Genomic DNA, 138,442 nt, shown 5'->3' on the forward strand with positions numbered 1-138,442 from the left:
TGTTGTCCAATTTGTCTCAAGTACGATGATACCCCATATGTTGGGGTAAACCCCTGTTTGGGCACACGGGAGAGCTCGGAAGTGAAGGAGCACTGTTTTACTTTTTCAATGCAGAATTGGCTGGAATTGAGATCGGACGCCATGTCGCGTTTGGAGAGCCCCTGATGTGTCTAAACAGTGGAAACCCCCCAATTATAAATGAAACCCTAATCCAAACGCACCCCTAACCCTAATCCCAACTGTAACCCTAACCACACACCTAACCCTGACACACCCCTAATTCTAATCCCAACCCTAATCCCAACCGTAAATGTAATCCAAACCCTAACCCTAGCCCTAACCCTAGCCCTAACCCTAACCCTAATGGGAAAATGGAAATAAATACATTTTTTTTAATTTTATTATTTTTCCCTAAGGCTAGGTTCACATTGCGTTAGGGAAATCCGTTTAGCACTAGCGGATTGCGCTAACGCAATGTCTTTTTAGGTGTCGTGTTTAGTGGTCGCGTTAACGTCCCCGGTCTGGAAGATCGGAGGTCGGACCTCGGGCGCGCCACGGACGCTGCAAGCAGCGTCTGAGGCGCGCCACAAAAGAATGGCACCTTGCTAGCGCGAGCCGAAAATGGCACGCTCTAGCGATGCGCTACACCAGAAAATCACATTGCTGTCAATGGTTGTGCTAACGGACCCGTTGCACGGCGTTAATTGTGACATTTTCGCCGTGCAACGCTGTCCGTTAGCGTTAACCCATTAACGCAATGTGAACCTAGCCTAACTAAGGGGGTGATGAAGGGGGGTTTGATTTACTTTTATAGCGTTTTTTATATCGGATTTTTATGATTGGCAGCCGTCACACACTAAAAGACGCTTTTTATAGCAAAAAAGTTTTTGCGTCTCCACATTTTGAGACCTATAATTTTTCCATATTTTGGTCCACAGAGTCATGTGAGGTCTTGTTTTTTGCGGGACGAGTTGACGTTTTTATCGGTTACATTTTCGGACATGTGACAGTTTTTGATCGCTTTTTATTCCGATTTTTTGTGAGGCAGAATGACCAAAAACCAGCTATTCATGAATTTCTTTTGGGGGAGGCGTTTATACCGTTCCGCGTTTGGTAAAATTGATGAAGCAGTTTTATTCTTCGGGTCAGTACGATTACAGCGATACCTCATTTATATCATTTTTTTTATGTTTTGGCGCTTTTATACGATAAAAGCTATTTTATAGAAAAAATAATTATTTTGGCATCGCTTTATTCTGCGGACTATAACTTTTTGATTTTTTTGGTTATGATGCTATATTGTGGCTCGTTTTTTGCGGGACAAGATGACGTTTTCAGAGGTACCATGGTTATTTATATACGTCTTTTTGATCGTGTGTTATTCCACTTTTTGTTCAGCATTATGATAATAAAGCGTTGTTTTTTGGCTCCTTTTTTTTTTTTTTTCTTACGGTGTTCACTGAAGGGGTTAACTAGTGGGCCAGTTTTATAGGTCGGGTCGTTACGGACGCGGCGATACTAAATATGTGTACTTTTATTGTTTTTTTGTTTTTTTTTATGTAAAGAAATGTATTTATGGGAATAATATTTTTTTTTTTCTGCTTTATTTAGGAATTTTTTTTTTTTTTTTTACAAGTGTGGAAATTTTTTTTTTTACTTTTTCACTTTGTCCCAGGGGGGGACAATACAGATCACCGATCTGAGAGTGTGCACAGCACTCTGTTAGATCGGTGATCTGACATACAGCCGGGCAGGATTAGAGCTGCAGCTGCAGCCTGATCCTGACCCGGAAGTGCTCCCTGCAGGACCCGGATGCGTACGTCAAATACTGACGTAAAATACTGACCAAATACTGCTAGTGTGACCGAGGACTGAGTATGATGGCTCCGCTTCAGCAGCAGTATCAACACTACAGGCCTCTGATTCGTTATACTATGCACACAGGCCTAAACAAGTACTCCCTCCCACCAATATGAGGTGTCACAAACCTGTGCAATGGTGTCAGTGTGTCGAGCTGGGCTGCGCCTGTCCTTTTATGACCTCTGATGTCACACAGCTAGCCAATCACTGTAACGCCTGTTGTGAATTATGCTCTTGGGCTCCCTCCGGTGGTTATGAGTGGTAGTGCTGCTGTCTGTGGATCGCAGCATTTATCAGGCGCGTTCAATTTGGACTCAGCTATTTAGTCCTGCTTGATCCTTTAGTCAGTGCCAGTTGTCCATTGTTTTTGGAGGATTCACATCCCTTCTGGTCTCTCCTGTTCGCTGTGCTTTTCTTCAAAGATAAGTCCTGGCTTTGATTTTGCTGTCCACCTGCTGTGGACCTTATAGTTCTGTGCATTTTCATGTTTCGTCTTGTCCAGCTTTGTCTGTGAAGGATTTTTTGCAGCCTAGCTGTGTCTCTCGAGATGCAGATATACCCTTCATGTCTTTCGTCAGATGTGGTGTTTTGTATTTTCTGTGGTGGATATTTTCTAGTGTTTTAATACTGACCGCATAGTACTCTGTTCTGTTCTTTCTTTTTAGCTAGTATGGCCTCCTATGCTAAATCCTGATTTCATGTCTGCGTATGTTATTTCCCTCTCGTCTCACAGTCAATATTTGTGGGGGGCTGTCTATCCTTTGGGGATTTTCTCTGAGGCAAGATAGGTTTCCTGTTTCTGTCTTTAGGGGTAGTTAATTCTTAGGCTGTGTCGAGGGGTCTAGGGAGCGTTAGGTACCCCCCACGGCTACTTCTAGTTGCGCTGCTAAGTTCAGGGTTTGCGGTCAGTACAGGTGCCACCTTCTCCAGAGTACGTCTCATGCTGCTCCAAGGCCACCAGATCATAACAGTACAACTGGCCCGCAATGAGTTAATTGCATCTCAAAAGAAGGGAGGAAAGGTTTTGAGCCATTTTTTTTCCTTAGCCTGTTCCTCCCTCTTAATCTCTGGGTGGCTGCGGAACCTAGTAATAACATGAGTGTTCAGGAGTTAGTTTCTCGTGTGGAAGAAGAAGGGCGCTGATGTGACAAATTGGTCCTCTGCGGCTGTTTCTGCCTTTCAGGAGCTTAAACTCCGATTTACTTCTGCCCCTGTGTTGCGTCAGCCGGATGTTTCTCTTCCATTTCAGGTTGAGGTTGACGCGTCTGAGATTGGGGCAGGGGCCGTTTTGTCTCAGAGGAATTCTGATGGTTCCTTGATGAAACCGTGTGCCTTCTTTTCTCGGAAGTTTTCGCCTGCGGAACGCAATTATTATGTCTGCAATAGGGAGTTGTTGGCTATGAAGTGGGCATTTGAGGAGTGGCGACATTGGCTTGAGGGGGCCAAGCACCGTATTGTGGTCCTGACCGATCATAAGAATCTGATTTACCTCGAGTTTGCCAAACGGCTGAATCCTAGACAGGCTCGATGGTCCCTGTTTTTCTCCCGTTTTGATTTTGTGGTCTCGTACATTCCTGGTACTAAGAATGTTAAGGCGGATGCCCTCTCTAGGAGTTTTTTTCCTGATTCCCCTGGGGTTCTTGAGCCGGTCGGCATTCTGAAGGAAGGGGTGATTCTTTCTGCCATCTCCCCTGATTTACGACGGGTTCATCAGGAATTTCAGGCTAATAAACCTGACCGCTGTCCAGTGGGGAAACTGTTTGTTCCTGATAGATGGACTAGTAAAGTGATTTCTGAGGTTCATTGTTCTGTATTGGTTGGCCATCCTGGGATTTTTGGTACCAGAGATTTGGTTGGTAGGTCCTTTTGGTGGCCTTCTTTGTCGCGGGATGTGCATTCTTTTGTGCAGTCCTGTGGGATTTGTGCGCGGGCTAAGCCTTGCTGTTCCCGCGCTAGTGGGTTGCTTTTGCCTTTGCCAGTCCCTGAGAGACCTTGGACGCATATTTCTATGGATTTTATTTCAGAGCTTCCGGTTTCCCAGAGGATGTCTGTTATCTAGGTGGTTTGTGACCGGTTTTCTAAGATGGTTCATTTGGTACCTTTGCCTAAATGGCCTTCCTCTTCTGATTTGGTTCCGTTGTTTTTTGAGCATGTGGTTCGTTTGCATGGCATTCCGGAGAATATTGTGTCCGATAGAGGTTCCCAGTTTGTTTCTAGGTTTTGGCGGGCCTTTTGTGCTAGGCTGGGCATTGATTTGTCTTTTTCTTCCGCATTTCATCCTCAGACAAATGGCCAAACCGAGCGAACTAATCAGACTTTGGAAACTTATTTGAGATGCTTTGTGTCTGCTGATCAGGATGATTGGGTGGCATTCTTGCCATTGGCCGAGTTTGCCCTTAATAATCGGGCTAGTTCTGCTACCTTGGTTTCGCCTTTTTTTTGTAATTTTGGTTTTCATCCTCGTTTTTCTTCGGGCAGGTTGAGCCTTCTGATTGTCCTGGTGTGGATTCTGTGGTTGACAGGCTGCAGCAGATTTGGGCTCATGTGGTGGACAATTTGGTGTTGTCTCAGGAGGTGGCTCAGCGTTTTGCTAACCGTTGTCGGTGTGTTGGTTCCCGGCTTCGGGTTGGGGATTTGGTCTGGTTGTCTTCCCGTCATGTTCCTATGAAGGATTCTTCCCCTAAGTTCAAGCCTCGGTTTATTGGTCCTTAATAGGATTTCAGAGATTATCAATCCTGTGTCTTTTCGTTTGGCCCTTCCGGCCTCTTTTTCCATCCATAATGTTTTCCATAGATCTTTGTTGCGAAAGTATGTGGTGCCCGTTGTTCCCTCTGTTGATCCTCCGACTCCGGTGTTGATTGATGGGGAATTGGAGTATGTGGTTGAGAAGATTTTGGATTCTCGTTTTTCGAGGCGGAAGCTTCAGTATCTGGTCAAATGGAAGGGTTATGGCCAGGAGAATTCTTGGGTTGTTGCCTCCGATGTTCATGCTGACGATTTGGTTCGTGCCTTTCATTTGGCTCGTCCTGATCGGCCTGGGGGCTCTGGTGAGGGTTCGGTGACCCCTCCTCAAGGAAGGGGGGTACTGTTGTGAATTTTAAAACCTGAAAAACCGATTAGTGACATTGATACCGCATCGGATGAGAAGTCGAACACAGACCTTCCCAGGCCAGGAAGTGTTCGCCACCAACTGATGCCTTGCAACATACCGTCGGAGAAATAAACCTCGAAACCCTGACAAATGTAAATAGTTAACTGTTTGTTTCCTGCTCTTTTGCTGCTAAACCCGTTTAGTGTTAACTCTTAAAGGGATCCCTTTGTTGACCCGGGATCCCTATTGTTTTTTGTTTTTCTTTGCACAAGTTCATCAGTGTTTCAAGAGACTGCCGAATCATGGACGGTGAATGATTCACAAACTGGTTTTGTAAATAGTTTGCACCTTCTTAACGGTGCTCCCTACTGGTTTTACAAGGAAAGAAGACTTTGCGAAGAAGCTATTCCTGATGACAACGTGAAAGTTTCTCTTGTCTTAAAGTTTATGACAGACTTGTTGATTGTTGCACTACCTCAGAAAAGACTGATTTTTCCTCTTAAAGGGAATATTTACTTGTTGCACTTTGATAATGTTGCCTTAAGTAGTAAGATAGTAATAATGTTTACATGTAGCTAGAGAGCTAGTAATTGAACCTGTAGGGGTTAGTGAGTCCTCCTGAAAACCATAGAGAGATGGTTGCTGTGAACCTAGAAGAAGAGATGCAGTAGGCCCAGACAAGTAGCTAGACGGTCCTGCATATGTGAAGCCGAAGAAGTAAAGAGAATGTTAGCTTGGTACCATAGTGTTTTATAGTATGCCTTTAGTGGGTTCAGCCTATACGCCCTTAAAGGAAAAGTTAAATTATTGTTCAAAGATTTGCACTTAGTAGAATACCCGGCTGGGTAAAGGAAATTATTTATAGTCAGTAAGTTAGGATGTTATTTAAAATGTTTCAATATGTTTCTGTTTGTAACGTTCAAGTGACCTCACCTTCCATAAAGGGAAGCATTGTTATATTTACCTATTCATAGCATTTCAAAATTTTGTATGTCTTTTTTCTAACATGTATTGTTGTTCTTCTTTTCCCAGTCCGGGAGTACTGGATTTAACCGGGGGGGGGGGGTGGGGGGGGAGTTGCAGAGTCCTGTTCATTGCAGTAATGTCGCTCTGCCACTAAGGGGAGTGATGTTATGTCTGATTGCACTAAAGGAGTTCACCTGACCAGGTATCACAGTCACACATTACACCACACTCCGGCCACCAGGGGGAGCAAAAGGCACTATGTATTAGGCCACTCCTCACACTTTGGTAAAACTGGGGGTTGGACAGGAAGTTGGACAGAACGCAGCCTGGGAGAGCTATAGGGAGGACCTGTCAGGGCTGGGTTCCTGGCAGGTACCTAGCAGAAAGGATAGACAGTTATGGAGCCGCGCCTGCACTACCTTGCGGCGGCATCCTAAGGAAGGACACGAAGCGAAGGTTATTGTGGAGAAGTGAGAAACGAAATCGCAGCACAAGGAGATAACCAGTAGGAGTCGTGCCCTCAGATCGGCAACATCCTACTGAGGCACGTAGCCGGTGGCCGGAATGCCGAGGAAGTAACAGACTTCAGGCATTACTTCAAACAGCGGCAGGACAGTTGATTATAGGTTGGCTGTCTACCTTACATCACCTAAGCAGACATAGGGGGCAAACGTGGAGAGGGGTGTCTCTAGGGTCCCAGAATAGCTCCGAGCTTACCCGTCATACGGGTGCGTCCTAGCCAGATAAACTTGGGCGAACGGAGAAGAGAAAGAACGAATATGAAAGTTGTGAGGACTATCAGTTGGTAGGCACTGATTTCCACCTGCAAAGGGAACCCTGGATGTGCCTTCGGAACGGCCGGACTCAGCCAGCCCTGTTAGCAGTGCTCTGGATTGCGGATCCCGAAGTCTCCAGTAAAAAGGTAAAGAGACTGCAACCCTGTGTCCTCGTTATTAACTGCGCCTCACATCATCGCCACCTACACTACTGGGAAGCCCTGGGGATATACTTCACCTGTGGGAAGGTATACCATCTAGCTGCCATTCCATCACCCCAGCGGACCCCTAAGCAGCGTCGGTCACCCTGACTGAACACCACAGGTGACGTCACGAACCCTTGACAAACTTTCATCACCTCTTTTATTGGATGCCCCGTAGCAGGGTCATGGACCGGGTCCAGCCACCGTGACAACCCCAGCACCGAGACAGAAAGGACCGGTAACGAGTACCCCGCGGCCCTGCGTTTGGGGGTGCTCCATTAAAAATTAACCTACCCTTTAAATTATAGATTGTTCATGTCTTTGTCAGTGGGCAAACTTACAAAATCAGTGAGGGATCAAACACTTATAGCCTCCAAAAAATAACCATGGTAGGTCAACTATTTTTTTGGTCACTCCAATGCATTTGCACCATAAAAGAAAATTTGTCACCAGGTTTTTTCTACCCAATAAATAAGCATCGTGATATAGGAGTGGAAAACCTGATTCCAGTGATGTGTCACTTTTTTATGAAATCATAGTTTTCTCTGCTGCAGATTTTAGTTCTCTAAATCATGAGCTTTGTATAACCCTGATCACCACTGATTGGCAGCTTACTGTGTGCATATGCAGAAAGCAGACTTGTACATGGGAACATGACCCAAGAGAATCTCTGTCCCAGTTGTATCTCCAAACAATTTGGCAAACTTGTCAGAGTCGCTGGGATCATTAAATTTGCCCATTTTTCTTGCTTTCAACACATCAACTTAAAGAACTGACTATTCTCTTGTCGCATAGTATGTCCCACCTCTTGACAGATGCCAATTTAAGAAACTAATCAATGTTCTTTATTTTACCCATCAGTGGTTTTATCATTTATGGATGGTCATTGTCTAATACAAAAATATTAACTTTGCACCGTTTTCTGTGTGCAGCTCCAATGCGGACCGTTTCAGGACTACAGACAACAAACCAATCCTGTGTAAGGCTACTTTTACACTAGCGTCAGTATGGGGCTGTCGCCATGTGTCGGCCCGACGTACCGACGCAAACTGCGAAAAAAATGAACAGCGGGGGCAGCGAATGCAGTTTTACAACGCATCCGCTGCCCCATTGTAAGGTCTGGGAAGGAGGGGGTGGAGTTCCGGCCGCGCATGCATGGTCGGAAATGGCGGACTCGATGCACAAAAAAACATTAGATGTAAAGTTTTTTGTGCCGACGGTGCGCCAAAACACGACGCATCCGTCACACGACGGATGCGACGTGTGGCGATACGTCGCAATGCGTCGCTAATGAAAGTCTATGGAGAAAAAACGCATCCTGCGGGCAACTTTGCAGGATGCGTTTTTACTCCAAAACGATGCATTGCAACGTACGTCAAAAAACGCTAGTGTGAAAGTAGCCTTACTCTACTATTTGGTCTTGGTAGAAAAAAGAGCGTTATAAATGATGGGAGGGTCTGACACAGGGTTTGAATATCAACAGAATATAAAAAATCACACTTGGAAAAGTAGCAAATTCCTTACTACATTTATTTGATTAGCAATAACTAAAATAACAAAATAAATGGATTACATCTTGCAAAGCCAATTTAGTACATTTCTCCATTTAGATGAATCCCGCAATCCGCAACAGCTAAGAATTTATTTGCCAGCCAACAGTATGGAGTAAATAATATAATGCCGCACATACCTGAGAAATTTGTGACAATGGCCATAAAAGAAATCTGTTGCGTTTGTGTAAAAAAAGGAAGCTACAATGTCCAGGTGTTCTACAAATAAGGTGAAGGTTTGCACAATATTTTTGTACCAGCCTAGTACTCCAAGAAATTAGCTATATGTCACTATAAGGGCGCAGTCAGATGTCTATAAAAATCAGATCACGATCGGAACAGTGCTCGGAATGGCCGGCGGCTCTCCCCGATCACAGCGTGACAGCTTCATGTATTTATGTCCAAGATCAGGAGAGCCGCCAGCCAGTCCATGCACTTTATTCCGATCTCGGTCCAAGACATTAAAATGGTTGACCTGGTTCTGGTTTTGTTTGATTAAATTCTGAAATACTTCCATTGACAGCGATGATAAGCCTTTATAACTACCGTAGCTACCATCCCATAACTATTTTATTGCATTCCATCACTAATTTACTAGTTCTACTCACAAAAGCTGCCCAGGTCTATACTTCTAAACCCACTAATGATCGTCTCAGAAGTTGCTTATGAGACAGAAAGGAACTGTCCAGGGTAAAAGTTTATGTGGCATGGTCTTACCACTGGTCAATGCTATTGGTCAATGCCTGTAAAATCCAAATGAAAACAATTATGAGAAACTATAAGAAGTCCTACAACATTACACTCTTGTCAGCAAACCCCATTATGTTTCGTAGCCTAATTTATACAAGCATTGACAGCTTCATGGAAAGCCAAGTTTCTACAAATAATTTCTTCATTAAAAGCTTTCAATCTGTTTTTTTGTTGTTGTTGGACATCCATTACAAAGGGCAAGTTCAATTATCTATAAACTGTGCTTTCCATCCTCTCTGGTAAATTATCTTACAAGATTTTCAGGAGCTCCATAAAGTGTACTAGATACATGCTAAATAGCTCTAAAACCAGATGTTTCAAAATCTGAGGTCCTTGGAAAATAGAAAATCCGTACAAAAATCCACCAACAAAAAACTTGTGTTTTGGTAATAAGAAGTGTAACCTTATACATGAAGTTTTTCTGCACAGAAACATGGCCATGAATGTCAGATACAGACATAGGCGGATGTTAGCTGTAGCAAAACATGAAAACACTTCTGCCCCTGATAGTAGAACATTGCTCACTGCTTTCATGTAGATATGTCACTACATCGACCACTAAGGAGGTCTACACATAATTCATTATGTCACTATAAACCCTGGAGCAGCGCAATCTGAATACTGAGTAATCCTGGGCTTTTCATTAACCAGTTCCTGCTGTAACAATCACATCTTAAGTCCTCTCGGAAACCCATATCCACACTGCACACCTCCACTGCAAAGGTTTTTTTTTATATATAACATGTGATCAACATATGGTCATCTTCTGAACCATCTCTGGGTCACAGAAGAGCAGCTAACGTCATAATTGAAGGTGATCAGACTCCACATCCTCTCTATTCACACTGAATTACAACACTACTCATAGAAAGACCAAGACACTATTAAACCAGTGCAAATAAAATGGGACATCATTGTTGTGTAGGGACTTGGTTTAACATGACATTAAAATGGTTGTAACATGTTTTGGATGGACTGATTTTCTGTAGAATAGATAAAAGACTAGTGGACTATTATTGACAAAGTTAAAGTGTAAAATATTACACTTTAAAATGGAACGATCATTAAATTTTACAATAAAACATACATTAACTATATTTCTTAGACCGGATGAGGATGGTGTCCTCATTTTAGAAATCTTTTTACCATATTTATTAATCCTTTCACCACCTTGGGTTTTTGAGTTTCCGTTTTTTGCTCCACTTCTTCCCAGAGCCATAAATTAATTTTCTATTTTTCCATCAATATGAACATGTGAGGGCTTCTTTTTTTGCGGGACAAGTTGTACTTTTGAACAACACCATTGGTTTTACCACATTGTGTAGTAGAAACAGGAAAAATTGCAAAAAAAGTGCAATTCAACAATAGTTTTTTGGTTTGTTCCTTACCATGTTCACTAAATGCTAAAACTGACCTACCATTATGATTCTTCAGGTCTTTATGAGTTTGTAGATAACAAACATGTGTAGGTTCTTTTTTATTTAAGTGGTGAAAAAAAAATCCAGTTTGTAAAAAAAAAATCTCAGATACAAAGTAACAAAGTTTATTTAGAAAATATTTTTAAACTGAAAAAATAGCAAAATAATAAAAATGATAAAGTAGACAGTTAAGAACACAGGTGTAAAGCACAAGGTCCCACAATATTTTAGCAGATGGGAAGACCAATAGATAGCAGCAATTTAAATAAAGTCCTAGTGCTCATATGGTTAATGCCCAACCAATACATGTCTCCATGAAGATATAACCACTGAATGCCTCAGATACAGATACAGTTAAGTCCATATATATTTGGACAGAGACAACATTTTTCTAATTTTGGTTATAGACATTACCACAATGAATTTTAAACAAAACGATTCAGATGCAGTTGAACATCAGACTTTCAGCTTTCATTTGAGGGTATCCACATTAATTTGGATGAAGAATTTAGGAGTTTTAGCTCCTTAACATGTGCCACCCTGTTTTTAAAGGGACCAAAAGTAATTGGATAATTGACTCCAAGGCTATTTCATGGACAGGTGTGGGCAATCCCTTCGTTATGTCATTCTCAATTAGGCAGATAAAAGGCCTGGAGTTGATTTGAGGTGTGCTGCTTGCATTTGGAAGGTTTTGCTGTGAAGTAAACATGCGGTGAAAGAAGCTCTCCATGCAGGTGAAACAAGCCATCCTTAAGCTGTAAAAACAGAAAAAAACATCCGAGAAATTGCTACAATATTAGGAGTGGCAAAATCTACAGTTTGGTACATCCTGAGAAAAAAAGAAACCACTGGTGAACTCATCAATGCAAAAAGACCTGGGCGCCCACGGAAGACAACAGTGGTGGATGATCACAGAATAAGAGAAACCCCTTCACAACAGCCAACCAAGTGAACAACACTCTCCAGGAGGTCGGCGTATCAATATCCAAATCTACTTGGGGATCCTAGTTAATGATAAACTTACCTGGTCAGGCAGCAGCTGCCAAGGTAAACAGGATCATGGGGTGCATAAAAGAGGTCTGGATACACATGATGAGAGCATTATACTGCCTCTGTACAAATCCCTAGTTAGACCGCACATGGAGTACTGTGTCCAGTTTTGGGCACCGGTGCTCAGGAAGGATATAATGGAACTAGAGAGAGTACAAAGGAGGGCAACAAAATTAATAAAGGGGATGGGAGAACTACAATACCCAGATAGATTAGCGAAATTAGGATTATTTAGTCTAGAAAAAAGACGACTGAGGGGTGATCTAATAACCATGTATAAGTATATAAGGGGACAATACAAATATCTCGCTGAGGATCTGTTTATACCAAGGAAGGTGACGGGCACAAGGGGGCATTCTTTGCGTCTGGAGGAGAGAAGGTTTTTCCACCAACATAGAAGAGGATTCTTTACTGTTAGGGCAGTGAGAATCTGGAGTTGCTTGCCTGAGGAGGTGGTGATGGCGAACTCAGTCGAGGGGTTCAAGAGAGGCCTGGATGTCTTCCTGGAGCAGAACAATATTGTATCATACAATTAGGTTCTGTAGAAGGACGTAGATCTGGGGATTTATTATGATGGAATATAGGCTGAACTGGATGGACAAATGTCTTTTTTCGGCCTTACTAACTATGTTACTATGTTACTATGTTACCATAAAGAGAAGACTGCATGAAAGTAAATACAGAGGGTTCACTGCACTGGCTTGGATTGAAGTTCATTCTCTGTCCTCCGTAGTACATGCCTGCGCAAGGCGTGTACTATAGAGGACAGAGAATGAACTTCAATCCAATATTGCAGCCAGAATGCAGCCAGCGGGTAAGGAAAGGGTGAATCAAAAACCCCAAAACCCCGCCTCCATGGCTGAAGATTGTTCCCTCCAAATTCAGGTGACAGTGTCCCTTTAAGAGAACATGATCACCAAGGACAATGCTGTACTACAAAGGTCTTACCTATAGTCTCTACTTAGGGCCAAATGCTGCCAGCTGCAACGCACGTTTCGCGTGGGCTTCCTCGGGGGGCTGTTATTTATTTATTAAAATATAAATTGTCCTTTTATTCCTATATTTATATATTCACATATTTAATATTCATTTATATGCACTCATAACTGTTGAAATACTTTGTTAATTCTCTTGGTTAATATACTTCTTGTTGTCTAAATATCCTGTCCATGCATCTAGCCCAGTGTAATATCGGGCTGTATATTTAATCACAGCGGTTGTTCTTTTTTGGCACACTGCACTTTATACCTGTCATTGTATAATTTTTGCACCTTTTATAACTATTTTTCAATTTGGTAATAACTTTGGTGTGACTCCTTGTCACTGGGTCTGGGATGTGGCTCACCAGTAGGGGAGTCGATCGCAGCCTTCAGGTGTCTCCTTTTTACTTTTGTTCTGGTCCTCCGATGTTAACCCCTTACTGCCATTGGACGGGATAGTACGTCCAATGGCAGTATCCCTGCTTTGATGTGGGCTCTGGCAGTGAGCCCGCACCAAAGCTGGGGACATATCAGCTGTTTTGAACAGCTGACATGTGCCCACAATAGGCGCTGGCGGAATTGCATTCCGGCCTCGCCTATTAACTAGGTAAATGCCGTCGTCAAACTCTGACAATGGGATTTAACGCGCGCTTCTGTCCATTGGGCTGGAAATACGCTCACCACTGACCCCCGTCACATGATCTGGGGTCATCGGTAAAACAACCAGAGGTCTCCTTGAGACCTCTATGGTTGTTGATGCCAGATTGCTATGGGCGCCACCCTGTGGTCGGCGCTCATATCAATGCAGTAATTCAACTACATAGAGGCAATCTGAGCATCGCCTCTATGTAGCAGAGCCACTCAAGTTGTGGCAGCTTCTAGCCTCCCATGGAAGATTAAAAAAAAATGAAAGTTTAAATCATCCTCCTTCGCCCCATTCAAAATAAAACAATAAAAAAAATCAAATATACACATATTTGGTATCGTCGTATTCAGTATCGGCTGATCTATCAATACAAAAAAGGATTAACCTGATTGCTAAATGGCGAAGCAAGAAAAAAAATCAAAATGACAGAATTACGTTTTTTTTTGTCGCCGCGACATTGCATTAAAATGCAATAACTGGAGATCAAAAGATCATATCTGCACAAATGTGGTATCATTAGAAATATCAGTTTAGCATGCAAAAAATAAGCCCTCACACAACCTGAGACCTGAGATAACGAAAATTGGAGACACTACGGGTATTGGAAAATGGCACATTTATTATTTTTTTTTCAAACTTTGGAATTTTTTTTCCACCACTTAGATAAAAAATAATCTAGACATGTTTAGTGTCTATGAACGCGTAATGACCCAATCAAAATGGCAGGTCAGTTTTAGCATTTAGTGAACCTACCGTGTTTCCCCGAAAGTAAGACCCTGTCTTACATTAATTTTACCCCAAAAAGTCCCACCCTGTCTTACTTTCGGGGGAGGTCTTACATTAGCCGGAAAAAAAAAATGACAATTTTCAAATTCAGTACAGTACTTAACGTTACACCGTTCAACTGGAAAGCAGACAACAAATCAAAGTACGGTAACAGTAACACACTACGGTACGGTACTGTACGGTAATTGCCGTATACCCTCTGCCTGCATACCATAACAGTGCCGTATCCCACTGCACACAGCCCCATACCCCATAACCGTGCCGTATCCCACTGCACACAGCCCCATACCCTATACAGTACATGTTTCCCTACTTGGTTTTTAAATGCTGGACGTGTTCCTCTGCGGTGCGGCTGTGGGTGCGGAAGGCCTGTGCTGCAGGGAACGCTGTGCCAATCAGCAGGGAAACAGCGGTGACGTGGGGCTGGGGCGGCCAATTACAGCCCGAGCTGCTGGGCCAATCAGCACTCAAGCTGATTGGCCAATCAGCGCTCGAGCCGGGGGCCGGCGGTGACGTGGGGCTGGGGCGGCCAATTACAGCCCGAGCTGCTGGGCCAATCAGCACTCGAGCTGATTGGCCAATCAGCGCTCGAGCCGGGGGCCGGCGGTGACGTGGGGAGCAGGGGCAGCCAATGAGCTGTTGAGCTGGGCGGATTGCAGGGTTAACACGGCGAGTTAACCCCATGAGCGCTGGACCCGCCCAGCTGCACCTGAGGACACCTCTGGAGCCTGGGGACCCAATGGGGGACAGCGGCGGCCCAAAGGTAAGGGCCTTACATTTCACAGCGGCTCCCCCAACCCTGCCTTACATTCGGGGGAGGCCTTACATTGGAGGACCCCCCCAAAACCCCCACCCTGTCTTACTTTCGGGGGGGTCCTACTTTCGGGGAAACAGGGTAGCAATAAAGCCAAACAAAAAACAAGTGTGGGATTGCACTTTTTTTGCAATTTCACCGCACTTGGAATTTTTTTTCCCGTTTTCAAGTACACGACATGGTAAAACCAATGATGTCATTCAAAAGAACAACTCTGACCGCGGCCAGGTAAGGAGAAAGGTGTTTTTTTATTGAATGTGGCAAGCCGGGGGCAGTATGTGAGACACAGGGAGCAGGATGTGTGACACTGGGGGGCAAAATGTGAGACACAGGGGGCAGAATGTGAGACACGGGGGAAAGAATGTGAGATACAGGGGGGCAGGATGTGAGATACAAGGGGCAGGATGTGAGACACAGGGGGCAAGACTTGGATATGCTAATAGATCATAAACTGAACATGAGTCAACAGTGTGATGCAGCAGCAAAAAAGGCAAATGCAATTCTGGGATGTATTAACAGAAGCATACAGTCTAGATCACGTGAAGTCATTATTGTCCTCTACTCCTCTTTGATCAGACCTCATCTGGAATACTGTGTCCAGTTTTGGGCACCACATTTTAAAAAAGACATCAACAAACTGGAGCAAGTTCAGTGAAGAGCGACCAGAATAGTGACCCGTCTGCAAACCATGTCCTATGAGGAACGTTTACAGGATTTGGGAATGTTTAGCTTGCAAAAAAGAAGACTGAGAGGAGACTTAATAGCTGTCTACAAATATCTCAAGGGCTGTCACATTGTAGAAGGATCATCTTTATTCTCATTTGCACAAGGAAAGACTAGAAGCAATGGGATGAAACTGAATGGGAGGAGACACAGATTAGATATTAGAAAAAACTTTTTGACAGTTACAGTGATCAATGAGTGGAACAGGCTGCCACGAGAGGTGGTGAGTTCTCCTTCCATGGAAGTTTTCCAACAGGGGCTGGACATACATCTGTCTGGGATGATTTAGTGAATACTGCTTTGAGCAGGGGGTTGGACCAGATGACCAAGGAGGTCCCTTCCAACTCTAACATTCTGTGATTCTGTGAGGATGTGAGACACAGGAAGGCAGAATGTGAGACACATGGAAGGCAGAATGTGAGACACAGGGAGGAAGAATGTGAGACACGGGGGAAGGATGTGAGACGGGGCAGAATGTGAGACACAGGGAGGAAAAATGTGAGACACAGGTGGGAAGAATGTGAGACACAGGGGCAGGATGTGAGACATGGGGCAGAATGTGAGACACGGGGCAGGATGTGAGACGGGGCAGGATGTGAGACACAGGGGGCAGGTTGTGATACACAGGGGGCAGGATGGGAGACACGGGGCAGGATAGAGGCAAAAGGGGCAAGAATATGGGGCAGGATGGAGACAGATGGGGCAGGAATATGGGGCGGGATGGAGACAGATGGGGCAGGATCATGGTGCAGGATGGAGACACATGGTGCAGGATCATGGGGCAAAATGGATACGATGGAGACAGATGGGGCGGCAGGATCATGGGACAGATGGGTCAGGATCATGGGACAGATGGGTCAGGATCATGGGACAGATGGGGCAGGATTATGGGACAGATGGGGAGATCATATGGGAGCAGAATGGATACTCATGAGGGCAGGATGGGAGAACATATGGCTGGAGCCAGGAATGAGATACATGGGGCCAAGATGGGGGATATTATTACCATAGAGGCTAATTAAGGCTACGTTCACACTAGCGTTATGCTAGTTTGCGTCGGGCGACGCAGCGGCAACGCATGCGTCATGCGCCCCTATATTTAACATGGGGGACGCATGCGTTTTTGTTTGTTGCGTTGTGCGGCGCATGCGTCTTTTTTGCCGCAAGCGTCGGACCAAGAAAACGCAACAAGTTGCATTTTTCTTGCGTCCAAATTTCAGCAAAAAACGACGCATGCGTCGCAAAACGCAGCGTTTTTGCGTGCGTTTTCGCGTGCGTTGTGCGTTGCGTCGCCGACGTAGCGGCGCACAACGCTAATGTGAACGTAGCCTAAGGGATATTATTACTGCAGTGATGTATTTATTTTATTTTTTGAGGATACTGTTTTAAATGGGGGGGCAGTCCTGTCACCCATAGTGACCTATAATACCACATACAAGGAACAAATGCCACACCATGTCCAGACCACATATTACCACCACATGGTGACCAATAATACTACATACAGGGAACAAATACCACCACACCATGACCAGACCACATATTACCACCGCAGTGACCAAATAATAGCATATATAAGGGACAAATACCGCCACAGCATGTCCGGACAATATGTTACCACCACAATACTACAATACTGATTATTAATAATAAAAACAATACTATCACCATAAGTGCCATTATACACAGGAGATCTGTACTTAGTATGCAGTGTCTGTGTACAGGTAATACAGTGATCACTGGTGACATTATACACAGGAGCTCTGTATATAGTGTCAGTGTACAGGTAATACTGGGATCACCAGTGACATACACAGGGACTCTGTATATAGTGTCAGTGTACAGGTAATACAGGGATCACTGGTGACATTTTACACAGGAGATCTGTATATAGTGCCAGTGTACAAGTAATACAGTGATCACTGGTGACATAGTACACAGGAACTCTGTGTACAGTGTCAGTGTACAGATAACACACTGACTCACCAGAGAAGTCTCTAGGTGAAGTCCTTCAGCTTCGCTTTTCATCTTCCGCACAGACCGCCATCACGTCTTCCAGCCAGGACTTGTCTCTGCAGGAAATAACAGTTATCTAGAGCTCCGCTTGCAGAAGAAATCACTTTTTTCTCCAACTTCTACACTACACCAGATGAAGAAAGAAAGGCAACAGGGTTACTCTGCACAGTAACAGGGCCGCCCCCCATTTAAAACAGTATCCTCAAAAAATAAAATAAATACATCATTGCAGTAATAATATCCCTCAATTAGCCGCTATGGTAATAATATTCCCCATTCTGGCCTCGTATCTCTCATTCCTGACTCCAGCCATATGTTCTCCCATCCTGCCCTCATGAATATTCATTCTGCCCCATATAATCTCCACATCCTGCCCCATGTGTCCTATGATCCTGACCCATCTGTCCCATGATCCAACCGCCCCATCTGTCTCCATCGTATCCATCCTGCCCCAACTGTGTCTCACATCCTGCCCCCGTGTCTCACATTCTGCCCCCTGTGTCTCACATTCCGTCCGTTCGATTGACTGGCGGCTTTAACTATTGCCTTGCGGGCCCGCAAGGCAATAGAGTAACTGAACCTGCGCCTCAGACGCAGGTTCAGCTACGGTAACGGCAGAATCCTGCCGCTGGGGCCCGATGCGGGCCCGCTCTGCCCACCGGGCCCCATACGCCAGTCAGGGCAATAATGCCCTGTTGGCAGCCCTGTGTACAACCCCTTGAGCCCTGGTTCTTTTCATCTGAGAGTCATGCTTCTGCAGGTCAGTGACTCATCTTCAATGATTAAGAGTGAGGACTCTGAAATATTGAATGATATATGCTGGAAACCCTATCGGGTATCTCACAAATGCCAGTCACATCAACCCTGCCGCCACAGACACCAGCTGAACTCAACATACACGTTAATGAGGGAATATGTGGGTGTAAATATCAGGGAGAAGTTGATCCGGTTAAGAAGCATATTTTCTCCATGTAATTTGGACTAGATTATTATTTTTATCATGCATTTATTATGGTCCATTAAATGATGATGCAATAACTTGTTCAGTACTTAACATTTTATTAAGCTATACCAAACAGATAATCTAAAATATTCAGCTGCAGCCTCTGTCACTCCAACACTATTTCCCGCCCAGCGCCTCCGCCTCCTGCTTGACTGATGGTTTCTATGCTTGAATTCCCCAGAACAAAGGCTGTCAATGACGCAGGAGGAGGCAGTGCTAGGCTGGGAATACAGCTGGAGAGAGAGAGGCTTCAGATCTACCATAGCTCTTCAGCCTCATTTGCACATCAATTCAAGCACTGATTTCTCAGTAAAGGAGACTGGCCATGTAAAGGTATTGCTGGTCTTGTCAGGTCAGTGATTCTATCAAAACTGTACCAAGCAGCCCAGTAAGTGATACATCACTGGAATCAGGTATCAGCCCCTTTATTATGTTACTCATGGATTACATAGTAAAAATCTCCTGACAGATTCCCCTTAAAGATAAAAATATTGAGCGTTTTTTATCTTGCACAAAATGTATGACGCACATGCACCATTCTGAAGAATTTGGCACAAAGTATCTCAACGAATACCACAAAACAAAGAAAGAAAAATAGCATGAAAAAAAAATTCAAATGATGAATTGGGGAAAATGTATTATAAACTCAGTTTTTTATTCCCAAAAAATGATAGTAAGTTGATCCACTGAAAAAGCAAAGATCTGATTAAAAATCCTAACAGCAAATAAAGAAGGTAACCAGTCATTGCATTAATTACATTCATTTATATTCCAATTTGGAGACATTTGTTACACTTAACAGCAACTGTCTATATAATTGTCTAAGGGGTACTTCCGTCTGTCTTTCTGTCTGTCGGCAACTTCCGTCACGGAAATCCCACGTCGCTGATTGGTCTCGCCAGCTGCCTGTCATGGCTGCCGTGACCAATCAGCGACGGGCACAGTCCGATTAGTCCCTCCCTACTCCCCTGCAGTCAGTGCCCGGCGCCCGCATACTCCCCTCCACTCACTGCTCACACAGGGTTAATGCCAGCGGTAACGGGCCAGGGGTACCACACTCCGTAACCGCTGCTATTAACCCTGTGTGACCAAGTTTTTACTATTGATGCTGCCTATGCAGCATCAATAGTAAAAAGATGTAATGTTAAAAATAATTTTAAAAAAAACAAAAAACCTGCTATGCTCATCTTCCGTAGTCCGACGATGCGCAGCGCCGGGCCCTGCGCTTAGTAACCCGATGTTTACCCTGGTTACCCGGGGACTTCGCATAGTTGGTCGCTGGAGAGCTGTCTGTGTGACAGCTCTCCAGCGACCAGACAGCGACGCTGCAGCGATCGGGATCGTTGTCTAGATCGCTGCAGCGTCGCTAAATGTGATGGTACTTTAAGGCTTAAACTCAGGGCTCATTTAAACATCATTTGTTTTCATACAAGTGCTATCCGTGTTCTTCAGGAATAGTTCTCATACCAAGATATTCCATGGTCCTATGCACATGTCCGATTTTCCCCCCACCCCCACATTGGACTAAGTGGTCCATTTAGAGACATGTCTGATTTTGATCTGAGGGTCAGACAAAAATCAGCAATGCAAGTGTATGAGTCCATTAAAAAAAATATTGGACCACAAACGGAATACTATGATTTTCACGCAGGAGAAAGTGGAGATAACTTTTTTTTGTAGGCAGTTGGCCACTTTTGCGGGACATGATTTAATGGTACATGTTAAGTCGAACGAGCTGTCAATCAAAGTGCTGAGGCATACTTGCATCCACTGCTAACAGTATAGCGAGTAATGATGATGGTTGCATGTCAACTATCCAGATATTCCAGGACGGTCTGAAAAAAACAGGTCACTTTTTTCCCCATGTGGAAAAAAAATGTGTTGTGTTCGTGATTTTTTTGGAAGCTGGAGAAACTCATACAGAATATTATGACTGTAATTATCTTCCTTTTTCCAGTTTACAGGCAGTGCAGCGAATGTCTTCATATCAGAATTATTGGCTGTGAACATGTTTCTAATGTGTTGGTAAAAATAAGTTGTCTGTCCGTTATTTTTTGAGAAGCTGTAATTAAGTTGGCAACCCTGATGATGAGTGTAATCACTCTGTGCACACCCCCATGACTAAAAGCCAGTGGCTCCCGTAAGAAATATGTTAATTTTCTCCCAGTAGCCGCACTTTCAGTAAGGCACCAGGCAACATTATAATGCAATATACCCTCAGATTAATCCTATAACAGCCTCAATTTAACCTCTGCTCTTCCCTCTTGGGTCTGATAGGCTGACTCATAACTATTTTACCATTATTATGTCATTAGATGACCGTAATGAAATTATCACCTAGTTTTCCCAGAAACACGCATATAAGGTATGTTACAAAAAGGAAATCACCACTACAGATTTATAATGTTGTATAGTCATATAAAATGTCTTTCACCACTGATGGGAAACGTGGTTTGAGTCACTGATATTTACAAACTATCTTCCACTCATTAGGCATCTATGCACCCAAACATGCTGAAAACACTCCAGAACAGCAAACCAGGACCAGATTTCTTGAAACCAGTACACAATTTACAGAGGAAGAAATATATTTTAAACTTGAAACCACCAAAATAATTCATCTTACCATTTTCAATTTATACTAACCCTGCAAAGTGTTTTTGCTGCAAGCACTCAAGTTAAATCCTTAACAATATTTCTCATATTTTCCTTTAGTTTAGCTTGTGCAGATTTTTTTTTGTTAAATTTGGTTTATACAAGAAACACTGAATATATCTTTCGGACTTTTGTTTTTTAAGCAAAATTCTAGATAATGTAAAATGTTGATCCCAAAAACAACTTCAAAATAACTAAAAAAAAATGATCTATATATCTTATCTGCAAATAAAAAAAAATGCTGTGATAATATTTATACACTGTTGTCATTGACATCTACCCAGTCATAAATACAACACCAGAAGATATTTTAATTTATGTATTTTTTTTATTCTTATTTACCGTATTTTCCGGCGTATAAGATGACTTTTTAACCCCTGAAAATCTTCTTAAAAGTCAGGGGTCGTCTTATACGCCGGGTGTCGTCTTGTACGCCGGGTGCAGACACCAATGTGTATATGGTGGGTGGGGGTGGGGTGGTCCCGATGACGAAGAGGGGGCGTCTCACAGGAAAGTGTGAGTGGAGTATCCCCCATTACCTCATTGTAGCTGCAGCGTGGGGTCTCTGTGCTGGGAGCGGCGGCGGCTGCTCCTCTTTGTGCCATGTGGGTGCTGTGCTGTGGGGCGGCGGCTCCACTTCGTGCAGCGTCGGGGCTCTGTGCTGTGGGGTGGCGTATCTTAGTGCAGAGTCAGTCGGGGTTCCTCCGGCATTTCCTCAAAGCCCGGAGGCCCCAGCAGCTCCACTGCTGCGATGCGGTGGCCTCCGGGAAAATGGCCGCTGGGGGGCAGCGCATGCTCAGATTCAGATCTCGTCCCCAGCGGCCATTTTCCCGGAGGCCACCGCATCGCAGCAATGGAGCTGCCGGGGCTTCCGGGCTTTGAGGAAATGCCGGAGGAGCCCCGACTGACTCTGCACTAAGATACGCCGCCGCCGCCCCACAGCACAGAGCCCCGATGCTGCACGAAGAGGAGCCGCCGCCCCACAGCACAGCACCCATGCGGCACAAAGAGGAGCAGCCGCCGCCGCTCCCAGCACAGAGACCCCACGCTGCAGCTACAATAAGGTAATGGGGGATACTCCACTCACACTTTCCTGTGAGACGCCCCCTCTTCGTCATCGGGACCACTTCCCCCCAAAAGGCACATTAGTCACCGGCCCTATAAGACGACATACGGCATATAAGAAAACCCCTGACTTTTAAGAAGATTTTATATTTTAACTGGAAAAGTTGGGGGGTCGACTTATACGCCCAGTCGTCTTATACGCCGGAAAATACGGTAAATGCATATCTGAAAAAATAACACTTTCCGGCATGACATTAAACTCACATTTTCCTTTATAGCACCACTTTGGCATTTTCCTATTTCACCTCCAAATCAGTGTCACAAATGTATGGTCCCTCCCTGTAGTAGAATTCTTACCGGTCTCCGACTTCTACGGTTAACGGCCCTGATCCGGTCCTGTTCTGCTAGCTGACGGATCTTTCCAGTGTTTGCGGGGGGTGGGGTGGGGACAAGAAGTCACTTTTTTATGTAAGTCTATGACAGTCATAGACTTACATATTTATTTATCAATATCTGTGCTATAACAAAAAAACAATTTTCATATTAAGTTTCATATTAGCTAACGTTTCCTGGGGACCCCTGATCTAGAGACTGACATTTTTTCCCATTCTTCTTTGCAAACTAGATCTCGTTAAGTGAGATTGGATGGAAGTGTCTGTGAACAGCAAATTTGAAGTCTTATTAGAGATTCTCAATTAGATTTAGGTCTGAACTATAACTGGACCATTCACACACATGAATATGCTTTGATACAAACCATCTACTCTAGCTCTGACAGTATGTTTAGGGTCATTGTCCTTCTGTAAGGTGAACCTGTGCCCTAGTCTCAAGTTTTTTTCCAGCCTCTAACAGGTTTCCTTCTAGGATTGCCTAGTAATGAGCTCCATCCATTTTCACATCAACTCTGACCAGTTTCCCTGTCCCTGCTGAAGAAGACCATCCCCAGAGCATGATGCTGCCACCACCATGTTTGATGGTGGGGATGGTGTTTTCAGGGTAATGTTCAGTGTTAGCGGTGCAACACACACATACAGTTTTGCATTTAGCCCTAAAAGTTCTACTTTAGTCTCATCAGACCAGAGCACGTTTTTCCACATGCTAATTGTGTTCCCTACTTGGCTTTTTGCAAACTGCAAACAGGACTTCTTATGGTTTGCTTTCAAAAGTGTCTTTCCTCTTGCCACTCTTCCATAAGGGACAGATTTGTGGAGTGCCCAACTAATACTTGTCCTGTGGACAAATTCTCCCACCTGAGCTGTGTGGATCTCTGCAGCTTCTCGAGAGTGACCATGGGCCTCTTCGCTGCTTTAGTGCTATTCTTGCCAGGGATTTCAGTTTAGGTGGACGGCCATGTCTTGGTTGGTTTACAGTTGTGACATACTCCGTTCATTTTTGTATGATGGATTGAACAGTACTCTGCGTGATGTTCACAGCTTGAGGTATTTTTTTAATATCATAACCCTGCTTTACTTTTCTACAGAAATAAGATTGTGCTTCACTCGATTGACAACAGTGTCCGCCTGCACAAAACATTGGGAAACTACTTGCTGTCTAGAGTGAAGAGCAAATTCTAACTGCGATCCCACCCTCTCAGTCGTGACTGGTCTTCCAGGGGGCTCTCTGAGCCTGGAAGGTAGTTGCATAAAAAATGAATAATGCTCTAAAAAGGTCATTGCGGCAGTTTAAAAGTGACTGTTGACCTAAAAGGATCTCTTTAACAAGTACACACAAAAAAAGTGTCAAACATCCAGATAAAACCATCCTGTAAAAACCCAGTCTTAGCTCATATTTACACTGGCCAATTTTAAGGAACAAGCATTCCTAAAAACTCATTTACCAATAACAAGCCTCTCTAAACAGGTTAACAATCACCCAATAAAGGAGCAAAGCACTAATTTGTCTAAAACTTAACATGAAAAAAAAGTTTAAAGTTTTTTTAACCCCTTCACAACCTATTACATATAGGTACGTCATAGGTCGCCTCCCCCTGTTTTATGCAGGCTCTAGTGCTGAGCCCGCATGTTTTAAGGCATATGACAGCTGACCTGAATCGCGATCCACCCGCGGCTGTTAACACGTTAAACATTGCTGACAATCTGACACCGGCATTTAACAAAATCGCGCATCATTAGCTCCGCCCACTGGTGCCCCTGTCACATGATCGCGGGGCCCCGATGGGTTGGCATGACAGTATTTTTGCTACACCTATCAGGGATGAAGTGATCAGAGGATTGCAGCTTCAAGTCTTCTATGGTAAAAAGTGTAAAAAAAAAAAAAAGGGTTTGAACTTTTATATTTTTAATATTTTGGGAATATTTTTTTAAAAAAACAAATCACCCCACTTTTTCCCCATTTAAAATAAAACAATAAAAAAATACACATTTAGTATCGCTGAGTTCAAAAAGTTTGATCATTCAAAATATAAAATTAATTCACTCATAAAATAAAAGCTGTAATGAGAAGTTCAAAAGAACATAATTGCTTTTTTATAACAGGTTAGCACTCCTCCTTAAAAAATAAAATAAAGCGATTAAATTGTTGTTTGTACCCCAAATTGGTGTCAATAAAGCTGTCAGCTCCCCACACACAAAAAAGTCCTCCCACAGGAAAAATAAGAATATTACAAGTGTCAGAAAATGGCGACTCAAGCCAAAACTGAAATAAAAAAGTTCCATTTAAGTTTGGTATCTCAGTAATCATACAGACCTGGAGAATTAAGTGTCAATGATTTTTACCACGCAATAAACAAAACCTAAAAAAACTGATGGAATTGTATTTTATTTTTCTCCATTTCACCACACTTGGAATTTTAAAAAAATAAAAAACTGACCAGTTTTTAAAGGGTTAGAGACATTTTGCATCAAGCCTACCAGTTATATTGGCATCATGAATACCCATATTAATAAGTATAACATAAATCTCCAGATATCATTCATTAATCAGCTAGAGATGAACTTGTCATTGAATAGTAATGTACAATGCATGGGGAATAAAATCTTTATTGCAGTTATTTCTAATTTACAGTACTAATCTAAGTAAGTAGTGATCTCTGCAGCCAGACACAGGAGGGGGTCTTATTGGTAACAACATCTTAACACTGACTATATTTGGCAGCAAGCAAATGGTTAAACTTTCCCAAAGCATCACAAAAAATGCACAAGAAAAAGATACCGTTCCTATAATTTAACAGAAAGCAGAAGTCTATATTTTTTATTATCTATGACAACATAATGTTATAAATCCAGCTGTTTCCCATTCACAGGTCTATAAATAATAAACATGCTGCCAGTCAGTGGGGCTCTGGAGCAGCAGATAGGACGCCGAGCCGGATCACAGAAAAGACGGCACACTCATTTGGTTTTGCTTATTCTTCCTCTTCACCAGAGAAATGCGGAACAGACTTCTTGGCTACAACTTTATCCAGCCTCTGTCCCTGTAGGTATGGATTTACCATCTGTAAGAGGAAAAGTTGGGCGGTGACAAGTATGTAAGTCATGAATATGATAGACAGATCTAGATAGATAAATAGATTCACAATCTCAAAGAGTGTACAATGTAAAGAAAATAACGGAATGATTTGGAAATTTCCTGTAGCCATATTTTATTAACAGAAGGTAAGAGCACAGACCAGAAGGCAAACGTTGGATATTTTTCTATTTAATTTGGAAAAAAAATAATAATTTAGATATTGATGGCAATAAAATATGTAAAAAAAAAGTTGGGCCAGGGCCATGTCTACCATTGTGAAGCAGCCCATCTTCTTTTTACAACAGTCTGTAACATCTGGGAAATGAGGAGACCAATTGCTGGAGTTTTGATAAAGGAATGTTGTCCCATTCTTGTCTGATGTAGGATTGACCCGGTCTTTGCTGGAGTTTTCGTTCCTGAATGCACTGCATGTTTTCTACTGGTGAAAGGTCTGGACTGCAGGCGGCCGTTTCATCACCCGAACACTTAATCTGTGAAGCCATGCTGTTGTGATGGATGCAAAGCTTTCCCTGAACTAAATGTTGCCTGGTTAGGAGAATGTGTTGTTCTAACACCTCTATATAATGCTCTCATGGCGCCCTTCATGTATTGCGCCGCCCTGCCACACATCAGATCAGAGATGCAGGAACTGTGTGCTGATAACAAGCTGGATGGTCCTTCTCACATTTTGATTCATCAGACCACAGAACAATTTTCCATTTTGCCTCAGTCCGTTTTTAATTAGCTTTGCCCCAGAGAAGATGGCAGCATTTCTGGATTGTGCTGATATGTGGCCTCTTCTTTGTATGATAGTGCTTTCACTTGCATTTAAGGATTGCAAGGTGAACTGTACTTACAATGATTTCTAGAAGTATTCCTGAGCCTGTGCAGTGATTTGCACAAACCAATCATGTCTATTTTTACTGCAGCGCCACCTGAGGGCCCTTAGATCATGAAAATCCAATATTGACCGTTAGCCTTGTCCCTTGTACACATGGATTTCTCCAGACTCTTTAAATCTTTTCATGATATTATGTATGATAGATGGTGGGATATTCAAAGTATTTGCAATTTTACATTGAGGAACATTTTTCTGAAATTGTTCTACGATTATTAGATGCAGTTATTCACAGATTATTGAGTCTCCGACCATCTTTGCTTCTGAGAGACTCTGCCTCTCTAACATGCTCTGTTCTTTTTTGTCACTTCATTGAAAAATTACCCTCCATCTGCTATTCAATTACTTTTACTGTCTTTTGTTAACTTCGTCCCAACTTCTTTGAGGAGTATTGCTTCAATCAATTTCTAAATGAGTAAATTTCTCACTCAAATTAAATGGAAAAATATCTAGTGTTCACCTTCTTACATGTGTCCTATGTTCTGTTGTTAATAAAATATATCTAGAAGAGATTTCCAAATCATTGAATTTTTGTTTTCTTTACATTTTATAAAGTCTCTACATTTTTGCAATTGATGTTATAGATAGATATTAGATTTTAATGGGTCATGTAATGTCCATGATGTATGTTTGACTTATACTCCAGGAAAGTCTCTGAAAGTATATGCTAAATATACACCCTGGACACATACAGTACAATTTCATACATCTCCCATCTACCATAATAAGGGGTAAAGAAAAAAGAAGGCAATTAAAGTGTTCCCTTTTTATTCAGAAGAGCTATTGATTTCCCAAAATGTATGTGGAATATAGACAACAAGCATGGACTGCATTGTAATGAAACTTAAAGATGTTCACTGTTGTAGAGTGGGAAAAAGACTAAAACTGATAGTAATAGAGTCTGGAGTATATTGAAGAGCAAAAATGAGTTTCAAATATAAACTTGATGTTGCTGCTAGAGATTAGTTATTTTTTTTATTTGAACTCTCAACTTTACCGAATTTTACTCAAAAACTTGGTTCCAAATATCTCAATACTGGAAAGCTTGTAATTGCCTAGAAAATACATGTGGAGGAGAAGAGAAAGAGAATCATAGAATGTTAGAGTTGAAAGGGACCTCCTGGGTCATCTGGTCCAACCCCCTGCTCAATGCAGGATTCACTAAACCATCTCAGACTGATGTCTGTCCAGCCTCTGTTTGAAGACTTCCATTGAAGGAGAACTCAACACCTCTCGTGGCAGCCTGTTCCACTCATTGATCACCCTCACTGTCAAAAAGTTTTTTCTAATATCTAGGAATCTAGAAAAAGAGGACCCCGCTGACCAAAAGCTCTTGCACTATACAGGAGAGAGATAGGACTCTGCTGACCATAAGAGCTTACACTCTACAGAACAGAGAGAGAGAGGACCTAGCTAACCATAACAGCTTAAACTCTACAGGAGAGAGAGAAGCCCTCACAGATCATATGAGCTTACAATCTATAGGAGAGAGAGGACCCTGCTGAACATAAGATCTTACACACTACAGGATAGTGAGGACCCGGCTGACCATAAGAGCTTACACTCTACAGGTGAGCGAGAGGACCTCGCTAACCATAAGAGTTTACACTCTACAGGTGAGACAGAAAGAGAGGACCCCACTGACCGTAAGAGCTTACACTCTACAGACTGGAGAGAGGACCCCATGTTGGCCAAAAGATCTTACACTATACAGGAGAGAAAGATTTACCCAGTAACTCTGGAGATGGAAAGCAACTCTGTCATACAAATTATGACATACTGTGATCTGAGAATCTGTGATGGTCCAGGTACTGACCACAACTGTACAAGGTATGATAGTCATAGCTGCATGGTATTATTGGTGAGTGGCAACGCAAAATGACATTACCCCACTCTCTGATGCTTCATCAGTAAGAGAAATGGTGCCGGGCAAGTCTTTGGATTTGTGGTTCGCAAACAAACCTAATCTCGAAATGTTCGATCCGAGGATCAATTCGCTCATCTGTAGTAGCTGATTACTCATTATTGGCAATATCAAACAAAAAAAGTTGAATGAATAGAAAAAAATCCATGTCAAACCGCATCAGAAACATGCATATTGTACACTGCCTTTTTTTCTGCCAGCACTCTGATTTATGGTGCAGAAAAATCCTCTACAAATACTCATCACATGTACATACCTCAATTGTACTTCTGTCTACAAAATCTAAAATCATTGAAGCAGCAAACTTAGTGAAAATCAAAAACTTTTTGTCATGACTGTAAGAAGTAAACTCTGTACCCATATCTGGTATACCTATATAATGTGTGGAGTTCCCTAGGCTGAACTTTTTCCCTTGAAACTTTTATCTCCCATTTCCCACAACTATACAAACACAACATGTCATATGTCAAGTAACAATTTTAAAAAATAAGTATTACCCTCTTTTTCCTCTGGGAGGTGCCTTTCATCTTCTCATAAAGTAGTTTCTTATTCTGCACACAGGATAAAAGCAGAAATCACAATGCAGTCAATCACAGTTTTCCTTTATAATGTGGGTACAAGGAATAGAAATTAGATAGCCTCCGTTTACCTATGCAGGAGGATTAGCTTTACTTGCCCAAGAAAAAATTCTTAGATTTAAGAGCACGTCTTTCCCTTAAACATTTGCAGAAAATAACCCACAAAATTAAGGCTTCTACAATTATTAAAATAGTTTAATAGTGCTATTTAACCAAAAGAATAAACATCAAATATGAATAGATGGAGTGTGGAGCGGAGCATTTTCTTTCATTATATCCCACCAGACTGATTGATCTGGAGCCAGTCTCCCTGATCTCATTGATTTGCTCTTTCTAATCTGAATCTAGTCTAAGATCTGGGGATACTTTCTATAATTTGGGATCATTATAAAATGCTCACAATAATTTTCCCTTTAAGCATAGAGGGTTTTTGTTTGGCCTTGGGGATTCACATCTGTTTAATTCTTGCCGTCTTGTCTGGATTCAAAGATTATGCTGGAGAAATAGGGCTTTTCCACATGTACAAAGACATTTTAGAGACAGTTCTGATGTACTGATTACACATAGACAATGGGTGCTAAAGGATTTATCGAACGATTAAACGATTTCTTATCCTTAACAAAAAAAGACGTTAAATATGCACTACTAACAAAAATGTTATCCCACTAAACCTTTCCAAATATGTATGTGTTGTAAAACAGAAAGAAAACAAATTAAAAAATAGCCGACTATAGAAACAAAATGAACATATACCCTGCTATAAGTAGGTAAAAAGCAGGTGTTCATATAAATAACATGGGGTATTTAGTAAAAAAAAAAACATAAAAGCCATCCCACAAGGCACAAGGTGTACCCAGACGAGACAGTCCTAAACTCTAGTATTAAACTGTACCAAGGTGTACCCAGTCGAGACAGTCCTAAACTCTAGTATTAAACTGTACCAAGGTGTACCCAGTCGAGACAGTCCTAACCTCTAGTATTAAACTGTACCAAGGTGTACCTAGTCGGGACGGTCCTAACCTCTAGTATGAAATGAAAACCGTACCATTTCAAAAATGATCTCAATGTGAATAAGGGTGGAGCAGGAGAGGGCCCAACTCTGGACACCCAACCATGGGAAACTATATAAACCTAAACGCAAAACCGAAAGAAATAAACTGGAGTATAAGTTGGTATACATGCAACGTGTAATCGCAAGTTCACTTTGACCATTAAACAAAATTAACAGGTTAGGACCGCCACGATTTGGTACAGCCTGACGCTAGTGGGATGGCCTTTATGCTTTTTTTATCAAAAACAGTGTTTACTAAGTACCTTAGTTATATGCACTATTGCTTTTTACTTACTTATAGCAGGGTATATGTTCACGTTGTTTCTATGTTAGGTTTTGGATGTCTGTGTTGTAGTGCAATTTGTATTAAAATACCATTCACTGTTTTCTACGGTTTCCAGCGCCACTCCGGTCCTCTCTGGGTCACGTGAGCGCTCATCATCTTGGGACCGTTGTATGAAGCAGTGTAATAATCCGATGAACATCAGAAAGAGCCTCCATAGACTTACTTTGTGATTGCGACTTACCATCCACACACAAAACCCTGTGTGATCCAGTGATTTGAAGTCATGTGATCCAGAAAAGGACTGGAGTAACTTTGGAAACTGTGATCAGTAAATACTTTAATTCAAGTACAGTACATTATAGACATAGTTAGAAAGTTTTAGGGGGATAAAATGTTTGTTGGGAGTGCTTCTTTAATATCATCTAAATACTGGGACCCCCATCAATTACCAGAATGGACTACACTTGGTGGTGGCCTTGCAGCTAAAGGGGTAAAGCGCATCGCGGAAAAAAACGCAGCATGTTCATTAATTTTGTGGATTTTTTTGCGGATTTCCCGCTATGTAATGCATTGGGAAGCTCTGGGAAAAAAATCCACACAAAAAAGCGCAAAAAAAGCGAGAAAAACACGAGAAAAATGAGCAAAAAAATGCATGCGGATTTCCTGCAGAAAAAGTCCGGTTTTGTTCAGGAAATTTCTGCAAATAATCCTGACGTGTGCACAATTCTTTCCTTTTATACTTTTTCTCTCTTTTGGATTCCTCTCCTGGCTTTGAAAATAACCAAAAACTACCACAAAAACAGGATTTGTGAAACCAGCTTTATAAAATAAGCTTTGGACAATGAATTGATAGGTTGGTCTATCTAAGGAGAGAGCCATCTTGCATGGAACATTTATGTACGATCAGTGGAGTTCTGATTCCTGGAGCCCCAGCCCAGCAGCAAACTATGGAGTACAATGGTTTTTTTTTTTCTATGAACAGCAACCGATCTGCACAAATCAATTCAGTGGATGCATTTATGGAGCCCCGTTGCCCGCTACTGAATAGAAGTTGTTATTATTATTTATTTATATAGCACCATTAATTCCATGGTGCTGTACTTGAGAAGGGGTTACGTACAGGGTTATAGATATCGTTTACAGTATACAAATTTACAATGACAGACTGGTACAGAGGGGAGAGGACCCTGTCCTTGCGGACTTGTTGGACCCCCATTGATCACACAATGATGACGATCTATCTTGAGCATACTAAATAATGTGTAAATCATTTGACAAGCGATGGGGGAAGCTTTAGAGAGCTAAAGAAGTAGGGGATGACAGTCATGACTTACCCACTTGTTAACTCCCGGATAGTTGTGTTCTGGGTCGTACAGGTTTTGGTGAAGCTGGTATTCTTTGCTGAACTGGGCTGTGTCTGGTGTATCTGCCAAGCAACCGTCACCTATTTTCCAAACAAAAACATTCTTATAAAAATGGAGCGATTAGGTACATTTTCCCAAAGATGGCTTGCAGTAAGAACAACCTGTAGAAGGCAGGCTGTGCTCAGAATGAATTGTGCATTCATGTTCATGGAGAAAACACAAGTTATACTGTATAACGCAAAGAAATTCTGCAGTTGTGGGAGTAGCTGTATTAAGTGCCAAGGCAGGAGTAGACCTTGAGTTCTAGTCCTTAAAGGGGGTATCTGGGACCATTTTAGTTTTTTTTTCATGGGGTAAGGGCAAGCAGGTAGTTGCTAACTACCTGCCTGTTCTGCCCGGTGCTGGCTCAGAGCAATCACTGGCCACTCCTGCCGGTGATTCTGTAGCTTTCGCTAATATCACATCAACATAGCAGCTGCTTCTCTTCCGCTTTGCTCTGTTGAGGGGGCTTTACTGCTGATGTTATGCTGATTGACAGCAGGCTTTCCACTGCCTAACTGCGGAGAGCTGTCTGTCAATCTGCACAATGTCTGCAGTGATGGCTTGTCAACAGAGCTGATCTGTTGACATTGGGTTAAATGAAGTAGCAAAATTGCTAGTAGGAGCTACTATCTGCCTGTCTGTTCTTAACTCCATGAGAGAAAACTAAAATAGTCCTTTATAACGTCTTTAAAGAGAACCTTTCAGCCTGGAAATGCAGGCAACATTTTATAGAGCAGGAGCAGCCGAACATGTTGATGTATAGTATTGTACGGAAAAGATTCAGTACTTGTATTTTATTCAATGAAATCCTTATTCTCTCCATGCAATCAGGTCCAGTGGGTGGTTATAATCAGTGATTGACAGCTTCCTCTACATGCACATTTACACAGGGAAAACTGTCAATCACTGATTAGGACCACCCACTGGACCTGTGCACAGAAAGGGCAGAGAGTTCATTACATAAAATACAAGTTGTACTGAATCTTTTCCCACAGGACTATTTACCATTCTGTTGAGCTCCTCCTGCTCCATAATATCAGAAGTTGATGGGTTTTCTTTAAAGGGGTCAATAGGCCATTCCTCATAACATGGCGCCAAAAGACATGGTAGGTGGGGGCCCGGTTTAGAGATTTTATTTTGGGGTCCAGGAGCTTCACATTATCCCACTGGTTGCAATGAATACCAGTAGTCCATGGCTGTGTCATTGCAGCTCAGCTTCATTGATGGTACATACTGTATTATGGACTTTTATGCACTCTGAATTCTGCCTCATAGTGCCTTTATGATGCACGTTATTCTCACTTAGAAACATAACTTTTCTATCAGAATTTCTTCATAATACAGGATATCAATCTCCAAATCCTGATTGTTATTTGGATTTCTGGAAAATGTGCTCCGCAGTAGTGACCTCATAGTCTCTCCATGGGGGGCATATTAGGGATCTGTCACAAGTATAAAGATAATATAGCATAAATAAAGGATATTTCAAATGTACATTGAAGAAGAAATTGGAGATAATAGCAAAAAATAAAGCCAGGAAGTAACTTGTCCAACAAAATATATTTATGATGTAACATTTTTTTAATCATTGGAAACTTTACCAATGCTAACCTTAATATTAGATGCATGTTACATCGTCATGAGTCCACCAGCCCCAAAACCTCAAATTGCCTATACATTGCTTTTGTGATTTATTAGACAACTAGTCTAGATAACAGTCATAATCGCATATTGGGAGAGGTTCGATTACCTCGTTCGTGTCTGTAGTGGTAACTTATTTACCAAGAACACTTTTACTTTGTGCCTTTGGCAAAATTTGTAATGGCTATAGGTCCCTTTTAATGACTTGTTCATTTACTCACAGACACAGTGACGCCACTGAGCAGGTGCATGAGGTGGTGGAAAGTGAACGGACAGAGCAGGTGAATGTCATAGTTTCTAATTTGTAATTATTATTCATGTTAATCCCTGCTGGGTTTTATTTTAAGATAATGGCATACAATGCATTTATTGCATCTATTTGGGACAGTATTGATTAGTGTATGGTTCCATATTACACATCGCTATCTACACAATGGACCATGGATTCAAGAGGAAGAATGTCCTGCGGAAAGAGTGTTAAAGGGGTTTTCCAGGCTTGGGGCTCAAGTTTGAAGTCACTCTATGGGACTACGGACTTGTGAATCCGCATATTGCACGCTTGTCAGGATTTTCCGATGTCGGTGACGGGAACGGATTGTTCGTGACCACAAGTATGCGATTTATAATAATAATAATAATAATTTTTATTTATATAGCGCCAACATATTCCGCAGCGCTTTACAAATTATAGAGGGGACTTGTACAGACAATAGACATTACAGCATAACAGAAATACAGTTCAAAACAGATACCAGGAGGAATGAGGGCCCTGCTCGCAAGCTTACAAACTATGAGGAAAAGGGGAGACACGAGAGATGGATGGTAACAATTGCTTTAGTTATTCGGACCGGCCATAGTGTAAGGCTCGGGTGTTCATGTAAAGCTGCATGAACCAGTTAACTGCCTAAGTATGTAGCAGTACAGACACAGAGGGCTATTAACTGCATAAAGTGAATGAGAACATGATGCGAGCAACCTGATTGCCTATTTAAAAAAAAAAAAAAAAACAATAGGTTTTTTTTTTCCTAAATAGGCCACACAGAGATCGTTAGGTTAATACATTGAGGCGGTAGGCCAGTCTGAACAAATGAGTTTTTAGGGTACGCTTAAAACTGTGGGGATTGGGGATTAATCGTATTAACCTAGGTAGTGCATTCCAGAGAATCAGCGCAGCACGTGTAAAGTCTTGGAGACGGGAGTGGGAGGTGTCATGATCCCAATGGCAGGGGATCACAAAAGAACAAGCACAAAAAACAAAACAAGCTCTAGGGTGATGGAAACTGAGCTGACCGCGATCCTGAACCTAAACACACAACTAGCTGTAGCCGGGGAACGTGCCTACGATGATTCCTAGACGTCTCGCGCCAGCCGAAGGACTAACTTCCCCTATTAGACGAAACACAGACCTCTCTTGCCTCCAGAGAAACACCCCACAGAAATAGCAGCCCCCCACATGTAATGACGGTGAAATGAGAGGAAAGCACATACGTAGTTATGAAAACAGATTCAGCAAAATGAGGCCCGCTAAAGCTAGATAGCAGAGGATACAAAAGTGAACTGCGCGGTCAGCGAAAAACCCTACAAAAAAACCATCCTGAAATTACTTGAACTCATGTGCCAACTCATGGAACATGAGGAGTAATATCAGCCCACTAGAGCAACCAGCAAAAAGGAATCACATATCTGTAAGCTGGACTAAGACAAAAATTAAGCAAAACGTGGAACAGGAAAATCAAAAACTTAGCTTGTCCTGAAGATTACAGAAGCGGGAAGCAGAGGTAACAAGACACACTGATTACATTGATAGCTGGCGAGGAAATGACAAGAAAGCCAGGTTAAATAGGAAACTCCCATATCCTGATAGAACAGGTGGACACCAGAGACCGCAGAGAACACAAGTCACCCAGTACCATCTGTAACCACCAGAGGGAGCCCAAAAACAGAATCCACAACAGTACCCCCCCCCTTGAGGAGGGGTCACCGAACCCTCACGAGAACCACCAGGGCGACCAGGATGAGCCCTATGAAATGCACGGACCAAATCAGCAGCATGAACATCAGAGGCAACCACCCAAGAATTATCCTCCTGACCATAACCCTTCCACTTGACCAAATATTGGAGTTTCCGTCTGGAAACACGAGAATCCAAGATCTTCTCCACAACATACTCCAATTCTCCCTCCACCAGCACCGGAGCAGGAGGTTCCAGCGAAGGAACAACAGGAACCTCATACTTCCGCAACAACGACCGATGGAACACATTATGAATAGCAAACGAAGCCGGGAGATCCAAACGAAACGACACAGGGTTAAGAATTTCCAAGATCCTATAGGGACCGATGAACCGAGGCTTGAACTTAGGAGAAGAGACCTTCATAGGAACAAAACGAGAAGACAACCACACCAAGTCCCCAACACGAAGTCGAGGACCCACGCGGCGACGACGATTAGCAAACTGCTGAGCCCTCTCCTGGGACAACTTCAAATTGTCCACCACATGACTCCAAATCTGATGCAACCTATCCACCACCATGTCCACTCCAGGACAATCAGAAGGCTCCACCTGACCAGAGGAAAAATGAGGATGAAACCCCGAATTACAAAAGAAAGGAGAAACCAAGGTAGCAGAACTAGCCCGATTATTAAGGGCAAATTCGGCAAGCGGCAAAAAGGTAACCCAGTCATCTTGATCAGCAGAAACAAAACACCTTAAATAAGTTTCCAAGGTCTGATTAGTTCGTTCCGTCTGGCCATTCGTCTGAGGATGGAATGCAGACGAAAAGGACAAATCAATGCCCATCTTAGCACAGAACGTCCGCCAAAATCTAGACACAAACTGGGATCCCCTGTCAGAAACGATGTTCTCCGGAATCCCATGCAAACGAACCACATTCTGAAAAAACAGAGGGACCAACTCAGAGGAGGAAGGTAACTTAGGCAAGGGTACCAGATGAACCATCTTAGAAAAGCGGTCACACACAACCCAGATGACGGACATTTTTTGAGAGACAGGGAGATCCGAAATAAAGTCCATGGAAATGTGCGTCCAAGGCCTCTTCGGGATAGGCAAAGGTGACAACAATCCACTGGCCCGAGAACAGCAAGGCTTAGCCCGAGCGCAAACTTCACAAGACTGCACAAAAGAACGCACATCCCTCGAAAAGGAAGGCCACCAAAAAGACCTGGCCACCAAGTCTCTAGTACCAAATATTCCAGGATGACCTGCCAACGCAGAAGAATGGACCTCGGAGATGACTCTACTGGTCCAATTATCCGGAACAAACAGTCTTTCAGGCGGACAACGATCAGGTTTATCCGCCTGAAACTCCTGCAAAGCACGTCGCAAGTCTGGGGAGACAGCCGACAAAATCACCCCATCCCTAAGGATACCAGTGGGCTCAGAATTTCCAGGGGAGTCAGGCACAAAACTCCTAGAAAGAGCATCCGCCTTCACATTCTTTGAACCTGGCAGGTATGAAACCACAAAATCGAAACTGGAGAAAAACAGTGACCAACGAGCCTGTCTAGGATTCAGACGCTTGGCAGACTCAAGGTAAATCAGATTTTTGTGATCAGTCAAGACCACCACACGATGTCTAGCACCCTCAAGCCAATGACGCCACTCCTCAAATGCCCACTTCATGGCCAAAAGCTCCCGATTACCAACATCATAATTCCGCTCAGTGGGCAAAAACTTTCTAGAAAAGAACGCACATGGCTTCATCACTGAGCAATCGGAGCTTCTCTGCGACAAAACCGCCCCCGCTCCAATCTCGGAAGCATCAACCTCAACCTGAAAAGGAAGTGAAACATCTGGCTGACGCAACACAGGAGCAGAAGAAAACCGGCGCTTAAGTTCCTGAAAGGCCTCCACAGCCGCAGGAGACCAATCAGCAACATCGGCACCCTTCTTAGTCAAATCCGTCAAAGGCTTAACAACACTAGAAAAATTAGTTATGAAACGACGATAAAAATTAGCAAAGCCCAAGAACTTCTGTAGACTCTTAAGAGATGTAGGCTGCGTCCAGTCACAAATAGCCTGAACCTTGACGGGATCCATCTCAATAGTAGAAGGGGAAAAAATATACCCCAAAAAAGAAATCTTCTGGACTCCAAAGAGACACTTTGAACCTTTTACAAACAAAGAATTGGCCCGCAGGACCTGAAACACCTTCCTGACCTGCTGAACATGGGACTCCCAGTCATCAGAAAAAACCAAAACATCATCCAAATACACAATCATAAATTTATCCAGATATTCACGGAAAATATCGTGCATAAAGGACTGGAAGACAGAAGGAGCATTAGAAAGTCCAAAAGGCATCACCAAATACTCAAAATGGCCCTCAGGCGTATTAAATGCGGTTTTCCACTCATCACCCTGCTTTATCCGCACAAGATTATACGCACCCCGAAGATCAATCTTAGTGAACCATTTAGCCCCCTTAATGCGAGCGAACAAATCAGTCAACAATGGCAAAGGATACTGATATTTGACTGTAATCTTATTCAAAAGACGGTAATCTATACAAGGCCTCAAGGAACCATCTTTTTTGGCCACGAAAAAAAAAACCTGCTCCCAAAGGTGACGAAGATGGACGGATATGTCCCTTTTCCAAGGACTCCTTAACATAATCCCGCATAGCAGTATGCTCTGGCACTGACAGATTGAACAAACGTCCTTTAGGAAATTTACTGCCAGGAATCAAATCTATAGCACAATCGCAATCCCTGTGAGGAGGAAGCGAATTGAGCATAGGCTCCTCAAAAACATCCCGATAATCAGACAAAAATACAGGAACCTCAGAAGGAGTAGATGAAGCGACAGAAATCGGAGGTGCATCATCATGAACCCCCTGACATCCCCAGCTTAACACAGACATTGTTTTCCAGTCCAAGACTGGGTTATGAGTTTGTAACCATGGCAGACCAAGCACTAAGACATCATGTAAATTATACAGTACCAGGAAGCGAATCACCTCCTGATGAACGGGAGTCATACGCATGGTCACTTGTGTCCAGTACTGAGGTTTGTTCATAGCCAAAGGTGTAGAGTCAATTCCTTTCAAAGGAATAGGGACTTCCAGAGGCTCCAGACTAAACCCACAGCGGTTGGCAAATGACCAATCCATAAGACTCAGGGCAGCGCCTGAATCCACATAGGCATCGACGGAAATGGCTGATAATGAACAAATCAGAGTCACAGACAGAATGAACTTAGACTGTAAAGTACTAATGGCAACAGACTTATCAACCTTTTTTGTGCGTTTAGAGCATGCTGATATAACATGAGCTGAATCACCACAATAAAAACACAACCCATTTTTCCGCCTATAGTTTTGCCGTTCACTTCTGGACTGAATTCTATCACATTGCATTGTCTCAGGTGCCTGTTCAGAAGACACCGCCAAATGGTGCACAGGTTTGCGCTCCCGTAAACGCCGATCAATCTGAATAGCCATAGTCATAGACTCATTCAGACCTGTAGGCGCAGGGAACCCCACCATAACATCTTTAATGGCCTCAGAAAGGCCATCTCTGAATCTTGCAGCCAGGGCGCACTAATTCCACTGAGTAAGCACCGACCATTTCCGAAATTTCTGACAATATATTTCTGCTTCATCTTGCCCCTGAGAGAGAGCCAATAAGGCTTTTTCAGCCTGAATCTCTAGGTTAGGTTCCTCATAGAGCAAACCCAATGCCAGAAAAAACGCATCCACATTGAGCAACGCAGGATCCCCTGGTGCCAATGCAAATGCCCAATTCTGAGGGTCACCCCGCAGGAAAGATATAACAATCTTGACTTGCTGAGCAGGGTCTCCAGAAGAGCGAGATTTCAAAGAAAGAAACAACTTGCAATTGTTCCTAAAATTCAGAAAACTAGATCTATCTCCAGAAAAAAACTCTGGGATAGGAATTCTAGGTTCAGACATAAGAGCATGTACAACAAAATCTTGTATATTTTGAACCTTAGCAGCAAGATTATTCAGGCTGGAAGCCAAACTCTGGACGTCCATGATAAACAGCTGAGGTCAGAGCCATTCAAGGATTAAGAGGAGGTAAGACGCAGCCAGGCTGCAATTAAGGCTAGGCAGCAAACTCTGAGGGGGAAAAAAAAAAAAAACTTCCTCAGACTACTTTTCCTCCTACTTCAGCCAATACGATTACCACTTTTTGGCCGGCTATACTGTCATGATCCCAATGGCAGGGGATCACAAAAGGACAAGCACAAAAAACAAAACAAGCTCTAGGGTGATGGAAACTGAGCTGACCGCGATCCTGAACCTAAACACACAACTAGCTGTAGCCGGGGAACGTGCCTACGATGATTCCTAGACGTCTCGCGCCAGCCGAAGGACTAACTTCCCCTATTAGAAGAAACACAGACCTCTCTTGCCTCCAGAGAAACACCCCACAGAAATAGCAGCCCCCCACATGTAATGACGGTGAAATGAGAGGAAAGCACATACGTAGTTATGAAAACAGATTCAGCAAAATGAGGCCCGCTAAAGCTAGATAGCAGAGGATACAAAATGGAACTGCGCGGTCAGCGAAAAACCCTACAAAAAAACCATCCTGAAATTACTTGAACTCATGTGCCAACTCATGGAACATGAGGAGTAATATCAGCCCACTAGAGCAACCAGCAAAAAGGAATCACATATCTGCAAGCTGGACTAAGACAAAAATTAAGCAAAACGTGGAACAGGAAAATCAAAAACTTAGCTTGTCCTGAAGATTACAGAAGCGGGAAGCAGAGGTAACAAGACACACTGATTACATTGATAGCCGGCAAGGAAATGACAAGAAAGCCAGGTTAAATAGGAAACTCCCATATCCTGATAGAACAGGTGGACACCAGAGACCGCAGAGAACACAAGTCACCCAGTACCATCTGTAACCACCAGAGGGAGCCCAAAAACAGAATCCACAACAGGGAGGTTCTGATTATTGAGGATGCTAACCTGAGGTCATTAGCGGAGCGGAGGGCACGGGTAGGGTGGTAGACTGAGACCAGAGAGGAGATGTAGGGTGGTGCTGAGCCATGGAGTGCTTTGTGGATGAGGGTAGTAGTTTTGTACTGGATTCTGGAGTGGATGGGTAGCCAGTGTAATGACTGGCACAGGGTAGAGGCATCGGTGTAATGGTTGGTGAGGAATATGATCCTGGAGGCAGCATTCAGGACAGATTGGAGCGGGGAGAGTTTGGTAAGAGGGAGGCCGATTAGTAGAGAGTTACAATAGTCCAGACGAGAATGAATAAGTGAAACAGTAAGAGTTTTTGCAGAGTCGAAAGTAAGAAAAGGGCGAATTCTAGAAATGTTTTTGAGATGCAGGTAAGAAGAGCGAGCCAGTGATCGGATGTGGGGGGTGAATGAAAGGTCAGAATCAAGGATGACCCCAAGGCAGCGGGCATGTTGCTTTGGAGTAATGGTGGAACCGCACACGGAGATGGCAATGTCAGGCAAAGGTAGGTTAGTAGAGGGAGAGAACACGAGGAGTTCAGTTTTTGACAGGTTTAGTTTCAGATAGAGGGAGGACATGATGTTAGAGACAGCGGTAAGACAATCACTGGTGTTTTCTAAAAAGGTCGGCGTGACAACAGGAGAAGAGGTGTATAATTGGGTGTCGTCAGCATAGAGATGGTACTGGAAACCAAATCTACTGATTGTTTGTCCAATCGGGGCAGTATACAACGAGAAGAGGAGGGGGCCTAGGACTGATCCTTGAGGAACCCCAACAGTAAGGGGAAGATGAGAGGAGGAGGAACCAGCAAAACATACAGTGAAGGATCAGTCAGAGAGATAGGAGGAGAACCAGGAGAGAACGGTGTCCTTTTTGCATACTCCTGGCCATATTTCTACTAGTTGTATCCGACCTCGCTAATTTCACTCGTATTGAGTCGGCACGTGACCGCATGTATGCAAATCACATAGGTGCAGTCACGCACCCACCAGCATCGAAGGATCCTGACAGCGCTCACACTGTAAACTGTGAGGATTCACAAGTCTGCATTCATGCAGAGTGACTGCAGACTTGGACAACCCCTTTAACACTGAAAGTAGATCATGCAATAACTTCATACTGGTCCATAGAAAGGCTGTCCAGCCACCTAAACAGTTTTTTTTTAAAAATGCTGTAAATTAAGAAAAATAAATAAAACAGATCTTACCAATTCATCAATAATCTTGACCTGATGTTTCCCTGGTCTCCGACCATTCTTCTTGCTCAGTCATGTGACTGTTTTAGCCAATCACTGGCTGTAAAAGTGACATGTTGGTTGCAGTGGTCACATGTTTGTTCAGACTGAGCAGGAAGTACAGATATTGGAGTGGGGACACCGAACACTGGAATGGCAGTATTACTATTTTAATTTTATAACATTCAGAGACAAAAAAAGGTAGCCAGACATTCTTGTTCGGATGCTCCACAAACATCAATCATATAAATAGGCAGACACCCCTCACCCTGACCCACCCCCGAAAGAAGTGAAACGCGCGTCAGGGTGTGGGGACACCACACTACATTCTCCTGACCATTATCGGTCATTTACAGTCGTCCTCATGACAGGTACAACTCTTTGGGATTATCTTTTTCCCCTATATGTGGACTATCATCATTTACCATCTGGATATCTTTACATCTATCTATTCTTGTGGATACGTATATATCTCTGAGCCATCTAAATTAATTTATAGGTTTGTATCTTTATTGTTAAGTATTAACATCCCACTTTAGACTAGGGTTTGGGATGAGGATAATACCTATATGCATTGTTCTAAATTATATATACACCTTGTTTTGCCCCTAGAAATACCCTGAATAGGATTTGATGTGTCAGTCTATACTACTGGAATTATATTCTATCCTATATGTATTTATTATTTGGCATTACATAATTTATACGGATTTATTGCAGGATTATAAATGACACAGACCTTATGAGATACACAGGATTTAATGGCGTCTTCTATACGAGGCACTCTGTGATTTTTAATGTTTTTTACATGTTTTTCTTGATTGGTTTTCATTTAAATTAATGGATCTCTTCTTTCCTCTGGTGGATTACCCATAGCTACAGTATGTTTTGAAATCTTGTTAGATAGCTAAGCCATGGTGAGGGTGAAAAAAATTGTTGGACATCATAAGAATTAATAATTTTTACTTCTTTTTTCAAAAAAAAATATTTGGTCCATTGTTTTCAGGTACAGTCCAAGCTATAGATCTTGATCTGTACAAGTAACATGTTGAAAGTTTTACAACAAAAACATCTTAGGATAGATGATTGGATGTGAACAAAACACTACATTATGTACTAAAACTATTATTTTAAAGGGAACCTGTCACCCCATTTTTTCAGTAGGAGATAAAAATACCGTTAAATAGGGCCTGAGCTGTGCTTTACAATAGGGTATTTTTTGTCCCCTGATTCCCTACCTATGCTGCCGAAATACCTTACAAAAGTGGCCTTTTTCGCCTGTCAATCAGGTTGGATGGGCGTGGTCACAGCACTGTTTCTCCCCCACATCTTGCTTATGTTCCCGTTGGTGGCGTAGTGCTTCTCGCATGCGCAAGTGCCGAATGCACTGCGCAGCTGTAGAAAAAGAGCGCACTCGCCGCTATTCAGCGGTTTCTCGGTGGGCGCGGCCATCTTCCTGAGGCCGTGCGTGCGCAGATGGAGTCTCCTGCTTCCCGGGGCTCCAGGAAAATGGCCACGGGATGCCGCGCATGCGCAGATGGACATTGCGGCGGCCATTTTCCTGAAGCCGAGATTCAAACTCGGCTTCAGGAAAATGGCCGCCGCGATGTCCATCTGCGCATATGGCACTTGCGCATGCGAGAAGCACTACGCCACCAACGGGAACATAAGCAAGATGTGGGGGAGAAACAGCGCTGTGACCACACCCATCCGACCTGACCAGCCTGATTGACAGGCGAAAAAGGCCACTTTTGTAAGGTATTTCGGCAGCATAGGCAGGGAATCAGGGGACAAAAAATACCCTATTGTAAAGCACAGCTCAGGCCCTATTTAATGGTATTTTTATCTCCTACTGAAAAAACGGGGTGACAGGTTCCCTTTAAGGTCTCTCTTTATTTCATCCTTTACTAAAAAACCATTGTGAAGAAAATAGTTACAGCTTATTATAAATGAGTGCCATATATTTTTCTGTTATTATATCAACTTTAATATTAGACAATAGATTAACTATACCTGTTTTTCCAACAGGACATGGGTTAGGAGGGTTTGGATATCCTTGATCTTCCCGAAAGTCTTTAGGAATGTTGTCCCCCGTTAGCTCCGCTACAATGTTTGGTATGTTCCCATATGGTCCCAAGTGCTGCAATCCTTCATGGGCGCCACCTGTAGGAAGTGTCAAATGTAATATGCACCATAAAAAATGACAAAGTATAATTGAATAACCAGGGGTATGCATAGAAATCATGGGGCCCCAGAGTAGGAGTTCTAATTGCCACCCTTCCTCCCCCCCTCCAAATTTTTTTTAATGCAGTGTTGCAATGACCAAAAAAATGTAATTCTGGTGTTTTGATTCTTTTTCTTCTTACACCGTTTACCGAATGGATTAACCCCTTAACCCCCAAAACTTTTTTGGGTTTTGCGTTTTTGTTTTTTGCTCCCCTTCTCAGAGCCATAACTTTTTTATTTCTCTGTCAATGTGGCCGTATGAGGGCTTGGTTTTTGTGGGATGAGTTGTACTTTTGAGCAACATGATTGGTTTTACCGTGTCGTGTACTAGAAAACGGGAAAAAAATTAAAGTGTGGTGGAATTTGAAAAAAGGTGCCATCCCACACTTGTTTTTTGTTTGGCTTTTTTACTAGGTTCACTAAATGCTAAAACTGACCTGCCATTATGATTCTCCGGGTCATTACGAGTTCATAGACTCCAAACATGTCTAGGTTCTTTTTTATTTAAGTGGTGAAAAAAAAATTCAAAACTTTGTTGAAAAAAATTTGTGCCATTTTCCGATACCCGTAGCGTCTCCATTTTCTGTGATCTCAGGTTGGGTGAGGGCTTATTTTCTGCGTGCCGAGCTGACATTTTTAATGATACCATTTTGGTGCAGATACGATCTTTTTATCGCCCGTTATTACATTTAATGCAATGTCGCGGCGACTAAAAAAAGTAATTCTGGCGTTTTGACTTTTCTTCTCGCGATGCCGTTTAGCGATCAGGTTAATCCTTTTTTTATTGATAGATCAGGAGATTCTGAATGCAGCGATACCAAATATGTGTATATTAGATTTATTTTTTAATGGGGCGAAAGGGGGGCGATTTAAACTTTTATTTTTTTTATTTGTTTATGTTTAAAAACATTTTTTTTACTTTTGGCATGCTTCAATAGTCTCCATAGACTAGAAGCTGCCACAATCCAATCTGCTCTGCTACGTAGAGGAGATGATCAGATCGCCTCTATATAGCAGAATTACACACTTGCTATGAGCGCCAACCACTGGATGGCGCTCACAGCAAGTCAGCACTGACAACCATTAGAGACCTCCAGTTGCCATGCCAACACAACGGTGACCTGCAATCACGTGACGGGGTCACTGGTGTGCGTGTTTCCGGCGCGATTGCCGGAAGCGCAATTTACCTGCCGCTGTCAGAGTTTGACAGCGACATTTAACTGGTTAATAGCCACGGGTGGATAGCGATTCCACCTGTGGCTATTGTGGGCCCATGTCAGCTGTTCAAAACAGCTATGTCCCGGAAAGATGTGGGCTCACCACCGGAGCCTACATCAAATGGAGGGAGTCCGACATAGGCGTAAATGAACGCCCGATGTCTGAAAGGGAGTAATTCTTAATATACTGTATATTGATAGATCTGGTGATTCTGAACGCAGTGATACCAAATATGTGTATTTTTTTTTATTGTTTTATTCTGCTCTGCGTAGCAGAAATGCTCACTTTACAACAATAACAGCGACAGGAGTCTCCTACAGACCCCAGTTTGTCTTGTCAACCCATCGGTGATCTGCAGTCATGTGACACAGGTACCGATGGGTGGACTTAGTGATGCGCTTCAAGAGGAAGCATGTCAAATGCCACCGTCAGAGATTGACAGCGGTATTTAACAGATTAACAGCTGCAGGTGGATCACGATTCTATCCGCAGCGGTTAGGGGCACATATCTGCTAATGAAATCAGCTGACATGTGCCAGAAAAGTTGTGGGCTCATCGCCGGATGGAGCCAACCTTAGACGTACCTATGCGCTTAAGATTGGAAAAGGGTCAAAAATGCTTTGCTATCTTCTTATAGCCTTCTCCTGCATTGTGGGCCTTCACCCTTTTCAGAGTTCTAGGCAGCTGCTTAGAAGAATCCACGGCTGCTGTTTTTTTGCACAAGGTTAGAGGAGGTTGAGTTTTTATAAAGCTGGGAAATTTGCATCACCTGGCCTTTCCTAACGATGAAAGTGAACAAGCCATAACCCTAACAGAATAAGGTCTGAAACCTTGGTCAGTTATCTGAGCACACAAATCTCCAAGGGTGCCCAAGATTTTGTATCAGCCTATTTACCTTTTTGTTATTTCTAATGTAAAAAATTAATATGAGGGTTTTTTTTGCCCAAGATACAAAAAGGAAATACGTCATCTTTAACTTTATCCCTTTTAAAGATCATTTGATCTTCTACTTGCTTATCTTATGTTCACATTTGAGTTGTTGAGCGCAGCATCGATGACGGATACCGACGCATGCGTCATTCGCCCCTATCTTTAACATGGGGGGCGCATGGACATGCGCCGGTATGCGTTGTAATGCGTTTTACGACGCATGCGTCATTTGGACGCACAAGACAGGGCGCAGACAACGCTACTTGTAGCGTTTTGCCTGCGCCGAAAATCCTCATCTTTACTATTTTATGACAACGCATGCGTCACAAAACGCTACGTTGTGTATATGCATTGTGGGTTGCATCGACGACGCTGCGCCCAACAACGCAAATGTGAACGTAGCTTTAACTGTTCACAATAAAAATAATTTTGACCAGGGGTGCCCAAACTTTTACATGCCATATAGTATAATGGATCCCATAGTCCTGCGCTGGCACTGGGACCCCTCGGCTCACGGGCCCCATAGCAGCCACATGGCTTGCTGCCACTAGTGGTACACCACTGTGTATAACACTTTTGAAATTTGAAAAGAAAAATGCCATTTTGTCAGTCTTTTATGTACTTGGTTATAAGGAGTTCCATAAATTTTCCTCCACTAGATGATCTTTGGCTAATTGATTCACAAGATTCTCATAAGGTTTTCCCAACATTGAAAGTTGTAACTTATCCACAAGATAGATGGTAACCATTATTAGTGAGGGCCCAATAATTGTGATGGATACCCAGTTAGATGGACAGTGGCCATGCATGTGAGCCATTGCCTCACTCATTCTGGACATAGAAAAACTCCGCTGCCAGTCCTTTACAAATTGAATTGAGTGGTGCTATGCATGAGTGCTTATCGCTTCGTTCTGACTAGGCATTTCAGAATCCAGTTCTCAGGATTGGTGAGGGGTTCTAGAGGTCAGATCCCCACAAAGCTGCAGATTAGAAGAGAGCTGCGGAAATGTAGGTCTTCAGTTTTGGATGCATAACGTTATCCAATATGTGTTCCTCTTTCAAGATGAGTTTTATACCAGCCAAAGGCAGCCCATGTGCACCAAGGTATGTAAATCTGTACTTAAAGGGGTTTTCCCATGAGCAAGATTTATTTTAATCAATAGATCTTTGAATAATAATAACTTCCAAAATTGGATGGGTTTAAAAAAATGTTCCTGTGCTGAGATAATCTTATAAATGTGCCCCTGCTATGTACTGTGTAATGGCTGTGTCTGACCATGTTGGAACATGGTGTGATCATACCACATTTCCTAAGCAGGGGAGGAAGCAAAAGAGTATACAGACAGGACAAAGTGGGTTCGCAGCTGATTCTTTCTTTGAAACATTGCTTAAAAACAGGAATTTAAATGTTTTGCCCCACAAAAATAATCATCTATGATCCCATGCTGTAATGTCTATATACTCTCTTTTGTGTCCTCTCCTGCCCAGGAGCTGTGGTATGATCACACCATGTTTCAGCACGGTCAGTCACAGCCATTACACAGTACACAGCAGGGGCACATTTATAAGATTATCTCAGCACAGGAACATTATTTTTAACACATCCAGTTGTGAAACTTATTTTTATTTAAAGATCTGTTAATTAAAATGCACTTTAAGCTGTTTGATGGAATATATTGGGCTCGATTAATCATTTGCAATGTTTTTAAGTTATTTCAGGGGTACCTTAGGATTATACTAGAGACTATAGAGCCCCACCCTTTCCAATGCTATGATCTTTTTTACATTTTATATGTACTGTATGTTTTTTCATGATGTCTATATTTCCAGTATTTTAACATTAACCTAGAACCTAGTAAAGAATATTTTTAGGGGTGTTTCTAGCTTTGGTTTACATACATAAAGTCTCTCCAAGTAGAGACTGGAGTACATTTGTGACAAAATTTGCAATTTTTTTAAAAATCACACAAATGATCAGTCAGGCAAAAAAATGTGGAAACCCTAAACTCCAACTGCAATATTGGACTAAAAGATAAACACAAAGCGACTTGAAGAAAGGCTCAAATGGAAAAATTAATACGGTATAAACAACAAAAGCAGAACAACAAAAAACAGGTGCAAATGCAATAATGATTCAGACCCAATGTCTTTTTAGTCATGTCTTGCTCCTCATTCTTTCTTGAAGGTACATCAATGACATTCTAATTCTCTAGGCTAATTCAAACTATTAGTTTGAAGTGACATAAAAGATACTATCATTACATCTCAAATTCAACACTCATCAATAGCCCGTTATAAGAAAGTCATCACTCTTGACTCTACTAACCAAGAAATTTCCAAAGAGTTTAATATATCCACAGACCTTTTAAATTAGATCTCTCAATAGGTTTTACCCTAAAAAGATCTTGGGAAGGATGTACTGACTCCATATAAAACGTTTTAGTCAGTGCAAATGAAGACATCAGCATCAGTGTCTCAGCAGCATCCTGTAGTGGGGTATATCTGCTTTATCCCCACCTCTCATATACAGTGGCTCAGGCACAGAACTTAAATTTGCTTATACAAGTAAGGCATTTTAATTTTTTACATCCATAAAATACTCCCACTCTCTATTTGAAGCCCTGAGTGGCCATTTACTTCTGTATCTCAAGTTCTATTCCTGGCTTGAAAGCTTAAAAAGGTGGTCCAAAAACTAACATTTTTTTAATCTTAAATATATCTGTTTATTTTATATCATAATCTATTCTCTTTTGTAATGTACTTTAATTACATATTCCCTATCATTACCTCACTACGTTATCTAACTGCTATATATTTTTTCTACGTAATTTCTGCATTTCAGAAACTCCAGTACATGCTAGGATACTCAAACAAGATGGCTTCAGGAGGCAAAGCTGGTCTTTATCAGGTTTTCTCCTTACAATGCGCACTGACTGTGCTCTCTTTTGCCGAATCGTAATTTGTCATCCGAGGAAGCGCACTGTCACTGTGCATTAAAAAGAATATTGCACCATAACGAGATCCTACTTAGCATATGTTTGAATTGACAAATGACGCCTGCTCAAAATCAAAACTATCTCAGATAACTGTATACTGCAACACTGCTAATATAATTGCTGTCATTAATGCAAATATATATATATATATATATATATATATATATATGCATATATATATATATATATATTCACAATTCTGAATACTGGGTAGTGGTATAAATGTACAGGGTAGCAGCAAATGATATAAATCATAAATACAAGCAAGAGGCAGCACATGGCAGTAAAGGGAGACTCAATGGCTGCTCATTTTGGCTATACAAGTTTCTTGGAACTCAGGATTAAGTGTTAGAACTCCAGAAATAGAAAAGCAACAGTCTCCTTGTATGAGCGATGCTTGCGGATCAATATGCAGCGCGCCACTTGTAAGCAGTTTGTTTTACAATGTGTCATTTCTGATACATGGATCCCCCTCATGCTCACATCACAGACCCTGTGGCACCGTGAGCTGCCCATAAAGAAAACAGAGGTACTTAGCAGGCTCCAGGGTGCTAACACATATCTAGTTAAAGTTTAACCAAGTGACAGCATTCCTTCTACTGAGAAAACACATCTCTCCTAAAGCACTTGGAAATAGAAGACAGCGAGGCTTAGATGAGCTGCGTCTCCATGCTGTAGCTAAGAAACCATTGCAATGTCAATCCTTAGTCCTACTGTCTGCAAATAATGAAAGGTCACTGCAGAAGTTCACTGCTATAGATGATGGTGGTTGGGGTCAAGATACCACATTGTTTCATCTCAGATGCAACCACTGACTACATCAGTTGATCATAAAGCAGATGCAAACATAATTTAAACAAGTTTAGGCCTAAGTACAGATAGATAACTTTTCCATTAATATTTTGTGCCAAAAACAAGTTGGCTCCAGCTAATTGAAAAGAAGAAAAAAAAACCTTTAGCAAAATTTAGATTTGTTTTTTTTTTATTTTAAATAGTTATCACATGTCATGCCTAAGTTTGGGAATTCAATCTGGTGACCTATTTACTTCATGGTCAGTTCCCATCTGCTGAGTTATTGCCCTTTCTTCACTGTCCAAATGCTGATGTTTTCTATGGTCCTAGTTTCCCCTTCTTTGTTTGCTCACATCTAAGTGTTTCTCAATTTAACTTTTTGGGTTTGCCTTATATTCCAGGTAGGTTTTATGTTAACCCTTCACTGCACTTACTTGCTGGCTATACCTCAATTTGTTTTGGTTCTCCTTAGTTTTCCCTCTCTACCCTAAATGAAAGGTTGTTAGATAATGAATCCATGCCTACACTGTTCCTGGCAGTTGAACCCCCTAAATGCTGCGACTGATATGAATCATAGTATTCACTTATGTTTTTGTAGCCCTTTCCAGCTTTGTGCAGGTCTATGATCTTGTCCCTGACATCCTTCTAAAGCTCTTTGGTCTTGCCCTTGTTGTAGAGGTTAGAGTCTGACTGATTAATTGAGTCTGTGGACAGGAGTCTTTCATAAAGGTGACTATGTAAGTCAGCTGTCTTTAATGCAGGTAACGAGTTGATTAGGAACGTCTAACTCATCTGTAGGAGCCAGAATTCTTAACGGTTGGTACGGGATCAAATACTTATTTCTCACTGCAAAATGCAAATAAATTTATATAATTTATACAATGTGATTTTCAGGATTTTCTTTTTGATATTTTATCAATCGATGTTAAAATTAATCTACCCTTAAAATTATAGACTGTTCATGTCTTTGTCAGTGGGCAAACTTACAAAATCAGTAAGGGATCAAATATTTATTTCCCCCATTGTGTATATATATTTTAAAAATCAAAAAATAAGAAAAATAAATACATTGTACTGATAAATTTCTATTTTTATGTTAAAAAAAAAAGCTAAAAAAAAGTACATATTTGGCAGCGCCGCATCCTGGACTACCTGCCCACGAAACTGTCCTAATAGTTAACCACTTCAGTGAACTTCGTAAAGAAAAACAAAAAGTCAGCTATACAAAAAAAAGTTGTTTGCCCAACATACTTGTTATGTAACTGATTGCTGCTGGATCTGTTTCAAACGGATGATTGGACATGTGAACTTAGCCTTAGGACTGCCACAATTGTCCAATTAATTCCCAATACAACTGACATGTTACATAACCATCAGGCTTTATCAGACATATATCCACCCCACCAGTTCAATGGGAACTACTCCAAACCCTTCACATGCTGCTTTACAATGCCTGCATTGGTAACACTTATGTTAAATTACATACTACAAGCCCCAGAATGGGTCTGTGGGTTGTTTTCAGTTTTATTAATCCTTCATTGACACCAGTATCTCTTGAAACAGGATTTAAGGCTCCACACTTTTAAAAAAAAAAATACAATTAGCAACATCTGTTACCCAAGTCATTTATAATATTGACTCCATCACTATAAAAAGCCAGCAGCTCCACCTTGTGTTGAAAGTGGGGTATTACAACCTGCGCAATGCATATGATAATAGTTAATGAGATATCTTTGTTGATCATATGCAAATGCCTTCCCTGCGTGATGGCGAATAATACAAAGCAGACGGGTTCCTATTCCTATGTATTTCATCAAAACACTATGTCATGTAAGGAGCAGGAGGGAGTAGGGCTTGTGTATAAAAACCTTTCCCTCCCATGTCTGCAATGATTTGCAGACCCCGGGAGATAAGAAGGGATCAGAGGGTCCCTCACGCATATGATTTTTTACTGTAGAGTCAAGGTCGACTGGTTTCCAGGAATCCTATTCATCAGGTCCTCTTTATTTCATCATAGCACAGGAAAGCTCATTAATGTTAACATTTAGTATATATATATGTCATAGTTAAACATCCAAGACTTTCAAAGGCGCTTCAATTAACATTGGTACCTACAGGCTATAAAAAGGCCATACCACACCACACAATAGTGAACGCTAGGTCTGCTAATGTTACCTGAGAGTTATCGGGATGTATACAAGGAGGCGTCTACCCAATGACAAGCTATGTCAAAAATGTCCATCAAAGCATTCTCCTAATCATCTTTCAGTCAAGTCCGCTGCTTTTGACTTTGATCAGACAAAACTAAATAAAGTACTATAAGTAAAACAATATAACTGCTTCCCTTCAAGGTGTTGTCCACCTTTGTGGATTTTTTTTCCCATTTAGTATGCATTTGGGGCTAAAAATTATTTTTTGTAATTTTCGTTCAAAATTTGGCACAATTTTCCTTCTATAGCCTCTGTGTTGCATTGTCTGCAGAATGAGTTAACTGAAAGAGAATTTTTTTTTAAACTGTCTTATTCTGAGCTCCTCTCAGCTGATATATGATCACACAACACATCAAAAGTTGAATGATCCGTGAAACAAACAACGCAAAATTAAGTGAAAAAAAAAGTTGCCGTAAAGGTGGACAACACTGTATTCACCCACCAGATGGCCTGGATATACGATTAACGTTGGTCACATGAACAGGAAATGTGAAATTTAAAACTTTCTTTCATATCTTAAAACTTTCTCTTTTTTTTGTTAGGTCTTTACCCAGCTTGAGAAAATGCCGACAAGTTGCTCATGACATATATTACTATGGTGCATTTGAATGTCCAAGAAAATCTGATTCATTACCAGAAATAGTTTTACGCTAAGCTATGATTAAGAGTTTTTGTACCCGAAAATCATAGGCATTATGTTTTTTTCTTAATTTGTGCATATACTGTCATTTTTTTTTATTCTTTATAATTAAAAACTAAGTTTTAACTACTTTACTTTGGGGCTGGAGAACATCTCCTTTTGGACCATTGAAAGAGTTTTACTAACATGGCAAATTATTACTTACCTTACATTATTATTTAATTAATCTTACCGGTAATGGGAATTTTATTGGTTGGTCAAACGTCAGAGTAATGATGGTTTCACATGTCTGAAATTCACAATATGAGAGTACAAACTTCAATGTCCAGACCCTACGTGGGTTCCCTGATCTGAATTATCAACCTGTTGAGTCTGGGTCATGGAAACCCAGACTAATTACCATACCTTAAAGGGAAGGTGCCATCAAAAAACATTTTTTTACCGCAATTGAAAAAATGTAAAGAATTAATGTTTACATTTTCTCAAAAAATATTATCATTTGTTTATGATTTAGTAAAATATGAAAAATAATTTGAAAAGTTTTGGAATTTCCACTTTTAAACACTAGGGGGAGCAGCTGCTGAAATTTGACAAAAACCTAGTGTACAAATAGCTCACATTACTGCACTGCAGTAATTATGGGCGGAGTCTGCTGACGTGTGTGATGTCTCCTCTCCTCCCCTTCTGGGTGTTTGCTAAGGGATTAGAGAGGATGATATTCAGGAACCCAGTGAGCAGCCATTTTGTTGGTAATTGCAAAGTTATATATTGGCACCACATTTGCTATGCGCAGGACTGGCGCATAGCAAATGTGGTGCCAATATTCAAAAAGGGCTCTAAAAGTGAACCTGGAAATTATAGGCCAGTAAGTCTAACCTCTATTGTTGGTAAAATATTTGAAGGGTTTCTGAGGGATGTTATTCTGGATTATCTCAATGAGAATAACTGTTTAACTCCATATCAGCATGGGTTTATGAGAAATCGCTCCTGTCAAACCAATCTAATCAGTTTTTATGAAGAGGTAAGCTATAGGCTGGACCACGGTGAGTCATTGGACGTGGTATATCTCGATTTTTCCAAAGCGTTTGATACCGTGCCGCACAAGAGGTTGGTACACAAAATGAGAATGCTTGGTCTGGGAGAAAATGTATGTAAATGGGTTAGTAACTGGCTTAGTGATAGAAAGCAGAGGGTGGTTATAAATGGTATAGTCTCTAACTGGGTCGCTGTGACCAGTGGGGTACCGCAGGGGTCAGTATTGGGACCTGTTCTCTTCAACATATTCATTAATGATCTGGTAGAAGGTTTACACAGTAAAATATCGATATTTGCAGATGATACAAAACTATGTAAAGCAGTTAATACAAGAGAAGATAGTATTCTGCTACAGATGGATCTGGATAAGTTGGAAACTTGGGCTGAAAGGTGGCAGATAAGGTTTAACAACGATAAATGTAAGGTTATACACATGGGAAGAAGGAATCAATATCACCATTACACACTGAACGGGAAACCACTGGGTAAATCTGACAGGGAGAAGGACTTGGGGATCCTAGTTAATGATAAACTTACCTGGAGCAGCCAGTGCCAGGCAGCAGCTGCCAAGGCAAACAGGATCATGGGGTGCATTAAAAGAGGTCTGGATACACATGATGAGAGCATTATACTGCCTCTGTACAAATCCCTAGTTAGACCGCACATGGAGTACTGTGTCCAGTTTTGGGCACCGGTGCTCAGGAAGGATATAATGGAACTAGAGAGAGTACAAAGGAGGGCAACAAAATTAATAAAGGGGATGGAAGAACTACAATACCCAGATAGATTAGCGAAATTAGGATTATTTAGCCTAGAAAAAAGACGACTGAGGGGCGATCTAATAACCATGTATAAGTATATAAGGGGACAATACAAATATCTCGCTGAGGATCTGTTTATACCAAGGAAGGTGACGGGCACAAGGGGGCATTCTTTGCGTCTGGAGGAGAGAAGGTTTTTCCACCAACATAGAAGAGGATTCTTTACTGTTAGGGCAGTGAGAATCTGGAATTGCTTGCCTGAGGAGGTGGTGATGGCGAACTCAGTCGAGGGGTTTAAGAGAGGCCTGGATGTCTTCCTGGAGCAGAACAATATTGTATCATACAATTATTAGGTTCTGTAGAAGGACGTAGATCTGGGGATTTATTATGATGGAATATAGGCTGAACTGGATGGACAAATGTCTTTTTTCGGCCTTACTAACTATGTTACTATGTTACTATGTTACAAGTAGACGGTCACAGAGGATGGCAGGCAGCAAGGATTCTGGGAGATATATGTTGGAGTGAGCAGGGTGACAGCAGCACAGTATTTCAGGAGAAAAGTGTGCTGGTCTATGGGGGGCACCCTGTTCGGTGCGCGGAGCAGCTAGGGATTTACACAGAGAGGAATTTCAATAAATTCTTCAGCCACATCACATTGCTGTGCGCCTCATCAGGCCGTAGTCTGGTTCCTCCACATACCCTTACCTGGTTGGAATAAAGTGTGAGTGTAGTAATACTGGTAACAAGCGTATTATGCTTGATCAGTATTGAGAGAATTATATGGTGGTATTGTGTGTGATCTATATGGCGGTATTATGTGAGATCTATGTGGCGGCATTGTGAGAAGTATGTGGCGGTATTGTGTGATCTATATGGCGGTATTATGTGAGAACACTATGGCAGTATTATGTGTGATCTATATGGCGGTATGTTAGAACACTGGCGGTATTATGTGTGATCTATATGGTGGTATTATGTGAGAACTGTATGACAGTATTGTGTGATCTATATGGCGGTATTGTGTGTGATCTATATGGCGGTATTATCTTCAGAAAGGGGACCCATTCTATGGTGGTCCTGGCTGAGCAGCTGCACACGGGTCTGGGGTAATAGCGGGGGCAGCATGACCTCCAGTTAGGTGCAGTCAGGGCTGGGGAGGCAGCTGAAGAGAGGGGTCTCATTTTTATCGTTACTATATGGCTACATTTCCTTCCCAGCATCACCCCGGACTGCGCCTGTCGCCTCACTTTCACACATCGCCAGGACAGGATGGAGAAGACAGGATCTGAGGAGGGGAATGGGGTCTGTATGCAAAGTCTGGATCAGAACAGGCCATCAATCCACAGAAATGATTTCTGTGGAGCAGACAAGCAGACGGTCCATCCATGTGTATAAAAGACAGCGCTCTGTGTAAATCCCTGGCTGCTCCGCGCACCGAACAGGGGGCCACCCATAGACCAGCACACTGCTCTCCTGAAATACTCTGTGCTGCTGTCACCCTGCTCACTCCACCATATATCTCCCAGAATCCTTGCTCCCCCCTGCGTACTCAAGACAAATTGGACAACAACTTTTGCCGTCCAATTTCTCCTGTTACCCTTGGGAAAATAAAAACTTGGGGGCTCAAAAACATTATTGTGGAAAAAAAGATTTTTTATTTTCACGGCTCTGTGCTATAAATTTTAGTGAAACACTTGGGGGTTCAAAGTTCTCACAACACATCTAGATAAGTTCCTTTGGGGGTCTAGATTCCAATATGGGGTCACTTGTGGGGGGTTTCTACTGTTTAGGTACATCAGGAGCTCTGCAAATGCAACATGACGCCCGCAGACCTTTCCATCAAAGTCTGCATTCCAAAACAGCGCTTCTTCTCTTCTGAGCTCTGCCATGCGCCCAAACGGAGGTTTCCCTCCCACATGTGGGGTATCGGCATACTAAGAAGAAATTGCATAACAACTTTTGGGGTCCAAATTCTCTGGATACAATTGGCAAAATAAAAAATTGCAGGCTAAAAGATCATTTTTGTGGAAAAAAATGATTTTTTTTATTTTAGCGGCTCTACATTATAAACTTTAGTTAAACAATTGGGGGTTCAAAGTGCTCACCACACATCTAGATAAGTTCCTTGTGTGGTCTAGTTTCCAAAATGGGGTCACTTGTTGGGGGTTTCCACTGTTTAGGCACATCAGGGGCTCTCCAAACACGACATGGCAACTGATCTCAATTCCAGCCAATTCTGCGTTGAAAAAGTAAAACAGTGCTTCTTCCCTTCCGAGCTCTGCCATGCGCCCAAACAATGGTTTATCCCCACATATGGAATATCAGCATACTCAGGAAAAATTGCACAACAACGTTAATGGTCCAATTTCTCCTGTTACCCTTGGGAAAATAAAAAGTTTGGGGCGAAAAGATCATTTTAGTGAAAAAATATGATTTTTTTATTTTAACGGCTCTACATTATAAACTTCTGTGAAGTGCTTGGGGGTTCAAAGTGCTCACCACACATCTAGATAAGTTCCTTAGGGGGTCTACTTTCCAAAATGGTGTCACTTGTGGGGAGTTTCAATGTTTAGGCACATCAGGGGCTCTCCAAATGCTACATGGTGTCCGATCTCAATTCCAGCCAATTTTGCATTGAAAAGTCAAATGGTGCTCCTTCCCTTCTGAGCCCTGCCATGCGCCCAAACAGTGGTTTACCCCCACATATGGGGTATCGGCGTACTCAGGACAAAATGCACAACAACTTTTGAGGTCCAATTTCTCCTGTTACCCTTGGTAAAATAAAACAAATTGGATCTGAAGTAAATTTTTTGTGAAAAAAAGTTAAATGTTCATTTTTTTTTTAAACATTCCAAAAATTCCTGTGAAGCACCTGAAGGGTTAATAAACTTCTTGAATGTGGTTTTGAGTACCTTGAGGGGTGCAGTTTTTTTAGAATGGTGTCACTTTTGGGCATTTTCTGTCATATAGGCCCCTCAACGTCACTTCAATTGTGAGGTGGTCCCTAAAAAAAAAAGGTTTTGCAAATTTTGCTGGAAAAATTAAAAATCGCTGGTCAACATAACCCTTATAACTTCCTAACAAAAAAAAAATTATGTTTCCAAAATTGTGCTGATGTAAAGCAGACATGTGGGAAATGTAATTTATTAACTATTTTGTGTGATATGACTCTAATTTAAGGGCATAAAAACTGAAAGTTTGAAAATTATGACATTTTCTAAATTTTCGCCAAATTTCCATTTTTTTCACAAATAAATGCAAATCATATCGAAGAAATTTTACCACTATCATAAAGTACAATATGTCACGAGAAATAATCTCAGAATCACCAGGATCCGTTGAAGCCTTTCAGAGTTATGACCTAATAAAGTGACAGTGGTCAGAATTGAAAAAAAATGGCCTGGTCAGGAAGTTGAAAACAGGATTCAGTGTGAAGGGTTTAAGTTCTGTTTTTCTACTGTATCAAATACTTATTTTATGCAATAAAATGCAAATCAAGTATGTAAAAACCTTACAATGTGATTTTCTGTATTTTTTTTAAGATTCTGTCTCTCACAGTTGAAGTGTACCTATGATACAAATTACAGATGTCTCCATTCTTTGTAGGTGGAAAACTTGCAAAATCAGCAGTGTATCAAATTCATATTTTTAGGTGCACTGGGGTAAGTAAGAAAGAGCTTTTGTGTGTTTTTTTTTGAATGATAAGTAATGTTTCTCCTTGTGGAGAGTGACATGTCTGACATTTCAGTGTAAGGAGGTTTATAGGCCATGCAGTGTTCCTTTGGAAAATTGTGGCAATTTGCTTATTTAATTCGTTTAGAGGAGCATTGCATGGCCTATAAGTCACTTTAAACTGGCATGTAAGGCATGTCTCTTTCCACAAGAAGAAATGTTAACCTTTAGACCCCAGTCAGAGGCCTCTCATACAGCCAAATTAGAGCTCATTCTTTGCGCTGAGGAGGGGTAACACACAAAAGCACGTGTCTACAAACTTAAATTGTATTGGTGTCAAGCGTCTGGGTTCAAACTTTGAGCCTGCGTTTGTAGTCGGCTTCTCTGTTTCCGAGCCAGAGCAGATACACATTTTCTGATGGTTTTTAGTTTCTGTTATGCTTGCTTAAGGCTTTTTAGGTAAATAGGGATTTTCATTTACTAATTTGTCACCTATCACCTTTCGGGTTTGGCTTTACATACTTTCCCCCTGCTGCTGATAGTCTCATTTGATTGTCCAGCCATACTGCTATAGTTTAAGCCAGGAAGTGTAAGACCAGCTAGGGTTTATCTATCTACTGTTTAGGTTCTTTACCCTGCACCTATCTTCTGTTTCTTTTTAGGAAGTAGCCAACATATTATCTAACAATACCTACTTAATCCTTAATTTTGTATTTCATGGTTTGTTTTATTCACTCTGGGATCTTTCTATTTCAGCACACTTACTGTTCTGTAGACAGCGTCGGACTGGAGCACCTTGGGCCCACCAGAGAAAATCATTCTTGGGGCCCACTATGTAGCTACATAGAAATAGATACAAGACCACCAATTGTGCGGTAAAAAGCGCTAATATCAGGGTATAATATAAAGTAGTTCACGTCTTAATAATGTAGCAAGGGTTGGGGTAGCCCCCTCACAGAATATAATGTAGCCCCCTCATAAAATATAATGCAGTCCCCTCTCATAGAATATAATGCAGCACCCCACAAAATATAATGCAACCCTCTCAGGTATGACGCAGTCCCCACCATAGAATATAATGTAGCACCCCATAGGGTATAATGCAGCCCTCCCCCATATAGTATAATGCCACGCACCACAGAATATAATGTAGTCCCGAGAGAATGCAGTTCCACCACAGAATATAATGCAGCCCCCCAATAGAGTATACTGTAGCCCCCTCATATAGTATGATGTAGCCCCCATAATATTATGTAGTCCCCTGAGAGAATAATGCAGCCCCACCACAGAATATAATGCAGCCCCCCATAGAGTATACTGTAACCCCTCATATAGTATGATGTAGCTCCCCATAATATAATGTAGTACCTTAAGTATAATGCAGTCCCCCCACAGAATATAATGTAGCCCCCCATTGCCGTATTTAGAGTTTCTGCTGCCCTAGGCACTTTTAGTGCTGCCTCCCCTTTTGGTGAGTATGACACTATCAGCAGTGACTTTGGCAAGAATCGCTGATGTGAAAGTCGCCTTTTGCAGCAGATCGGGCAGTTGTTCTGCATCTGCCGCGTAACGGATCACTTACGGCAACACTGCGTTCGGCCTCATTCATTCCCTATGGGATTTGCGGCACTTGCCGTGATCTGGCAAATGCGGTACCATACCTCCCAATTTTTGAAGAAGGGAAGGAGGCATAAAGTTTGCGGCGCGCATAGTGCGGCGCGGCAAATTTTAGGCCACGCCTCTGACCAGACCCATTTCACAACTAGTCACACCCATATCCAAGTCCCAACTGCAGCCATTTAGCACTGCTGATCACACTGTTTAATATACAATAATTATAAGCAAACAAAAATATGGCCACGCAGTGCTCCATACTGTATAATGGCCACACATGATGCTCCATACTGTATAACGGCCACACATGATGCTGCATACTGTATAATGGCCACACATGATGCTCAATACTGTATAACGGCCACCACACATGATGCTCCATAATGTATAATGGCCACACATGATGCTGCATACCGTATAATGGCCACACACAGTTCTTCATACTGTATAATGGCCACACATGATGCTCCATAGTGTATAATGGCCACACATTGCTCCATACTGTATAATGGCCAGACAGTGCTCCATACTGTATAATGATCCCACATAATGCTCAATACTGTATAATGGCGACAAATGATGCTCCATACTGTATAATGGCCACACATGATGCTCCATACTGTATAACGGCCACACATGATGCTCCATACTGTATATTCCCCCCTGTATGGCTTAGATTCCCCCCTGTATGGCTTAGATTCTCCCCTGTATGGCTTAGATTCTCCCCTGTATGGCTTAGATTCCCCCTGTATGGCTTAGAATCCACCCTGTATGGCTTAGATTTCCCCTGTATGGCTTAGATTTCCCCTGTATGGCTTAGATTCCCCCCTGTATGGCTTAGATTCCCCCCTGTATGGCTTAGATTCCCCCTGTATGGCTTAGATTCCCCCCTGTATGGCTTAGATTCCCCCCTGTATGGCTTAGATTCCCCCTGTATGGCTTAGATTCCCCCCTGTATGGCTTAGATTCCCCCCTGTATGGCTTAGATTCCCCCTGTATGGCTTAGATTCCCCCCTGTATGGCTTAGATTCTCCCCTGTATGGCTTAGATTCCCCCCTGTATGGCTTAGATTCCCCCTGTATGGCTTAGATTCCCCCCTGTATGGCTTAGATTCCCCCCTGTATGGCTTAGATTCCCCCTGTATGGCTTAGATTCCCCCCAGTATGGCTTAGATTCCCCCCTGTATGGCTTAGATTCTCCCCTGTATGGCTTAGATTCCCCCCTGTATGGCTTAGATTCTCCCCTGTATGGCTTAGATTCCCCCCTGTATGGCTTAGATTCCTGTTATGAAAGGCAATTCAGTACCACAATGGACATAGCGGTCAGAGCACATACAGTGATCTGACAATAACCCAAAATCATAGAACGAGCTCTGAGACGTGGGAACTCTGCAGACCGCAATCCCTAATCCTCTCCAAACAACACTAGAGGCAGCCGTGGATTGCGCCTAACTCTGCCTATGCAACTCGGCACAGCCTGAGAAACTAACTAGCCTGAAGATAGAAAATAAGCCTACCTTGCCTCAGAGAAATACCCCAAAGGAAAAGGCAGCCCCCCACATATAATGACTGTGAGTTAAGATGAAAAGACAAACGTAGAGGTGAAATAGATTCAGCAAAGTGAGGCCCGACTTTCTTAACAGAGCGAGGATAGAAAAGGCAACTTTGCGGTCTACACAAAACCCTAAAGAAAACCACGCAAAGGGGGCAAAAAGACCCTCCGTACCGAACTAATGGCACGGAGGTACACCCTTTGCGTCCCAGAGCTTCCAGCAACAAATTAGACAAGCTGGACAGAAAAAAAAGCAAACAAATAGCAAAGAAGAACTTAGCTATGCAGAGCAGCAGGCCACAGGAATGATCCAGGGAAAAGCAAGTCCAACACTGGAACATTGACAGGAAGCCAGGATCAAAGCATTAGGTGGAGTTAAGTAGAGAAGCACCTAACGACCTCACCAGATCACCTGAGGGAGGAAACTCAGAAGCCGCAGTACCACTTCCCTCCACCAACAGAAGCTCACAGAGAGAATCAGCCGAAGTACCACTTGTGACCACAGGAGGGAGCTCTGCCACAGAATTCACAACAGATTCCCCCCTGTATGGCTTAGATTCTCCCTGCATGGCTTAGATTCCCCCCTGTATGGCTTAGATTCTCCCCTGTATGGCTTAGATTCCCCCCTGTATGGCTTAGATTCCCCCCTGCATGGCTTAGATTCTCCCCTGTATGGCTTAGATTCCCCCCTGTATGGCTTAGATTCCCCCCTGTATGGCTTAGATTCCCCCCTGTATGGCTTAGATTCTCCCCTGTATGGCTTAGATTCCCCCCTGTATGGCTTAGATTCCTGTTATGAAAGGCAATTCAGTACCACAATGGACATAGCGGTCAGAGCACATACAGTGATCTGACAATAACCCAAAATCATAGAACGAGCTCTGAGACGTGGGAACTCTGCAGACCGCAATCCCTAATCCTCTCCAAACAACACTAGAGGCAGCCGTGGATTGCGCCTAACTCTGCCTATGCAACTCGGCACAGCCTGAGAAACTAACTAGCCTGAAGATAGAAAATAAGCCTACCTTGCCTCAGAGAAATACCCCAAAGGAAAAGGCAGCCCCCCACATATAATGACTGTGAGTTAAGATGAAAAGACAAACGTAGAGGTGAAATAGATTCAGCAAAGTTCAGCCCCCCTGTATGGCTTAGATTCCCCCCTGCATGGCTTAGATTCTCCCCTGTATGGCTTAGATTCCCCCCTGTATGGCTTAGATTCCCCCCTGTATGGCTTAGATTCCCCCCTGTATGGCTTAGATTCCCCCCTGCATGGCTTAGATTCTCCCCTGTATGGCTTAGATTCCCCCTGTATGGCTTAGATTCCCCCCTGTATGGCTTAGATTCCCCCCTGCATGGCTTAGATTCTCCCCTGTATGGCTTAGATTCCCCCCTGTATGGCTTAGATTCCCCCCTGCATGGCTTAGATTCCCCCCTGTATGGCTTAGATTCTCCCTGCATGGCTTAGATTCCCCCCTGTATGGCTTAGATTCTCCCCTGTATGGCTTAGATTCCCCCCTGCATGGCTTAGATTCCCCCTGTATGGCTTAGATTCCCCCCTGTATGGCTTAGATTCTCCCCTGTATGGCTTAGATTCCCCCCTGCATGGCTTAGATTCTCCCCTGTATGGCTTAGATTCCCCCCTGTATGGCTTAGATTCCCCCCTGTATGGCTTAGATTCCCCCTGTATGGCTTAGATTCTTCCCTGCATGGCTTAGATTCCCCCCTGCATGGCTTAGATTCCCCCCTGTATGGCTTAGATTCCCCCTGTATGGCTTAGATTCTCCCCTGTATGGCTTAGATTCCCCCCTGTATGGCTTAGATTCCCCCTGCATGGCTTAGATTCTCCCCTGTATGGCTTAGATTCCCCCCTGTATGGCTTAGATTCTTCCCTGCATGGCTTAGATTCCCCCCTGTATGGCTTAGATTCCCCCCTGTATGGCTTAGATTCCCCCTGTATGGCTTAGATTCCCCCTGCATGGCTTAGATTCTCCCCTGTATGGCTTAGATTCTCCCCTGTATGGCTTAGATTCTCCCCTGTATGGCTTAGATTCCCCCCTGTATGGCTTAGATTCCTGTTATGAAAGGCAATTCAGTACCACAATGGACATAGCGGTCAGAGCACATACAGTGATCTGACAATAACCCAAAATCATAGAACGAGCTCTGAGACGTGGGAACTCTGCAGACCGCAATCCCTAATCCTCTCCAAACAACACTAGAGGCAGCCGTGGATTGCGCCTAACTCTGCCTATGCAACTCGGCACAGCCTGAGAAACTAACTAGCCTGAAGATAGAAAATAAGCCTACCTTGCCTCAGAGAAATACCCCAAAGGAAAAGGCAGCCCCCCACATATAATGACTGTGAGTTAAGATGAAAAGACAAACGTAGAGGTGAAATAGATTCAGCAAAGTGAGGCCCGACTTTCTTAACAGAGCGAGGATAGAAAAGGCAACTTTGCGGTCTACACAAAACCCTAAAGAAAACCACGCAAAGGGGGCAAAAAGACCCTCCGTACCGAACTAACGGCATGGAGGTACACCCTTTGCGTCCCAGAGCTTCCAGCAACAAATTACACAAGCTGGACAGAAAAAAAAGCAAACAAATAGCAAAGAAGAACTTAGCTATGCAGAGCAGCAGGCCACAGGAATGATCCAGGGAAAAGCAAGTCCAACACTGGAACATTGACAGGAAGCCAGGATCAAAGCATTAGGTGGAGTTAAGTAGAGAAGCACCTAACGACCTCACCAGATCACCTGAGGGAGGAAACTCAGAAGCCGCAGTACCACTTCCCTCCACCAACAGAAGCTCACAGAGAGAATCAGCCGAAGTACCACTTGTGACCACAGGAGGGAGCTCTGCCACAGAATTCACAACAGTACCCCCCCTTGAGGAGGGGTCACCGAACCCTCACCAGAGCCCCCAGGCCGACCAGGATGAGCCACATGAAAGGCACGAACAAGATCGGGAGCATGGACATCAGAGGCAAAAACCCAGGAATTATCTTCCTGAGCATAACCCTTCCATTTAACCAGATACTTGAGTTTCCGTCTAGAAACATGAGAATCCAAAATCTTCTCCACAATATACTCCAATTCCCCCTCCACCAAAACCGGGGCAGGAGGATCAACAGATGGAACCATAGGTGCCACGTATCTCCGCAACAATGACCTATGGAATACGTTATGTATGGAAAAAGAATCTGGAAGGGTCAGACGAAAAGACACAGGATTAAGAACCTCAGAAATCCTATACGGACCAATGAAATGAGGTTTAAACTTGGGAGAGGAAACCTTCATAGGAATATGACGAGAAGATAACCAAACCAGATCCCCAACACGAAGTCGGGGACCCACACGGCGTCTGCGATTAGTGAAATGTTGAGCCTTCTCCTGGGACAAGGTCAAATTGTCCACTACATGAGTCCAAATCTGCTGCAACCTGTCCACCACAGTATCCACACCAGGACAGTCCGAAGACTCAACCTGTCCTGAAGAGAAACGAGGATGGAACCCAGAATTGCAGAAAAATGGCGAAACCAAGGTAGCCGAGCTGGCCCGATTATTAAGGGCGAACTCAGCCAAAGGCAAAAAGGACACCCAGTCATCCTGATCGGCAGAAACAAAGCATCTCAGATATGTTTCCAAGGTCTGATTGGTTCGTTCAGTCTGGCCATTAGTCTGAGGATGGATAGCTGAGGAAAAAGACAAGTCAATGCCCATCCTACCACAAAAGGCTTGCCAAAACCTTGAAACAAACTGGGAACCTCTGTCAGAAACGATATTCTCTGGAATGCCATGTAAACGAACCACATGCTGGAAGAACAATGGCACCAAATCAGAGGAAGAAGGCAATTTAGACAAGGGTACCAGATGGACCATCTTAGAAAAGCGATCACAGACCACCCAAATGACTGACATCTTTTGAGAAACGGGAAGATCAGAAATAAAATCCATAGAGATATGTGTCCAAGGCCTCTTCGGGACCGGCAAGGGCAAAAGCAACCCACTGGCACGAGAACAGCAGGGCTTAGCCCGAGCACAAATCCCACAGGACTGCACAAAAGCACGCACATCCCGCGACAGAGACGGCCACCAAAAGGATCTAGCCACTAACTCTCTGGTACCAAAGATTCCAGGATGACCAGCCAACACCGAACAATGAACCTCAGAGATAACTTTATTGGTCCACCTATCAGGGATAAACAGTCTCTCCGCTGGACAACGATCAGGTTTATTAGCCTGAAATTTTTGCAGCACCCGCCGCAAATCAGGGGAGATGGCAGACACAATTACTCCTTCCTTGAGGATACCCGCCGGCTCAGACAAACCCGGAGAGTCGGGCACAAAACTCCTAGACAGAGCATCCGCCTTCACATTTTTAGAGCCCGGAAGGTACGAAATCACAAAGTCAAAACGGGCAAAAAACAGCGACCAACGAGCCTGTCTAGGATTCAACCGCTTAGCAGACTCAAGATAAGTCAAGTTCTTATGATGAGTCAATACCACCACGCGATGTTTAGCTCCTTCAAGCCAATGACGCCACTCCTCGAATGCACACTTCATGGCCAGCAACTCTCGGTTGCCCACATCATAATTTCGCTCAGCAGGCGAAAACTTCCTGGAAAAAAAAGCGCATGGTTTCATCACTGAGCAATCAGAACCTCTCTACGACAAAACAGCCCCTGCTCCAATCTCAGAAGCATCAACCTCGACCTGGAACGGAAGAGAAACATCTGGTTGACACAACACAGGGGCAGAAGAAAAACGACGCTTCAACTCTTGAAAAGCTTCCACAGCAGCAGAAGACCAATTGACCAAATCAGCACCCTTCTTGGTCAAATCGGTCAATGGTTTGGCAGTACTAGAAAAATTGCAGATGAAGCGACGATAAAAATTAGCAAAGCCCAGGAACTTTTGCAGACTCTTCAGAGATGTCGGCTGAGTCCAATCATGGATGGCTTGGACCTTAACAGGATCCATCTCGATAGTAGAAGGGGAAAAGATGAACCCCAAAAATGAAACCTTCTGCACACCAAAGAGACACTTTGATCCCTTCACAAACAAAGAATTAGCACGCAGGACCTGAAAAACTGTTCTGACCTGCTTCACATGAGACTCCCAATCATCCGAGAAGACCAAAATGTCATCCAAGTACACAATCAGGAATTTATCCAGGTACTCTCGGAAGATGTCATGCATAAAGGACTGAAACACTGATGGAGCATTGGCAAGTCCGAATGGCATCACTAGATACTCAAAATGACCCTCGGGCGTATTAAATGCAGTTTTCCATTCATCTCCTCGCCTGATTCGCACCAGATTATACGCACCACGAAGATCTATCTTGGTGAACCAACTAGCCCCCTTAATCCGAGCAAACAAATCAGATAACAATGGCAAGGGGTACTGAAATTTAACCGTGATCTTATTTAGAAGGCGGTAATCTATACAAGGTCTCAGCGAACCATCCTTCTTGGCTACAAAAAAGAACCCTGCTCCTAATGGTGACGATGACGGGCGAATATGCCCCTTCTCCAGGGATTCCTTCACATAACTGCGCATAGCGGCGTGCTCAGGCACGGATAAATTAAACAGTCGACCTTTTGGGAATTTACTACCAGGAATCAAATTGATAGCACAATCACAATCCCTATGCGGAGGTAGGGCATCGGACTTGGGCTCATCAAATACATCCCGGTAATCAGACAAGAACTCTGGAACCTCAGAAGGGGTGGATGACGAAATTGACAGAAATGGAACATCACCATGTACCCCCTGACAACCCCAGCTGGACACCGACATGGATTTCCAATCTAATACTGGATTGTGGGCTTGTAGCCATGGCAACCCCAACACGACCACATCATGCAGATTATGCAACACCAGAAAGCGAATAACCTCCCGATGTGCAGGAGCCATGCACATGGTCAGCTGGGTCCAGTATTGAGGCTTATTCTTGGCCAAAGGCGTGGCATCAATTCCTCTCAATGGAATAGGACATTGCAAGGGCTCTAAGAGAAACCCACAAGGCTTAGCATACTCCAAGTCCATCAAATTCAGGGCAGCGCCTGAATCCACAAATGCCATGACAGAATACGATGACAAAGAACAGATCAAGGTAACGGACAGAAGAAATTTTGACTGTACCGTACCAATGGTGGCAGATCTAGCGAACCGCTTAGTGCGCTTAGGACAATCAGAGATAGCATGAGTGGAATCACCACAGTAGAAACACAGCCCATTCAGACGTCTGTGTTCTTGCCGTTCAACTCTGGTCAAAGTCCTATCGCACTGCATAGGCTCAGGTTTAAGCTCAGGTAATACCGCCAAATGGTGCACAGATTTACGCTCACGCAAGCGTCGACCGATCTGAATGGCCAAAGACATAGACTCATTCAAACCAGCAGGCATAGGAAATCCCACCATGACATCCTTAAGGGCTTCAGAGAGACCCTTTCTGAACATAGCTGCCAGCGCAGATTCATTCCATTGAGTGAGCACGGACCACTTTCTAAATTTCTGACAATATACCTCTATCTCATCCTGACCATGACAAAGAGCCAGCAAATTTTTCTCTGCCTGATCCACTGAATTAGGTTCATCGTACAGCAATCCGAGCGCCAGGAAAAACGCATCGATATTACTCAATGCAGGATCTCCTGACGCAAGAGAAAATGCCCAGTCCTGAGGGTCGCCGCGCAAAAAAGAAATAACAATCAAAACCTGTTGAACTGGATCACCAGAGGAGCGAGGTTTCAAGGCCAGAAATAATTTACAATTATTTTTGAAACTCAGAAACTTAGTTCTATCTCCAAAAAACAAATGAGGAATAGGAATTCTTGGTTCTAACATAGATTTCTGATCAATAGTGTCTTGCATCTTTTGTACTCTTGCCGAGAGCTGATCCACAAATGAAGACAGACTTCTAATGTCCATCGCTACACCTGTGTACTGAACCACCCAAATGTCTAGGGGAAAAAAAAGGCAAAACACAGTGCAAAGAAAAAAAAATGGTCTCAGAACTTCTCCTTTCCCTCTATTGAGAATCATTAGTACTTTTGGCTTCCTGTACTGTTATGAAAGGCAATTCAGTACCACAATGGACATAGCGGTCAGAGCACATACAGTGATCTGACAATAACCCAAAATCATAGAACGAGCTCTGAGACGTGGGAACTCTGCAGACCGCAATCCCTAATCCTCTCCAAACAACACTAGAGGCAGCCGTGGATTGCGCCTAACTCTGCCTATGCAACTCGGCACAGCCTGAGAAACTAACTAGCCTGAAGATAGAAAATAAGCCTACCTTGCCTCAGAGAAATACCCCAAAGGAAAAGGCAGCCCCCCACATATAATGACTGTGAGTTAAGATGAAAAGACAAACGTAGAGGTGGAATAGATTCAGCAAAGTGAGGCCCGACTTTCTTAACAGAGCGAGGATAGAAAAGGCAACTTTGCGGTCTACACAAAACCCTAAAGAAAACCACGCAAAGGGGGCAAAAAGACCCTCCGTACCGAACTAACGGCACGGAGGTACACCCTTTGCGTCCCAGAGCTTCCAGCAACAAATTAGACAAGCTGGACAGAAAAAAAAGCAAACAAATAGCAAAGAAGAGCTTAGCTATGCAGAGCAGCAGGCCACAGGAATGATCCAGGGAAAAGCAAGTCCAACACTGGAACATTGACAGGAAGCCAGGATCAAAGCATTAGGTGGAGTTAAGTAGAGAAGCACCTAACGACCTCACCAGATCACCTGAGGGAGGAAACTCAGAAGCCGCAGTACCACTTCCCTCCACCAACAGAAGCTCACAGAGAGAATCAGCCGAAGTACCACTTGTGACCACAGGAGGGAGCTCTGCCACAGAATTCACAACAGATTCCCCCCTGTATGGCTTAGATTCTCCCTGCATGGCTTAGATTCCCCCTGTATGGCTTAGATTCTCCCCTGTATGGCTTAGATTCCCCCCTGTATGGCTTAGATTCCCCCCTGCATGGCTTAGATTCTCCCCTGTATGGCTTAGATTCCCCCCTGTATGGCTTAGATTCCCCCCTGTATGGCTTAGATTCCCCCCTGCATGGCTTAGATTCTCCCCTGTATGGCTTAGATTCCCCCTGTATGGCTTAGATTCCCCCCTGTATGGCTTAGATTCCCCCCTGCATGGCTTAGATTCTCCCCTGTATGGCTTAGATTCCCCCCTGTATGGCTTAGATTCCCCCCTGTATGGCTTAGATTCCCCCTTGTATGGCTTAGATTCTCCCTGCATGGCTTAGATTCCCCCCTGTATGGCTTAGATTCTCCCCTGTATGGCTTAGATTCCCCCCTGCATGGCTTAGATTCCCCCTGTATGGCTTAGATTCCCCCCTGTATGGCTTAGATTCTCCCCTGTATGGCTTAGATTCCCCCCTGCATGGCTTAGATTCTCCCCTGTATGGCTTAGATTCCCCCCTGTATGGCTTAGATTCCCCCCTGTATGGCTTAGATTCCCCCTGTATGGCTTAGATTCCCCCTGCATGGCTTAGATTCTCCCCTGTATGGCTTAGATTCCCCCCTGTATGGCTTAGATTCTTCCCTGCATGGCTTAGATTCCCCCCTGTATGGCTTAGATTCCCCCCTGTATGGCTTAGATTCTCCCCTGTATGGCTTAGATTCCCCCCTGTATGGCTTAGATTCCCCCCTGTATGGCTTAGATTCCCCCCTGTATGGCTTAGATTCACCCTGTATGGCTTAGATTCCCCCCTGTATGGCTTAGATTCCCCCTGTATGGCTTAGATTCCCCCTGTATGGCTTAGATTCCCCCTGTATGGCTTAGATTCCCCCCTGTATGTGTAATGACCAGAGGTCCGAATAAGATCCAGTGAGTCACAAACCAAGACCAAGGCAGAAATCTCCAACGGTATTTACTCAAAGGCAAATTAATCAAGGTAATATGGAGAATATTAAGGCACATGCACCCCAAAGATACACTAATTCAGCAGCAGCTGAAATCACTGTGCCACTCAAAGGTCTCCTGAGAACTGTGTACTACAACAGACTAGTAAGAAATTTACCTAACAGGCAACTAAAAACAGGAACAAGTGTAAATTGAATGTAGTGTTATTAAGGGAGCCCCTGGAATGGCACATTGAGTATAACTTACACAACTCTAATATAAGATACACCTCTAAAGTAACAATTTAACACTCTGAGCAGAGATACCCGGGTATCTATAACTATGGTACCGTATCCTGAGATGGATTTCCTCTCAGGCAGGAATCCGCAGAGGCTGTAGCCAGTTCATATCTTCAGCGCCAATAAGTTACAGCAAGCTCCTCTTGTCTTGTCGGCCGATGCCGAGCCCAAACGCCGGGGACTTAGTTAGTGGTCTCACGATGTAGTCTCTGCTTCTGTAGCTCCTAGGAATGGTTCCACGACAATCCGTCCGTCTCTGTATCAGCAGTCTGTCCAGACTTGTTTCTCCACTCAATGCACAGGGAATCCACAGACTTCCAAATTCGTACTGGGTTCTTAGCAAAGTCTCCGTCTTTTCTTAGATAAAGGGTTAGCTCCTCTCCAGGAAACGTTAGCAACACAAGTCTCTCACAGAGTTAAACAAAAGGTTAGCTCTTCTCCAGGGGAACGTTAGCAACAAAAAGTCTCTCAAAAGCTTCTTTTCCTCCAAAAACACTTGCAGTAAATCCACACAGTCTCTTTTTAAGATCTCACAGCAGCTTCTGCCTTTGCTTCCCGCCTTTTCTCTCTCAGCTCTCACTTCCTACTTTCACTTTACACTCGAGACACTAGACCCCACCCCGCAGCACACATTGTCTCTGGGAGGTCTGTCCTCTGCTGCAACAGGCAAAAACCACAGGGTCCTAGTGCCCTCTCAGTGGGACTACAGTTCACCCTCTTACATATGGCTTAGATTCTCCCCTGTATGGCTTAGATTCCCCCCTGTATGGCTTAGATTCCCCCCTGTATGGCTTAGATTCTCCCCTGTATGGCTTAGATTCCCCCTGTATGGCTTAGATTCTCCCCTGTATGGCTTAGATTCCCCCCTGCATGGCGGTTTATCTCTCTGCATCAGCACCCGCTCCTGCTCCTGCTCGGCGTGCTGGCTTATGTCCTCCTTCATCCCCCCGTCCCTCATACTCACCTGTCCCACTGCACGGCTGTGCCGACATCCCTCGCGCTCTGTCCCGACTCCAGGCGGCGGCGCCGGCGCAGCACCTTCTTCCTGCTTGAGCGGTCATGTGACCCCGTTCATTAAGATCATGAATATGCGCATATTCATGATCTTAATGAGCGGTGTCACGTGACCGCTCGTTCAGGACGAGCTGCAGTGCAGAAGCCGAGACCATCGCTGGAGCAGGGTGAGCATTCAAGGCGGGCGGCGGGCGGCGGGGGTGGGCCTGGAGCAGGGGGGGGCCCTGTCAGCAGGTGTTAGTGCCAGGGCCCACCGGAGGATCCTCCGGTTCCCCGGTGGGCCGGTCCGAGCCTGTCTGTAGATAATTTGCACTCTGCTCTGCCCTGGGGTCCGTTTGGATTGTGAAGCGCTCAACGGCCTTTCAGGCAGCATAAATCTGAGTTGCCATTGTCTAGTGTGTGGTTAGGGATATCTCCGCTCATGCAGGAACCACTAGGGACTGCGAGGCATGGTTCTCTAGTCTGTAGGGTCAGTTGTAGTTTTTAGTGTGTTATCTTTTCTCCTGTGTGAGCTGCTACACTATCATAACATCTGGTTTGGTTTTTATGTCAAGTGATATTGCAGCGCTTGTTTTAGGGTTGCCACTTTCAATAGATGGCACTAGAGTTCAAGTACTCTTCCTTCCTGAAGAGGCAGTAAGAGGATTTATTAAAAATTTACATTTCCCTGTTATTCTGATGCAAGACTTTTATAATGTACTAGATGGCAGCCCGATTCTAAAGAATCGGGAGTCTAGAATCCATATATACTTTATTTATTCAAATGTAAGAATAATACAATTAATAAATAATAGTAAGAAAGAACAAAAATAATAGGCAGTATATGGAGAAAACACCAAACAAAAGTTCAAAATTGGTGTGAAAATGTCACTGAACCACTTCACAACTAAATATATATAGTTTGGTAAATGGTATTATCATTTTTTTGACGAAATTCGGCAGGAGCTTGAAGAGCAACGTCACTGGGCCCGCCTCCACGCAGTAGAAACTTGCTTTGAGGTAAAAATTCAAAAATCACACCAAAATGGCGGGTGGAGTGTGTCACAGTACGGCACGTTTCTGATTGGTCGCTCGCAGCAGGCGGCAACCAATCAGACACTGGACACTGTTGACGTCACTTATCTCCGGACATTAGCTCCGGACATTAGCTCCGGACATTAGCTCCGGACATTAGCTCCGGACAAAGCCACGGAAGTTGGCACAAATTGCAGGAAGTAGTATTCTAGGCAATTATATATTAGACTAGATGGCAGCCCGATTCTAAAGAATCGGGAGTCTAGAATCCATATATACTTTATTTATTCAAATGTAAGAATAATACAATTAATAAATAATAGTAAGAAAGAACAAAAATAATAGGCAGTATATGGAGAAACAAAACAAAACAAAAGTTCAAAATTGGTGTGAAAATGTCACTGAACCACTTCACAACTAAATATATATAGTTTTGGTAAATGGTATTATCATTTTTTTGACGAAATTCGGCAGGAGCTTGAAGAGCAACGTCACTGGGCCCGCCTCCACGCAGTAGAAACTTGCTGTGAGGTAAAAATTCAAAAATCACACCAAAATGGCGGGCGGAGTGTGTCACAGTACGGCACGTTTCTGATTGGTCGCTCGCAGCAGGCGGCAACCCATCAGACACTGGACACTGTTGACGTCACTTATCTCCGGACATTAGCTCCGGACATTAGCTCCGGACATTAGCTCCGGACATTATCTCCGCACATTAGCTCCGGACATTATCTCCGGACATTAGCTCCGGACATTAGCTCCGGACAAAGCCACGGAAGTTGGCACAAATTGCAGGAAGTAGTATTCTAGGCAATTATATATTAGATAAGCCACAAAGGCATGAGAGCTGATGTTGGGCATACAGTATCTACAAGACCTACAATTATGTTATAATGAAGTTGTTTCCTCTGTTATGTAAGCACAGATTTGGATAGTACAGCTCACCCACTGCAGTTTGGAACACTAATGGCTGATAATCCTAAGTAATTAGTTGAGTGACTTGATGGGTATTCCTTTTAGACATGCAGTGACTGGCATTCCTAATTAACATCTTTGGGCTATAGCTCTTTTCTGTAAGTGGAATTGATGGTTGATTTATTATGAAGATCAGTCATGAATGCCCTCTAGATAGGAACTTATCCAAATTGGTACTCAAGACATTTCTTCTTTGTAGCAAAGGTCAACTGTCTTTTAAGACGACTCAGACGCCGTTATATAAGCTTTGTTTGTAGTTTTCCGTAATGTGCCTGACGTAACTGCATTCTGGCTCTCAAAAGCAAGGAGATGAAAAGCAAACAGCAAAAATATGCCTGAGTGTTACCATACCTTCCAAGGGTCTGATCACATTGTGTGGACCGTATATTTTCACTTTAACTAATCACATTACTTGTTCTAGCCTTAGTTTAGGCGTATGTAGGAGTTAGTTAGTTTAGTGGGGGTGATTCATAGGGATCCCACTAGTGTCTTGCAGCTGCACCCTGTGACTGCTAACAGGGCGCAGCATATTTTGGCGATTCTGCGAATCAACAGAGTTCGCTTCCGTTCACACTGGGTGAAGTCTAACCCACATGTGAGCAAGTGTCCATCCGCCATTACTCAGCAGCAGGTACCATCTCTGCATGGTGGACCCCAATGCTGATGCTAAATTAATCTTTGGACTCATTTTGTGGGGAGAGTTAGGGCTGCAAACACTTGATAACTAGCCTCATAGTTGGAAAAGCATATTCACAAAAGATAAGTTATAAAATGTACTATTTTGTCTACTTATTAAATACATTGCAAAAAGTCATAAGATTAAAAACATGACTTAGTGTTTATCACAGGTGTTGGCATACATACCTTTATTACCAAAGTGTACCATATCTATTACAAGTGGATAGTATATATTATTATCGAGTGTAAAAAAGAAAACAGAAGACGGCACTGCTAACACTGCAAAGCTGTCAATTTGTGCATTCACAGGTGTGATATTTAACCTTGCGGTTACATTCTGTGCTTTTTGATCTCGGGTGCTCTTCAAAATATAACAAAATGATCCACTTGAAATGAGTAAGAAGGAGAAGGCACTCGCCGATCTGTTAAAAAATTCCTCGCTTTATTGCATCTTCATTTAAAATCCATGGCCGGGAGAGTGTGTAGCGGAGCTAAAGTGAGCAGGTGAAGATGACGGCCATTTCGTGCTGTGTGAGCACTTCTACGGGTGCTCACACAGCACGAAACGGCTGTCGTCTTCACCTATTCACTTTAGCTCCGCTACTCACTCTCCCGGCCATGGATTTTAAATGAAGATGCAATAAAGCGAGGAATTTTTTAACAGATCGGCGAGTGCCTTCTTCTTCTTACTCATTTCAAGTATATATTATTATATTTATTTTGATTCATGTTCTCCTGCTGTGTTCTGTCGCCTTCCTCTGTGCACTTATGAGCTTGTTTTTAATCTTAATATGACATTTTGTAATGTATGTCATAAAAATTACTATTTTGTCTACCTATGACTTATATCCTTTTGTAAATAGGCTTTTTTTGTTAAAATTGTTCCAGAAAATGAATTTCTCTCAGAAAATTATTGCAATTACACGTTTTGGTATACACGTTTATTTCCTTTGTGTATATTTCAACGAGAAAAAAAGGCAAATTGAGCATAATTTCACACAAAGCCCCCAAAATGGGCAGGAATAAATTGTTGACACCCTCAATTTAATATTTGGTTGCAAACCTTTTGAAATAAATAACTGCAATCGCTTCCTATAACCATCAACAAGCTTCTTATGTCTCTCAACTGGAATTTTGGACCACTCTTCTTTTGCAAACTGTTCCAGGTCTCTCATATCTGAAGGCGCCTTCTCCCAACAATTAAGATCTCTCCACAGGTGTTCAGTGGGATTTAGATCCACACTCATTGCTGCCACTTCAGAACTCTCCAGTGCTTTGTTCCATCTATTTCTCTGTGCTTCTTGCAGTATGTTTAGGGAGATTGTCCTGCTGGGAGATCCATGACCTAGGATGCAAACCCAGCTTTCTGACACTGAGCACTATATTGTGACCCAAAATCCTATAGTAATATTCAGATTTCACGATGCCTTGTACACAGTTAAGGCACCCAGTGCCAGAGGCAGCAAAACACCCCCAAAACATCTTTTAACATCCAATATATTTGACAGTAGGTACTGTGTTCTTTCTTTGTAAGCCTTATTCCAATTTTGGTGAACAGTAGAATGATGTGCTTTAAAGCTCCATCTTGGACTCCTCTGTCCACAAGACGCTGGGAGGAAGCTTGAGGATGATACATCCCCTCTCCTAGTGTAGATCAAGTGCCTGGCATGATTCTTATACAGAACCATCAACAAATTGGGTCACATCAATCCTCATACACATTTGGGTTGGTTATGTATAGATATAATATGACAGCTATCCTATGTCGATATCTATCCTATTTTATAAATGGTGAAACTTTTGTTCATGGCTGGTTTACGTTTTGTTTCTACATTAAGCTGCAGGATTATTGGGCATAAGTGGTCAACTTTGTATAAGCTCCAAATGTGGGAGTGTAGGTTTGATGTGGCAGTGAAAATCAAAAATGAACTAATAAGGTAAAAGAAAATCAAGAAAACTAACAAAATAACCCTATAGCAGTTAAAGATGTATCAGATAAAATTTAACTTTTAATGAATTACTCTCAAAACGAATCAGAACAAACCCAAGTTATAATACACAATCACTATACAAACAACCGTGCTGGCTACCATCACCCTGCAACAATTATCCTGCATCCAAAGACTACCTACCAGCAGAGGTTGGCACCCTAAGCAATAAACGACTGATGGCGCCCCGGCTCTCCTAGATAACCCTATGCTGGTAAGACATGCAACCATCCAATTGTGCATGCATAGGGAAAAGAGATATACAGGGAATGCCGTATGAGGACTAATAACAAATGTAGACAACAATAACGGAAGATATGCTATAAAAGGATGAATAGTACCACACTATATATGTAACATATGCATGAAAAGGAGTGAAGTACCTCACTGTTCTGTTCTCTGCTGATATAGATCCTTCCTAGCAGCGGAGGTAGGCACCCTACTTGTCAGCAGATGTGGCACCCCCGCTCAGCAACGGCTGTCCCTGGGAGTCCCTAATGGTAATCCAACTAACCCACAGGATAGCAAAGTGATAGAAAAAATAGGCAGGTAATATACAATGTTTACACAAGGAACAGATAGAAGTTCAATGCCACATAATATATACCGTAATCATCATGATAATAGCAAGTGTGGTGCCCCAAGGTGCATTCCTCACTGGGAGAGTGATGTTACGCTTGAGGGCAAGAAGGGATAACTGCAACCAGGTACCACAAACATGCAACACATTCACACTCCAGGCCACCATGGGGAGCTTTTGATCCTACTTGCTAGGTGACTCCCCATATGGATATAACTGGTAGTCTGTAGGGAAAGAGAGTTCAGCTCTTGCCAGGAAACAGACTGGATCAGTCTGGGCAGCAGAAGGTTTTACGGAGCTGTGTAGCCTCAGTGCAGCAGTTCCTGGAAAGAGATATTCAGAAAGCCGAATTGATTGCAGAGAGCATGCAGAAGAGTAAAGCACAGGAAGAGATATCAGAGGAGACCAGCCCCGAGCAGGCTGCCTCCTTCTGAGGCGCAGAGACTGGTAGCCAGAGCACAGAGGTTGTAAGGACCTCTATGACTTACATCAGAGACCGACAGGACAGCTGAACTTTACGTTACCTGTCCGACCTAACACCCAGGAGGCACGGTGGCAACCCTCAGAAGCCAGGACGTGCTAGAGTCCCTATAAGCAGCCTCAAGCCACCAGTCATACGGGTTATGTCCTATCCTACCTGGGGGACAGAGAGAGAGATAACATCTGTGAGGACCTTATCTGTAGCTTTAAGCAGCAAGGGACTACACCACATAGCGCTAGAGGAAGGCTTTTGATTTCCACCGGGATAAGGGGACTCCTAACTTGCCTCCAAGCCGGCCGAACTCTGCCTGCCCTGTGATCTGGTGCTCTGGACTGTGGCTGCCTGAAATCGACAGTAAACAAGGTAAAGAGACTGCAAACCTGTGTCTTCATTCTTTACTGCGCCTCTCCTCATCCTCCATCTACAGTGGGGCAAAAAAGTATTTAGTCAGTCAGCAATAGTGCTAGTTCCACCACTTAAAAAGATGAGAGGCGTCTGTAATTTACATCATAGGTAGACCTCAACTATGGGAGACAAACTGAGAAAAAAAAATCCAGAAAATCACATTGTCTGTTTTTTTAACATTTTATTTGCATATTATGGTGGAAAATAAGTATTTGGTCAGAAACAAACAATCAAGATTTCAGGCTCTCACAGACCTGTAACTTCTTCTTTAAGAGTCTCCTCTTTCCTCCACTCATTACCTGTAGTAAAGGCACCTGTTTAAACTTGTTATCAGTATAAAAAGACAACTGTGCACACCCTCAAACAGTCTGACTCCAAACTCCACTATGGTGAAGACCAAAGAGCTGTCAAAGGACACCAGAAACAAAATTGTAGCCCTGCACCAGGCAGTGGGAGCAATAATTAGAAAATGGAAGACATACAAGACCACTGATAATCTCCCTCGATCTGGGGCTCCACGCAAAATCCCACCCCGTGGGGTCAGAATGATCACAAGAACGGTGAGCAAAAATCCCAGAACCACGCGGGGGGACCTAGTGAATGAACTGCAGAGAGCTGGGACCAATGTAACAAGGCCTACCATAAGTAACACACTACGCCACCATGGACTCAGATCCTGCAGTGCCAGACGTGTCCCACTGCTTAAGCCAGTACATGTCCGGGCCCATCTGAAGTTTGCTAGAGAGCATTTGGATGATCCAGAGGAGTTTTGGGAGAATGTCCTATGGTCTGATGAAACCAAACTGGAACTTTTTGGTAGAAACACAACTTGTCGTGTTTGGAGGAAAAAGAATACTGAGTTGCATCCATCAAACACCATACCTACTGTAAAGCATGGTGGTGGAAACATCATGCTTTGGGGCTGTTTCTCTGCAAAGGGGCCGGGACGACTGATCCGGGTACATGAAAGAATGAATGGGGCCATGTATCGTGAGATTTTGAGTGCAAACCTCCTTCCATCAGCAAGGGCATTGAAGATGAAACGTGGCTGGGTCTTTCAACATGACAATGATCCAAAGCACACCGCCAGGGCAACGAAGGAGTGGCTTTGTAAGAAGCATTTCAAGGTCCTGGAGTGGCCTAGCCAGTCTCCAGATCTCAACCCTATAGAAAACCTTTGGAGGGAGTTGAAAGTCCGTGTTGCCAAGCGAAAAGCCAAAAACATCACTGCTCTAGAGGAGATCTGCATGGAGGAATGGGCCAACATACCAACAACAGTGTGTGGCAACCTTGTGAAGACTTACAGAAAACGTTTGACCTCTGTCATTGCCAACAAAGGATATATTACAAAGTATTGAGATGAAATTTTGTTTCTGACCAAATACTTATTTTCCACCATAATATGCAAATAAAATGTTAAAAAAACAGACAATGTGATTTTCTGGATTTTTTTTTCTCAGTTTGTCTCCCATAGTTGAGGTCTACCTATGATGTAAATTACAGACGCCTCTCATCTTTTTAAGTGGTGGAACTTGCACTATTGCTGACTGACTAAATACTTTTTTGCCCCACTGTACATACCGTGAGCCCTGGGGATATACTTCACCTGTGGGAAGTTATACCATCTAGCTGCCATAACATCACCCCAGCGGACCCCTTAAAGCAGCGTCGGTCCCTACTGACCGAATACCACAGATGGCGTCATGAACATAAACTTTATTCCCTTTTAAGACCTTTCCTTTTTACATGGGCGCCCAGGGCCAATGACCGGGTCGCCACTGTGACATCCCCCTGTGAACAGCAGGACCCGGTACAGAGTACCCCGCTGCCCTGGCGGGCGACTCACAAGCAACTAACCCACAGGATAGGCATGTAATATACAATGTTTACACAAAGAACAGATAGAACAGCATCCTTATATCCAAACTCCTGATGAGCCGATATGGTGAAACGCGTAGAGGTTTCTGAAAGCATCTAAAACCGTGAGCACCTCTTTTTTTGTTTGCTGTTATCATGATGATTACAGTATATATTATGTGGCATTGAACTTCTATCTGTTTTCTGTGGAAAAAAACGGAAATTTGGTGAAAATCTTGAAAATTTCACAATTTTCAAACTTAATTTTTATGCCCTTAAATCAGAGAGTAATATTTCACAAAATAGTTAATCACATTTGTTAGTCACATTTGAAGTAAATTTGAGAGGTCTGTATGAATACCCAAAAGTGACACCATTCTAATAACTGCACTGCTAAAGGTGCTCAAAATCACATTCAAGAAGTTTAATAACTCTTCAGGTGCTTTACATAAATGAATGGAACGTGGAAGGAAACAATAAACATTTACTTTTCTTTCACAAAAATGTTCCTTAAGGCTAGGGTCACATTGCGTTAGTGCAATCCGTTTAGCGCTAGCGCTAGCGGATTGCGCTAACGCAATGTTTTTTATGGGGCTGCGGTCGGGGTCGCGGTAACGTCCCCGCTCTCGCAGATCCCCGATCTGCGAGAGCGGGGAACGGACCGCGGGCGCGCCTCGGACGCTGCAAGCAGCGTCCGCGGCGCGCCAGGAATCACCGGCGCGTCGCTAGCGCGTGCCGAACATGGCACGCGCTAGTGAAGCGCGTTCCCATTAGCGTGAATGGGCGCGTTAACGGCCGCGTTGCACGGCGTTAATTTCGCCGTGCAACGCTGTCCGTTTAACGCGGTCCCATAACGCAATGGGAACCCAGCCTTAGTCCTAATTTGTTTTTACTTTCGCAAGGGTGAAAATAGACTATACATTTTGTTTTGCAATTACTCCTGAGCATGCTGATACCCCATATGTGGGGGAAATCTACTGTTTGGACACACGGCATAGCGATTGCCATGTTTGGAGAGTCACTGATGTGCCTAAACATTGAAACCCCCAAAAGGGACACCATTTTGGAAACTAGACCCCTTAGGGAACTTATCTAGATGTGTATTGAGCACCTTGAAACCACAGGTGCTTCACAGAAGTTTATAACGTGGTGCCGCGGAAATAAAAAAAAAATTAAAACATAAAAAATGTTCCCAAATAAATCTTTTTAGCTCCATATTTTGCATTTTTATAAGGGTAAAAGGTGAAATTGCTCCTTACAATTTGTTAAGCAATTTATTCGCCGATACCCCATATGTGAAGGAATACTAATGTTTGGGCGCACGGCAGGGCTCGGAAGGAAAGGAGCAACATTTGACTTTTGGAATGCAAAATTGGCTGGAATCAATAGCGGAAGCAATGTTGCGTTTGGAGAGCCCTTGATGTTCCTGAACAGTGGAAACCCCCCAAAAGTGACTCCATTTTGGAAACTAGACCCCTCAAGGAATTTATCTAGATGTCTGGTGAGCACCTTGAACTTCCACGGGCTTCACAAAATTTTATAATATTGAGCCGTCAAAATAATTAAAAAAAACATTTTTACCACAAAAATGCTAATTTAGCCGCCACTTTTTTATTTTCACAAGGGTATCAAGAAAAAATGGACCCCAAAGTTTGTTGTGCCATTTCTCGTGAGTATGCCAATACCCAGTATGTGGTGGAAAACTACTGTCTGGGGGCACAGCAGGGCATGAAAGCGAAGGAGCGCCATATTACAGTGCAGGTTTTGCTGCATTGGTTTGAGATTGCCATGTCACATTGGCAGGGCCCCTGAGGTGCCAGAACAGCAGAAACCCCCGTATGGGACAGAATTTCATACCATTGCGCAGTAAAGAAAAAATAATTACATTTTTACCACAAAAAAATGTTTTAGCCCCAAATTTTACATTTTCACACTGGGAAATGGGTAAAAATAGTGCCAAAATATGTTACACAATTTCTTCTGAACTTGGCAATACCCCATATGTGGCTATACAGTACTGTTTAGACACACAGCAAGACTCTAGAGGGACTGAGCGCTATTTGACTCTTGGAGAACAAATTATTATAGAATAGCTTCCAGACGCTATACAAAAAACCCTAAATGCCAGAAAAGCAGAATACCCCTTAAAGTGACCCCAGTTTGGAAATTATACCCCTTTAGAAATCTACAAATGTAGTAAGTGTTTTCCAGAAACTGGCAGCAGTGGATGTTGCTGAGTGAAAAATGCAAACTGCCGCTGTAGTGACAATTACGTTGCAGTCACCAGTACGTTATGCCCAGCCTGTGCTTCTGGATACATGCACCCATAAGTTAAGCGGGCTCTCATCACTACAGAAATGCCAAACATGTGGATGATATATGTGGTTTAGGCACACTGTTGGGCTTAGAAGGGAGGGGAGCATTTAGATTTGGGAGCGCAGAATTTCTTTTAGGGGAGTGAGTAGCCATAACGCTTTTCCAGAGCTTTTGTACTATAGTAACAGTAATGGGGAAGCCCCCTATAATTCCGTTAACAGATGACCGACCTGAGTGGGAACTTGCTTTTTTTGTGGAAGCTTTTATTGGGAACATTTGACATAACATTTGGGATCACACTTGTCTGGCGCTCTACGCTGAGCACTTACCTTGGGGTTTCTATCTAAATCTCTGAGTAACGTGACAGATGAAACCCCCAATGCATTCATTATAATGAGGCAGCAGAGTTACTCTGGACTCCGTCTGGCCTCTGTTCAGCGGTGTCCTTTTCAGAGGTGCACAACACAGGCTGACTGCACTTTTATGTATGGCTAAAAAGACGGACACCGCCGGATCACAGGTCTTATGGCTCCCACAGTGCCCCCATCTGCCTCATTATGGGTAATCTTCCGCCGGGGGTTCTGTTTGAATCACCTATTTCAGAGATTTACACGGAAACTTCCAGTGTAAGCGCTCAGCGGTGATACCAAATATATATATTTTCTCACAAAAGAAGGACATATATTATATACTAGATTGTGGCCCGATTCTAATGCATCGGGTATTCTAGAATATGCATGTCCCCGTAGTATATGGACAATGATGATTCCAGAATTCGCGGCAGACTGTGCCCGTCTCTGATTGGTCGAGGCAACCTTTATGACATCATCGTCACCATGGCAACCATTATGACATCTACGTCTATACTGTGGCCGTTGCTGAATCAGAAACGTGGGATTTCTACGTCCTTTATGACATCGTCGCTGTGCCCGTTGCTGATTGGTCGAGGCCTGGCGGCCTCGACCAATCAGAGACTCGGGATTTCCAGGACAGACAGACAGACAGACAGACGGAAAAACTCTTAGACAATATATTATATACTAGGTTGTGGCCCGATTCTAACGCATCGGATATTCTAGAATATGCATGTCCCCGTAGTATATGGACAATGATGATTCCAGAATTCGCGGCAGACTGTGCCCGTCGCTGATTGGTCGAGGCAACCTTTATGACATCATCGTCGCCATGGCATCCATTATGACAACATCGTCGCTGTGCCCGTCTCTGATTGGTCGAGGCCACCAGGCCTCGACCAATCAGAGACGCGGGATGTCTACGTCCTTTATGACATCATCGTCGCTGTGCCCGTTGCTGATTGGTCGAGGCCGCCAGGCCTCGACCAATCAGAGACGTGGGATTTCTACGTCGATGCTGTGCCGGTCTCTGATTGACGTGGGATTTCCAGGACAGACAGACAGAAAGACAGACAGACAGACAGACGGAAAAACCCTTAGGCAATTATATATATAGATATTTAATATTTTTATTTTCTATATATTTTGTGATTCTTTTAAATAGTTTTAAAACATTTTTTTACCTTTTTTCCTTAGTCCCTGTATGGGACTTCAAATTTTATTTGTCTGATCACTGGTCTCTTATAATGCAATACACATGTATTGCATTGCAAGAGACCTGTCAGTTTTGCACAGCCAGATTGCTTGTTAGACTCAGCTGCAGGCTGAGCCTAACAAGCCACCGTAGCTAGCAGACCCAGAGGTCATCACATGACCTCCATCTGCCAGGAAAACGTGGGATCCCCCCAGTGATGTGATTAGATCTCATCACGGGGGGCATCGGAGAGGTGAGTATAGCAGGGGTTTCCCTCTGCTATATTCTAAATGCCACGATCGCAGTTACTTGGCAGCGTCTCCACATCCCACCGCAGTCCTCAGCTATCAGATCCTACACACTACATGTGGGTCTTTTGGCAGCATGCACGATCCCCCATCTCTTAAAGGGGCATTGCGAGAACTCTGAATATGTCCCCAGTCAATAGATGGGAGGCATCTTGTATTTAAGGCACACTCCCCAGTAGGAAGGTCTTGTTAGGCCGCCGTCACACTAGCAGTATTTGGTCAGTATTTTACATCAGTATTTGTAAGCCAAAACCAGGAGTGGGTGATAAATGCAGAAGTGGTGCATATGATTCTATTATACGTCTCCTCTAATTGTTCCACTCCTGGTTTTGGCTTACAAATACTGATGTAAAATACTGACCAAATACTGCTAGTGTGACGGCAGCCTTAGTCTTAGTTGAATAGCCCTTGCCAGCTAGTTGTCAGGTCCCTTGATTCTGAATTTATTCCTCAACCCCTAGTCCTTGTGTAGCCAGGGCATGAACCTTGAACCTCTTGGTCCTTCTGTGCCTAGGGTCTTAACCCAAAACTGCACCTAGCGATCACAGAACCTGACCTGAACCCTGAAGCCGTTCCGTTGGTAGTAGAACCTGCACCAGTTTCTGTCCTGAAGTCTGTAATGTCGCAGTCTGTTTCAGTATCCAAATTCAGTCCTGCCTATAACTCTGTGTCAGTATCCATTCTGCCCGAGCATCCAAAGCCTGTGTAGTCTGAACGGAGTCTGAATTGTGTCCTCCCAGTTACTGAGTCCAGTCCATGTCTGCTATCCTGACCCCTGGGTTCAACAGCTGCAGTATCGGGGTCTTCCTAGGAGTGGTACCTGGCAGCTACCTGCAGCTCAAGTCTAACTCCACCATCACGAGCTCTAGCGAAGACAAGGTAGCCACTTAGCCACTCCTCCTAGGCCCATGCTCCACATTTGACAGGTGCCAACCCTTTCGGCCATGGCTGTGTATACTTCATGCTAATTATGTGTGAACTGGCTTACAATTTACTATGATATATTGGCACTTCTTATATGGCTGGAATTCTATTTTTGCCACATTCAGAGGATTTAGAGTTGAGAAAGTGCAATGTGACACTGTCACAGAAAATACTACATAGTGTCTGCAGTGCCCAGATGAATAGTACAATGTTTTACCCTTATACATGTTTCATACAGGGTCCTTAACAAAAGTGTCCTGGATAGAACTACAGACCGTGCAGCACAGCACAGTACTGGAATAATAATCAGAATCATTCTGGGTCCAGTTAGGCTCAGCAGATCTACCATGACTGGTCTCCCTTGTGTGTCCAATGAAGTAATTTCATTATTTTATTAGAGGGCTGTCATAATGGAACATGAAAAAATGAGGACCTATATCAGAATGGCCTCATACCACAACCATCAGTTACAAACAATATTTTCATGATGCATTTCTCTCATACAAAAATCAAATTCTGAACTATATAGTAAGCCTCAAAAGGGGTTGTCCAGGCTTGAGGATCAAGTCTGCAGTCACTATGTAACTGCAGACTTGTGAAGTCTCACAATATGCAGTCAGAATGCTATTTGCATTCATATGGTCTTTCATCCACCTGCTTTCCTTTTTCTTCTTATTCTCACTGATGGCGACATATCCCCCAATCCTGCCCCCCCCCCCCCCCCCCGCCTCCCACTAATATCCTCACCCCTAAACTTCTCATACCAAGAGAAACCAACGCAATCCCTCACACTTAAAATCTGTGCCACTGACCCCCACCCCCCTGCTTCCTCTCTCTGGGGCACTTTGGAATGCCCGCTCTGTCTGCAACAAGCTCCACGTGATCCACGATCTCTTTACTTCCCGCAACCTTTCCTTCCTGGCCCTCACTGAGACCTGGCTGACGCCCCCTGACACGGCCTCCCCTGCTGCACTTATGAGTTATGGTGGCCTCCACTTTACCCATACTCCTCGCTCTGATAACAGACATGGCGGGGGAGTGGGTTTCCTTCTTTCCAAAAACTGTTACTTCAACCCTATTCAACCCCCACCCTCCCTTATCCTCCCTTCTTTCGAGGTTCACTCTCCCTCTAATCTCCAAATGGCTGTCATATACCGACCACTGGGCCCAACCACTGCCTTCATTGACCAATTCTCCACCTGCCTTCTTTACTTTCTCTCTGCTGACATCCCCACCATCATAATGGGTGACTTTAATATCCGTACTAACACCCGTCAGCCAGCATCCTCCAAGCTCCTGTCCCTTACTTCATCCTTTGGACTTACTCAGTGGTCCTCCACAGCCACCCACACAGACGGACATCATCTTCACCCGCCTCTGTTCCTTATCTAATCTCACAACCTCTCCCTTCCCCCTATCTGACCACCATCTACTCACCTTGTCATCCTTGTCCTCCTCACCCGCCCCCCATGTCCAGCCACTACCACATCCTCGCAGAAACCTTGCACACCTAGACATTCACAGACTCTCAGACTCTCTCCTACCCCTGTGCGACAAATCAATAGGCAACCCTGGCATAACCTCACCAAAAACTCTGACAAGCATCCAGGGTCGTGGAGCAGCTTTGGAAAAAACACACCTGCCAGACGACTTCACTGCTTTCAAACAAGCTACACTTGCCTTTAAACTAGCCCTCACTTCTGCTAAACAGACCTATTTCACTAACCTTGTATCTTCACTATCCTACAACCCAAAACAACTGTTCAGCACATTTAATTCTCTCCTCCGCCCACCACTGCCAACTCCAACTCTCCTCATCTCTTCTGAGGACTTTGCCTCCTACTTCAAAAACAAGATCGACCAAACAAGGCAAACCTTTACTGTTCCACCACCCCAACCACTCCATATACCAGACCTCTGCCCTTCCCTAATAACCTTCCTCTCCAATATCACTGAAGGAGAACTTACCGCCTCCTTTCCAAATCACACCTCACCACCTGTGCACTTGACCCCATCCCTTGCCACCTGCTCCCCAACCTCACTAACATGCTCATTCCAGCCCTAACCCATCTCTTCAACCTATCGCTATCTTCTGGTACCTTCCCCTCTGCCTTCAAACATGCCATCATCACACCCATCCTCAAAAAAGCTAACCTTGACCCAACTGCTATGCCCAGCTATCGCCCCATATCACTGCTCCCATTTACTTCCCAACTCCTTGAGCAGCATGTTCATGCTCAACTTTCCTCCCACCTCTCATCTAACTCTCTCCTTGACAACCTCCAATCTGACTTCTGCCCCCACCACTCCACCGAAACTGCCCTGACCAAAATGACTAATGACTTACTCACAGCCAAAGCTAACAGACAGTTCTCCATCCTCCTCCTTCTCAACCTGTCCTCTGCTTTCAACACAGTCGACCACTGCCTACTGCTACAGATTCTTTCTTCCCTTGGCATCAAAGGCCTTGCCATGTCCTGGATTGCCTCACACCTTTCCGACCGCACATTTAGCGTTTCTCACTCCCACACTACCTCCTCACCCTGCCCTCTCTCTGTTGGAGTCCCTCAAGGCTCTGTCCTAGGGCCTCTACTTTTTTCCATCTGTACCCTTGGCCTAGGACAACTCAAAGTCCCATGGCTTCCAGTACCACCTATATGCGGACGACACTCAGAATCCCGGAGTGTCTGCCAGCCACATCCTCCTTCTTCAACTCTCGCTTCCTAAAACTCAATGTAGACAAAACCGAATTCATCATCTTTCCCCCATCTCACGTATCCCCCCTACCCAATCTATCTATTATGGTAAACAGCATCACGCTCTCTCCCGCACCTGAAATCCGCTGCCTCTGGGTAACTCTCGACTCTGCCCTGTCCTTCAAACCGCACGTCCAAACTCTTGCCACCTCCTGTCGCCTCCAACTCGAACATAATGCCAGAATCCATCCCTTCCTCAGCCCACAATCTACTAAAACTCTTGTGCATGCCCTCATCATCTCCCGCCTCGATCACTGCAACACCCTCCTCTGTGGCCTCCCCGCTAACTCACTTGCACCCCTCCAGTCTGTCCTCAACTCTGCTGCTCGGCTAATCCACCTCTCTCCTCGCTACTCCCCTGCTTCTCCTCTCTGCAAATCCCTCCACTGGCTCCTAATTCCCCAATGAATCCAGTTCAAACTACTAACACTGATCTACAAAGCCATCCACAACCTGTCCCCTCACTATATCTCTGAACTAATCTCCCACTATCAACCCTCATGTAATCTTCGATCCTCCCAAGACCTCCTACTCTCCTCCACACTTATTCGTTCCTCACACAACCGCCTCCAAGATTTCTCCTGAATATCCCCAATCCTCTGGAATTCCACGCCTCAACACATTCGATTATCCACCACCCTCAGATCCTTCAGACGGAACCCGAAAACCCATCTCTTCAGGAAAGCCTACAGCCTGCAATAACTATTCTGCCGCCTAACCAACCACCCGAGCTGCCACCTCACCAACCACCAGTGCTGCAGCACACCCCAACCTCCTGTCTCTTCCCCATTATCCCGTAGAATGTAAGTCCGCAAGGACAGGGTCCTCTCCCCTCTGTACCAGTCTGTCATTGTAAATTTATTTTCGGTTAACAATATCTATAACCCTGTATGTAACCCCATTTCTCATGTACAGCACCATGGAATTAATGGTGCTATATAAATAAATAATAATAATATGGTCGCATGCTGACTAGATATATTCCAAAACAGTAAATTGAGCGACGGCGAACACATCTCCTAGGAATGTGGCGGGATGTATGCAAATCGCACACTTGTGATCACATGACCTCCAGCTCCTGGCGCCAGAGAATCCTGACAGAGTGTACTGTGAGGATTCTCAAGTCTATAGTCACATAGAATGGCTGCATGCTTCAGCCCCAAGTCTGAATAACCTGATTAAGCATATGCCACGTGACAAACACTTCAGCTGACCGCTATTTCTCCCAGTCCCCTTCCATATACATATCAGTCTGGATGAGTGTATATGTGTCTGGTTAGGAAGAGGGAGAAAGATGCTAAAAGACACCTTTGGCAGGATAGGAGACAAAACTGATTATTGGGTCCAACCACTGAGACCTGCATCGATCTGAAGAATGGAGAATATTTATCCCTGATGCGGCTTTTTATTTTAATGCTGACAACAGGTAAGATGACCAAGCACACTGCTCCATTCATTCATTATGGGGCAACCATAAAAAGCCAAACAATCCTCAGGAGCCTCATAGGGAAAAAATGATGCCTCAGTCTAGCATGTGTGCTGTCATTCCACTCTAATGGGAATAAAAGATCTTCATTCTGATGATCGGCGTGGGCCCCAGTGATTTTACCCACACGATCAACAACCTATCATGTATCCTCTGGATAGGCAATAACTTTTTCCCAGCTCAACCCCTTGAACAAAAAAAGATCAGGAATGCTGTAATCCATAAGCCCTGTGGGAAGAAACAGCAGGCTCCCAAACACAATAGTGATCATTAAATCCCATGGAAATTAGCAGGTTCAAGTAGAAGGACAACTTGGTCTCCCCTATTAGCCACCTCTCATGTGCCATAGTTTTCTAAAGTACTTTTATGCTGTAGCCATGAATCAACAAAAGTTTGCCCATTTGATGAAAAAAAAAATTACTAACTTTATCAAATTGACAACTCAGTACAGTTCCCGGCATGCATAACTCCTGAAAATGAAAAGGTCTGAAAGTGAGCAAAGAGTAATATTGCAGTTGTCAGTTACCTTTGATATTCTGTGGCCCAACAATGTTCACTGCCTGGTGAGCTGGATACTCCACTCTTGGCCTTGCAATTCCTAGCTCTTCCATCACCCCATGAAGCAGCCGCTGGATGTCTGCCTCGGATACTCGATCTGGGCTTCGTACACTATGACCGAAAGTTGGATTCATCGAACAGAGCATTATCGCAAGCATGGGATAAAATAAGGCGATGAACCCGTTGGTCTCCATCTTTACCTGAATATAATCCCAAAAGGTAATGTTATGCCACCATTACTATCACGTTATATTTGACCATATATGATTATCTTAAGTTATAAAAAAATGAGTTGTACATTTGTAGGATCATGTATCAGCCTATCCTTAAACAGGCCATTTCACATACTGAAATACTATTTACCTGTAGATATTGGGGTAACTTGCAGGTAATTAGAGCTTAAATCCTATGTAGCTGGCTTGCTAGAGCAGTGGCTACAGGGAAAATAAGTAGTTATATACTCCCTGCAGCTGCTTGCTTCCAGTTATAGGGGCAGTGCAGGGAGAGGTTACAGTTTATAATCATTATACAGTGAGAGTGCTATAAGCATGTTGCATCACATTGACAGTGAGATTTGAATTGTAGATGTGCAAAGTAGTCTGTCAATCCAAGTGATAAGGAGTAATTACAACCACGTTCATTGTATAGTGAAGAGTGACTGTAACCGATCCCTTCACCAACCCGATGACTGGTGGCAAGCAGCTGCAGGGAGGATATAACTTTTTTTTGTAGCCGCTGTTCCAGTAAACTAGCTACACAGGGTTTAAATCTATTTATCCACAGATAACCCCTATATCCACAGGTAAGCACAAATTCTGGACATTATAGGTTCTCTTTAAAGGTGTTTTACTGTACATTGATATTTATAGCCCATCCCCAAGCTAGACCAACAAGAAGGAACCATATTCCAGCCTTCAGATGCATCCCATCAGTGTCTCGTGAAAATTTGCAGTAACAATTTGGTCTAAGAGCAGTTCTTATTCAGATATTGTCCATAACTATGTAGACAGGAGACAAATCCTGTTTTTAGGATAAACTGTAAATAATAGATCGTTGGAGGTTCTATTCCTGGCACCCTCTCTAATCAGCTTAATGCGAGGGGTCGTTAATTTAATTATGCTTTATAGTAGTACCAAAAATGTAAACACAATTACATATTAAAAACAAAATCATAAATGGCCATTAAAGGGAACCTGTCAGCAGGATTGTGCTCAGTAACCTTTACACAGTGTCAGGTTGGCGCCGCTGACTAAAATGATACATTGGGTGATAAAATCCGTCCTGTGGTTATTGTTTAATCTGTATTTTCAGTTTTCAGTTAATGATATGCTCGTGCTCTGGGGAGGCCTGTGTGTGTGTGTGTGTGTGGGGGGGGTGCTCTGATTAGGTATTCATGTGTATGGCTTCTAACAGGGCACTGATCGCTTACTGACCTGCCCCCTAGTTTACATAATAAATAATCTATATATATAATTGTCTAAGGGTCACTTCCGTGTGTCTGTCTGTCTGTCCTTCTGTCACGGTTATTCATTCGCTGATTGGTCTCTCCAGATGCCTGTCATGGCTGCCACGACCAATCAGTGACGGGCACAGTCTGAAAGAAAATGGCCGCTCCTTACTCCCCGCAGTCAGTGCCTGTCGCCCGCATACTCCCCTCAGGTCACCGCTAACACAGAGTTAATGCCGGCGGTAACGGACCGCGTTATGCCGCGGGTAACGCACTTCGTTACCGCCGCTATTAACCCTGTGTGTCCCCAACTTTTTACTATTGACGCTGCCTATGCGGCATCAATAGTAAAAAATGTAATGTTAAAAATAATAATAATAAAAAAAAAACCTGCTATACTCACCCTCCGTAGCAGCTCTCACCGGCCACCATCTTCCGTTGCAGGTTCCGGTGGCAGAAGGACTTGCCATGACGTCACGGTCATGTGACCGCTACGTCATCACAGGCCCTGTGCGCCTGCGCGCCAAGGACCTGCCATGATGTCACGGTCATGTCACCACGACGTCATCACAGGTCCTGCGCTAATACCAACCCTGGGACCGTAAGCTGCTGTGGACTACAAAGGCTCTCTCGGGAAGGTGAGTATATGTTTATTTTTTATTTTTTCACCTGTGACAAACCTGGCTGGGCAATATACTACGTAGCTGGGCAATATACTATGTGGCTCTGTGCTGTATACTACTTTGCTGTGCAATATACTACGTGGCTCTTTGCTGTATACTACGTCACTGGGCAATATACTACGTAACTGGACAATATACTACGTAACTGGCTAATATACTACGTGGCTGTGCAATATACTATGTGGCTCTGTGCTGTATACTACGTCGCTGTGCAATATACTACGTGGCTGGGCAATATACTACGTCATTGGGCAATATACTATGTGGCTGCGCAATATACTACGTCACTGGGCAATATACTACGTAACTGGGCAATATACTATGTGACTGGGCAATATACTACGTCACTGGGCAATATACTACGTCACTGGGCAATATACTACGTCACTGGGCAATATACTACGTGACTGGGCAATATATTACGTCACTGGGCAATATACTACGTGGCTGGGCAATATACTACGTGGGCTGTGCAATATACTACGAGGACATGCATATTCTAGAATACCCGATGCGTTAGAATCGGGCCACCATCTAGTTATGTATATATATATATATATGCACACACATAAATATACAAATATATCTTGGTTAAAAAAATCCCCTTCTGAAGGCAGGCCACTAGTGCTGCAGCAGGATTACATATATACAGTTAGGGCCAGAAATATTTGGACAGTGACACAAGTTTTGTTATTTTAGCTGTTTACAAAAACATGTTCCGAAATACAATTATATATATAATATGGGCTGAAAGTGCACACTCCCAGCTGCAATATGATAGTTTCCACATCCAAATCGGAGAAAGGGTTTAGGAATCATAGCTCTGTAATGCATAGCGTCCTCTTTTTCAAGGGACCAAAAGTAATTGGACAATGGACTCTAAAGGCTGCAATTAACTCTGAAGGCGTCTCCCTCGTTAACCTGTAATCAATGAAGTAGTTAAAAGGTCAGGGGTGGATTCCAGGTGTGTGGTTTTGCATTTGGAAGCTGTTGCTGTGAGCAGACAACATGCGGTCAAAGGAACTCTCAATTGAGGTGAAGCAGAACATCCTGAGGCTGAAAAAAAAGAAAAAATCCATCAGATAGATAGCAGACATGCTTGGAGTAGCAAAATCAACAGTTGGGTACATTCTGAGAAAAAAGGAATTGACTGGTGAGCTTGGGAACTCAAAAAGGCCTGGGCGTCCACGGATGACAACAGTGGTGGATGATCGCCGCATACTTAATTGGGGGAAGAAGAACCCATTCACAACATCAACTGAAGTCCAGAACACTCTCAGTGAAGTAGGTGTATCTGTCTCTAAGTCAACAGTAAAGAGAAGACTCCATGACAGTAAATACAAAGGGTTCACATCTAGATGCAAACCATTCATCAATACCAAAAATAGACAGGCCAGAGTTAAATTTGCAGAAAAACACCTCAAGAAGCCAGCTCAGTTCTGGAAAAGTATTCTATGGACAGATGAGACAAAGATCAACCTGTACCAGAATGATGGGAAGAAAAAAGTTTGGAGAAGAAAGGGAACGGCACATGATCCAAGGCACACCACATCCTCTGTAAAACATGGTGGAGGCAACGTGATGGCATGGGCATGCATGGCTTTCAATGGCACTGGGTCACTTGTGTTTATTGATGACATAAGAGCAGACAAGAGTAGCCGGATGAATTCTGAAGTGTACCGGGATATACTTTCAGCCCAGATTCAGCCAAATGCTGCAAAGTTGATTGGACGGCGCTTCATAGTACAGATGGACAATGACCCCAAGCATACATCCAAAGCTACCCAGGAGTTCATGAGTGCCAAAAAGTGGCACATTCTGCAATGGCCAAGTCAATCTCCAGATCTAAACCCAATTGAGCATGCATTTCACTTGCTCAAATCCAGACTTAAGACGGAAAGACCCACAAACAAACAAGACCTGAAGGCTGCGGCTGTAAAGGCCTGGCAAAGCATTAAGAAGGAGGAAACCCAGCGTTTGGTGATGTCCATGGGTTCCAGACTTAAGGCAGTGATTGCCTCCAAAGGATTTGCAACAAAATATTGAAAATAAAAATATTTTGTTTGGGTTATGTTTATTTGTCCAATTACTTTTGACCTCCTAAAATGTGGAGTGTTTGTAAAGAAATGTGTACAATTCCTACATTTTCTATCAGATAATTTTGTTCAACCCTTCAAATTAAACGTTACAATCTGCACTTGAATTCTGTTGTAGAGGTTTCATTTCAAATCCAATGTGGTGGCATGCAGAGCCCAACTCGTGAAAATTGTGTCACTGTCCAAATATTTCTGGCCCTAACTGTAATGTGTATCTAATACTTTTCTTTCATTTTATCCATACATTCCTTAAAAAAAAAATCAGTTTGAAAATGGCGCTAGCCATTCAAGCACAGTAGCAACTCTTGGAGATCTGATAACTGTTACTGCGCAGGCACTGTCAGCGTCATCTTAGTGGTGACAATTTTTTTTTCTCTAGCAACATAGCGCCGCCGGCATCTGTGCTACTGCGCAGACGAGTCTGGTGCCAATTACAAACTGATTTTCTTTTTTTATGAATTTATGGATAACATGAAAGAAAACAATTACATACATATATGCGATCATGCTGCAGCGCAGCACCATCACTGACCTGCAGTAGGGGATTTTCTTTTTAACATATACAGTATATATATTCATTACGTAAACTAGCATGCAGGTCAGTGAGGGATCAGTTATCTGTCAGAAGCCATACACATGAATACCTAAACAGAGCATCACAGGCCGGCGTCACACACAGCGTAAAACAATACGGTCCGTATATTACGGCCGTAATACGCTGAAAAGTCCCGAAAAAAGTGGTCCGTAGCTCCTCCGTAGGCAGGGTGTGTCAGCGTTTTTTGCGCATGGCATCCTCCGTATGTAATCCGTATGGCATCCGTACTGCGTGGTTTTCTCGCAGGCTAGCAAAACCAACATACCGCTATAGAAGTGATCCATGTGTCCCAAAAAGAAAAGAAAATATATATATACTGTCTATATATATATATATATATATATATATATATATATATATATGTCAGTAGACACATATATTAGAGAGAAAAGCCGGTAATTCAGTGCGGTGTACAGTAAAATCACACTGACAGCTTACAGTAGAATAGGTAGAATAAATGTGTACACGTAGAATAGGTATAAATATATATATATGTCAGTGAGACACATATATGTATATATATTAATATTTTTTCCAGCGCTATACAGCTTGAAAGCCGGTAATTCAATTACCGGCTTTTTCTTTCTCCTTCCTAAAACCCGGCATGATTTGAGACATGGTTTACATACAGTAAACCATGTCTTCTCTCCATTTTTTTTGCAGATTCCACACTACTAATGTCAGTAGTGTGTATCTGCAAAATTTGGCCGTTCTAGCTCTTAAAATAAAGGGTTAAATGGCGGAAAAAATTGGCGTGGGCTCCCGCGCAATTTTCTCCGCCAGAGTAGTAAAGCCAGTGACTGAGGGCAGATATTAATAGCCTGGAGAGGGTCCACGGTTATTGGCCCCCCCCCTGGCTAAAAATATCTGCCCCCAGCCACCCCAGAACAGGCACATCTGGAAGATGCGCCTATTCTGGCACTTGGCCACTCTCTTCCCATTCCCGTGTAGCGGTGGGATATGGGGTAATGAAGGGTTAATGCCACCTTGCTATTGTAAGGTGACATTAAGCCAGATTAATAATGGAGAGGCGTCAATTATGACACCTATCCATTATTAATCCAATTGTAGTGAAGCTCCCTGGCTTTCTAGGTAATTTCCCACGATCTATGAACAGCCAGCAGAGGGCGCCTCACCGCAAATGAAGCTAAATATAGATCATTGATCTATTTTTAGCCTCATTCCCTGGGGTTTTGCAGCGAGGAGCAGCGTGCATTAGCACAGCTCCTTGCTGCAAAATGTTTTAACCCCTTCAGAAGGATTTACATCGTTGGACGTTACAGATCTGCGGAGGGTAAGTATATTGTTGGTTTATTATGTTTTTTTACTCACAGAACGAGGGTCTTCAGTGACTGGATTGGGCGTTGAATAAAATACTGCAACAACCATTGTTTTTATTTCATTAAAATAATTTTAAAAAATGTGTTTGTGTTTTATTTAACCCTTTACTAGTATTGGATTAATAATGGATAGGTGTCATAATTGACGCCTCTCCATTATTAATTAGGCTTAATGTCACCTTACAATAGCAAGGTGGCATTAACCCTTCATTACCCCATATCCCACCGCTACACGGGAATGGGAAGAGAGTGGCCAAGTGCCAGAATAGGCGCATCTTCCAGATGTGCCTTTTCTGGGGTGGCTGGGGGCAGATATTTTTAGCCAGGGGGGGGCCAATAACCGTGGACCCTCTCCAGGCTATTAATATCTGCCCTCAGTCACTGGCTTTACTACTCTGGCGGAGAAAATTGCGCGGGAGCCCACGCCAATTTTTTCCGCCATTTAACCCTTTATTTTAAGAGCTAGAACGGCCAAATTTTGCAGATACACACTACTGACATTAGTAGTGTGGAATCTGCAAAAAAAATGGAGAGAAGACATGGTTTACTGTATGTAAACCATGTCTCAAATCATGTCGGGTTTTAGGAAGGAGAAGGAAAAAGCCGGTAATTGAATTACCGGCTTTCAAGCTGTCTAGCGCTGGAATAAATATTAATATATATACATATATGTGTCTCACTGACATATATATATATATATATACCTATTCTATGTGTACACATTTATTCTACCTATTCTACTGTAAGCTGTCAGTGTGATTTTACTGTACACCGCACTGAATTGCCAGCTTTTCTCTCTAACAGCGCTGCATATTTCTCGCAAGTCACACTGCTTGTCCGTGTGTAATCCGTATTTTTCACGCTTCCATAGACTTTCATTGGCGTATTTCTTGCGCAGTACGGTGACAAAAGCAGCATGCTGCGATTTTGTACGGCCGTAGAAAGCCGTATAATACTGATCAGTAAAATACGGCAAATAGGAGCAGGGGCATAGAGAATAATTGTGCCGTATTTTTTGCGAGTTTTACGGACGTAGATTCTGCGCTCTTACGTCCGTAAAACTCGCATGTGTGACGGCGGCCACATGAAGACACCCCCCCCCCCCACAGGCCGCCCCAGAGAACGAGCATATCATTAACACAAAACTGAAAATAAAGATTAAACAACAACCACAAGATGGATTTTATCACCCATGGTATCATTTTAATCAGTATAACGGCACCAACCTGACACTGTCTGTAGGTTACTGAGCACAATCCTGCTGATAGGTTCCCTTTAAAGGGGTTGTCTGGGAATAGAAAAATCCAAATTGTTTTCTCTATGGAGGTAATCAAGATAGAATAAAATGGTTGTTATCTTAGTGCTACAAACATGACGTAGAATGTTAGGACAGATGCCTTTTATCAGGTGCAGAAGTTCCTCTTCTGTGATCTGGAGATTACCTATATCACATTTTGCTATTCAGAAAGGGTAGAGAGCAGTGTGAAAGGCCACTTCTCATCTCAGCACCCGTAATATCTCTAAGTCAGATCAGGGCCGGACTGGGACTAAAATTCCGCCCTGGCATTTGAAGGTACACAGGCCCACTTGTCACATGGCCTGGTCTCCCTGCGAAGCATTTCTGCTGTTTTTACATGCGCTGATCTCAGGCCACTAAACGAGTATGATCGACAATAGTGAAGTCGTTCGCTTGTTTCCCGGCCTCTTTACACCAACTGAGAAAGAATGAAGGGAAGAGAACAATCACAATTAGATCAATCTGTCCCCATACAGTATCATGTTATCAGCAGCACATCTACAGTTTACACCGGCGATGTGCTGCTGAGAACAAGGATTTCTGTTCCCACATAAACAATACAATCACTCGATGAATAGGCAGCATTTTGCTTGTTTAGTATAATACACCCCATAGTCCTCCATATATTATAATGTGCTCCTCAGTCCTCCATATAGTATAATACACTCCTCAGTCCTCCATATAGTATAATATACTCCTCAGTCCTCCATATAGTATTATACACTCCACATAGTACTCCATATAGTATAATACACTCTTCAGTCCTCCATATAGTATAATACACTCCTCAGTCCTCCGTATAGTATTATACACGCCACATAGTACTCCATATAGTATAAAACACTGCTCATAGACCTCCATATATTAAAATACACTTCAATTCCTCCATATAGTATAATACACTCCTCAGTCCTCCAAATAGTATAATACATTCCTCATAGTGCTCCATATAGTATAATGGCTCGCCATTGTCATTGCCAGTAGTACAATTCACTTCCCATAGTATAATGCACCCCATAGTTCTTCATATAGTATAATGTATTCCCCATAGTCCTCGATTCAGTATAATGCAGCCCACATATAGTATAATGATGCCACCCCAGAGTATAATGCAGCAACCCAAAGAATATATTGTAGCCCCCCGAGTATAATGTAACCCCCCAGAGATAGTATAATGCAGCCCCTGCATATATAATATATGGTAGCCCCCTCATAGAGCATAATGCAGCCCCCCATAGAATATAATGTAGCCCCTCCATAGAATATAATACAGCACCCCATAGAATGTAATACAGCCCTCCCCATAGAATGTAATGCAGCCAGCCCCATAGAATGTAATGCAGCCAGCCCCCCATAGAATGCAATGCAGCCCGCCCCCCATAGAATGTAATGCAGCCAGCCACCATAGAATGTAATACAGCACAGCCCCCATAGATTGTAATACAGCACAGCCTCCATATAATGTAATGCAGCACAGCCCCCATAGAATGTAATACAGCACAGCCCCCATAGAATTTAATGCAGCCCCCCAATAGCCCCACAATCCAGTTATCACTCAATGATATATTTAAAAAAAAAAAAAACCACTCACCTCTCCTCGTGCCGCACTGCTCCTGGCTCCGGTCTCAGCAGCTACAGTCTGCCCGGTCACACAGCAGGTGCGCGATGATATGACATCTTCGCGCACCCACAGTGTCAGCGCCAGGCAGAGCAGGGAATGATGGGAGAGGGAGCGCCAGCAGACGCTGTCACCTCCATCATTGAATTCAACTGTACCGGCGTCATAGACTCACCCCCCCCCGGCACTGGCGGGGGGGAGGGGGGTGAGTCGGCACTGGCGAGCAGCCCACGACTGCCACCGGCCCCGCTGACATTTGCACTGCCCGATGGCCAGCCCGACCCTGTGTCAGATAGACAGGGTGGACTACAGTGTGATAGGCCTCTTCATGCCTCAACACTCCTGGTATCTACAGTATTAGATCAGTTAGACAGGATAGACAGCACTGTGAGCAGCCTCTTAACTCAGCATCGCTGGTATATACAATATTAGATCAGATAGACAGGGTGGACAGCAGTGTGAGCAGCCTCTTCCTAACACCGCATTCCTGGTATCGCCAGTAGTGATGAGCGAATATACTCGTTACTCGAGATTTCCCGAGCACTCTCGGGGGTCCTCCGAGTATTTTTTTAGTGCTTGGAGATTTAGTTTTCATCGCGGCAGCTGAACGATTTACAGCTCTTAGCCAGCTTGATTACATGTGGGGATTCTCTAGCAACCAGACAACCCCCACATGTACTTATGCTGACAGATGTAAATCATTCAGCTGCCGCGATGAAAACGTGCTCGGGAAATCTCGAGTAACGAGTATATTCGCTCATCACTAATCACCAGTATTAGATCAGATAAACTGGGTGGACAGCAGTGTGAGCAGCCTCTTCTTAACGCCACACTCTTGGAATATAAAGTAGAAGACTATCCTTTGAGAGCACACCTTTCTGTACATGAAGGTAAGTGAAACTTCCTACTAAACATGCTCGCTGCCTCGTGTCCTATTAACAGTCTAGGCCAGCTTTCTGTAACAAGACAGCAGCCATTTTAATTGTAGTGTGATTACCGTACCTCTGGGGACAAAACAATTGTGATTTGCTAATTAAAAAAGGCATTTAGGAATTTTCTTTATTTTATGTATATTCCTGAAGAACCCCTTTAAACATCAAAAAAACACTAATTGATGATTTAAAATTTCCGAAATGTGCATATAATACTAGAAATTCTACTGTAGCTTTGGCATCTGTTCTTTCAGGAAAAGAGAATACCTTATCATTCAAAGCCAATACACAATTTTTTTAGCTACTTTAGTTGGTATTTATTATATTGTAAAACCATGTGTATTTATTTATTTTTTAAATGTTGCTACAAAAATGAAATGTCATTCCTTTAATCTGGTAATGACCTGACACGTAGCAGAAGACCTGGAAACCGAGGGCAATTTGGCAAAGACCTAACAGATTGCAACTATAAACAGACATTCTGGGTTGTCAGATGTTCATATAAATGTATAAACCAATCTTTAAAATGTTAGGGTGCTTAATTTCATTAGCTTTATCTGATCAGTGAACATTTTCTAAACTTTTTACATTTCATATTTCCTTGCAATCACTTGATGGAAAAATCAATATTTTTGTACCACTGGATGCAGGATTAAAGAACATCAAATGAACAAATTTTTTGCACCTTTCCCTCTTCTTCTCCAGAGTTGTTAAGATGTAAATATCCATCTAGTTTATTGAAGAGGAAGGAATAAGTATTGGTCTAAAACTACCAGCAGTTTCCCCATCGCTCCACTGGAGAGCAGACTTTGCAATGCATAAGGGTAAAAAAAGAATGTATCAGGCAAGGGCGGATTTATATATGCATGTAAACTGTAATACATGTTCTAGATGAGCAATGATGATACCTTATGGATAAGATGTTTTGCGTCTACATGCGGGAAAGGTAAATTTCAGAGATTTGATTTGCAAGGGGCATCAGATTAGAAAAATCAGTGTTCGGATTATTCGCCTACGGATTTGCAATGTATGTAATTAGTTTCATACTACACATTGCTACTGAGCAAAGGGCTAAAGCAGCCAAACCATTTCCAGCATGACTTGAAATACACAGAGATTACAACCATCGAAAACCCCTGTAATACATTACAAAAAAAACATGTCTGACCACCCATTTTACAAGGCGAGGAAGAGGTATTAAGAAATCTAACCGAAAAGACACAATATATCATCTCATGCATGGAGAACAGAAATAGGAGACTTACAAACATGGAGGATGACAGCTGGGAGATGCAGGATCTGAAATGAGGAGAGGAAGCAGCAGGGATGGAGGGAGGAAGGGAGGGATGGAGACAGATGGAGCAGAGACGTGGGCGGGAAGCTACAGTGACAGGTGAGAGGGGAAGGAGAACAGAGGCAGAAGGAGAACCTGGAGCTTCATGGTCTCTCCTCTAGGATGTAAAGACTATACAATTACTACTAATTCCGGCATCTGTATATAAGGTTCATTGGTTCTCCAGCAGATAAATATTAGGGAAGGTTCAAGTGCAAATGGTACCTAACAAAATGTTCACCAATTTCAGCAAAATACATGAAAACGCAAAATTGTACTATGTGATCTCAGTAATGACATTTGTCATTTGTGGACAGTGTTTCTCAACGTTTCCAAATCAAAAACCCACAATATAAACAAAAGACCTCATACTACCTCCCATGCCACTAGAACTTCACCTCCAGCAAAAAATATTTTATATACACTGTGTGCAGAATTATTAGGCAAGTTGTATTTTAGAGGATTATTTTTATTATTGATCAACAACTATGTTCTCAATCAACCCAAAAGACTCATAAATATCAAAACTTAATATTTTTCGAAGTTGGAGTGTTTTTTTTTTTTTTAGATTTGGCTATATGGAGGATATATGTTTGTGCAAGTAACTATTACTGTGCAGAATTATTAGGCAACTAAATAAAAACCAAATATATTCCCATCTCACTTTGTTTATTTTCTCCAGGTAAACCAATATAACTGCACAAAATTTAGAAATAAACATTTCTGACATGAAAAAACAAAACCCCCCAAAATTAGTGACCAATATAGCCACCTTTCTTTATGATGACACTCAACAGCCTTCCATCCATAGATTCTGTCAGTTGCTTGATCTGTTTACGATGAACATTGCGTGCAGCAGCCACCACAGCCTCCCAGACACTGTTCCGAGAGGTGTACTGTTTTCCCTCCCTGTAGATCTCACATTTTATTAGGGACCACAGGTTCTCTATGAGGTTCAGATCAGGTGAACAAGGGGGCCATGTCATTATTTTTCCTTCTTTGAGACCTTTACTGGCCAGCCACGCTGTGGAGTTGTTAAAGGCATGTGATAGAGAATTGTCCTGCATGAAAATCATGTTTTTCTTGAACGATACCGACTTCTTCCTTCTTCCTGTACCACTATCTGAAGAAGTTGTCTTCCAGAAACTGGCAGTAGGCCTGGGAGTTGAGCTTCACTCCATCCTCAACCCAAAAAGGTCCCACAAGTTCATCTTTGATGATACCAGCCCATACCAGTACCCCACCTCCACCTTGCTGGCGTCTGAGTCAGAGTGGAGCTCTCTGCCCTTTACTGATCCAGCCTCTGGCCCATTCATCTGGCTTATCAAGAGTCACTCATTTCATCAGTCCATAAAACCTTTGAAAAGCCAGTCTTAAGATATTTCTTGGCCCAGTCTTGACGTTTTATCTTATGTTCCTTGCTGAAAGGTGGCCGTTTTTCAGCCTTCCTTACCTTGGCCATGTCCCGGAGTATCGCACACCTTGTGCTTTTTGTTACTCCAGTAACGTTGCAGCTCTCAAATATGGTAAAACTGGTGGCAAATGGCATTTTGCCCAACACGCTTCTTGCGACCCTGTTGGCTATTTGCCATGAAACGCTTGATTGTTCGGTGATCGCGCTTCATAAGTTTGGCAATTTCAAGACTGCTGCATCCCTCTTCAAGACATCTCACAATTTTGGACTTTTCAGAGCCCGTCAACTCTCTCTTCTGACCCATTTTGCCAAAGGAAAGGAAGTTGCCTAATAATTAAGCAGTGAAGCACACCTTAGGCCGGTTTCACACATCAGAGACACTGCCACACGTAGACACATTAAAATAAATGTGTCTCTGCACATGTCAGCGTGTTTTCATGGACCGTGCAAAACACGGAGACATGTCAGTGTTCGTGGGAGCGCACGGATCACACGGACCCATTAAAGTCAATGGGTCCGTGTAAACACGTACCGCACACAGATGCTGTCCGTGTGCCATCTGTGTGCCGCCTGAGGACCACACGGAACAGTGCTACAGTAAGTGCTGTCCCCTGTGTGTGGTTCTGAAGCCGCCATTCATCCCTTCTGTCCTGCTCGGCTGAAAGCAGCGCTCACAGGAGAGAAGGGATGAAAGATCAAGTTTTTTTGTTTAAATTAAAGTTTGTGGTCACCTCCCACCCCTCTTGCGCCTGCCCGCTTGCAGAGAAATACACACCCAGCTCCCGCGATGCCTCCTCTCAGAGCCGGCAGCTCGTCCAGTGTGAGTGGTCACGTGGTACCGCTCATTACAGTGATGAATATGCACGGTCCGTGTGGTCCTCAGGCGGCACACAGCTGCCGCACGTGTGCCACACTGATGTGCCATTTGAGCACACGGACAACTCCGATACTGATTTCTCCGGTACCGAAATTATCTGGACGTGTGAGACTGGCCTTATATAGGGTTTTGATGTCATTAGACAACACCCTTCCTCATTACAGAGATGCACATCAACTGATTTACTTAATTGGTAGTTGGCTCTCAAGCCTGAACAGCTTGGAGTAGGACAACATGTATAAAAAGTATCATGTGATCAAAATACAACTTGCCTAATAATTCTGCAGACAGTGTATTTATATTTTTTTTTTTTAAGTTTTTAAGCAAATACATAAATCATAGTTAGAACACAGATAAATACTTGTTTAACCCTTTCCCGACAGTGATTTTTTGGGGCACTTTCACTTTTTTCCTCCCCTTTTTCAAAGTGCTATCATATTCTTATTTTTCCATTCAAATGAGGGCTTGGTCTCTGCAGTATAAAGTTGTAGTGTTAATGGCATCATTCAATGTACTGTGAAATGGGTAAAAATGCCAAATGCAGTGAAAAAGTGAAAAAGAAAATTCTACAATTGCTTTCAGGTCAGTATGATTACAGGGACACCAAACATATATCAAACATATATAGGTTGTTTTTTTTTTTTAATTTAACTGTTGAAAAAAAAAAGGTAAATTATTGGAAAAAACTAAAATGTTGTCTAAATTTTCTGATGCCTGTAAGGTTCTTGTTTTTTCTTCTATGGAGATGTGTGAGGGTTTGCTTTTTTTGCATGGCGAACTGATATTTTTATTGATAAAAAAAAAAAAAGTCAGATCTTATAGGACGATTCACATAAGTGATCACCACTGAGGTAGAATAGACAAAGGGGGGGAAGGGAAGGAAATTTAACTTTAAAATTAAATATGTAATTTATTAAAATTAATAAGGGATTGCCCCGACAGTCCTTGACCTCAGCGTACAGGCATGACTCTATAGCACGCTCATAATCCGCTCTTGTGCCCTGCATTGTCTCTAGCCGTGTGAGACACAGGAGTTTGGTGCACCTGGTGAAAGAGACTGCGTGTCTGCCAATCCAGTATGCTACCTCTCTACCTTGACGGCACATGCTCATCAGCTACCGGCGTGATATCCTCTTACCGCTCAGCTCTCGTGCCCTGCTTAGTCTGAGACACAGGGGCTTAATGCACCCGACAAGAGAGACTGCGTGTCTGCTATCCCAGCACGCTGTCTTTCTGCCTTGCTGGCACACATCAACCAGTGGCGGGTGTAACATCCTCCCGCTCCTGTATCCAACTGTCCTCGTGTTAACGGAGCTCACGCACTGGTGGTCTCTGCGATCTGGAGTGATGATACACAGGATTGCGGATTGCCCGTGTTCCCCGGAGCGCCTGATCTAGCGATCGGTGGTGTGACATTATGGTGCCCTATCTAGTATGACCTAATTGTATTCCGCCTGCTGATCTCAATGAAACCGGCATCTATTACTCAATTGAATCTTATGCACAATATTAATACCTCCTAAGTACTGTGGGGATAACTCCAACTTTGGATTGTGAAATATATAAGATTATGTAATACACCACCAGGATGTCATTTAATTATAATCTAAAAGTAAGATCTATTAAATTCTAATACACCATTAGGGCGTTTTATTCTGTGAATTTCATCATGGGGACACACTGATATCTAATAAACCAACAGGGTGTTTTTGGACTGTGTACATCAGTTGAGTAATACATCTGATATACCTATGAATCCTCATACACCATTGGGGTGTCAAAATCCTAATTATGAGGATGCATTATTTTTAATACACCATTGTGGTGTCTCTGGACTGTATATATCATAGTTAAGGCACAGTTTGATAATTTTGATATGCTAGATGAGTATGGACTATAACAAGCCCTGTGCTTAAAGGGAACCTGTCACCCCGTTTTTTTCAGATTGAGATAAAAATACTGTTAAATAGGGCCTGCGCTGTGCGTTACAATAGTGTATGTAGTGTACCCTGATTCCCCACCTATGCTGCGAAATACATTACCAAAGTCGCCGTTTTTGCCTGTCAATCAGGCTGGTCAGGTCAGGTGGGCGTGTTCACAGCGCTCTTTTCTTCCCCAGCTTTCCGTTGGTGGCGTAGTGGTGTGCGCATGTCCAAGTGCCGAATCCACTGCGCGCAGGTGAAGAAAAAGTTTGCATCTCGGCTTCAGGAAAATGGCCGCCGCGATCTCCATCTGCGCACGCGCGGCATCCAGCTGCCATTTTCCTGAAGCCCCGTGCAGCAGAGCACTCCATCTGCGCACGCGCGGCCTCAGGAAGATGGCCGCCCCCACCGATGACAAGGGTAATAGCGCAGATCACGCGCTTTTTCTTCACCTGCGCGCAGTGGATTCGGCACTTGGACATGCGCACACCACTACGCCACCAACGGAAAGCTGGGGAAGAAACAGCGATGTCACCACGCCCACCTGACCTGACCAGCCTGATTGACAGGCGAAAACGGCGACTTTGGTAATGTATTTCGCAGCATAGGTGGGGAATCCGGGTACACTACATACACTATTGTAACGCACAGCGCAGGCCCTATTTAACAGTATTTCTTATCTCAATCTGAAAAAACGGGGTGACAGGTTCCCTTTAATGAGTAATAGTAGCCATGTGCTGTTACATCATTTGATTAGTGTCTCTTTTGGGGGACCAGAGTCCAACCACAAAAATTTTCATGGCATGGTTGAGACTTTGTATAAAACAATAATAAACACCGCGCTCGTCTATATGTAAATGATATGAAGAAGTGAATCTGGTTGATTCTGTGATACTGTCAGGAGTTATAGAAAGAAAAAAAACTTACTGAAGGTGTAGCACAAATTAAGATTGGATTCCAAATGCTTTTTACATGAAAAGATGCTCCTAAAGTGTAGAGGGTTGCGTGGTCCACTATTGGGGGAAAATGGTATTGATGAAGTATAGTGAGGCTGAACAGTGACACTAATGAAACAATATAGTAGTGCTTATCCAATTAAACTTACTATGGTCACAGTAGAGAATGTAATAGGATGGTAAACCTTTTTGATGAATGCTGGAAAGCATAAATCTTGGGTCCTTTATGTGTATACTACACCAATGGGAATCTTGGTTTAGACCAGTGTTCCCCAACTCCGGTCCTCAAGAGCCACCAAGAGGTCATGTTTTCAGGATTTCCTTAGTATTGCACAGGTGATAATTGCATCACCTTCACAGACAATAATTCTATCACCTGTGCAATTCTAAGGAAATCCAGAAAACATGACCTGTTGGTGACTCTTGAGGAGCGGAGTTGGGGACCACTGGTGTAGAGGATGCACTTTTCTGCAGGAATCACCTATTATGGATAAGATAGTGAGCAATATGAATTATCTATCAGGGTGAACCCTATAATTCATGTACTTACTACTGATTAAGTGGCGGACGTGGCTTGCATATCTCAATGTACTCCTATAGATGCGGGTGTGCTTAGCTTTAAGCTGTAATAGCGAATTTTAGAAGGGGAGATAATATGGTGTAACAGGGAGTATGTAAAAAAATATTGTAAATAGTAATACGTTAGTAGTACTCACTGCCAGGTCCACTGGTGTTATAGAGATGTATGGCGTACCTCAAATCCCAGGAGGCTGCTGTGTTCTAAGTGATGATCGCAGGACCGCAAGCAGATAGCGTGCGGCCGCTGCGCTGGGAGCCGGTGAGTCCTCGCGTGCCCCGGCCAGAAGCAATGCTGAGAACGACGCGGCAAAAGAGGGGGTGGAGTTTCTGGGGTGACATCACCACATGGGGGAAGGACGGATGAGCGGGAGGGTCACTATACCAACGCGTTTCGAGGGTCAGTGGCCCTCTTCGTCAGTAGTAAGTACATGAATTATAGGGTTCACCCTGATAGATAATTCATATTGATCACTATCTTATCCATAATAGGTGATTCCTGCAGAAAAGTGCATCCTCTACACCAGGATTCCCATTGGTGTAGTATACACAGAAAGGACCCAACATTTATACTTTCCAGCATTCATCAAAAAGGATTACCATCCTATTACATTATCTACTGTGACCATAGTAAGTCCAATTGGATAAGCACTACTATAGTGTTTCATTAGTGTCACTGTTAAGCCTCACTATACTTCATCAATACCATTTTCCCCCAATAGTGGACCACGCACCCCTCTACACTTCAGGAGCATCTTTTCTTCTAAAAAGCATTTGGAGTCCAATCTGAATTTGTGCTACACCTTCAGTAAGTTTTTTCTTTCTATAACTCCCGACAGTATCACAGAATCAACCAGATTCACTTCTCTATATCATTTACATATAGACGAGCGCGGTGTTTATTATTGTTTTATACATACTCTTTACTACAGCAGGAGGACACAAAACCTGCTTTAACCATCAGCAGCTCCCTATAGCAATTCCGAGCCTCACATTTTTTTTCCATCCACACGTGGAGCGCCGGTGTTTATCTACGTCTTTTCATGGTTGAGACTTTGATTTATTTTTCACGGGAATTAGAGGATCTTAGTGTTTTTTATAACATAACCAATCATGCACTAAGATCCAATATACACCCCTAGTGTGTATAGGGTTATTAATTTTAATACATATTTAGTTAAAGGGAACCTGTCACCCCCCAAAATCGATGGTGAGGTAAGCTCACCGTCATCAGGGGCTTATCTACAGCATTCTGTAATGCTGTAGATAAGCCGCCGATGTTACCTGAAAGAGGAGAAAAAGAGGTTAGATTATCCTCACCCAGGGGCGGTCCTGCTCCGATGGGTGTCTCAGGTCCGGAACAGCGCCTCCCATCTTCATTCCATGACGTCCTCTTCTGGTCTTCACGCCGCGGTTCCGGCACAGGCGTACTTTGTCTGCCCTGTTGAGGGCAGAGCAAAGTACTGCAGTGCGCAGGTGCAAGGAAAGGTCAGAGAGGCCCGGCGCCTGCGCACTGCAGTACTTTGCTCTGCCCTCAACAGGGCAGACAAAGTACGCCTGCGCCGGAGCCGCGGCGTGAAGACCAGAAGAGGATGACATGGAATGAAGATAGGAGGCACCAGAGCAGACCTGAGACACCCATTTGACCGGACGGCAGCGGGAACGCCCCTGGGTGAGTATAATCTAACCTCTTTTTCTCCTCTTTAAGGTTACATCAGGGGCTTATCTACAGCATTACAGAATGCTGTAGATAAGCTCCTGATGACGGTGGGCTTACCTCACCATTGATTTTGGGGGTGACAGGTTCTCTTTAATAAAGTTTAATTTTTAATTGACATTTCCTTCCCCTTTGTACATTTTTATTGATCGCATTTAGGGTGGATAAAATTTAATTGCATATTTTGTGGCTTTGTGGCTACTGAAAACCTCAGTTCTGGGGTTTCAACTTTATTTCTTGTTACTGCATTTACTGATTGAGTGGTTAATTGTATATTTTAATAGTATGCTGCATCTGTAAGAGTCTAAACTAAGTGTTTGCTTATTTTGAAGGCGGGAAATACGTGCGTGTGTGTGTGTGTGTGTCGATTTGAATTTTTAGATTATAACCCCTTAAGCCCCAAGGGTGGTTTACACGTTAATGACTGGGGCAATGTTTACAATTCTGATCACTGTCCCTTTATGAGGTTATAACTCTGGAACGCTTCAACGGATCCTGATGATTCTGACACTGTTTTCTCGTGACATATTGTACTTCATGATAGATAGTGGTAAAATTTCTTCGATAAGACTTGTGTTTATTTGTGAAAAAAACGGAAATTTGGCAAAAATTTCGCAATTTTACAACTTTGAATTTTTATGCCCTTAAATCACAGAGATATGTCACACAAAATACTTAATAAGTAACATTTCCCACATGTCTACTTTACATCAGCACAATTTTAGAATTTTTTTTGTTAGGGAGTTAAGGGTTAAAAGTTGACCAGCAATTTCTCATTTTTACACCATTTTTTTTAGGGACCACATCTCATTTGACAGAAAATAATCAAGTGTGACACCATTCTAAAAACTGCACCCCTCATGGTGCTCAAAACCACATTCAAGAAGTTTATTAACCCTTATTAACCTTTCAGGTGTTTCACAGGAATTTTTCAAATGTTTAAATAAAAATGAACATTTAACTTTTTTTTTCACACAAAATTTACTTCAGCTCCAATTTGTTTTATTTTACCAAGGGTAACAGGAGAAAATAGACCCCAAAAGTTGTTGTACAATTTGTCCTGAGTACGCTGATACCCCATATGTGGGGGTAAACCACTGTTTGGGCGCATGGGAGAGCTCGGAAGGGAAGGAGCGCCGTTTGACTTTTTAATGCAAAATTGACAGGAATTGAGATGGGACGCCATGTTGCATTTGGAGAGCCCCTGATGTGCCTAAACATTGAAACCCCCCACAAGTGACACCATTTTGGAAAGTAGACCCCCTAAGGAACTTATCTAGATGTGTGGTCAGCACTTTGACCCACCAAGTGCTTCACAGAAGTTTATAATGCAGAGCGGTAAAAATAAAAAAAAAATCATTTTTTTCACAAAAATGATATTTTTGCCCTCAATTTTTATTTTCCCAAGTGTAAGAGAAGAAATTGGACCCCAAAAGTTGTTGTGCAATTTGTCCTGAGTACGCTGATACCTCATATGTGGGGGTAAACCACTGTTTGGGCGCATGGCAGAGCTCGGAAGGGAAGGAGCGCCGTTTGACTTGTTGCGTTTGGAGAGCCACTAATGTGCCTAAACATTGAAACCCCCCAAAAGTGACACAATTTTGGAAAGTAGACCCCCTAAGGAACTTAGCTAGATGTGTTGTGAGTAGTGTTGAGCGATACCTTCCGATATCGGAAAGTATCGGTATCGGATAGGATCGGCCGATATTCAAAAAATATCGGATATCGCCGATACCGATACCCGATCCCAATGCAAGTCAATGGGACCAAAATATCGGAATTAAAATAAACCCTTTCTTTCCTTGTAGGTTCATTCTACATGAAGGAAAACAAGTAAGAATAATGCAGGATGTATTTGGGGAGGTGGCGGAGACATTAAAGTCATAGAGGTTTAGCCCAATCAAATAGAATAGCATGTTTTTTTTTTTAAAGACGTTCGGAGTGACAAAGATATTGACTATGTAAATATTTTTTTTATTTTGTCAGATATTGATGTTTCACTATTCCACGCCCTTCCCCTTCTTTTTTTTTTTACTTTTCCCACACTTTCATCTTCATCATCATCAGCATCTTTGACATCAACTTCTTCACCTTATTCATCTTCTTCTTCATCCTTTACCTTTTTTTTTTTTTTTTATTACATTCTTCATATTCATTTTATTCAACTATTATTATTCTTCCTATTCTACATATTCATTTTATTCAACTGTATTATTCTTCCTATTCTACTTCTTCATCATATTCTCATTTGTGACAGGCATTCCCGTAGTTGTTATCTATAAAAGTTTGAAGATTACACCTTCCGTTCTGCCAGTCACAAAAGTTACATTTCTCCGCGTTCAGTTTGGCCTGCAGCATCAGGCTTTATCCAGGGGCACCACGAGGAGGAACGGACTCACCCCCATACACTGCTTAGTCTTCTTCTGCATATAATTTAGATAATATCTTTTGCTCTGATATTAAGTGTTATGCTTAATGTTCTTCTGCTCTTTGTTCTGCAGCCTCTTGTTCTTCTGCTTCTCGGTCTTCCATGTCGTCGTCTCCAGTGTCGTCATCTCCACCGTCGTCGTCTCCGCCGTCGTCGTCTCCGCCGTCGTCATCGGGGTGGTCTTCCGGGTTGTCGTCGTCGTCATCGGGGTGGTCTTCCGGGTCGTCGACTTTAGGGTCTTCAACTTGGAAATGTAGCAGAAGGTACAAGAAGGCTGAGAAAATGCCAAGAACCTGATGATGGAACTGGAACTCGGATGGCTACCCGAAGGTTCAAGAGCCTATGGAACTACCGAGGACCAGCTGACGTTACTGGAACCCGGTTACTAAGCAGGAGGTACCCGTGCTAAAAAGCACTACCAAGGACCGCCTGATGTTGGCGGAACTCGGATACCCAGAAGGAGGCACCTAAGCCAAAGGCTCTGCCCGGAACCAGCTGACGGTACTGGAACCAGGATGGGGAGCAGAAGGTACAAGAGCAAAAGACACTGCCGAGAACCAGCTGACGGTACTGGAACCCGGATGGGTAGCCGAAGGTCCAAGAGCCAATGGAACTACCGAGGACCAGCTGACGTTACTGGAACCCGGTTACTAAGCAGGAGGTACCCGTGCCTGAAAGCACTACCAAGGACCACCTGACGTTGGTGGAACTTGGATACCCAGAAGGAGGCACCTAAGCCAAAGGCTCTGCCCGGAACCAGCTGACGGTACTGGAACCAGGATGGGGAGCAGAAGGTACAAGAGCAAAAGACACTGCCGAGAACCAGCTGACGGTGCTGGAACCAGGTGGTGGACCCCAAGGCCCACAGGAGAGGAGAGAACAGCTAGGCCGCGAGGCAGCCGCAGTTACCGAACCCCAGCAGTCCTACAGGGGGAGCTGGGCCTACTGGCACTACAGAACCAGCCTTGACTACCAGTTCACGCAGCCCACATAGGAAGCTCCTAAACTGGAGGCACCCTGGAGTTGGCTAACCCGACCGCACCACGACGGGGCAAGCATAGACGTCTCAGTGAGCTTGACACAACCCGGAAACAGCTGACGGTGCTGAAACCAGGTTTGGCACGAGGGAGTACCTGTGACAAAAACACTGCCGAGAACCAGCTGGCGGTGCTGGAACCCAGATGCGTTGCCCCAGTGTGCAAGAGCCAATGGCACGACCGAGGACCAGCTGACGGTGCTGGAACCCGGTTACTAAGCTGTAGGTGCCCGCGCTTAAAAGCACTACCAAGGACCGCCTGACGTTGGCGGAACTCGGATACCCAGGAGGAGGCACCTAAGCCAAAGGCTCGGCCCGGAACCAGCTGACGGTGCTGGAACCAGGTGGTGGACCCCAAGGCCCACAGGAGAGGAGAGAACAGCTAGGCCGCGAGGCAGCCGCAGTTACCGAACCCCAACAGTCCTACAGGGGGAGCTGGGCCTACTGGCACTACAGAACCAGCCTTGACTACCAGTTCACGCAGCCCACATAGGAAGCTCCTAAACTGGAGGCACCCTGGAGTTGGCTAACCCGACCGCACCACGACGGGGCAAGCATAGGCGTCTCAGTGAGCTTGACACAACCCGGAAACAGCTGACGGTGCTGAAACCAGGTTTGGCACGAGGGAGTACCTGTGACAAAAACACTGCCGAGAACCAGCTGGCGGTGCTGGAACCCAGATGCGTTGCCCCAGTGTGCAAGAGCCAATGGCACGACCGAGGACTAGCTGACGGTGCTGGAACCCGGTTACTAAGCTGTAGGTGCCCGCGCTTAAAAGCACTACCAAGGACCGCCTGACGTTGGCGGAACTCGGATACCCAGGAGGAGGCACCTAAGCCAAAGGCTCGGCCCGGAACCAGCTGACGGTGCTGGAACCAGGTGGTGGACCCCAAGGCCCACAGGAGAGGAGAGAACAGCTAGGCCGCGAGGCAGCCGCAGTTACCGAACCCCAACAGTCCTACAGGGGGAGCTGGGCCTACTGGCACTACAGAACCAGCCTTGACTACCAGTTCACGCAGCCCACATAGGAAGCTCCTAAACTGGAGGCACCCTGGAGTTGGCTAACCCGACCGCACCACGACGGGGCAAGCATAGGCGTCTCAGTGAGCTTGACACAACCCGGAAACAGCTGACGGTGCTGAAACCAGGTTTGTCACGAGGGAGTACCTGTGACAAAAACACTGCCGAGAACCAGCTGGCGGTGCTGGAACCCAGATGCGTTGCCCCAGTGTGCAAAAGCCAATGGCACGACCGAGGACCAGCTGACGGTGCTGGAACCCGGTTACTAAGCTGTAGGTGCCCGCGCTTAAAAGCACTACCAAGGACCGCCTGACGTTGGCGGAACTCGGATACCCAGGAGGAGGCACCTAAGCCAAAGGCTTGGCCCGGAACCAGCTGACGGTGCTGGAACCAGGTGGTGGACCCGAAGGCCCACAGGAGAGGAGAGAACAGCTAGGCCGCGAGGCAGCCGCAGTTACCGAACCCCAACAGTCCTACAGGGGGAGCTGGGCCTACTGGCACTACAGAACCAGCCTTGACTACCAGTTCACGCAGCCCACATAGGAAGCTCCTAAACTGGAGGCACCCTGGAGTTGGCTAACCCGACCGCACCACGACGGGGCAAGCATAGGCGTCTCAGTGAGCTTGACACAACCCGGAAACAGCTGACGGTGCTGAAACCAGGTTTGGCACGAGGGAGTACCTGTGACAAAAACACTGCCGAGAACCAGCTGGCGGTGCTGGAACCCAGATGCGTTGCCCCAGTGTGCAAGAGCCAATGGCACGACCGAGGACCAGCTGACGGTGCTGGAACCCGGTTACTAAGCTGTAGGTGCCCGCGCTTAAAAGCACTACCAAGGACCGCCTGACGTTGGTGGAACTCGGATACCCAGGAGGAGGCACCTAAGCCAAGGATCGGCCCGGAACCAGCTGACGGTGCTGGAACCAGGTGGTGGACCCCAAGGCCCACAGGAGAGGAGAGAACAGCTAGGCCGCGAGGCAGCCGCAGTTACCGAACCCCAACAGTCCTACAGGGGGAGCTGGGCCTACTGACACTACAGAACCATCCTTGACTACCAGTTCACGCAGCCCACATGGGAAGCTCCTAAACTGGAGGCACCCTGGAGTTGGCTAACCCGACCGCACCACGACGGGGCATGCATAGGCGTCTCAGTGAGCTTGACACAACCCGGAAACAGCTGACGGTGCTGAAACCAGGTTTGGCACGAGGGAGTACCTGTGACAAAAACACTGCCGAGAACCAGCTGGCGGTGCTGGAACCCAGATGCGTTGCCCCAGTGTGCAAGAGCCAATGGCACGACCGAGGACCAGCTGACGGTGCTGGAACCCGGTTACTAAGCTGTAGGTGCCCGCGCTTAAAAGCACTACCAAGGACCGCCTGACGTTGGCGGAACTCAGATACCCAGGAGGAGGCACCTAAGCCAAAGGCTCGGCCCGGAACCAGCTGACGGTGCTGGAACCAGGTGGTGGACCCCAAGGCCCACAGGAGAGGAGAGAACAGCTAGGCCGCGAGGCAGCCGCAGTTAACGAACCCCAACAGTCCTACAGGGGGAGCTGGGCCTACTGGCACTACAGAACCAGCCTTGACTACCAGTTCACGCAGCCCACATAGGAAGCTCCTAAACTGGAGGCACCCTGGAGTTGGCTAACCCGACCGCACCACGACGGGGCAAGCATAGGCGTCTCAGTGAGCTTGACACAACCCGGAAACAGCTGACGGTGTGGAAACCAGGTTTGGCACGAGGGAGTACCTGTGACAAAAACACTGCCGAGAACCAGCTGGCGGTGCTGGAACCCAGATGCGTTGCCTATCAAAGATTGTCTTCCTACAGCCCCAACTAGCGGTGTTGGAGCAAAGGGTAAGCAGGGGGAGCAGAGTGTAGGCCGAAGCCTGCACTGGAGTCAGCTTTGTGTCTGCGTTGCGTTTGCAGGACACTTTGCCGGCTACACAGTGGGGGAACAGCAGGCGGTGCTGAACCCCACTAACACATTGGCTGGTGTTTTTCTCTGTGCAGCTAGCACTTCCGGGCAAAAACTAGCGGTGTAATAGCCCAGGGGCAGCAGGAGGAGGAGAGGAGCAGAGTGTAGGCCGAAGCCTAGTTGAACCAATTTCAAAGGTAACCTTTAACCCCCCCTCAGGTGTTACAAAGTACAAGAGCCACACCTTGTGCAGCATTAATGCTGCACAAGTAAAAGGTTGCTCTATTAATTTTTCTACTTGCACACGCTGAATGCAACACGTACACAATTTAGCCCATTCTACAGTCAAACTGTAGTTGAGGCGTGACTTGTATTTTTAAGGAGACGCAGCATAGGTGTCCCAAATAACGCCTTTGTGCTTGGCGCAGCTTCCTGAGCGTTGTTTTTTGCTGTACAGGAGTCTGCGCTCTTGTGTCATCCCTTGGCAATGCCCTGTTAGCGCTGCCCGTCTTATGACCTCATTTCATGTTGGCCGCTGCGGTTAACGATGGCCATAAATCCCAGACCCACAGTGCCTTTTCATAAAGTCACACTGCGGTGCTGGGATTCGTGGCCTTGAGCAGTAAATATTTTCGACGCTCACACACGTCCTTACACCTGCTTCAGACTGGGCGGCCTCTGCTGATCCCTTTTCGCATGCCGCGGCCATGAGGCGGCACAGTCTGAAGAAGACGGAAGGAGATGAGTGACGACAGGCGAACATATGCACTGCTCGTGCCCATAAACCACACCCTCACTGACAAAATAAATAAGACAACGAGGGGCGTTGTTTCACGCAGGGCGGATGCACAGGCGCAGCCAGCTAACCATGATGTCAAAAGACGGGAAGCACTACCAAAGGGGGTGCTGCGTATCATTAGAAAGGAAAGTCACACCTCAGGGACAGTGGAATGGTCTCAATGAGACACATTTTGTACGTGTTGAGTTCCACGTGGGCAAGGAGAAAAAGTCAGCCACCTTGTACAAATGCAGCAGTACTGCTGTACAAGGTGGCTGTTATACATAGAAACACCTGGGGGTGGGGGGCAGGCTCCCTTCAATTTCAGTTCATGTGCCTGCATGGCGTTTGCAGGGCACGTTGCCGGCTACACAGCTGGGGAACAGCTGGCGGTGCTGAACCCCACTGACACATTGGCTGGTGTTTTTCTCTGTGCAGCTAGCACTTCCAGGCTAAAACTGGCGGTGTTATGAGCCCAGGGTCAGCAGGAGGAGGAGAGGAGCAGAGTGTAGGCCGAAGCCTGCACTGGTGGCAGCATTTGTTCTGTTGTGCCTGCGTGGCGTTTGCAGGTCACGTTGCCGGCTACACAGCTGGGGAACAGCTGGCGGTGCTGAACCCCACTAACACATTGGCTGGTGTTTTTCTCTGTGCAGCTAGCACGTCCGGGCAAAAACTGGCAGTGTTAGAGCCCAGGGTCAGCAGGAGGAGGAGAGGAGCAGAGTGTAGGCCGAAGCCTGCACTGGTGGCAGCTTTTGTTCTGTTGTGCCTGCGTGGCGTTTGCAGGTCACGTTGCCGGCTACACAGCTGGGGAACAGCTGGCGGTGCTGAACCCCACTAACACATTGGCTGGTGTTTTTCTCTGTGCAGCTAGCACGTCCGGGCAAAAACTGGCGGCGTTAGAGCCCAGGGTCAGCAGGAGGAGGAGAGGAGCAGAGTGTAGGCCGAAGCCTGCACTGGTGGCAGCTTTTGTTCTGTTGTGCCTGCGTGGCGTTTGCAGGTCACGTTGCCGGCTACACAGCTGGGGAACAGCTGGCGGTGCTGAACCCCACTAACACATTGGCTGGTGTTTTTCTCTGTGCAGCTAGCACGTCCGGGCAAAAACTGGCGGCGTTAGAGCCCAGGGTCAGCAGGAGGAGGAGAGGAGCAGAGTGTAGGCCGAAGCCTGCACTGGTGGCAGTTTTTGTTCTGTTGTGCCTGCGTGGCGTTTGCAGGTCACGTTGCCGGCTACACAGCTGGGGAACAGCTGGCGGTGCTGAACCCCACTAACACATTGGCTGGTGTTTTTCTCTGTGCAGCTAGCACGTCCGGGCAAAAACTGGCGGTGTTAGAGCCCAGGGTCAGCAGGAGGAGGAGAGGAGCAGAGTGTAGGCCGAAGCCTAGTTGAACCAATTTAAAAGGTAACCTTTAACCCCCCTCAGGTGTTGCAAGGTACAAGAGCCACACCTCGTGCAGCATTAATGCTGCACAAGTAAAAGGTTGCTCTATTAATTTTGCTCCTTGCACACGCTGAATAAAACACGTACACTATTTAGCCCATTCTACTGTAAAACAGTAGTGGAGGCGTGACTTGTCTTTTTAAAGAAAAGCAGTACAGGTGTCGAAAATAACACCTTGGTGCATGGGCGCAGCTTCCTGAGCGTTGTTATTTGCTGTACAGGAGTCTGCGCTCTTGTTATCCCTTGGCCATGCGCTGTGAGCGCTTCCTGTCTTCTGACCTCATTTCATGTTGGCCGATGCGGTTAGCGGTGGACATGAATCCCAGACCCACAGTGTGTTTGGAAAAAATCACACTGCGTGGCTGGGATTCGTGCCCTTGTGCAGTTAATATGTTTGCCGCTCACACATGTCCTTACACCTGCTTCAGACTGGGCGGCCTCATCTGATCCCTTATCGCATGCCGCGGCCATGAGGCCGCACAGTCTGAAGAAGGCGGAAGGAGATGAGTTAAGACATGCGAACATATGCACTGCACATGCCCATCAATAACACCCTCACAGCCAAAATATATGAGACAACGAGGGGCGTTGTGTTGGGCAGGGCGGACGCACAGGCACAGGCAGCCAACCAATGATGTCAGAAGACGGGCAGCGCTACCAAGGGTGGTGCTGCGTATCATTAGAAAGGAAAGTCACACCTCAGGGACAGTTGAATGGTCTGTTGTGAATTCTGTGGCTGAGTTCACTTCTGTGGTCACAAGTGGTATTGCAGTCTCTGGGCTTCCTCCCTCAGGTGTTTTGGTGAGCTCGTTGGCTGCCTTGCTATTTAGCTCCACCTGAGTCTGTCTTCCTTGCTCCTTGTCAATGTTCCAGTGTTGGATCTGAGCTACTGCATCTTTCCTTGGGCCTGCTGCTCTGCTAGATAAGTGCTTCTAGTTTGTTTTCTGTTTTTTCTGTCCAGCTTGCTATTAACTTTTGCTGGAAGCTCTGAGAAGCAAAGGGGTGCACCGCCGTGCTGTTAGTTCGGCACGGTGGGTCTTTTTGCCCCTTTGCGTGGTTTTCGTTTTAGGGTTTTTTGTAGACTGCATAGTTCTCTTTGCTATCCTCGCTCTGTCTAGAATATCGGGCCTCACTTTGCTGAATCTATTTCATTCCTACGTTTGTCTTTTCATCTTGCTAACAGTCATTATATGTGGGGGGCTGCCTATTCCTTTGGGGTATTTCTCTGAGGTAAGTCAGGCTTGTATTTCTATCTTCAGGCTAGTCAGCTCCTCAGGCAGTGCCGAGTTGCATAGGTAGTGATAGGCGCAATCCACTGCTGCTTATAGTTGTGTGAGGATAGATCAGGTACTGCAGTCTACAGAGATTCCACGTCTCAGAGCTCGTCCTATTGTTTTTGGTTATTGCCAGATCTCTGTATGTGCGCTGATTACTGCACGCTGTGTTGCCTGATTGCCAGCCATAACAGTACAAGGAGACACACCAATGATTCCCAATAGAGGGAAAAGAGAAATCCTGACATCATTTTTTTTTCTTAGCTCTGTCTTCAGTCTTTTTTTTTCCCCTAGACATTAGAGTGCTTCAGGACACAGCTGTGGACATGGATATTCAGGCTCTGTGCTCCTCAATGGATAATCTCGTTGTAAATGTACAAAAGATTCAAGATACTATTGATCAGAAATCGATGCTAGAACCAAGAATTCCGATTCCTGATTTGTTTTTTGGCGACAGAACTAAGTTCCTGAGCTTCAGAAATAATTGTAAGCTATTTTTGGCCTTGAAACCTCATTCTTCTGGTAATCCTATTCAACAGGTTTTGATTATTATTTCTTTTTTGCGCGGCGACCCACAGGACTGGGCGTTTTCTCTTGCACCAGGAGATTCTGCATTGAGTAATGTTGATGCATTTTTCCAGGCGCTGGGATTGCTTTACGATGAGCCTAATTCAGTGGATCAGGCTGAGAAAAATCTGCTGGCTTTATGCCAGGGTCAGGATGATGTAGAAGTATATTGTCAGAAATTTAGGAAGTGGTCAGTACTCACTCTGTGGAATGAATCTGCTCTAGCGGCTTTGTTCAGAAAGGGTCTCTCTGAAGCTCTTAAGGATGTAATGGTGGGATTTCCTATGCCTGCTGGTTTGAATGAGTCTATGTCCTTGGCCATTCAGATCGGTCGTCGCTTGCGCGAGCGTAAATCTGTGCACCATCTGGCGGTATTGTCTGAGAGTAAACCTGAGCCTATGCAGTGCGACAGGACTATGACTAAAGTAGAACGGCAAGAACACAGACGTCTGAACAGACTGTGTTTCTATTGTGGTGATTCTACTCATGCTATTTCTAATTGTCCTAAACGCACTAGGCGGTTCGATAGCTCTGCCGTTATTGGTACTGTACAGTCCAAATTCCTTTTGTCCATTACCTTAATGTGCTCTTTGTCATCGTATTCTGTCATGGCGTTTGTGGATTCAGGCGCTGCCCTGAATCTGATGGATTTGGATTATGCTAAACGTTGTGGATTTTTCTTGGAGCCTTTGCGGTGTCCTATTCCGTTGAGAGGAATTGATGCTACACCTTTGGCCAAGAATAAGCCTCAGTACTGGGCCCAGCTGACCATGTGCATGGCTCCTGCACATCAGGAAGTTATTCGCTTTCTGGTACTGCATAATTTGCATGATGTGGTCGTGTTGGGGTTGCCATGGCTACAAACCCATAATCCAGTATTGGATTGGAACTCTATGTCGGTAACCAGCTGGGGTTGTCAGGGAGTACATGGTGATGTTCCATTTTTGTCTATTTCGTCATCCATTCCTTCTGACATCCCAGAGTTCTTGTCGGACTTTCAGGATGTATTTGAAGAGTCCAAGTCTGATGCCCTACCTCCGCATAGGAATTGTGATTGTGCTATCGATTTGATTCCTGGTAGTAAATTCCCTAAGGGTCGTTTATTTAATTTGTCCGTACCTGAACACACCGCTATGCGCAGTTATGTGAAGGAGTCCCTGGAGAAGGGACATATTCGCCCATCGTCGTCACCATTGGGAGCAGGGTTATTTTTTGTAGCCAAGAAGGATGGTTCGCTAAGACCGTGTATTGATTACCGCCTTCTTAATAAGATCACTGTTAAATTTCAGTATCCCTTGCCATTGATTTCTGACTTGTTTGCTCGGATTAAGGGGGCTAGTTGGTTTACTAAGATTGATCTTCGTGGTGCGTATAATCTGGTGAGAATCAGGCAGGGAGATGAATGGAAAACGGCATTTAATACGCCCGAGGGTCATTTTGAGTATCTGGTGATGCCGTTCGGACTTGCCAATGCTCCATCTGTTTTTCAGTCTTTTATGCATGACATTTTCCGTGAGTATCTGGATAAATTCTTGATTGTTTACTTGGATGACATTTTGATCTTCTCAGATGATTGGGAGTCTCATGTGAAGCAAGTCAGAATGGTTTTCCAGGTACTGCGTGCTAATTCCTTGTTCGTGAAGGGATCAAAGTGTCTCTTCGGTGTGCAGAAAGTTTCATTTTTGGGGTTCATCTTTTCCCCTTCTACTATCGAGATGGATCCGGTTAAGGTTCAGGCCATCCAGGATTGGACTCAGCCGACATCTCTAAAAAGTCTGCAGAAATTCCTGGGCTTTGCTAATTTTTATCGTCGCTTCATCTGTAATTTTTCTAGCATTGCCAGACCATTGACCGATTTGACCAAGAAGGGTGCTGATTTGGTTAATTGGTCTTCTGCTGCCGTGGAAGCTTTTCAGGAGTTGAAGCGTCGTTTTTGCTGTGCCCCTGTGTTGTGTCAACCTGATGTTTCTCTTCCGTTCCAGGTCGAGGTTGATGCTTCTGAGATTGGTGCAGGGGCGGTTTTGTCACAGAGAGGTTCTGGTTGCTCAGTGTTCAAACCATGTGCTTTCTTTTCCAGGAAATTTTCTGCTGCTGAGCGTAATTATGATGTGGGCAACCAAGAGTTGCTGGCCATGAAGTGGGCATTCGAGGAGTGGCGTCATTGGCTTGAGGGTGCTAAGCATCGCGTGGTGGTTTTGACTGATCATAAGAACCTTACTTATCTTGAGTCTGCCAAGCGCTTGAATCCTAGACAGGCCCGTTGGTCGTTATTTTTTGCTCGTTTTGATTTTGTGATTTCATACCTTCCGGGCTCTAAAAATGTGAAGGCGGATGCTCTGTCTAGGAGTTTTGTGCCCGACTCTCCGGGGTTATCTGAGCTGGCGAGTATCCTCATGGAAGGAGTCATTGTGTCTGCCATCTCCCCTGATTTGCGGAGAGTGTTGCAGAAATTTCAGGCTAATAAACCTGATCGTTGTCCGGCCGAGAAACTGTTCGTCCCTGATAGGTGGACTAGTAAAGTTATCTCTGAACTTCATTGTTCGGTGCTGGCCGGTCATCCAGGAATCTTTGGTACCAGGGAGTTGGTTGCTAGATCCTTCTGGTGGCCATCTCTGTCACGGGATGTGCGTGCTTTTGTGCAGTCCTGTGGAATTTGTACTAGGGCTAAGCCCTGCTGTTCACGTGCCAGTGGGTTGCTTTTGCCCTTGCCGGTCCCGAAGAGGCCTTGGACACATATTTCGATGGATTTCATTTCTGACCTTCCCGTTTCTCAAAAAATGTCGGTCATTTGGGTGGTCTGTGATCGCTTTTCTAAAATGGTCCATCTGGTGCCCTTGGTTAAATTGCCTTCCTCCTCTGATTTGGTGCCTTTGTTCTTCCAGCATGTGGTTCGTTTACATGGCATTCCTGAGAATATTGTTTCTGACAGAGGTTCCCAGTTTGTCTCGAGGTTCTGGCGAGCCTTTTGTGGTAGGATGGGCATTGACCTATCTTTCTCTTCGGCCTTCCATCCTCAGACTAATGGCCAGACCGAACGAACCAATCAGACCTTGGAAACATATCTGAGATGTTTTGTTTCCGCTGACCAGGATGATTGGGTGTCATTTTTGCCGTTGGCTGAGTTCGCCCTTAATAATCGGGCCAGCTCGGCTACCTTGGTCTCTCCATTTTTCTGCAATTCTGGGTTCCATCCTCGTTTCTCTTCAGGACAGGTTGAGTCTTCGGACTGTCCTGGTGTGGATTCTGTGGTGGACAGGTTGCAGCAGATCTGGACTCAGGTAGTGGACAATTTGACCTTGTCCCAGGAGAAGGCTCAGCTTTTCGCTAATCGCAGACGCCGTGTGGGACCCCGACTTCGTGTTGGGGATCTGGTTTGGTTATCTTCTCGTCATATTCCTATGAAGGTTTCCTCTCCTAAATTTAAACCTCGTTTTATTGGTCCGTATAGGATTTCTGAGATTCTCAATCATGTGTCTTTTCGTCTGACCCTCCCAGACTCCTTTTCCATACATAATGTATTCCATAGGTCGTTGTTGAGGAGATACGTGGCACCTATGGTTCCATCTGTGGAGCCTCCTGCCCCTGTTTTGGTGGAGGGGGAATTGGAGTATATTGTGGAGAAGATTTTGGATTCTCGTGTCTCTAGACGGAAACTCCAGTATCTGGTCAAATGGAAGGGTTATGCTCAGGAAGATAATTCCTGGGTTTTTGCCTCTGATGTCCATGCCCCAGATCTTGTTCGTGCCTTTCATGTGGCTCATCCTGGTCGGCCTGGGGGTTCTGGTGAGGGTTCGGTGACCCCTCCTCAAGGGGGGGGTACTGTTGTGAATTCTGTGGCTGAGTTCACTTCTGTGGTCACAAGTGGTATTGCAGTCTCTGGGCTTCCTCCCTCAGGTGTTTTGGTGAGCTCGTTGGCTGCCTTGCTATTTAGCTCCACCTGAGTCTGTCTTCCTTGCTCCTTGTCAATGTTCCAGTGTTGGATCTGAGCTACTGCATCTTTCCTTGGGCCTGCTGCTCTGCTAGATAAGTGCTTCTAGTTTGTTTTCTGTTTTTTCTGTCCAGCTTGCTATTAACTTTTGCTGGAAGCTCTGAGAAGCAAAGGGGTGCACCGCCGTGCTGTTAGTTCGGCACGGTGGGTCTTTTTGCCCCTTTGCGTGGTTTTCGTTTTAGGGTTTTTTGTAGACTGCATAGTTCTCTTTGCTATCCTTGCTCTGTCTAGAATATCGGGCCTCACTTTGCTGAATCTATTTCATTCCTACGTTTGTCTTTTCATCTTGCTAACAGTCATTATATGTGGGGGGCTGCCTATTCCTTTGGGGTATTTCTCTGAGGTAAGTCAGGCTTGTATTTCTATCTTCAGGCTAGTCAGCTCCTCAGGCAGTGCCGAGTTGCATAGGTAGTGATAGGCGCAATCCACTGCTGCTTATAGTTGTGTGAGGATAGATCAGGTACTGCAGTCTACAGAGATTCCACGTCTCAGAGCTCGTCCTATTGTTTTTGGTTATTGCCAGATCTCTGTATGTGCGCTGATTACTGCACGCTGTGTTGCCTGATTGCCAGCCATAACAATGGTCTCAATGAGACACATTTTGTACGTGTTGAGTTCCACGTGGGCAAGGAGAAAAAGTCAGCCACCTTGTACAAATGCAGCAGTACTGCTGTACAAGGTGGCTATTATACATAGAAACACCTGGGGGTGGGGGGCAAGCTCTCTTCAATTTCAGTTCATGTGCCTGCGTGGCGTTTGCAGGTCACGTTGCAAGCTACACAGCAGGGGAACAGCTGGCGGTGCTAAACCCCACTAACACATCGGCTGGTGTTTTTCTCTGTGTAGCTAGCAATTCCGGGCAAAAACTAGCGGTGTTAGAGCCCAGGGTCAGCAGGAGGAGGAGAGGAGCAGAGTGTAGGCCGAAGCCTAGTTGAACCAATTTCAAAGGTAACCTTTAACCCCCCCTCAGGTGTTGCAAGGTACAAGAGCAACACCTTGAACAGCATTAATGCTGCACAAGTCAAAGGTTGCTCTCTTAATTTTGCTCCTTGCACACGCTGAATAAAACACGTACACTATTTAGCCCATTATACTGTCAAACAGTAGTGGAGGCGTGACTTTTCTTTTGAAGAAGACGCAGCACAGGTGTCAAAATTTACACCTAGGTGCTGGGCGCAGACTCCTTACCGTTGTTATTTGCAGTACAGGAGAGTGCGCTCTTGTGTTATCCCTTGGCAATACCCTGTTAGTGCAGGCCGTCTTATGACCTCATTTCATGTTGGCCGGTGCGGTTAACGATGGCCATAAATCCCAGACCCACAGTGCCTTTCCATAAAGTCACACTGCGGTGCTGGGATTCGTGGCCTTGTGCAGTAAATATGTTCGCCGCTCACACATGTCCTTACACCTGCTTCAGACTGGGCGGCCTCAGCTGATCCCTTATTGCCTGCCACGGCCATGAGGCCGCACAGTCTGAAGAAGGCGGAAGGAGGGGAGTGAAGACAGGCGAACATATGCACTGCTCGTGCCCATCAATCACACCCTCGCAGTCAAAATATATGAGACAACGAGGGGCGTTGTGTCGGGCAGGGCGGACGCACAGGCACAGCCAGCCAACCAATGATGTCTGAAGACGGGCAGCGCTAACAATGGGGGTGCTGCGTGTCATTAAAAAGGAAAGTCACACCTCAGGGACATTGTAATGGTCTCTAATGAGACACATTTTGTACGTGTTGAGTTCCACGTGGGCAAGGAGAAAAAGTCAGCCACCTTGTACAAATGCAGCAGTACTGCTGTACAAGGTGGCTGTTATACATAGAAACACCTGGGGGTGGGGGGCAGGCTCACTTCAATTTCAGTTCATGTGCCTGCGTGGCGTTTGCAGGTCACTTTGCCGGCTACACAGCAGGGGAACAGCTGGCGGTGCTGAACCCCACTAACACATTGGCTGGTGTTTTTCTCTGTGCAGCTAGCAATTCCGGGCAAAAACTAGCGTTGTTAGAGCCCAGGGTCAGCAGGAGGAGGAGAGGAGCAGAGTGTAGGCCGAAGCCAGCACTGGTGGCAGCTTTTGGTCAGTTGTGCCAGCGTGGCTTGTGCTGGACACGATGCAGGCTACACAGCAGGGGAACAGCTGGCGGTGCTGAACCCCACTAACACATTGGCTGTTGTTTTTCTCTGGGAAGCTCGCATTTCCGGGCAAAAACTAGCGGTGTTAGAGCCCAGGGTCAGCAGGAGGAGGAGAGGAGCAAAGTGTAGGCCGAAGCCTGCACTGGTGGCAGCTTTTGGTCGGTTGTGCCAGCGTGGCCTGTGCTGGACACGATGCCGGCTACACAGCAGGGGAACAGCTGGCGGTGCTGAACCCCACTAACACATTGGCTGTTGTTTTTCTCTGTGAAGCTCGCATTTCCGGGCAAAAACTAGCGGTGTTAGAGCCCAGGGTCAGCAGGAGGAGGAGAGGAGCAGAGTGTAGGCCGAAGCCTAGTTGAACCAATTTCAAAGGTAACCTTTAACCCCCCCTCAGGTGTTGCAAGGTACAAGAGCCACACCTTGTGCAGCATTAATGCTGCACAAGTCAAAGGTTGCTCTATTTAGTTTGCTCCTTGCACACGCTGAATAAAACACGTACACTATTTAGCCCATTATACTGTCTAACAGTAGTGGAGGCGTGACTTGTCTTTTTAAGGAGACGCAGCACAGGTGTCAAAATTTACACCTAGGTGCTGGGCGCAGATTCCTGAGCGTTGTTATTAGCTGTACAGGAGTCTGCGCTATTGTGATCCCTTGGCCATGCGCTGTGAGCGCTGCCTGTCTTCTCACCTCATTTCATGTTTGCCGTTGCGGTTAGCAATGGATATGAATCCCAGGCTCGCAGTGTGTTTTCAAAAAATCACACTGCGTGGCTGGGATTCGTGGCCTTGTGCAGTAAATATGTTTGCCGCTCACACATGTCCTTACACCTGCTTCAGACTGGGCGTCCTCAGCTGATCCCTTATCGCCTACCACGGCCAGGAGGCCGCACAGTCTGAAGAAGGCGGAAGGAGATGAGTTAAGACATTCGAACATATGCACTGCACATGCCCATCAATCACACCCTCGCAGCCAAAATATATGAAACGAGGGGGGTTGTGTCGGGCAGGGTGGACGCACAGGCACAGGCAGCCAACCAATGATGTCAGAAGACGGGCAGCGCTACCAAGGGGGGTGGTGCGTGTCATTAAAAAGGAAAGTCACACCTCAGGGACATTGTAATGGTCTGTAATGAGACACATATTTTACGTGTTTAATTCTACGTGGGCAAGGATAAAAAATCAGCCACCTTGTACAAATGCAGCAGTACTGATGTACTAGGTGGCTGTTATACATAGAAACACCTGGGGGGGTGGGGCCAGGTTCCCTTTAATTTCAGTTCATGTGCCTGCGTAGCGTTTGCAGGTCACGTTGCCGGCTACACAGCAGGGGAACAGCTGGCGTTGCTGAACCCCACTAACACATTGGCTGGTGTTTTTCTCTGTGCAGCTAGCACTTCCGGGGAAAAACTAGCAGTGTTTAAGCCCAGGGTCAGCAGGAGGAGGAGAGGAGCAGAGTGTAGGCCGAAGCCTGCACTGGTGGCAGCTTTTGTTCTGTTGTGCCAGCGTGGCTTGTGCTGGACACGTTGCCGACTACACAGCAGGGGAACAGCTGGCGGTGCTGAACCCCACTGACACATCACCTAGTGTTTTTTCTGTGTAGACAACACTTCCAGGTGGCAATTGACAGTGTTGAAACCCAGGGAATCAAAGAGGAGCAGAGTGTAGGCCGAAGACTGCAGTGGAGCAAGTTGAAAGGGAACCTTTAACCCCCCCCCCAGGCATTTGTTGCTGAAAGAGCCATCTTGTACAGCAGTAATACTGCACATGGAAAATGGTGGCTCTGAAAATTATGCTCCTTGCAAACGCTGAAGTACACACTCATATAATGTGTCCCCTCACACTGTCAAACCGTCCCGGAAGTGGGACTTTCCTTTGTAATGTGACACAGCAAAGCCGTCATTCCAACCCCCTTGGTGCCGTGCGCCACCTCCTCAACGTTGTTTGGTTCTGTCACGGAGCCCGCGCTGTAATGTTATCCCTTGGCCATGCACAGTTAGCGGTGCCCGTCTTCTGACATCATGTAGGTGTCAGGCTGGCAGTGCCTGTGCGTCCAAGCTGCCCGAGATCCAACCTTGCAGTGTCATCTAATGTAGTCCCACTGCGGGCCAGGGATCCATGGGCATGCGCAGTGCATATCATCGCCTCTCACTCACCTCCTTCCTGCTTCTTCAGACTGTGCGGCGTCACGGCCATGGCATGCTATTAGGGATCAGCTGACGCCGCCTAGTCTGAAGAAACGTGAAGAAGGGGAGTGAGAGGCTAGTATATGCACTGCGCATGGCCATGGATACCAGGCCCACTGTGGGATCACATTAGACGACACTGCGAGGTGGGATTTCGGGCAGCGTGGACGCACAGGCGCAGCCAGGATGACAACAAATGATGTCAGAGGACGGGCAGCGCAAACTGTGCATGGCCAAGGGATAACATAACAGCGCAGGGTCCATGACGGAATCAAACAACGCTAAGGAGCCAGCGCACGGTGGCAAGGGGGTAGCAATGACGGCTGTGCTGCGTCACATTACAAAGGAAAGTCCCACCTCCGGGACGGTTGGACGGTGTGAGGGGACACATTACATGAGTGTGTAGTTCAGCGTTTGCAAGGAGCATAATTTCAAGAGCGACCTTTCCCTTGTGCAGTATTAGTGCTGCACATGGTGGCTCTTTCAGTAACAAACGCCTAGGGGGGGGGGGGGGACAGGTCCCCTTACATTTTAGTTGTGCCAGCGTGGCGGTCGCATGACATGTTGCCGGATACACAGCTGGGGATCAGCTGACGTTACTGAACCCCAATAACAGAGGAGCGACTGTTGACTGTGCAGACAGCACTTCCAGGCACCAACTGGCGGTGTTAGAGCCCAGGGACAGCAGGAGGAGCAGATTGGAGGTATTGCCGCACACACAGCTGGGGATCAGCTGACGTTACTGAACCCCAATAACAGAGGAGCGACTGTTAACTGTGCACACAGCACTTCCAGGCACCAACTGGCGGTGTTAGAGCCAAGGGACAGCAGGAGGAGCAGATTGGAGGTATTGCCGCACACACAGCTGGGGATCAGCTGACGTTACTGAACCCCAATAACAGAGGAGCGACTGTTAACTGTGCACACAGCACTTCCAGGCACCAACTGGCGGTGTTAGAGCCCAGGGACAGCAGGAGGAGCAGATTGGAGGTATTGCCGCACACACAGCTGGGGATCAGCTGACGTTACTGAACCCCAATAACAGAGGAGCGACTGTTAACTGTGCACACAGCACTTCCAGGCACCAACTGGCGGTGTTAGAGCCCAGGGTCAGCAGGAGGAGCAGAGGAACAGAGTGTAGGCCGAAGCCTGATTGGAGCAAGTTGAAAGGGAACCTTTAACCCCCCCCCCAAGACGTTTGTAGCTGAAAGAGCCATCTTGTGCAGCACTAAGGATGCAAAAGGAAAAGGTTGCTCTTTTAATTATGCTCCTTGCAAACACTGAAGTAAACACTAAAAATGTGTCCCCTTATACCGTTCAACCGTCCCGGAGGTGTGAATTTCCTTCGTAATGGGACACAGCACAGCTGTCATTCCTATCCCCTTGGTGCCATGCGCTGCCTCCTCAGCGTTGTTTTAAGATGTCACGGAGCCTGCGCTGTTCTGTTAGCCCTTGGCCATGCCCAATTAGCGCTGCCTGTCTTCTGACATAATTTGGTGTCAGGCTGTCAGTGCCTGTGCGTCCACGTTGCTCCAGATCCCACCTCGCAGTCTCGTCTAACGTAATCCCACTGCGGGCCTTGGATCCATGGGCATGCACAGTGCATATACTCGACTCTCACTCCCCTCCTTCCCTCTTCTTCAGACTGTGCGGTGTCACGGCCGTGGCATGCAATTAGGGATCAGCTGACGGCGCACAGTCTAAAGAAGGCGGAGGGAAATGAGCGACAGCCCGAGGGGAAGATATGCACTGCGCATGCCCATGGATCCCAGGCCCGCAGTGTGACTCAATCAGAAGACACTGCGAGGCGGGATCTCGGGCAGCGCGGCCGCACAGGCGCAGCCAGCCTGACACCAAATTATGTCAGAAGACAGGCAGCGCAAATAGGGCATGCCCAAGGGATAACAGAACAGCGCAGGCTCCGTGACAGCTTAAAACAATGCTGAGGAGGCAGCGCATGGCACCAAGGGGGTAGGAATGACGGCTGTGCTGCGTCACATTACGAAGGAAAGTCCCAGCTCCGGGACGGTATAACGGTATCAGTGAACACATTTTATGAGTGTTAAGTTCTGCGTGTGCAAGGAGCTAAACCAAAAGAGCTACCTTTTCCTTGTGCAGCATTACTGCTGCACAAGATGGCTCTTTCAGTAACAAACGACGGGGGGGGATGGGGACAGGTTCCCTTACATTTAGGTTGTTGTGCCAGCGTGGCGGTCGCAGGACAGATTGCCGGCTACACAGCTGGGGATCATCTGACGTTACTGAAACCCAATAACACTGGGTCGTATGTTTTTACTGTGCAGCCTGCACTTCTGAGCCGCAACTGGCGGTGTTGGAGCCCAGGAATAGCAGTTCAGGTGGTAGAAAGATGAACACAGCAGGAGACCTGGATGACACCCAATTACTTAATCAGGCAGAGGAGTGGCAAATTCCTGCGAGATCCAGGCCTGGCTCATTTTCAGGAAAGCCGGTCAACGTTATCGGAGGACAGTCGCATGCGACGGTCTGTTAGTACACCACCTGCGGCACTAAAGACACGTTCCGATAAGACACTAGCCACAGGGCAAGCCAGCACCTCCAATGCATACTGGCTTAGCTCTGGCCATGTATCCAGCTTAGAGACCCAAAACTTGAACGGGGAAGAGCCGTCTGGGAGTACAGTAAGAGGGCAAGCCATGTAGTCTGTCACCATCTGACGGAACCGTTGCCTCCTGCTGACTGGAGCCGCCGGTGATGGTGTAGACATTTGGGGCGGGCACACAAAAGTGTGCCAGAGTTGTGCCATACTGGGCTTGCCTTGGGCAGAGGCACTGCTTCTGCTCCCTCTTTGGGCAGAGCCTCCCCCACTGCCTCGACGCACTGAGCTGCTTTGTAAAGCACTAGCAGCACTCCTCTCAGTTGGACAGGAGAAGATGATGGAATTCACCAGTGTGTCGTGGTACTCCCGCAATTTACGCTCCCGGGTCAACGCTGGGATGAGGTTTTGGACGTTGTCCCGGTAGCGAGGATCGAGGAGGGTGAACACCCAATAATCAGGCATGTTGAGAATGTGGTCGATGCGGCGGTCGTTTCTCAGGCACTGCAGCATGAAATCCACCATGTGCTGCAGAGTGCCAACTGGCCCAGAAACGCTGTCCCCTGCTTGAGACATGATCTCTGCCCGCTCGTCATCACCCCACCCTCGCTGTACACACTGACCACTGGACAATTGTGTCGCTCCCTCCTCTGGACGGAGCTCTTCCTCCTCCATTGACTCCTCCTCATCCTCCTCACAAATTGGCCCCTGCGTACCCCTTTGTGAGGAACCACGTGGCGCTGACTCTCCAGAAGCAGATGGAAAAGGTGACTCCTCATCCTCCACCTCTTCCACAACATCATCCCTTAACCCTTGCAAAGTTTGCTGAAGCAGGCAGATAAGGGGGACAGTCATGCTGACTAGTGCATCATCTGCATTTGCCATCCGCGTGGAATAATCAAAAGGACGCAAAACCTGGCAGACGTCCTTCATAGTGGCCCACTCTGTGGTTGTGAAGTCTGATCGGCGCTGACTGCGACTTCTTTGCGCCTGATGCAGCTGGTACTCCATAACTGCTTGCTGCTGCTCACACAACCGCTCCAACATATGTAACGTGGAGTTCCACCGGGTAGGTAGGTCACATATGATGCGGTGTTCCGGAAGGCGGAATCGGCGCTGCAGAGCAGCAATGCGGGATCTGGCTAAGCTGGAACGCCGCAAGTGAGCACACTCTAGGCGGACCTTGTGCAGCAGGGCATCAAGATCCGGATAGTCCCTCAGAAAACTCTGCACAACCAAATTGAGCACATGTGCCAGACATGGGATGTGAGTGAGGTTGCCAAGGGCCAAAGCTGCCACCAGATTTCGGCCATTGTCACACACTACCATGCCTGGCTGGAGATTCGCTGGCAGTAACCACACATCGCTCTCCTGCTTGATGGCATTCCAGAGCTCCTGCGCTGTGTGGCTTCGATTCCCCAATGAAACTAGTTTCAAGACGGCCTGCTGACGTTTGGCCACGGCTGTGCTCATGTCGGTCATAGGTAAACGTTCACGGGTCCATGTGGAGGTGGACTGTGACGGCTCCTGCAGAGTTGATTCTGAGGAACTTGTGTAAGAGGAGGAGTCAATGCGTACAGACTGGATTCCTGCAATCCTTGGAGTGGGAACAGGAACACATGGGCTACTTGCACAGTGAACAAGTCTGTATGATCATGTTCACACACCACCAAGAAACCTGAAGACACAAAAGAGAATAGTAAAACCAAAAACACTCAGTTTGAAAAAATGTTGCAGTAATCCGCAAGTGCTAGTAAAAGATGTAAAAAACAGGGTATTTGGTTGATACGTTTTTTGCAAAAAATGTATACTAAGCTGCTCTACCAATCTTCACGGTATACCCTTATCAGAGCAGTCCTAACTAATGCAGCTTAGTATACATTTTTTGCAAAAAACGTATCAACCAAATACCCTGTTTTTTACATCTTTTACTAGCACTTGCGGATTACTGCAACATTTTTTCAAACTGAGTGTTTTTGGTTTTACTATTCTCTTTTGTGTCTTCAGGTTCCTTGGTTGGTGTGTGAACATGATCATACAGACTTGTTCACTGTGCAAGTAGCCCATGTGTTCCTGTTTCCATAATTGTTCTCTTGTGTCTACAAGACTGGGGAGTTCCACCACTCCTCTTGGGCTATCTGCACAAAAGCTGTTCTACCCTGTATGCACACATGGATTTTTCCTCTCTGAACCCTGTTCACACAGGTTATATACAGATGATCAGGTTTTTAAATACATCAGATAGGGATTGCATACATTAGTTAGGACTGCTCTGATAAGGGTATACCGTGAAGATTGGTAGAGCAGCTTAGTATACATTTTTTGCAAAAAACGTATCAACCAAATACCCTGTTTTTTACATCTTTTACTAGCACTTGCGGATTACTGCAACATTTTTTCAAACTGAGTGTTTTTGGTTTTACTATTCTCTTTTGTGTCTTCAGGTTTCTTGGTGGTGTGTGAACATGATCATACAGACTTGTTCACTGTGCAAGTAGCCCATGTGTTCCTGTTTCCATAATTGTTCTCTTGTGTCTACAAGACTGGGGAGTTCCACCACTCCTCTTGGGCTATCTGCACAAAAGCTGTTCTACCCTGTATGCACACATGGATTTTTCCTCTCTGAACCCTGTTCACACAGGTTATATACAGATGATCAGGTTTTTAAATACATCAGATAGGGATTGCATACATTAGTTAGGACTGCTCTGATAAGGGTATACCGTGAAGATTGGTAGAGCAGCTTAGTATACATTTTTTGCAAAAAACGTATCAACCAAATACCCTGTTTTTTACATCTTTTACTAGCACTTGCGGATTACTGCAACATTTTTTCAAACTGAGTGTTTTTGGTTTTACTATTCTCTTTTGTGTCTTCAGGTTTCTTGGTGGTGTGTGAACATGATCATACAGACTTGTTCACTGTGCAAGTAGCCCATGTGTTCCTGTTTCCATAATTGTTCTCTTGTGTCTACAAGACTGGGGAGTTCCACCACTCCTCTTGGGCTATCTGCACAAAAGCTGTTCTACCCTGTATGCACACATGGATTTTTCCTCTCTGAACCCTGTTCACACAGGTTATATACAGATGATCAGGTTTTTAAATACATAAGATAGGGATTGCATACATTAGTTAGGACTGCTCTGATAAGGGTATACCGTGAAGATTGGTAGAGCAGCTTAGTATACATTTTTTGCAAAAAACGTATCAACCAAATACCCTGTTTTTTACATCTTTTACTAGCACTTGCGGATTACTGCAACATTTTTTCAAACTGAGTGTTTTTGGTTTTACTATTCTCTTTTGTGTCTTCAGAATCCTTGGAGTGGGCAGGACACGTCTTGCGCCACTCGCACGATCTGTACCTGGCTCAACAACATTAACCCAATGGGCAGTGAGGGAAACGTATCGCCCCTGTCCATGCTGACTAGTCCACGCATCGGTGGTGAGGTGGACCTTGCTACTGACGGCGTTCAGTAGCGCATGTTTTATGTGTCCCTCAACATGCCTGTGCAGGGCAGGGACAGCTTGCCTGCTGAAGTAAAAGCGGCTGGGCACCTTGTACTGTGGGACTGCCAATGCCATCAAGTCACGGAAGCTGTCAGTCTCCACCAGCCTGAACGAGAGCATTTCCAGGGACAACAGTTTGGCAATGCCTGCATTCAGAGCCTGTGCTCGGGGGTGGTTGGCCGAGAATGCCCGCCTTTTCTCCCATGCCTGTACTACCGATGGCTGTAAAGTAGACTGGGAGTGTGAGGATGACTGGGAAGGTGGTGCTGTGGGTGGAATTACACAAGGTCTCTGGACAACAGTGCCAGAGGTTCTTCCATGGCGATCCTGGGAGGAAGCCAAACCAGCTGTGCGTGAGCTGGAGGAAGAGGCAACACGAGCTGAAGAGGTGGTAGCTGCCGCTGTTGGTTGGCCTACATCTTCAGTCTGTTTCTGTAACTCCACCGCGTGCCTGGTCCGCACATGTTTCCACATATTTGTGGTATTGAGGTTGCTGAAATTTTTCCCTCTTTTTACTTTCTGATGACACAGCTTGCATTTGACAAAACAAATGTCATCTGCAACTGTGTCAAAAAAGGACCAGGCACTGCAAGTCTTGGGAGCGCCCTTTTTGGCTTTGGAAAGAGACAGGCTCCTAACGGGTGCCAAAGTGGAGGCTACAAGCTCCGCAGTCTTCCCCCTCCCTCTTTGGCCCGTAAGGGGAATCTCTTCCTCAGAGCTGCTCCCACCACCTTCCTGTTCCTCACGCCACGATGGGTCAACGACCTCATCATCTCCACTACCCTCTGCCACCAACTGCTCCTCCTGGGTAGTCTCGGCAGCACAGTACGCACCAGAAAGCGTCACCTGAGTTTCATCATCAGATGCGTACTGCGCTGTGGTCACCGGAGGCACTGGCCCACCCGCCTCTTCAGAGTCAGAGAGACAAAGCTGTTGGGCATCACTGCACACTGCCTCTTCTTCCATTTCTCCAATGCTGCTTGGCTGGCCCCGTTTCCAAGCCAAGAGATTCAGAGAACAGAAGTAGAGACGGCTCCAGTCCTGGGCTCTCTGACTGCCTGGCCAATTTGGCAGGTGGTGAAGAGACAGATGGCTGCTCTCCAGTGGTCTGTGCCTGAGAGGATGTGGCACTAACTGAAGACGATGCCGAGGCGTTAGCTGCCATCCACCCGACAACGGCTTCAATTTGGTCTTCACGCAGCAGCGGTGCACGGCGCTCTCCGACAAAGCTGAGCATGAAGGACTGTTCCCTGCTGAAACTGAGTGACGACGAGTCACCGGCGACCGCAGCAGGCACAGAATCACCACGTCCTCTACCTGCTCCGCGCCCACGTGCCTTACTCCCTGCCCTCTTCATCTTGGTTGACAGATAAAGATAAGCAGAAAAGTACTAAGGCCTTAGTGTGCTTATTCCTGTAATGCTCCTCCTAACAGGTGTAAGAAACATTAATGTTGTAAAGTGTGGACTAAACTTTATTATTTTTCAAATGTGGCCTACACAAGTGTTTAGTTGTGTTTGGTGAACTTTACTTTTTTTTTTTTTTTTGCAGATGGGGCTACAGCGCTAGTTTAAATCACACGGAGACCGTGCAGACAGCCGTAAACGGCGCTGCAAGGCCCAAAACACCTCCTCTAGGTTATCCTATTTAGTGTTTTTCCACTATTTAGCTGGAGACGGGTGGAAAGACACTAATAGGGAATTTTTTTTTTAAATTTTAAACAGGCTGCACTATTTGAAAAAAAGGAAATTTTTTTTCAAGGTATGAGGCAGTAACGCACCCGGAGCTGAATCCAACCGGCTATGGCTGCACACAGACTACAGGGCGAGCTGCGCTCACACAGAGACCGTGCAGACAGCCGTGAACGGCGCTGCAAGGCCCAATAAACACCCTCTAGGTTATCCTATGTAGTGTTTTTCCACAATTTAGCTGGAGACGGGTGGAAAAACACTAATAGGAAATTTGAGAAAAAATGTGCAGCAGGCTGCACTATGAGCAAAAAAGGACAACTGTGTGAGGCAGTGTGAACCCCCCCTGAGCTGAATACAACCGGGTATATGGCTGCACACAGACTACAGAGTGAGCTGCACACACACACACACACAGAGACCTTGCAGAACGCTGTTAAAACAGCGCTGCAAGGCAAGAGCAAGGTGAACAGTGAAGAACACACAGCGTTTTGCTAAATTAGCCTTTGGAAAGGAAAATAAAGCAATTAGCTATCTCAACTGGCCCTCAGTTAGAACACAGCGTCCTGTCCCTAACTGAAATCACAGCAGAGTGAGCGCAAAATGGCGGCGTTTTTTTATAGTGCAGAGTGACATCATTTCAGCAGCCAATCACAGCCTTGCCAGTACTTACATGCCCACCATGCTAAACAGGATGTGCCCACACTTCCAATCATTCCTCATTGGCTGCTGCGTTCAGTTTGAATTCTGGGAACTTCCGATTCCGGTATCCGATACGCGGGAAGTATCGGAATTCGGTATCGGAATTCCGATACCGCAAATATCGGCCGATACCCGATACTTGCGGTATCGGAATGCTCAACACTAGTTGTGAGAGCTTTGAACCCCCAAGTGTTTCACTACAGTATATAACGCAGAGCCGTGAAAATAAAAAAAATATTTTTTAGCCCCTAGTTTTGTATTTTCCCAGTTGTCCAATTTGTCCTGAGTATACCCCAGATGTGGGGGGGAACCACCGTTTGGGCGCATGGCAGAACTCGGAAGGAGCGCCATTTGGAATGCAGACTTAGATGGATTGGTCTGCACCAAGTGACCCCATATTGGAAACTAGACACCCAAGGAACTTATCTAGATGTGTTGTGAGAACATAACACTCCCGTCACTGGGAACTTTGCAGAGCACTGTCAGATCAGCGATCTGACATGCAGGGCTGCAGGCTTACCAGCGCTTGCTCTGAGCAGGCGCTGGTAAGCCACCTACCTGCAGGTCCCGGATGTAGCCCCGCAGTCATTTTGGATCCGGGGCATGAAGGGAGGAGACACTCGGTACAAGGCAAGTACATCGCCTTGTACCAAGGGTCTCAGGGAAGCACGCAGGGAGCCCCCTCCCTGTGAGATGCTTCCCTGTACCGCGGGAACGCTGTGATCATGTTTGATCGCAGTGTTCCAGGGGTTAATGTGCCAGGGGCGGTCCATGACTCCTCCTGGCACAGTGCCAGATGTCAGCTGCGATAGTCAGCTGACACCCTGCCGTGAGTGTGGCCGATCGCATATGACATACTATCCCGTCACCGGGAATTAAGTCCCAGGTCACCTCGACGGGATAGTACGTCATATGGGATTAAAAATATTTTTCTTTTTATAAGGCAATTTGAACTTGTGCTTTTTCGATTGCTTATCATAAGAACAGCCTGTGGTTGACATCCATAAAAGACCATGATTTTTCACTACATATGACAATACTATGGGAAGGCTGATGTAAGAAAGTTAGAAAAACATCAGTGTCTCAGAATTCAGGCCAATATTGAGTCTTGTAATCTATAGCCATGATTCATAAAGTTCAGCATTGTTCAAGACAGTCTTCATGAGGGTTAAGATGGAGTCAAAGGCGCCTGATTGACTGAGGCGCCTCTTAATGAATCAGGCATTACTTAAATGTGGGGGACTAGAGTGAGCTGTACTGCAGTTTTAACTTTAGATTTAATTATTGTGTAGATGGACATTCAGTGTTTAAAGATGCTCATACGATCACAAAGATATCTATGGACCATTACAGTAGTAGAGGCGAGGAAGCGACTAGAAAACAGCTCTAGTTTATCCCCCCCATGGGAACAGATGGATTAGGTATTGCACGCCAATATGCCCGATTCTACTCTCTTCTGACAGAGGAGTCAGAAAATCTCCCATACGCCTCCCATAGTGAGACAGACTAATGCGTAACCCAAAGCCTTGATAATTCTCTATTCCTCCCCTTGTTACTTCTTTCCATTTCTTTACTTTGGTTAAATATCAGCACTGTTTAGCAGCCGAGCTTTTTTTTTTTTTTACTGTTCATCATTCTCACAGGTCTTCCAGCGACAGCTTTTCAGTAAAGTACGGTATACACTGCTGGGCATAGGTTGCTTCTCGCTAGTCAAGCCTTCTTGCTTTGCCTTCCAGCGCCCTCCAGACTCAGGCCAAGACATGAAGTTCAGCCTCAATATAAAGACTTTCTTATACTGTTCTTGAATGGTTCATGTTCTGATTTTATTTCAAGTAGTTGCCAATCCCTCTGCATACAAGATTCTAAAGTGATTATTGAGCAAATTAATAATAGAATTTGTGTATTCATTTCTACTGTGACTAGCAGGAATAATACTGACCAGATGTAAAGTTAGAAGCACCTGGCTAGAACCAGGCAGTATGTACCAGACCGTGACTGTATGATATTGGACATATGAATCACTCTGAAAAACTGCAGTGTTTCAGAGAAAGAGTTTAAAGTGGTTTTCACTACTCAAACAACCTCTTCTCAATCGGCATGTTTACTCCCAGTAAAATAACACTTGTACTCGCCTCCAGTGCCATTGAAGCAGTGTCAGCACTTGCATCATGCGAAACGTGCGTCTAATCAGCAATGGCTTTACTCTACTCACCTTTGGAAGTATGAGATATCAAGAGAAAAGTGAGCAGCCATGCACAGCTGACTTTTTCTTGATGTCCAATTCATACAAAGGTGGGGAGCATAAAGTCAGCGCTAATTAGGCACAGGGCTAGCGTTACAACGATGTGACACACTTGGACAACCCCAATCAATCAGGTTTGCCCACATTGTGCGAGTACTGAATAACCCAAATAGATGCAGGAAGACCAGTCAATCCAGGGCAGCAAGCAGGGAGAAGCTGCTATGGACCTGCCTAGCCAACTACCGTAGGTTCTTGTGTGGCTCGATCCACGGCGGCTTCTCCCCACCTGCTGCCCTGGATTGACTGGTCTCCCACTGAATGCGCCTATAGGGGGCAGTTAGGAGAAGTCGAGGGCCTCCAGTCTGACTAGTCTTCGGTAGTTATGAGCGAGCACGCTCGGGTGGTCTCTGAGTATTTCAGCGTGTTCAGAGATTTAGTTTATATCGACGCAGCTGCATGATTTCCAGTTGCTAGACAGCTTGAATACATGTGGGGATTTCCTAACAAACGAGCATGCTTGGAGAAACTTGAGTAACGAGAATACTCACTCATCACTAGTCTTCGGCGCAGCCCAGTCCCCAGCAGTTTTTAAAGTGTGTTTGACTGAAACACCGCATTGTTTCAGAGTCAGACATACCTGGCTGAGATCATACAA

At 44.7% G+C, this 138,442-nt stretch overlaps 1 protein-coding gene across 2 annotated transcripts; it reads right to left on the reverse strand.

The window, feature by feature from the left end:
* Positions 1-25,114: 25,114 nt before the first annotated feature.
* On the reverse strand, positions 25,115-100,869 carry SCG5 (secretogranin V). Of its 2 annotated transcripts, none has more exons than XM_069732471.1 (6): positions 100,782-100,869; positions 89,477-89,708; positions 43,817-43,966; positions 31,892-32,001; positions 29,140-29,193; positions 25,115-25,806 (listed from the first exon to the last, which is right to left on the reverse strand). In XM_069732471.1, the coding sequence occupies exons 1-6, from the start codon at positions 100,785-100,787 to the stop codon at positions 25,717-25,719; spliced, it is 642 nt and encodes a 213-aa protein (XP_069588572.1). In that variant the 5' UTR covers positions 100,788-100,869; the 3' UTR covers positions 25,115-25,716. The 2 variants fall into 2 exon arrangements, with proteins under 2 accessions (XP_069588572.1, XP_069588570.1); XM_069732469.1 differs by lacking the exon at positions 100,782-100,869 and adding an exon at positions 97,112-97,384.
* Positions 100,870-138,442: the final 37,573 nt, after the last annotated feature.

This window comes from Ranitomeya imitator, chromosome 1 (genome assembly GCF_032444005.1).
Source record: "Ranitomeya imitator isolate aRanImi1 chromosome 1, aRanImi1.pri, whole genome shotgun sequence".
NCBI classification, from domain to species: domain Eukaryota; kingdom Metazoa; phylum Chordata; class Amphibia; order Anura; family Dendrobatidae; genus Ranitomeya; species Ranitomeya imitator.

Bases quoted from the DNA above. Each gene is read 5' to 3' on its own strand.
- SCG5 (XM_069732471.1), bottom strand. The intron at 32,002-43,816 runs GTATAGTTAATC...TTTGGAAAATAG, and splicing joins ATGTCCTGTTGGAAAAACAG to GTGACGGTTGCTTGGCAGAT. The intron at 29,194-31,891 runs GTAAGTCATGAC...TCCTGTGTGCAG, and splicing joins ATCCGGGAGTTAACAAGTGG to AATAAGAAACTACTTTATGA.